Here is a 140,000-nt window from a genome sequence, read left to right on the forward strand (position 1 = left end):
TGGTTGTCTACAGCTCACTTCCCTTTTGATTTCACCTTAACCGCTGTTTCCTGTGAAATGTCACTAAGTTAAGATGTGTCTGTCACTCCAGCCAAACACGACCCAGCTGTCAAATCGCCTAGATGACACTCCAGCCAAAATGCTGAGTGACTGAACACACACAGTATTTTTACACCTGGCCCTAAAGATAATGGGATTTCAACAGATAATGAACTGAAGAATTATACCTGTGCCAAAACATCCATCTTTCAATATGTTTTTTTCCCCCCAATATTATTTACATGCTCAAATGGTTTCCTTTATTTTGGCAATTACTTGTATTTCATTATTGTAAAATGAGTAGTATATAGCACCTGTTTAGCAATTCTACTCATTCGTGCATGGCATTTTGATTCTGTATGTGTGAGTAATTCTTTGTGCGTGTGTGTATGTGCGTGTGTGTGTGTGTATTTGTGTGTGTCTGTGTATGTGTTGTTTCACAGGTCTGCTGGGGATGGTAGCTCACATGATGTACACCCAGGTCTTCCAGATAACGGTCAGTTTGGGACCAGAAGACTGGAGACCTCACACCTGGGACTACGGCTGGTCCTTCTGGTCAGTGTTAGTGCGGCGGTCGGACTTTGGCAGCGTGTCAGTTCTCATCACACAAAAGTGTGGTTCGCACTGTGCCCTAGCTTTAAGTAGGTCTCAATAATCAAGTACGAGGTTACGATATCATTTGAAAGTATAACTTTAATTACACTTTATATAGATTACACCTCTCGTCAACCTGCAATTTGTTCTCAAGGTGAAAAGAGGAAGAATTCGTGCTGTGTGTAAATGAGCATGTTCAGTATCGCAGCTAACGAATCGTGGTGAGGTGATTTGTCCTGCCTGGTGCCTCCACAGGTGTGTGGGAGTCTGACTCCTGATTTTGGAGACAGAGGAGCTTAAACAGACGTAGTATTAATCGCAAACACTGATGAGAAAGCCTACCGTGGAATGGAGACAGAGCAGTGACATGCCTAAGGACGAATTCTCGAAAATAGCCTACGGTCCCCCTCAGAGTCCCCCTCAGTCGTTCACAGAGAGAGAGAGATGGTAATTCACGTATCTTAGGCCTCTGGGGAAAGTTTCCCCTGCGACGGGCACCGTTTAGGGACGTCAGCCCACTTATCCCTACTTTAAGAAACACAACACGCTGAGGTAGAGCATAGGCAATAAAACATGTTTTACTGTATCATTCAATGCGATGAGGGCTGTGTTTTTGTTTATAGAAGTGCCTGTGCTTTTTAGTTCAGGCCTTGATGTCTCTCTTTACTGTTTTACGTGTTCTCACTGTTCCCGTGCCCTTTGCTGCCGGTTCCGGTCCGTGTGATTATGGATAGGAAGCGTACTCATTTACTGGGGATGTTCCTGTCAGCCAGTGGTGAGATGGAGGGCCACTTTAAATTGTCTGTATTGTGTAGCTCACAGCAAATTATTTGTGTCTTTCTGGCACGTGGATAAGAGCTCTCGAGAAAGGCATTCGTTTCTGACAGCCATGAAAGTGGTATTTACATAGGTTGAATTACCACAGATGCACGGCTGGCATCCATTAAATTGGGGTAAAATTGCTTCATTTGTCCCCTGCCATCTGGCCAATTTCTCGGCCCTCCCCCACCCCACCAACCCGCCTCCCACTCCAACCCCCCCCCCCCCCCCCCCCTTCAACTTTTACTACCTTTTTTTGGAAAGGACCTCAGAATCTCACAATCTTCAGGGAAATTGAAACTAAGACGCGCCGAAGCCCTGCGTCTCTAAGCTAATTTTCTCAGCTCATCTTTCCGCTGTTGCATTTCCACTACTCTTAATGCTTAGACATACAGATTTATCCACCCACTTTTAAAAAGATTTTTTTTTTCCTGTGAGAAAGTATGTGTGTTGAAAGAAAAGTAAACGATACGTGGAAAAGAAAAACTTACCTAAAAGCTGAGGTGTAAACTCTCGCACCAGAGCCTTGGCGCAGGCTTTCCTACGCCTGGATCTGAGCGTGTCTTTTTCGATGAGGTGTGTGTGTTGTGTTTGGGAAGCGGGGGGGACTCATGAGTGTGTGTCTCTGTGCCCCCTTCAGTATGGCCTGGGGTTCCTTCACCTGCTGCATGGCGGCGTCCGTCACCACCCTCAACTCCTACACAAAGACTGTTATCGAGTTTCGGCACAAACGCAAGCTCTTCGAGCAGGGCCTTCGCGAAGAGCAGACCTTCCTCGACCCCGAGGCCTTCCACTACTTCCGCAACAGGTCCGTCCAGTCCATCTCCAGCTCCGTGGACGTCTACCCAAGCCACGCCGGCGGCCACAGCAGCGGCAGGAGCAAAATACGGGCGCCGTCCACCTCCGTGGACCTGGGGGAGAACACAGAGTCCCTGGGAGAGGAGCAGTGCTGAGAACAAGCACATCCGGTACAGAACCAGTCCAGGTGGCCTTGGCATACAGGGGGAGGTCAGATGGAATAGGAGACATCTCAGTGCTGAGACAGACTGATGTTGAAGAGACCGGATGGGGGGGGGGGGGGGGGGGGCAAACTATCGTAGACTGTACCTTTCAGTGTCAGGGGGTGGGTCAAATGTGTCGAGACTTGTACTGGGGCGGCGACACAGGAGCTTTAGTATAGAGAAAATGTCTGGTTGTGAAATATGTAAAACTGTCATATGGACTGGTGAAAATTTTTTTTTTTTTTTACTTTTTTTACTTTTAAAAAAAAAAAGAGAACGAAAAAATAACTGTGTTGACCAGGGTTTTAAGAGTGATTGACACTGTCACTCAGTGACACAATGACAGAGAGATGAGAGAAGGAGGGCGGGTTTTCTGGGGGAAAAAAGGTGTAAAAGTGGAGTACCCCGACTTCTCCACGAACTCCTGTGTGTCGTGTATTAACTGGGTGGCTGTCTATGAGAATATGCCGCTTGAATATGCCTTGTTTTTTTTTTTGTTCTTGTTTTTTTTTGTCAACAAAAAAGAGAGAAAAATAGGTAAACAACAACAAAAGGGGCGGAGTGAAGTTCACGTAGCACAATCTCATGCCTTCTTTATCGCTGCTTCAGAGAGACCACAGAGTAACCACCGAACAGTGGACTTCAGCGACGGTTCACATCAGCTTGAAAGCTTCAAAAAAATCTTTCCATTAGTCCTCAAATACTTTTACAGAAGCTTAGATTACATCTCTTAATATTCATTGTGTTATGTTAGCATCACTGGATTATGAAGCAATGATCCGTGACAAAAAAAAAAAAAGATATTTCTCCTATTTCTCCCTCTCCCTTTATATATACATATATGTGTGTGTAAAGTAGGCGATGAATGGAATATTTCTCTTTTTTGAATGTACTAATTTATATATTTATCTATGTCTGCACTATTGTTCTTTCATTTGATGAAAACAAGTTAAATCAAATTGTGGTTTTTCATGGGGCTGTTCTTTTTAAAATATTTTTTTCTCTGAGTCGGTTGAAGTTGTTGTAGAGAGACAGCTTCGCAGTCGATTCTTTTCATCACACTTTGTGCGTTCTCTATGTAAGAGCATTTTGAAGCTGCAGGGCTATTATACTGTCAGGACCTGCTGGTGAACACTGTTTGCTGCTGGTTTATGGTACTGTCAGGACCTGTCAATGAATACTGAGAGTTAGCTGAGACATCTTCATGTCAGGATATTGCTGATTAATCAAAACATCTTCAAAACAACAAACAAACAGATAAAAAAGGATCCATATGAAAATACCAACCGTAACTAAAGGAAGCAAAAAAAAAAACAAAAAAACAAACAGTCACCATTTGTCACTAACATGTGGAATTGATCAGCATGGCTGCATAACCATTCCCTCTTCATTTAAATCATTTCCTGTGAACGGACAATTTATGTCATTTCGACAGAATTTATTGGAGGTCATTAAAATGCTTGTTGTAGCGAACGCGACACGGTTAGGAAGCGATGTTGAGCAGAACGGATACAGACGCAGCAGCACCGCCACTTCCATTAAATCCAATTGATCGTGGGCCCAGTTTTACTACCACACATAATGTTCACGACAAAGGTCACTCCTACATTTATGTCACATTGACTGAAGAGCAGGAGCAGTGCATTCCATGCTGAAGTTGTTCAAACTCATGTATGTTCATGTATTTTCTTTGGAGCCGTGCGAGTGTTGCCAGGTCTCCTGTGAAGATACACTCATTTCTTCTTCTTTTTTTCTTTTTTTTTTGCCATGGATCATTCATTTAGACCACAGATATAAGCCATTGCTTTTTCTAAAGTGGTAGCAGACAATTTTACATGTTGTTCTACCCAAAGAGATTACGGAGAGATCCTGTGAAAAAGAGAACAATAAGTCCCGCACCTGGGGCTTTAAGAATGTACAAACGTCATAGATGCTCCAGGAGCTGGTATTGTTATGGGACCAAACCTTAACTGGTAATGGAAATGTCATCCTGAATCATACACTCAGGGCTCTCCCCGAGCTTTTGATTACATTTAATCTCACTCTTCGTTTTCGCCCGAACGGGACCAAACGCGAGCTAGCGGGGGTGATGAGCTCCGCGGCACGCTCTGTTCTGCCTTCTTTTTACAGTAATTATATGACTCGTATAAGATTTGTTATTGACAGATGCCCATAGAACTCTCCGCTAATGCATCGCCTTCCTGTATGTTTGCTTAAAAATAATGAAGTGTCGTGTGCTGAGGGGAGAGTGAAAGCATGGGGCAAAGTTTGACTTTATGAGTGCGGTGATGAGGAGGTGACTGACAGAACCACACATCTGGAAGGATTCTTATGCTCCCTCTGTATGCAGCCATCCATCCATCCATCCAGCCATCTATCCATCCATCCACCCATCCACCTATCTATCTATCCATCCATCCATCCATCCATCCCTGTCTTTGCCCTTCCTCTGTCATTCTCTGTCATTCTTTGGAAGCAAACCCAACAACTGCTAATAGTTCTATGCATGAATGCCTGTAAAGGGGCAATGGAGGGGGGGGGGGGGGTGGAGAAAAAGGACCCCCCCCCCCAGCGTAGGTTTCCAAAATGAACCGCGGTTCTCTGTCACTGCTCTTACAGGCTTCCGCTGCTCCGTCATTCCCGTCTTGTCTGCCGAAACACTGGCCCAGGTGTGAGCTATATGAGATATTGCAAAGAAATTAGCCAACCCATCCCCCCACCCCACCCCCACTGAAAAAAGGACACTTACATATTGCAGGAGAAAGTCTACTTTGCATAAGTGCACCAAAGCAGGCCAGGGAGCCATTGAAAATTAACCTTGCACATGGGGTCAACGATGAGAGGTTTTTATCCAAAAGAAAAGTGGAGTCCTTCTCTCTCAGTGTCTCTCCTCCTTCAATCCATTTCACAAAGCAGACAGAACAAAGCCGTTTTCATTACGTCCCGCTAAGCAGGCCACTCTGACAGGGTCTCGTTTTCGGTCTCAGAGAATGACATATAATGGAGTCGGTATTTGAGTCCGGAGCGATACGGGGATGGGTAACGGGTGCTTCATCAGCCAGTGTTTTGATGATGAATCAAAGAATGAAGTCGTGACTAATTCCAGTTAATCTGCACTGTACTGCTGGCACTGAACACTGCCTTACACATCATTCACACAGCACCCACACACAGAAAGACTTCATTCTTCACTATGCTGGACACATGTTACATGCAGTGAAACAGTTAGGCGTTTGAAAGAAAGCGCAATTTTCTTAACTCTGATAGGGTCACGTTTTCAACTGGGCAGGCGGAAAGATATGAATAACTTTTTAAAATAGCTGGCACACTGTAATTAGCCTATTAATATTAAATAACTATATGTAACACTTTTTATTACCCCAAATCCAGACTCCCCTCGCCTTTTTTTTTTTTTTTTGACAGCACAAGACTGCAAATGAGTATTGGACTCATTTGCATTGTTCTCAGAAATGTATTGTATTCTGTTTTTCAGATGATCAAAAGCTTTCTGTTTCAGACGCCTCAGAAGCTTCCCTTGGAACTCAGTGTTATTTTTCAGTTACTTTGATATAGCGGGAGAACTGAGAACGCTGGGTAATAATAGTCTGGAGACTGTACTTATGCATGTAGTCAAACAAATACGGTGAGACGAAGAACGGAGAGAACACTGAGGCAAAGTACACTAATCTTAAAAAATGATGGGAGTATTTGCCAAACGATGTGTTCCGCTGTCAACTGGTTAATCCATTTGATCAAAGCAACACTATTCTTCCATTACTAAATGTGACTGACTGTCGATTTTAAAAGTGCATTAAATTAGCTAGAATCTAGCCTGACACATAGTTTTGATCTAGATTATTGTTAACAACGCGTGGGTCGGTGCTTGCCACTGAAAAATGTTATAACGTTTAGCGCTAAGGACAAAATATTAAACACTTCATGTACTTGGATATGCAGAGTTAAGGAAAATGCTTGAATCAAATGGGTGGAATATCTTGTGTGAAATCCACATTTAGGGTAATAGGCATTTTCTAATTGGCATTACATGATTGTCAAATCATCTCTTCGATGAAAACACTACCCTTATGACATTTCCTTGTTGTTTCCCCCCCATTTTAATAATTTTAATCATTCTTTCATTCATTCATTTTCTAAGCCGCTTATCCTAATTAGGGTCGCAGGCCACTTGAATCAAGTCTCAAAAATCGACGCCTGTCAAAATTTCATAATAGACCAAGTGTTTGACATTGTTTTTTTTTTCCCTGAAATGAAATGCAGAGAGGAAAAAAAAAATGTTTGGAGCTAATGCTCCAGTTCACCTTCTACTGACCCTTGTACACACGGTTTAAAACGTCCTCTCAGCTGGGAGGGGGGCATTTATTCTGCAGCGCCACTTGCTCATGTGATATATAGACTCCAGGTCAGTGTAATGGCTGCCAGGATGCACTGCAAGCGGATTAGAGGGACATTTAGGGTTCAGTTTTGCACTGCATCACTGACCGCACCAAATGGATGTGGGAGATTTACACACGCAGGCACGCGTGCATATGTGCACGTACACACACACACACACGCATGCACATGCACACCCACACACACCAAAAGAACCATTAAATCCACAGAGCCCAGCTGCATATCAGCCCAGGCCGGACTGTGAAAGCGTATATTTTCTTTCTGACTGCTGCAGCAGCGTGGAACCACACTATAACGCAGAGGCCCAGGGAGAGAACGCTTATGGCATCACACCGCAGTCACAGAGCACGTCCATAACTAAAGATGAAGTAATTCTCCCATCAGATTCATTTAGATTTATGATCTTTCTCTGACATGCAGCTTCATTCATATGGAAATGATGACATCATCTGGCATTTTTTCGCATTTCGTTAGTGCAATTCAATTTCAATAAATCAGCACAGATGTACTCACATACATAATAATGTAGCAACCAAGCACATAGAAGGAGCGATACGTGTCCTAAGAGTGAAGGGGAAAGGGGTAGTGTGGGTCTGAGAGGCAATGTAAACGGGACATAAAGGGGTGTTATCCATCTATACGTGCGTGGGTGAAATTTTGGAGGACAGGTTGGTTTACGGTTTCTCAGAACAAACCTGCTTTGTAATGGATTTTATTGATTCTATCTCAGTGGGCTACAGAGGGGCAAAACTCTTATTTAACCTTATGGATTTCTTCCCACTTCAAGAGAATCCTCTTGTCTTTAATGTAATGTTATTTAGAGGTGCTTACAAATTACTTTTCATTTGTGCGAATTTGCCATTGTCTTAAACTGACAGCAGCATGAAAGAGCATCATTAAACTGAACAAAGATGTCAGAAGCAATCTCTCTCTCTCTCTCTCTCTCTCTCTCTCTGTCTGTGTGTGTGTGTCAGTGTGTTCTCAATGACATCAAACTGGTTACAACCTTAAAAAATTTAAAAGAAAAGCTCCATGATCAGGCAGCCCAATCAGGGACACGGTCAAGTAAAAGAAGTCCAGTCGGCTAGTAGAACTCAGAATAGGAGCCTTCTTGTAACAGCCCTTTTCACTAGAAATGCCTACATGCTCCTACCATTAACAACATATAATGCAACAACAAGAACCTAATTTTGACAGAGGAAAATCTTAACCAAATGGAGATGCCACGGCATTTGTAACGATTAGCTTCAGCTTTCCTGTGTTGGAATCGATAACTTTATTCACGTGAACTGAATCTCCTCACGGTTTCCATGGACTGTGATGTACAGGTGCACACTGTGATCAATTCGGCTCCATCTTCCAAATTGTAACTGACGATACTGCTGCCTATTTGTCATTTGATAATTACAGTGCGGCGTCTGTTTAAGCAGCGCCAGTGACATTTGTTCTCCCAGCATTCACTGTCACTTAGATCAATGGACGGATTAATCCCGACGAGAAGGCAGAGACGGTTAAGGTGGGTTTATCCGAAAGCAGCCTAACTTGAGCAGACATGCCTTGATCAGATCTCCTGTCAGTTCTCTTTTTCAGGTTTTTTTTTTTTACGAGCTTTTCACTTTGATTGTACAACCCGCCCAGCTATCAGGAAACTGCTCGCAAGACGTGTCCTGTCATTACAATAATAAATGGAAATATTTTCTGTAAATGTTACAACATCCTGGGAACCTCAGCGGTGCTGGGCTGAAATTGGCTCACAGAGCTGTAATTTGCTGTGTGTTCTCATATGTTTCTTCTCTGATATAGCTTGATAACATCAAACACTGTTTCTTTGCTAAGAACTGGCCATAAGAGGTAACTGAAGTCGATGAAAACTCGGCATTCTACTCTGTGTTTAGAAGGCCCTAAACACAGGGTGTGGGGGGTGCAAAGGAACCTGGAGCAGCTAGTGTTGAAGCTGAACTGAGATGGGAACTGAACATTTAAATGTATGTGATGAAATTAGATTTATGTGAGTCTGACGATGTACAAATGGGTAGTAAATGGTGCGAAATGGATCGTTTGTGCTTTCTTTTTGCTGAGGTGGTGTGAAGGTAAGGTGTAGCTTACTGTGTCACTGTTCTGCAAAAACCTTCAAAAGAATGTGTCTCCTTTTCCTCAGGACGGCAGCAAATCTTCGTTTTATTGATACAGTGGAGTCTGCGTATTATAGCCTGATAAAAGCGGTTCAGGGACACGACCTCCAGCCGCATTGCCAGTCTCATCCGCCGGGCTGATTTGTGCCGCTTAAGACTTATGGGGTGTGTACAACACTTCGGGATGTACTTCTCAAATGTTCGGTCACATTTTATACTATTAGACTGTATATAACATTACATTATCAAAGACAGCAGGTTTGTTTTTGCTCGCTCAAGGACAACAACCTTGCAATGAATGGCTACATCTTCACTGTACACTGGTTTCCCTTTTACCACAATAACTATAATGAACTGTCTCCGTGTAGCAATTAAGATTCGAAAACTATCTTTAAAAGAAAATGAAATGTGTGATTGTTAGATCTTGTAGAAGCCAGGAACGTAACTGATGGTAATTAATTTTCAGTGGCTTGCAATGTCACGTTATTTCTTAGCATAGCTCCCTCAACACAAACACACCCAGAAAACAGGCAATAGGTCAGCCAGATGGGACATGACAGACAATAATTGTTGCTTTGCAAAGTATTACTAATTATAATTTATAAATACTTCAAGATATCGTTTGAATGCCTAGTTTCCTCCTGAAACAATCTCTGCATGTTTGATATTTGCCATTTTGTCGCTTGATTTGATGAATATAAGAGGTGGAGTATTGATTTCCGGGGTATTGGTCCCTCCAGTTTGAATAATGATAAGGAACGCTTGGTTGTTTGATTAGTGGTAATCAAACTCAGCATACGAAGAGCGTTATTATCGCCTGATAAATAATATGGAGTTTCCAAGAATGAAATTAATCAATCTAGGGCAGTCAATTCTCATTAGAGCAAGTAGCTTTCAGCAGTCGGGAAGAAAACAAATTTAACGGATGTCGTGCTAAATTGACTAAGGGCTGTATTTTGGCTCGCCGTTTCTTTCTTTTTTTAATTATGTTTTTATTTGATCTATTTATCTATTTATTTATTTATTATTTGCCTGTAAGCCGTTTGACAGTTCAGAAAGCTGCAGCACCATACTGTCCTGCTTAATGAGCGATATGCACCTTAATTATTGTTCAGTAATGACCCGGGTCAAGCCATCGGGTCCACCGCACTCGCATTTCATTTGCCAAAGAACCAACTCAAAAGACCAAACCTCAGTGAAATGTGGTCGTGTGATGAACAGACTGAATCACTGTACAGTTGTCAGTCGTCATACTTTAAGCATGTCTTTCAACAAGCAGTCACCGTGTACAGGTTTGATGGTGAGAGATAGGGTTGACGTAGGCCTAAAAATGCGTTAAGCCGAATACGCAAAAAAATACGTTAGCAATAAGAAATACGAATGCTATTTGTGCAGTATCTGAAGAACGATACCTCCCAAGACCAGTCTTCACAGATTCCGTGTGAATGACAAAAGACTGTACAAATGCACGAACTAACTCATTAAATTATCTTCTCTGAGTTGGCTCCACTCTGACAGTTGCGGTGATTAATGAGCGTGCCCTGTTAGCTTCAAAGTGTTCCAGAGTGGTTGTTCGTTTAACTGTGCAGTTCCAAGGCGATTTACATTAAAGTTTGCCTATTCTTTAAAAAAAGCCCACTAGATACCACCACAAATCTCAACTTACCGTAACAACGGTGAGATGTATTGATTTTGTGTGTTACGTTTGCGACATTGCGAGATGTAAACTTTTCAAACAAGTGACAATCTTTATGGAGTCATATTCCTTTTGAAACATATCGGTGATTCAGCCAGCGATTTCAGTAATACTCCCTCAGTGCCAGCTAATGTCATAATGAGGATTTAGTTGTTCGGGCAACAGCTGGTCACTGTAATGAATACTATTCATTTCAGGCCGAGAGAACGCAACAGTGTGTGAATCATCTTATTTTCTCTTACCGATATTCCACATATGTCGCTGATTTCCTGTTCATTTAATCCATTTCCTTCTTGTTTGTCCAAATATCTGTCAAATCACTGAATAGAACTTTGCCACGTTTTTATCTACCTGGCCAAAAAAGTCCATATATGTATGGAGTACAGGGAAACAAAATCTTTAGAGGAAATAAAAAAAAAGAAAAAGAACCTCTGAGTTATGGGCCATAACGGTTCACTGATTGCCGCCACTTTACAAACGGAGTGTGTCGTAACTGTGCTCTGTAGTCTACAGGCGTCCTGAGAGCACTTGTCTTTTTGAATAATGACAGTGCATTTGTACGATGATGGCATCAGTAGTATAGGAGAAACATCACAAAGTTACGCGGCCAACTCCCTGTTCACCTTTAATTCGCAAGGTATAGATCATCATTAAACATGAAATCCAGTCAGACTTTACTGTTTTTCCTCCTGGGCCCTTCCCTCCGCGGAGGTGTTAGTCTCCCAACAGCACAAATTAAAAATGTCAACTTAAACATTGGAAGCCAGTGTGGTGGTGAGCAGAGAGGAACAAGCATATGACAGAGAATTTTTGTTCATGAGAAAATACAGGGATTTCTCAGTTGTTGGCCTAACACCAGACCACAATACTTTACTCACGAGGTTCAAAACAAGGAGGTAAAGTTAGTGGAAAATTCTTCCTGGATCTCCTACGCGTTAAACATTACAGCTCTCGAGGTGTCAGCACCGTAATCTCTTTGCTGTCAACACTACATTTTCCCGTTGATATTAAAGAAAGTCCGAGAGGATTTAAAATACGACGGTTTCAGAACAACATTGTATCCTTTGCTGCCACCTAGCGGTCAAACTACAGTAAATATTGTAAAACCGCATTACGTCATACTTTGGCAACGACAGCACGGCTTGCTTGCAACAGCAAAGTATGTCTGCAAAACCTGTGAGCAGTTGATAAACAAATGATGGATGATAGACAGAGATGAAAAAGGAAAACAAACTGAGCGTTCTGACTGAATGTCTTGCAGAATCCGGTGTACAGCCAGGACCCACCCTCTTTAACTAGTATCGGTAATGGTTTGTCTTTGTTGACTTTTTTTTTTAATCGTCCGTTATGTCATTAGTTTTGCACGTGCAAATATGAGCATGCGCAGATGACGGTCTATGGGCACCCTTATAGTCCCAGCTCTTTTAAATGCACCACTGAATTATGTAATCTGCTCCTGGGGTCAGATGTTGATGGATCACTAATTTCAATGTAGTTTGCTGATAGCATCTTTCCGACAGTGTCAAGGTTTCACTGTCAATTTGTTAATTAGATTTCCATCTTATTAGGAGAGACATTTTTGTACCCTTTTTCCTATGCAGTCATTACGAAGGTTACTTAACATCAGTTACACAGGGAGAAATGATTTGTCTAAATTAAACGGAGACTGAAAGGACAGTCTTAAGAATGGCAAGCGTGACTGTTGTGCTGGGTAGTGTTGTAGAAAATCACTCTTTCTTCACTCAGTTTTAAAAGAAGGAACTTGTCATTCTTTATTTCTGCCCACAACGAGACAATCAAAAGGTCTGTACAGCCCTCTCTCTCTGACATAGCGTCTGGTCCTCCTTTTAAATTTAATCTTGCGTACGAGAACACAGTGTAGTGCCTTCCGTGTGGTGAGAGAAAACACAAAGAGGACACAACTTGATGGTGACCTGGATGTAGGGATGTTTTACAGTGTCATACAGCCACGCATAGGATGAGCACAGTGCAGGACACACACAAGGACAGTTTTCAAGCACAGCAATGAAGTTGTTCCCTCACCGTTTTTTGTTTTTTTTTAAATAATACTGACAGAAAAACGACATATTTCAAATTGTCTCTTTTAAAAATCTCCCCACCCGTCATCGTCAGTACACAGACATAGTTCTCACAGCTTAAGGAAACAGTTTCAAAATGTATTAACATTGACTTTTCTGCAGGGAAAAAAATGGCAGTGTAGTTTCAAAAAAAAAAGAAAGAAAGAAAAAAAAAGCCACAAAAGCTATTGAACAGTTGTTGTTCACAAAACCACAACGTGTTTTGTGTTGGACAATGGAGATGGCTCTGAACTGGACAGGTGCAGGCCAAGCCTTTGGAAGAGACAGAATGAAGAAAAGTGAAAAATTCAGTGAAAAATAGTAGCTGTTACTGAGGTGTAGTAACACCATAGCAACCACAAGGAGGAGTCAGTCATAACCACTGAGCTCAAGATGAGTGGGTTACTAAATATAAAAGTAAGCCAGTCCATCTTGAAACGTGGTAAAGTTGTTTTTTTTTTTTTACTGAACACTTTTTAATAGTCCTTTCTTTTGATCTGAGATGACAGCTCGGCCTTTTTCATAATGGTAACAAACCCAGGATTCAGAAGTTCATAGTTTTATTGAATTCTGTTTGCCATGTGTTCTGTCATGGTTAATGTGGTATATCATAGGTAATCGTTCAGTTCCAAGTTACGACAGAAAAATGTTGAATCAAAGTCTAATCATAAACATGACCAAATAAACTGTAAATACTGCATGGTAGAACTGTCACAGTTTCTGTCAGCCTTTGACAAGGTAGAGAACGCATGCTGCTCCAAATGCTCGTGTTTATGGCGGTCTGTTCTACTGTAAAACAAAACAAAACAAAACAAAACAAAAACAATCCCATAGCTTGAAGCATTCAGAGATTGCTCTGCTATTGCCATCCGACAGTGGAGCTGACGCAGCAGCCTGTGCTGAGCTCGGCGGTGAACTGTGGGCATGTGGTGGTGGACAAACAGCGATTCAGAAGAGCACAAATGGATGTCCTCCTCTGCAGGTCCTCATTCTATTCAGGTCAGCGATGCTAAACAACAAACCATGCACGCTCACACATGCAAACCTATATTACAGTCCCTGAGAGAGCATTAGTAACCCATCCTAAAACACTCACACACACACATGCGCGCACACACTCCCGCACATACAAATGTGCACTCACACACACACACAAACACACACACACACACGCGCGCGCACAAAACCAGACATTGTTCAGATTTGGCAGAAAACACATTACGGTCCTGTTTTTAAAAAACAATTGCAATCAAAAAAGTATTGCAAAGAAAAAAAAAAAGATTAAAAAGATAATGAGAGAGTATTCACAGTATGCAGTGAAGTGGATCCTGGTGAAAGGAAGAGGCAATGCTAGATTTAAGCAGAAATGAAGGTATGTAAGGGAAAGGGGAGGTGGGGAGGGGGGGGCAGAAAGGAAAAAAGAATGAAAGACAGACAGAAAGAGAGAGTAAGAGAGCAGAAGGCGGGGGGAGAGGGGGGTGTCTGTGTGTTTTTACAGTGCTCCATATGCTCTTTGAGGACACTAGACAAAGACCAGCCAGTAACCCCCCCCAACCCCTCAAACCCCCAATCCCAACACCCCCCCCCCCTCTTCCACCCCTGCCCCCCCCCCCCTACCCCCACCCCTTTCCTCTCCTCTCACTGCCAGCTAAAAATACTTCCTTTTCAGGCTTGTGTGTGGCTCCCTTTGATGTACGGGCCACTCCGAGCCCTGTGCGTCAGCAGTGACGTCAATCCAGGCAGAGAGGGGCTTCTGCTGAAGGTGGAGTAGCTTGTGGGTGGGCCGGCATGAATGAACAGCCCTGCGCTAAGAAATCAGCATTGTCTCTCAGCGAAGGGACCCGGCAAATCTTTCACTCATCCGCTCTCTCGTTCAGCGTTTCACAACCACCGTTTGACGACACACGCAACACGACCTAAGATCTGCACGGGAGCCGTGTGTCTTTGCTCATTTGTGTTGTTAACGTTCTGTGATTAAGACACAGCAAGGGTGTCTGTATGCGTGTGTATGTGTGTGTGTGTGTGTGTGTATGTGTGCCTGCAGTAAATCTTTATGAATGGATGCGGATGTGTGTGTTTGGGTATGTGTACATGTGTATAAATGTGCGTGCACGTGTGCGTGTGTGTGTGTGTGTGTGAGAGAGAGAGAAATGTTTCAACAGTGTGCGAAGTCATAATCCATGCACATCACCTGTGCTTATGAAAAAGTCATAGAGGAGACTCTTTGAGAAAGCAGAGGATTTGGAGAAGGATAAGAGAAACACCCTATTTCACTACATAGAGAAAGAGAGAGATACCAGAGCAAAGCATGGTCCTCTCCAGCTACTCCCAAAAGCTCATTTATCCCAGGAAAAAAACATGTATTCTTTTTGTATCAAAGCTGTGCATCAGTAAAATTCTCTAGAACTGCACAGTTAAATCAGTCCATACACGTCAACTCGATCTGAATAACCGTGAACGTTCGCCAGTGAGCAGAGCCAAGAGAGCCAAAGTGTAGGTCTCCTATCAAAAAAAACTGACTACATTTATCAATGAGATTACTTGAGGCAGTGCAAACTTTGTCTGATAAAATCACAGTTAAGTTTAACAAGTTCAACACGGCGCTCGTATACTAACTAGGCAGAGTAACTCTGTCGTTTGCAAAACCAACCCCATCCAAATCTAAAATTAACTCATATAAACACGAAACACACAAACACTTGCGCACACGCACACAGACACACACACGGTTACTTGGCAACCGACACTGTTACTAAGAGACTGATTGCAAAGGAGATCGTGGTTTCCATGGCAACGGCTGTGGCTGAGTCATCTGCACTGCAGTATGTCCTGTGATTGGCAAGCTGATCAGATTTTGAAGTCATGGTTAAGGTATTCAATACTATAAATCAGCACAGCGCCATGCCAGACTGTTTGATCTGTGTCGTTTCTCATTACCTGGGAAAGAAAGAAGACGACATTTAAACATGCCGCTCTTGTGACATGCCATTCCGGGTAACACTCCAAAAACTTGATTTCCAGCAAGTCTGTTTGTTTCAGGGAAAACAAAGTTGTGATTTCTTTCACGTTTTCACGTTGTAGGTAGTATTAAACATCTGGGTAAAGTGGGTGACGGTATATGTCAGTGTTCTTTATCCAGTCCTCAAAAACCCTCTGCCCACATTTCTGTCTCAGCTCTACACAAACACAACTGATTCAGCTGATTCGCTACCTATCAGTGTAACCGTCATTTGAACAGGGTGTGCTGGTGTGATGTTTACGTTAAAATGGAGAGGGCATGGGACGCTCGATGACTGGGTGACTGGGCAGAGAGACTCAGGGCTGTATAGTGATATAGTTTTATGAGAACGTTTAACCTGTTGGAAAGAATGGTTAGAACAGACATGACACAGACACGATACGGTGCCACGGCGGGACACCGGACGTTGAAAGAATGCTCACTTCTCAGATTTACTCTTTTAAAACAACATTGCTAACCACATTTTACCGTTGGTGGACTGATTTGACTGCCAAAGTCTGGAGAGCGACGCCAGGTGCTTCCACACCCACGCTTAGCCTTAACGCCTTTGCATAATTCTGCATAATCCTGTTGGCACTCTACGTTTGAGATAAAATTAGATAACACACCAACTAACAATATGGCACCAGCTGCTCCATCAGACTGTTCTTAAGCCTCACTTTCACTTGTTCTCAAGTTCCGCTTTTCAAGGGAAGAAATAAGTTGGGAAGAAAAAAAAACTGTAATCTTTGGCAAATCAAATGATAGCCCCTCAAACTGATGGTTTGTTTACTTGCTTGTTTGTTTGTTTGTTTAGGCCGACAATTTTCACACCAAGCGTAATGGCAAACGTGCTTGAGAAGCTACATTTAAGAAGACGAAAAAAAGGGGGGGGAAATCAGCACAGAGGAAGAGTGGAAAACAAGTTTGTTTTTTGCTTTTTTTTTTTTTAAATTGCAGTCTGGCTTCTAACATACCAGTCTTTTTATTGACATCCTATAAACCTTAAACGTCTGCCTCCCTGTGCCTGCTGTGTGCTGTGCTCCACCGTGAGCAGATGTTTGGGAGTTCAGCCGAGGCTTGTCATTAGGTGGCCGTGGAGACAGAGGCTGAGGGCCAGGGCTACGTGTGGGGTGGAGCGACCACTGTGAGGGAATCCTTTGTATGGAATGAAGTCATGAGCAGATGAAGTGGTACCAGTCGCAGCGAGAGCCATCATCTCCCCCCCCCCCCCCAAGTCAACCTCTAGGCTCCATGTCATTTACACAGATTAAGTGCAAAGCCTACTTCTTGGTTCACAGAATCAAGAACACACAAGGTTTACTGCTTTCTTCTTCTAATTTCTTTTTTTTTTTTTTTTAAATTGGATTTAAATTAAACAAAAGAAACTAAGAGACCTGGTGAACATGTGAAACACTCTTGGCACTTCTGCCTTGTTAAACCATGCAGAAAAACTACGGCAAATACGCATATCCCATTTAAAACCAACCGACGAGTGAAAAAGAGCGGTATAGCCACTCCTCTCCTCCCTTCTTGACCCCCCTCCCCAATCAGCAATGTGAGACATAGGCGTACCCCCCACCGTCATGCATTATTGAGGAAGGAGCACTTTTTCTCCCCTCACCAAAATCTCTCCATTATTAATGCTAGGGGACTGAGTAGGATTTGAGCAGGCATATAGGATTTCTCTGTTTGTTGTGCATCTCTGCCCAGTGAGCCAGGGCTGGGGTGGGTAGGTGGGTGGGTGCTAGTTGAACAGACTGCATGGGCTATAAATAGAAAAGCTCTCCATGGCTTCGGCGCTCTTCGTGGAGGATGCGCACGGTGCATGCATAACAAGTAAAGGTAGCCCTGAAGAATTCCACTTCATGTGCCCATGCCTAGAGCAGGCACAAAAATACACACAGAAACACACACAAAGAAACACACACAGATACACACACTCAAATACATACATACATACATACAGACATGCATACTTACATACATACACACACACATCTCTCCCTCTCTCTCTCTCCACACACACACACACACACACACACACACACAGTGTCAGCCATTTGATAGAACACAGAGGATGACAGAGAATGGGGTGAATGGGGAGAAAGGAAGCCCCTTCTCCCCCGTGTCGGTCTCTGTGACGGGGTGCACTCTTATGATCCTTCCCTGGACAGATTTGTTTTGGTGCTTTTGACCCATTTGACTTGTGCTGGTGCCATATGAGCTGATGTGCTGGACTCCTTGGCTGTTCACTGAAGCCAGTAGGAACATGTTATGTAATAGCAGCTAAAATGGGCGTTACTCACATCTCATGACTGAAGGTATCTCTGTATTGTAGCATGAATCTACGGCAAGACACACCAGTCCTCAGGATGATTTAGCTAAACAACTATTTTGTGGTTGTTATTTTTTCTAAACTGGCCCTACATTTTGCTCCACACCTGAACTGGCTCAAGTTGCTCATATTTCCTGAGTTACACCAGAAGACAGTCCCGCGCGTTTTTTTGGTTTTTGTTTTGGCCATTATTTTGATATTTCCTAAGGTCATATATCATCTATTCAAATTCACTCATCTGTGAGCTTTCACATCGTATGTAAAATACTCCGTGTTGACAGCGTCCAGTCTGTATACAGGCTGTTGTTTAAGTGTTTGTCGTAGAGCGCACATCAAATATGTGTCATAACAATGCTCGCAGTTTTCTTTGACTGCTGAGTTCCGTACAAAGCTTTACAAAGACTGCAATTCAATGCTGATCAGCCCAAAGCGATGCATTATTGATATTACTGCTCCTATCCCTTTAAATGGGATTGGTCTATTTTGTGTGCGTGTGCATGTGTGAGAGAGAAAGAGAGAGTGTGGGAGGCAAGCTTTGTGCGAAGAAACACAGAATGAATAGACATTAGATGCCGTTATTTTAGGCTACCTTAAATGTTTTGTTTAACGTTTTAACGCTGCATATATCAAGTGACTTACAATTCGGTGATAATACTAAGTAGGTTTTATATCTCTATGGCAATATTGGTGCAATATATTCTCGCCTCCGCAAGAATATAACGGGCAGGGCTGCTGGTGTACTTATTTATTTATTTTCCTCATGCGCCCCGCAACGTTGTGGGAAACGTGATCTAACCCGATTGTAACATTTGACCAATCATGGATTAATGGTTGCGTGAGCTACATATGTAAGGTAAGAGAAACATAATGTTGGAAACTGTTTGTGTAGTAGTAAATTGGCCACAAAAGGCAATCGATAATTCGATGTGAATTCATGTTCTGGTGTTTCAGTACAGCTTACCATCAACCTGCAATGCTCATGCTAGATGACGTTAGACGCGAAGATTCGCGGAAAACGGAATTCGGTTGCGCTTCAGAGCAAAGAATATTTACTGCAGGTAGTCTAATTACAGTGGTCTCCCGAGTTCATAGCGTCATAACAGAAAATCAATAGTGCTGATCTGAATAAAAAGGAAATGAGAATTGTTGGTAACATTATTGCCGCTTGGGCGAATGTGCACGTCTTTGTCTCGCTTGTCACTCTCTGTACACAGTCTACTGCAACGAGCATTGAGAGATGCAAACAGTCTTCATTCAAATGACGTAACATGATCATTTTCCTAAATCGTAATTTAAACCTCATCCCTGAACTTTTATCACACGCTGTTAAATTATATCTTTTGAAATCGTAAACACACAAACGAAAACGATCTTCTTGCTTTGCTGAAGCCTTTGCCTTATTTCAGTTTTACATTGGCAGCCATTGTTACGATGACATAGGATGCTTTGTGACTATATACCGCATGATGCTACAGGGACGCAAAGGTTTCTGCACTAAAGCGTAAACGTTTTAGAGAAGTCATAATTTGGGCCAGGGAACACAGAGGGACTTTCCTAAGCTTCTACCTCGGGCTTTAACTCTGAGTGAGAATACTTGGTTTGGGTAGCACTAAAGAGGAAGGCTGCTCCAGCACCTTAAAAATAGCACACAGTCTCTCTCTCTCCTCATTCTGCGATAAACTGGAATGGAATTTTACAAGAAAGGGAGATTGTAGCTTAATTTATAAGCAGAGTTTCATTGTTGTTTTTCTGGAGCCTTTCCATTCAAACTGTGGAGTTTCAGTCAGTCAGATATCAGAGTTACGCTGCCAGAACTGAGGCTGGAGATGAAGACATCTCCTTTACACTAGAGACTGACAGAATGTTTTGCAGCCTGTAGAATGGAGGATAGAAAGTAGGATAACAGCCTCTTAAAACTGCTGAGCTCATCTGTGGATATGGACTGATTACTGTTCTAATCTGGAAGGTATCAAAACATTACTGAGGTAATGAGAGAGAGAGAGAGAGAGAGATCTAAAACTAAGACTTGTCCTCTGTATTTCATATACTTTACATAAGTATTCATTTTCATGCATTGTCTACAATGAGACACTGCCTACATGGAGGTTCATCGGCTACAGCTACACACCCACAGTGCCCTCCAACCATCTGTACTTTGTCTCTTTTTGTCACCAAACACCAGCAGACAAGACGGCGTTTGTAACTAATATGGTGGGGGGGAAAGTGAACATGGAGTGTAGGCCGTCTCACTGACTGAGGGCTCATGGGGGTAGGGTCCATTACCTTTCTTCAACCTTCTGCCTGGCTCTCCTGACTCTACCATCCGTCTAGCCCATTTACCAGGCTGTTCTTTAGCGAGATTGTTGCTGCTTGGCAAGCAGGGGAGAATCCAGTGTGATTTATTTATTCACTTCCCTCATAGAGCTTTTCACAGAGCCAGGACTTGCCTGTGATCTGCTTCAAGTTTTTCAGCTGCTGCTGTGAAAGACAAATTTAGATGCTGTCTTGGCAGCTGAAGCTTTTTTTCTTTTCTTTTCTTTTTTTTTTTTTTGAAAGTATCTCCCTCATGTGTGATTTATCTTCTTCTTTTGTCTTTGAGCAACTGCCTCATAGTTGTTAACTGTGAGAATCATTGTCTCAAGAAATTCAGCAGAAAGATGAGTCAGGCAGGACATGGTCTCCCTCTGTGTTGTTTTGTATTGTCACTGTAAGCCACATCATTTTTCTGCTTCATCTTTTTGCATAGTGATGGATTTTATAGGTATGGAGTATAATGTCTGCTGGGACAGGCGATAGTCCATTATGACTTGACAAATAAAGAAAGTATACAGAGACAAGGGCCTTTGGAGGATTTTCTGTCGGGCTCTTCGCTGGGCGACACTTCAACAAACTTCTCTTTCAGAGCCTATAACTCGTGTCCTGCAGATGTGCCAATTTTAAGGCTAATTTTCCTTTGACCTCATCAAGACATCTCAGTCCTTAGATCTAGCAGAAGTCCCAGCTATTCAGCATGCTGAGAAGGAGCCCTAGATTACAGGTCACACTAGAGGTGCAAATCCCACCCAGTCTGAGGAGGCTCCTTTGGTCTGTCCCAGTCCCGTGACAGCGATGTGCAATGGGTCACATCTGTCGGTGACAGCGGCTGGATCGCCAATCTCTCAGTGTTTGATGGTTGCTGGGCCTTACTTTTGGCGGTAAATCCAGCTAACCCGGACCTGGTGGGCGGGATGAAAGGATTGCAGAGTGGTGGAGGAGAGGTGGGTCTTTTACAAAATAAAAAAAGAAGAAGAAGAAGAAGAAGAAGAAAGAAAAAAAACCCCAGAGCCTCTGCTACTTGTGTCCCCTCTGGGCAAGCCTTCTTCACGTGGCGCTGCCAAGCGCTCTAGAAACATTTAATTAAAGCTTCTCTCATCCCTTCCGCCGGCATAGACCAGTCAGCCAGTTTTTAAGCACAGATAAGAGATACTGGACTCTATGAGTTCAGTATTATAGCTTTTTGGGGTTGGACTTTTCTATACTGAAAAAGAAAAACGAAAAGGGAAAAGGCCGTGTCAGTCGCTTGTCGTCAGGTCTGAGAGGGACTTTGACGGAGAGGAATGTTTTCAGTGTTCAAGGCCCCAAAATGTAGTGGCTGGTCGTTAATTAAAGACTTACTACAAAATTACCATAGTATTAGAATGCGTAATTACAGAGGGAAAGAACATTAGAGAACCGAAAAAACTCACAGAGATGATGTTTGTTTGGATTGCATGGTCAAGGAAAAAACAAAACGAAACAGAAACTGCTATTCAGAAATTTGGAGTTTAGAGGTTTGAAACCAAACTGAAAGAACAGTGTTAAGGAGTCACTCACTGGAGCTGTGACAGACTTAGCCAATAAGGGAAGGGCCCTTTAGTGTGTGTGTGTATAGTATCAGTCTGCTGAGAGGAGCCCCAGTACATGGCTGTTGTTTGCTACTAGACTCACTTTACAAGTGGAAATGCTCAATGGCCCATATCGGAGTTGGATATTAAAGTCATGTTTCTATTCAGTGATGAACCAAGGGTAAAATATTGATTGATTCTACAGCTTGACCTGTCCCTTATGTTTCTATGGAGAAAGCAACAGCGTGACTGTAACAAGGCCAGTGAAATGAGATTCTCAATTAATCAAGCACTTGCCTCCTTAATATGTGAAAGAGTCCACAAGTACAAGTTATGCAGCAGTGCTATGGAGTAACCAAACAGAGAAAAGTGGAGTTTCTTGGGGTTTTTTTTTAGTCATCTACTTATCTTGGACAAGGCTGTTGGAACTATTTTATCTGTCTATCTGGATACATAACAAGCATTTTAGTCCGTCTGGGACAGATTTTATTTGGAAAAAGTTTGAAATCGATTGTAGACCACACACACTAATAAAACGTAAAGCCACATGCAGTAAAAGTTCTTTCAGTTATTTTAGAGAGCCATTTTTTTTCGCCCCTATCCATGTAGCAGGACACCCTCCTGTGAGCCCATCTGGAATACAGCCATAGCCGTGGTAGATCCTGCTCTCAAACTGCTAACGGATATTTTCTACTTAACTGACTATCCTTACTTTACCTTCGTTTGTTTCCTTCTGAAAAGGGCTCATAAACAGGAGTTCTCCACCTCCTTTAGAAATGCGTCCAAATGGCAGTTGTTCTGGATGGTTCTGGATAGTTCCAGCCCATTGAGAATGAAAGAAGAAAATGCATGATGTTGTATAATGAAATGTTCTTTGTGGAAGTTAAAAATGCCATGTTATTTATGTTGTGTTAGCTCACAATTGTGTAAATGACATTGAAACCATTAAAAAAGTGATATTTATCGGTTCAAAAACATTTGTAAGTTGCACCATGTATATTTTTTCTCGACTCATTAGCAAAATGGCGGTGTAACTCATTACAAATCTAATATCTGCAGTATTTGTTTGTCACACCTAAAATGTGTACAAGGGGATTTGTGTATGAAGGCATCACAACGTTTAACAAGTTTGTACATTTGAACACAGATTCCCAGTCACAGAGATCAGGTGCCCAGTAGATCTTTCCAGATATTGGGTGAACAGTTTGGATTCGCTGAATGATCATTTTGATACCCCAGCTGTACTCTGACAAACATATACTCGACTGTGAATAGTACCAGAGTATGAAAGTTACCATGGGTATGGCTCTTCACTTTCACTGCTACATTGATCTAAATGACCAAATGGATCTCAGAGATTGCATGTTCATAGTTAAATGGCACACTGCCACTGCTGTCTTCTTGGCATTTTTCCGGGTACAGAGAGCTCCCATAAAGAGCTGCGGCTAATATGCACACTGCTATGAATGGTCCCAGTTACATGTGCTTTTAGTCATGTTACACTGAATTTCCTTGTGAATGTCGTTGAGTCTAGCCCAGTAGTTTTCGCCATTTCCTGTTATCCTGTATCTGTGAGGTCATTTGGAAATCTTTGAGCCGAGGAGTCGTACAGTTCGAACTGTACGTGTTCCTGTGAGAAGATGCAAACGCTGGCACAAAAAAGCTCCGTTCTGCTGCAGCTGGGAGCGCTGTAGTGTGCTTGCTCACTCCCATACTTCATCAAACAGGTCTGTGGCATTTAGCTGCTCTCCTTGGTGCTGAAGTTGCATTGAGAAGGCCTTTTCTTCTGCAGCTTAGCAGGGCAACACACTGTTTCTCCTCATACATCTCCAACACCACAGCTCTTACAGCACTGCCACACTGTTGCTTCTGGTGGTGTTTTTTTTTTTTAGGGTGCTACTTCTCCTCCTCCACTCTGATCTGTTTTTTTTATTCTCCTTCATTTGTTACATGTGATTTCTCTTTTCATCACTTTTCTTCTGGCACCTTCCTAATCCCTAATACCCTTTCTTTTGTTTGTTTGTTTGTTTGTTTACTGAGCATACACCACCGTCTTAGAGTTCCACACCAGTGACAGCGGATAACTGATTTTGGTATAAATGCAGAAATGTCCAACACTGGTGTAGATTTCTTTCTTTTTTTTTCCTCTCTAATCTTCTGCTCTCCTCCTCTCTGTGTCTGTAACGGCGCTGTCATGATGCAAGACATTTTCAAGCATTAGACTCATTTTCACATCCAGGTTATGGCTTGGGTGTCTTGTATAAGAGATATGCTTTTCAGTGTATTGCACTGCAGCCTTCCTAATTCCCCATTTGCTGGTTTATTTCGTTCGAGGCAAGCTAGCTTTGCCTCGAGCACGTAGGCATAACAACTATGTGGGCTACTGCTCTGTTGTTTGCACTGAAGGAGCCATTAGTGCCGTTTTTTTTTTTTTTTTTATCTAATGTTGTTCAGAGTTGCAGAAAACCAGATGCTGTTCTCACCGTGAAAACTGTGTCGTGTTATTTTTGTGAAACGGTGATCACATGACACGAAATCCTTAGGTTCTATATCCAGGGTTGTTGTTGTTGTTGTTGTTTTGTAATCATTACCTTTTAAGCCGAGCACATTTCAGAATGGGTGTTGTTGTTTTTGCAGTGGATGGGTCTGTGCTGTGACCTCATGCGGGGCTTTGAGCTGTGATGATAGGCTGTGAAGAGGGGCCTATTCAGAAAACCGGGTGAAAGCAAGCGCAGCTCATTGACATTTTAGACTTGTGCTTTTAGTGTGCAGAGCACGCACACCTGCATCAAGGCCTTAAGGTGGACCAGGAACTCACGAGCACTCTCAAGAAAATATCTCCAAGCGCGAGTGCTTGGTTCATAAAAAAAAAAAAAAAAAAAAACCTTGGTGTGTGCGCAACCTGCAGTGAGAATGTGAGAAGTATGGTACAAATTTAAAAAGGAATCTAGAGACAATATAGACTTACTATTCCTATAGAGCCTAGGGGAGTTAGTTTAACAGGTAAATGTAGAGGCAAACATTTTTCATATTTCCTTTTAAGCTTTCTGGTATCTTCAGACTCTTTGGAATTTATACTTTGACTTGCCAAAGACCTTCACTGCAGGGCTAGCGTTTTATCCATTTGTGATGCGCACAGAGAATCCTAAAATAACAAGCAACACCTTATTCACACTATACATAGATAGATAGATTGATAGATAGATATTTCTAAGAATAGATGTGCCCATCTTTGACAAAACAGATAATTATAGGCTACAGGCTGTTGATGAATGAGAGAAGGCGAAGTGTTACGGCCTCACGACACCGCTGAGCTGTGTCCCGCTGATGTCAGGCTTGGATATGTTAATATCGGATTCTACTCTCAGCGATTTTAGTTCACATATTCAGGCAGATAACCTATCTATAGGCCAAAAATAGATACGACGATCTCTTTGTGATCCTCCATTAGATAATCTAACTGGTTATCCTCTCGACGTTTCGCGCAGCAAACCCTGTGCTTACGTATGGATTTGGGCGATCGAATAGCAGCCTAATTCCCAGTGGATAATGTGATGATCTCGTAAAAGCAAGGGAATAATTAAAGCGCTTGATCAGAGGTAAGACTGAGAGATTGTGGCTTGTTTTGTTGACGCTATCGTTGATACACCGACCTCAATATTTGGCTACTGCTGCACGAAATGCTCACTTGAGCCATAACATCGTTGGGTAGTTCTAAAAATTACTGGTTTTGTGGAGTGAACATGCAGGCTGCTTAAACTGCTCTGTCAGAACAATTTTTGCTCACCGCATATTTGGCTAACGTGAACGGTAATATCTATTACATAACAGATTGTTTTCTTGGAATTCGTTTTTGTGACTGTAGCCTCCTCCGGGCTTTGCCAAAAGGGTGCTGCATCTTTGACTGTTACTGCCCAAGTAGATCCTGCTGGTGAAACATATTACGTCTGGATTTTATACACGAATTGCGTTAATGTTACCTAACAAAATGTACAGTTAAAATAAACAAAAACGACCAAACATTATTATTGTTTTTTTATGAATAATGCTAACCGTATTTGTTTCCTCCTGTGCCGTCGGTAAGGGACTGTCAGCAGTTGGTAAACTAATATATAAACGAAAATTGCGTTCGTTCAGATAAGGTTATCTGTGATCATTTTTCAAAAAGATTGAACAGTCTTTCGCCTAAGTGTGCATTTTACATGATAAAGGCTATTTTAAATGATGCATTATCCTTACAGTAATTTCAATTTCAGCTGGTTCTACAACTGGTAGTGCGATTTTGAGACATAATCCCTAAATTGGTAAATGTCAGATGAGTCGTTAGAATAGCTCCTTCGGTTCTATGCAGAAAAGGAAAAGAAAACTGATGAATTTGCTTACTGTATCATAATTATGTAATAACAATTACTTGTTCATTGTTCAGCGATATTCAGCGAAAACTGTCTAAAACTTCATCACATTCATTCTAGTATTGTGTGAACATGGCAGTATCAAATTATTTTATATATATATATATATATATTTTCTCCGGAACGTGCTCAGCTTGAATGCATGGGCCCGCGTAATTAGGCAATACAAGCACACCTGTCCTCGACCTTTAAAATAAAGGTTAACTATGTGAAGTGTAATGCAGGCCATTGGTAAAAACAGAAAAAAAACGAAAGAAAAAAAAATTGGTTCAGACTTGTCTTTGCGTTCGTGAGAACACTCGCGAGCATTTGAAAACATCTGTTGATCATTTGTGTCGTCAGTGTATTGTCAGCCTTGGGCGACACAAAGCTCTGGTACATAAACCATATTGTGTACTGAAGGCATATGGTCATTTAAAGCTTTTAACGTTCTTCAAGCTCTTTAAAGGTTGTTGTGGGCAGCAACAGTTTTTGGAAAGTTTGTAATCGATTATAAAAGCCCATGACCAGCCAATTAGTTACAAGCCTGTGCCTTAAATCTTAATAGGCTGATCTCAAACCCAGAAACATTTGTCATCTAAGTCTTGCTTGGAAAAAAAACAAACAAAAAAAAAAAACAAGGCACACTGAAGCACATTTCAAACTGCATAAATTAGCAAGACAGTCCATAAAAGGAGCATAAAAGAACTTAGCATCAAAGATGGAGCTTAGCTTCCATCTGGTCCTTATTTCCACTTGTTTCTGCTTATTTCCATCTGAACTTATTGCCCCATATAAAACTTATTTCCACATGCTGTGACTGACAGACCGAATAGTTACACATGGCTCTGGGAATTTCAAAACTCCAAAAGACTTAATGCCTGCCTATACTGATTCTGTTCTCCTCAGGGACTCATGTAACACTATGTTATTTCTGTGTCATCTTCAGGCTCCCAATGCTGAACATGTCCACTCCCACTGACCTCAAGTCTCCCTGTGTGACTCGGAACGGCATGGTCAAGCTGCCCCCCCAGCACAACGGCCTTGGCTCAGCCAGCATCACCAAAGGGACCCCCGCTGCCAAGAACCGTCTGTGCCAGTCCTCGTCCGTGCCCACCATCCTTCCTCCGCCCAATCTGCCCTACCACCTGGAGCCCTTGCCCACAGCAGCCTCCCTGTTAGGCCCAGACCTGGACACGAGCCCGCTCACCGCGATCAAGCCGCCCCTCAGACAGTTCTCCAAGCCCCTGCTGGAGAGGCAGCTGGTGCTGGATGAGAAGGTGCTGAACCGTCTGCTCTGGTACTTCACCACGGCCGAGAAGTGCGTCCTGGCCCAGGTGTGCAAGACATGGAGGAAAGTACTTTACCAGCCCAAGTTCTGGGAAGGCGTGACTCCCATCCTACACGCCAAGGAACTCTACACCATTCTTCCCAGCGGAGAGAAGGAGTTTGTCAGCCTGCAGGCCTTTGCCCTCCGAGGCTTCCAGTCCTTCTGTCTCGTGGGCGTTTCTGACTTGGACATTTGTGAATTCATTGACAACTACCCGCTGTCGAAGAAGGGTGTCAAATCTCTCAGTCTGAAGAGGTCGACCATTACAGACGCCGGACTAGAGGTAACTATTAATCAGACTACTTACACATTGTTTTTTCTTTTTTATTTGCTGGAAAATCGTTTTTTTTTTTTTTAATCTCCTCTGCTTTTCCAAAGCAAAGTGCCCTGAAATCTCAACGAGAAAACAAATTCAATACGATTCACTGACCATCATATTTCTAATAATCAAAATCAGTAAGAGAATAAACGCATAATGCATAAACACACATGCAAACACAACAAACGCATGCATTTAATTAAATAGTACTTTGTGACTTTGGCTGTGGAAGGTAAATGTCTATACATAATGCTGAATGTGAATTGCATGTTGCGTGCAATGAAAATCTGTCTCCCTTTATAGGGTATGGATTCATGATTGCTCTGCTTACACTTGCTTTTGTTCAGTTGCTATTCTTGGAGTGGGCTTTGGTTGCCATGGTGAAAGTCAGAATTGTTAGTGATGGTATCTGTGCGTTCTCTCTCTGCGTTCAGGCCACTGTGGACAGTGATTCAGAAGATGCTCTGCATTTGGGCACTGTGAGAACTTCATAGCCTTGTGTGTGTGTGTGCATGTGTCTGTGTGTGTGTGTGTGTGTGTGTGTATAGGGCACAGCGGGGCAAATATCAAAACAAAAAGCCACTGGATTATGGCCCAAGTGCTCAATAGGGGTTGAAAACTAGTGCAGTTGGCAACAAGGGCTGTTTGTTTTTGAAACATTTGCTTCTTTGGTGGACGCTGCACATACATGGCCCGCTCCCAGCTTTCACTCACTTGGTTTGAATGTGTCCTCATTGTGAGTCACATCAGAACAAACAGAGAGGCACTGTGCCATCATGTCCCCTAATCAAGACTCGTCACTGTTCTGCACCCTGTGAGGCGAAAGGCTAGTTGTTGCGAAGTGACTGACACCAGGAAAATGGGATGCCCGTGTTTTCTCTCTCTCTCTCTCTCTGTTGGTATGTTAACTAGGTCAGTGTGATCACAAGGTTATGGACTGTCAGGTCAAATGTGCGTTTTTTTTTTTCAGAGGGCATGTGATTTTGGTCAGGAAATGAGGTGCACCACCCTGCTCTCTCTCTCTCTCTCTCTCTCTCTCCACCTCTGTATATGTATACACACACACGCACATCTATCTATCTATCTATCTATCTATCTATCTATCTATCTATCTATCTATCTATCTATCTATCTATCTATCTATCTGTCTGTCTATCTATAGGCTACACACACACACACACACACACACACACAGTATATATAGTCACTGAGTTTGTTCATTCAGTCTTAGTATTTTATTAGAGTTGTAAACTTAGTCGTGGTGGACTTTTAAGGAAGCCCTTTTATGTAATCAGATGTGGTCATGTAGTCTGTGCCAGGGAGACAAACATATTCAGATCTGCTGTTGGCAAGTCTTTTTTTAATGAGGAATCAAACATTTTTGCATGAACATCCGTAAGGTTAATCTTTCCCCAACTGCCTCGTTAAACAAAACGTGCTTTTTTCGCACAACCTCTAAATAATGGATGGTGGTGAATCTTTCATTATTACAGAGTGATATTACACTTTTAAATGTATATTTATGATCTTACACAGCCAAGTGGATGTTGTGTTTAACTGCGTACTGAGTTCAGCGGTTTTTACGACTCTTTTGTTATCTGTAACACTGGTCATTCAGGATCCCTTAGGCACACAGAGGCTGAGAGTACTGATCTGTTTCTGATCCATTTCTGTGAACACATTTGCAGCTACAGTCTGTGCTTGCTTGTCCTAGTATACAGTTGTCCACAGTGGCCTCTGCTTTAAGGCAATGAAATAGCCATCAGTCTGGTTTGTACAGGATGAGTTGTTGTTAAATGTAAGAGCAGATCGCTTAATCTCCACTGAATGGCCACCCCATAACAGAGCTGCAGTGGACTGTGCGATCTGGTGGAGGTTGTTAGAGAAGAGAGTATATATCACTTCATCACAGTGGGCCTGTAAGAACCAGAACCTGTCGTTGGAGGTGATAGACGTGATTGATGATGTCATAATGGGTGTGACCTGCGCAGGTGATGCTGGAGCAGATGCAGGGCCTCATGCACCTGGAGCTGTCGGGGTGTAACGACTTCACGGAGGCCGGGCTGTGGTCCAGCCTGAACGCCCGCCTCACCTCGCTGAGCGTCAGCGACTGCATCAACGTGGCCGACGACGCCATCGCTGCCATCTCCCAGCTGCTGCCCAACCTGTCGGAGCTGAGCCTGCAGGCGTACCACGTCACCGACACGGCCATGGCCTACTTCACCGCCAAGCAAGGCTACACCACACACACGCTGCGCCTCCACTCCTGCTGGGAGATCACCAACCACGGCGTGGTGAACATGGTCCACAGCCTCCCCAACCTGACCGCGCTCAGCCTCTCCGGCTGCTCCAAGATCACAGACGACGGCGTGGAGCTGGTGGCTGAGAACCTGCGCAAACTGCGCAGCCTGGACCTGTCCTGGTGCCCGCGCATCACCGACATGGCGCTGGAATACATCGCCTGCGACCTACACAAACTGGAGGAACTGGTGCTCGACAGGTTAGTGGGCCAGTTAGTGTCGTTCTTTACGGTCAGTGTCGGGAATACACGTACTGTGAAGCTGCTTGTGGGTTTCAGTCCATGCAACATAACTGAGTTTTAGCGTTCAGGGGCTGCTTAGCGTGTCCCGATCAGCTGACGTAGATGTGTTTGCGTAAGGTTGAGGCGAAATTCACAGTTGCGCTTCAGAAAGAAGTCTTATCTGTCATTACTTCAAATGGTCTGGCAATTACAGACACATGCACTCACTCACATTTGCATCACAGCCAAATGCAGCCCTGTATCATATTGAGTGTTGTTGTTCACTTTAGACCCGTGCATGTGAAGTAAACGATGAGGGAGGTGCTTTTGAATGCCATTAAACCTCTCACTGTGGTCTGCATGCCCTGCTCCTCTGTTTTTTTTCCTTGTTACAATTCACAGCATTCACAGTCTCTTAAAAATTATGGTTGTTGGCTTTATAATCAAATTTCAGTGATTTTCAAACATGTTTGTAGTTGACAGGGTGTCATTAGCTAGCATTAGCACTGATGGTTTATACAGGACTGTAAGTGAATGTGGCCTGGCAGGCATGCAGGCTAAAATCATTTCCAAAGTAAGCTCACACACACACACACACACAAAAAAACCCCAAACAAAATTTAAGAGAGGCCAGTATGTTTGGTGATGCATAGAATAGGAGTATAGGATGCATAGCATAGGCAGTAGTGGAAAGACAAGTCTCCTGTAAAGCTGACAATCTCTTACAGCTCTGATATAGCTGTATGCTCTTTTCGAACAAGCTTACTCTCTCTCTGTCTCTCTCTATCTGTCTCTTACTCTTTTCTCCTGAAATAGTGGCTCTGATATAGTTGTGTGCTCTTTTCGAACAAGCTTACTCTCTCTCTGTCTCTCTCTGTCTCTTACTCTTTTCTCCTCATTCTCACTGCTTCTGCAATCAACAATGACAATGTTAACTGTAAGCAGCGGGATCTAGCGAAATAGCTCAAACTTGCTGCTAATGTTCTTTTCATGCTAATAGTATTTACTGTAACATTGGTAGGGGATGTCAGAGATGCTTATAGAGAGTTAATGGTTTTACTCCCTGTCCTGTCTTTGTGCTTAGGTGTGTGCGTATCACAGACACTGGCCTGGGATACCTGTCCACCATGTCCTCTCTGCGGAGTCTCTACCTGCGCTGGTGCTGTCAGGTACATCTCCCACCATCACCTGCCTCTTCTTCTCTTCTCTCCCAACTGAAAAACCTGCCCATGTTGAATCCAACATTATAACATTTATTTTTTTTACCTGACTTCCATTTGAGATTTTAACACACTCTCTCTCTCTCTCTCTCTCTCTCTCTCTCTCTCTCTCTCTCTCTCTCTCTCTCTCTCTCTCTCTCTTTCCCTCTCTCTGCTTACTGCATGTGCAGGTTCAGGATTTTGGGTTACAGCACCTGTTTGGCATGAGGAGTCTTCGCCTGCTCTCGCTGGCAGGTACGCTTATCATCCTGATTTAACTCAGGCTAAAGATGACTTAACCTTACAGGTTGGCAGGAACAAACTCATCCAGTTCAGCAAGAAGCAACACCTCCTAATGCGTAATGAATAATGTCATTCTCTCACGTGCTCTGTCACTCTGCCTTACTCCTTTTCACACTGACAGAAGGTCATGTTATTCATCGATGAAAGACAAAAACTATTTATGAATTGTTTGTGGAAGGTTATAGGACCATTGACCCCAATTAATAATGTTCAATCACCTATACGCAGTTAAAATCTGACAAACCAGATTCTAAAATTGATTTTTATTTAATTTATCAAGTAATGCTTAATTTGATTCTTGGTAGCGATACAATCGGTAAATTCTGCTGGTAGATGCTTTCCCAGAATGGCATTGATTCATATCTGTGGTTGGAAGAACTGGCTCTTAATTCATTATTAAGTGCCGGAAGTAATAATATGCATCTTAGCATCAGTACATCCATCTCTCTCTCTCTCTCTCTCTGTCTCTCTCTCTCTGTCTCAGGCTGCCCCCTGCTGACCACCACTGGCCTCTCAGGCCTGATCCAGTTACAGGACCTGGAGGAGCTGGAGCTGACTAACTGCCCAGGGGCCACGGCTGAGCTGTTTAAGTACTACTCCCAGCACCTGCCCCGGTGCATGGTCATCGAGTAGAGCAGAGAGCTGCTGGACTCCAAGCACCCAAACACATTCGTGAAAAATGTTCTCCTTCAGATGAAAGACAGAGACAGCTGATTAACCCAACTTCATCCTGGTCCCGCAGAGGAACCGAAGAGGGAAACGGAGAGAGGATTCAGAGAGGGTTATGTGACGGAATGACGGAAAGAGAATACAAAGGGAAAGAAAAAAAAAAAACATTTCTGGAGATGGAGAAATGATTAGAGGAGGCCTTGACTGACTTTGCGAAAGGGAAAATTGTAAAAAGAAAAAAAAAAAATCAAACAACAAAAAATAATTGGTTAAGTGTCAGAGGGTAGTTCTTTCATCAATTACATGACGCTAAACAGGCTTTCTCCCTCAAACCTACATGAGACATGAAATGTGTAACTCCACTCGAACAGTGAAAACTAGCTTTGACATTACATCATCCCGTGTTAATTTTCCTGAGGTGAAAAGGTGGCGTTTTCTGCGAGCTGTCTCTCTCGCACTCTTGTCAGAGAATGAGTGAATGAAAGCGAGTGAGAGAAGGAGAGGAGAGGAGAAGGGAGAGGGACCTCTGCTACAGGGTCTTATTTGCTATTGACCAGCGGCACTCAGACCCATACACACTTCAACAATGCCACTGCTCCATTTCTGTGTCTTACTGAGAAAAAAAAAAAAGTAAAAAAAAAAAATTTAAATTAATTAAAATAAAACTAGAAAAAAATGAAAGAGAATAGGCTATGAGCAGTGATGTAAGGTTTTCTTTTGCGTCCAATCTGCACGCTTTTCTGGCTTATTGTCATGCGGTTCTGTTTATTTTTCCTTCTTTTTCTGGTTGTTTTTTTTTTAAATGTTATTTTTTTAAAGTATTATTTTTGATGAAAAGGATTACTGTGAAATATTTCTGATAAGGGTTTAGGGCTTGTTGGCGGATGCTCTGAGAGAAATGGGAGGCATTGCTTAGTGTGAGTAGGATGCAGAGGGTACTGAAAACGTCCGGAAGGAACCAGCGTCATTGTTGCTGTTCTCATAACAGAAGCTCAATATGTGTTTTTTTTTTTTTATTATTATTTTGCCCAGGGAACTGATTTTCTGAGGACCAGAAAGCTGAATACAGATATTTTTATTCTACGTCTCTGGGGAGAGTGGGGATTGGATGGCTTGTTAGTTTTTGTTTTTTTGGGGTTTTTTTTGGGGAGAATGGAGGAGGGAGGCTGGAGAGAAACCATATTGTACATATACAGTTGATATTCTGTTGAGTTTGGCCTTTTGATGTACCAATTTGATTTGGATTTTTCATTTTGGTGTCTGTTAATATTAGTGGCTCGTGTGCAAGGTTTCAATATTAATATCCTATTTTAAACGGAGATGAGAATGCGCTGTGTGTCATTAGCATCGCTGGCTTTTCCCCTCTCATCGATGAGGTTTGTTTCACGGAGAGAAGCTTTTTGATACTCTGGCCTGATCCATACACGGCCTAACCGCACTTTTAAAGCGTCCGTTACGTGTTAGCTATGTCTGATCTCCTAACCGCAGCGCTGACTTACACACTTGCCAGTCCATTATCTTTTCAGACTGAATAATAAGATTAATTACGGATTTTTACTTTATTTCAGAAGATCTGCAAAGCAGACCACGGATGGGCTCACTGAATCATGATGACTAATAGATTATGTAGTTACAGTTTTTTCATTTTAAAGTATCAGTTTTTAAATTGGATCTGTTCCCCTATGATAAAAACCATGTTTATCCTAATCCGGTACTGATAGTTTTGAGTTCTTTTTTTAGCTCCGTCTGTTCCTCTGTAGTGTTGAGCTTTAGTGACTCCTACCTGGTACCACAAAGGAGGTTATATAAAGATAAATTTGCTGGATTACACCTTGAGATGACCCTGAAAGCCAGTCTTACCCCTCTCACACACGCGCGCATACACACACACACACACACACACACACACACACACACACACACACACACACACACAGACTCATAAGTTTGTTCTCTCAGGAGATTTCAATATGCTGCTTAGATGGTCTCTAATTGCTAAGAAATTTTGTTTACACTAGTGGATGGATGCTATTTTTTCACTTTGAATCACTACAAAAACCTTTTCACATCGATCAACTTTCTGGTGCAACCACAGAGAAAAACGGCTGAAGGATCTACCCTGTGATAAATGCTTCGACTCCAAACTAACCTCCCATAAAACCGGACAATGCTTCAACTCATACACTGATCTCATTAGTAACTTTTAAAGCAGCCGCTGCTGGAGCGCCTCTACTCCTCTGATTTTGCATAGGTACATTTGTAGGTACTGCTGGCACAAAGACAAAGGTTTCAATGGTAAAGTTTCAGAGGACTTTAGTGAGGGAGTTTTTTGAAAGGCTTTGAAAGACCCCCTGTCCACCCCCACCCTCCACACAAAAAAAACAAACAAACAAAAAAATAAAATAAAAACACACACATTTGGTTACCTCTGACTACCTTGCAGTATGGTTTCTTGTGCAGAAGCGGTGTCTGTTAAGCAGTTCTCTCTGGACTTTAGGATTAATATTGTTAGGACAGCTGCTCTCTTGATCTGACATTCCTGTGTGACATTACTGTATTGACTGATGAGTTGATTCATATTTATATGAGTTTTGAGTCGTTGGTTGACATGTTGACTTGATGCACATATTTATTTATTTATTGAATTTGAAAGGACTTTGTAAAGGTTTTGTTTTTGTTAGCTGGTCGGATGTCTTTTTTAATTTTAATTTTTTTTTATTGTTTTAACAAATGAAAATGGAAAGCCCTGGGGAGATGGCATTGATTCAGAATGGCAAGTTTGTTTGGTTGGTTGGTTGGTTGGTTGGCGTTTCTTTGCTTTTCGCTGGATGAATGGACCTGGACCATTTTTTTGCAGAGGCTGTGATGTTGATTACAATAGTGGTTGTACGGTGCCTGTTTCTGGTAGGTGTTCTGTTGATAGATGACGTAGAGGAATAAAAGGCCAGCTGATTTTTGCTGACTTTACTGTTGTTTCTCCAGCACCGCACCAGGATTTACTGTCCATTGTGTGTGTGTGTGTGTGTGTTTTTTCTTTTTCAGAAGCATTATTTAAGGTCAGAGGTGGCTTTGTCGATATGCTTCAATACGTTAGGATGACATTACAGTTAATGCATGAGGACCGGCTGCTGAAGGTTCGGTACCGGTCCAGAACACGTTGGTTCTGATCTCTGGCAGGTAAAACTGGGTGCTTGGGAGTTTTTGGTGGGTGTCAGGGGTCAGGGGTCACTTGTGCAACAGACTGAAACACGTTACAGTATTTACAGAGTCTTTTAAACGGAGTCGTTACCGATGAGCTGAGGTCTCAAGTGAAATCACACGCTTCCCATCCACACTCCCCAACCCCCTCCTTCCTTATGCTAGAGTAAACGAGAACATTTTGAACGAAATACACAGAGAGAGTATAATTATTAATATATCATTTGAGGCATTGCATAGTATTTGAGAAAAAGCTATATGAAAAAGTTTGTTTTACAACTCATGTTAAAGACAAAAAAAAAAAGATCATATTGTTTTTACTGAGAACCAAGCCTTCTCCCTCTTTTGTGCAGAATGTGAATTTCACCGGTGTGGGATGACTGTGTTACATCACTTCATAAAATCCTAAATATTAAAGATATGAACTCGTGCACTGACGCCTGCCGTAATCTGTATATACAGTGTCTTAGGTGAAGGTCATTCTGTGGGAGATACGACTGGATCTCAGATAATATCCAGCTGTTCTCATGCATGTACTGATACTTGTCTTTCTCTCTCTCTAAAAAAAAACCCAAAAAAAACAAATAAAGAATGAAAACTTTTCTGCCAGGGCAAGCTGAAAGAGGACATGCAAAATCAAAAGTGTGGATATTTTGGGGGAGGTATAAGAGAGAAAAAAAAAAAAAAGGATATGCAAACAGTAAATGTCTCTTAGCGATGAATTACATCAGCAATGGGTGGTAAGGCGAAGAAGACTTACTCACAGCTAAAGGCTTTTTTAAACGATGTGCAATGAGCTGTTAACAAAGAGGTGTTAATATGGGTCACGTGCGAGAACAGTATCTTACGTTAATTGTGTGTAGCCAGTCAGTGACAGTGTGTGAGTTTCTGTGTGTGCATGCCTGCTAACTCTACACAGCGCGTCGGCAGTTTCCCCCAGTCCACAGACACTGTAAAAACGGATTCCACTGCGAAACAGGGAAGACGAAAAAAAGAAAAGAACGTGTTGTAGTACCTGTGGTTAATGTCATTCGCAATTTTGGGAAAAAAAAAAAAGAAATTCTGTCTGAAATGCGCTGTAAATTTAACACCATCAAGAAAGAAAGAAAGAAAAAAAGCCTCTTTAATAGATGCTTCTCTGCTCTCTGTCTATAAAATGTTTGATGAGCTAAAGGCATCCCTGTTTAAGCTTCTTGCGGTTTCCGTTCACCTACTGAAGTGCTCATGGTTTTGAATGGAAGGCACTTCTTATATTCAAAGCTGTATTTTAAGCTTTTAAGCTTAGGTCAAATCAAGCAGCCTGACTTTACAACCTCGCAACATTTTTTGGCTCGTTTTACGGAGAAGGTGAAGAGAACCTGCCTTGAAACTGGAACATCGAATGAAACGCTATTTCCACAAAATTACAGGAAGACTACTGCTATTGTGTCGACTCCTCATATGTAACTGTACACATACTACTAAAACATATTAGCAACGCTCTAACATTCACACAGGGTCTTATGAAGCAAAGGTTTTTTCAAAGATTTTTTTCATGGTGCGAATGCCTGATGGAGTGACTGTGCTTTCACAAGCTAAATGAGCTATTTTAGGTATTTCTGCCTCACATGGACCATCTCTCAAATGTTATCATTTTTTGGGGTATATTTCTTGGTTGTGACAAATTGGTCATGACGTCCTGTTCTTTAGGAGTTTATTTTCTGTAAATAAAACTGTAGTGATTCATTTGAAAAGGAACAGATAACTTTTTATGAGGACCATCTCATGACTGCAGTGCCTTGTCAGACAAGCGTTGTTGTTTTGAAATGGTTGGGTAACAGTCTGCACCGTTTTAGTAAAAGTTGTACAAAAGAACAGACAGTCTGTGTCTTGTTAATTGCCTTTTTTTTCCCCTTCGTTTTTTCCCCTCGTATCCTTCAAAAACTACACAATGTGTTTGTGTTTTTTGGTGTCATTTTAACATATAAACAAACTTCAGGTCCTATTACAGAGGAACTTAGAGTTATGAATTGAAGTACTTAGCTAAACTGAGAGACTAAAAGGCCTATAACAAGTGTCCAGGTCAACGGTCACACAAACAAGCCAGCGGAGCGGCGTTTTATAAGAAAGCGTTACGTAAGAGTTCCTGAGAGACCCGGTTCAAAGAAACCGTATCCACGCGTCATGTTCACGTTCCAAAAATCATCAAGCCACAATAAAAGCTTTGGGTTTCGTTCTGAGCTCCTCAGTTTCTTCCAGTTTTTCAGCCTGTAGGACAGATGAGTGGTGACACTGTAAGCATTTAGCTGGAAACAGAGGACAGGAGGGGAAAGGCCTGGGGAACACATCAAAGAGAACCCAACAGTGTTTAGTCTGATTAAGGCTTTAAATCCTCGGAGATGAGCTTCAAGACACAGAGAGGTACAGCACGGCTGCCCTGCCAGGCAGCTTTACAGTCCCTCACCGCAACTCCTAATCCCCCTCAGCCAATTCGCACGAGGCAAACTCAGAAATGATGTACGTTTCTGAAGGGCGAACGCCTCGTGTTAAAGCTGACGGTGCCGTTACCTCCACGTGGTTTTTCAACACGCACACAGATGCGTTCACACTCTTCCACCGTGCGGCTCAGTGATCAATAGGACGTCGGGTATGATGAACAGTGACAATCAATTTAATCATAAATCAGTGGTGTTTACATGTATATTAATATCGATAACAAGGAGATCATGTTGGAACTGTTAGTACATGTCAAAAAACAAAACAAAACAAAACAAAACAAAACAAAACAAAACAAAAAAACACACACAGGCTGAGGAGACAAACAAGCATGGGTATGTACAGTAGGTTCCGGTAAGTAAAGGACAGCAGGTTGTGAGGACACTGTAAATGTAATCTATTCACAAAGAGAGAACGTGTACCTTTTATGGGGCCACTGTTTGAAAAACATCAAGGAGGGCAAATGTATACACATTGTATATATATATAGCTTGCCTGTAGCTACAGAGCACATTACTGTATGAGTTTAAAGGACAGACCAATGGATATTTAAAGGAAAACATCATTCACTTCCTGCTCTTCTCCTCGCCATGGCACTGCTTCAGCAAAGCTCTTTTCTCTGTGTCTATAAAACACTCGAGTCTTTCCTCTTCCTCGGCATTCTGAACAAACACACAGGTCTACACATCAACAGCTTGGCGGGACGCTGCTGTATGAAGTAATCTTTAAATGCATGATAAAAATCACAACTTCTTCTAAAAAATATTATTGTCATAACTTTAAAAGCTTGAATGAAGTTTCATCAGACCGACATCTTCTTTAAAAGCACTGTTTAAACATCATAAAGGAATGTGCCTTCTGCTTCCATAAAAGCAGGTGTGGTAACAAAAATATTTGTTTTATTAATTCATCATAAAAAAAAGTGACAAATATCACATTTTGTAATAAACAACAATAAAAGATTTCACTTCTGAAAATTAGAAAGCCAACTTAAAAGTAATACGTCACATTACTGCTTCAGTCTAAATATATTTATATAGGTGCAGTGAATTAGAAAGCAATGATTGGACAGTTTTCCCTGCATCGTTGTAACTGGCACGCCGGGACGTTTCAGTGTGCCAGGTTTCCCCTGTCAGTCATCACCCAACTCAGAGACGGACAGACAGAGAGAGAGAGAGAGAGAGAGAGAGAGAGGGTGGTAAAGGAAGAGAAAGAGAGGGATAAAGGAATGAAATAGAGAGAAAGAGAAAGATAAAGGAAGGAAAGAGAGAGAAAGAGAGGGCACCTAACACTCAGGGTGCCCAGTCACTTCTCTTCTCTTCTCTCTCTCTCTTTTTTTTAAATTCTTTCCCAAAAAAATATTTCACTCACTTTATTTGACATCATCACTGATTCTCATATTCTCACCGCCGCCCCCCCCCCCCCCCCGATATATTCATCTTAAAAAATAGACTTATATATGAAGCTTAAATGCCTTACTTAGAAGAAATGTCTTTTGACAAACGTTTTAGATGTTCCAAAGCTGCGTTGTCTGGAGGTTTCTTGGCAAAAATGTTCTTTCCTCCTGTTTTCTGGGCGGCGTTCTGGTTTCCGTAGCCGGGGATGAGACGGGGCCTAAGAGCAAAACGAAACCTGTGCCGCGGGCACGTTTCCCACGACCTGCGACCTTCAGAGGTGACTCTCTGTCTCGCTCTTCTCTGAGGTACCGTTCTCCAGGGTCAAAGGGGAAAGAGCCAGTCCATTCACATTACTCTCGTTTAGCCGTCGAACTCTGTAGCTCTCATAGTGGATGTTGTGGGTGACGTCCTTCAAATCTTGCAGGTGGGACCTTAAGGTAAAGCACAGAACATTTTTATGTACTTTATGTTCACATAGTGTATTTTGACTGTGAATTTTAAGCAGCAGAAGCATTCTGTGTAAGGTTACCTTATGCAACCCTGACTTTGAAAAACCCTGTCTGAGTTACGGTGTTAACACCATGTTCTGAGTGGCTGTATGTCTATGTGCGACACTTGTTTTTCTTTACTTCATATTTTCTCTTTATGTAACTGGCGTAGGATACAAAATCTTTTTTTTTTTTTGGAGAAGTACCAATGACACTTCTGAAAAAAAAAAAAAATAACACAACTTGTTTTGAAATTTCTCAAGTGCAAAACCGATGACGCAGTTCTCTCTCCTTTTCATTTTTTTTTTTTCCCAACTCAGCTGCATCTCAATCAGCCGAACCATCTGGCGGTTGACAGTCCTGGGTCGTCCTCTGCAGAGGGGTCACGGAGAAGAGACTCTGTGACCCCGTCTCAGGCCACAGTCTGTCATTAGCCTCTTGTGTTTTGACACAGACCGGCCTCATTCCAGCGGCCCTTCCACTGGAGCTCAGCTCCCCGGACTTGATTATAGTCCACTGTGCCTCTGTGTCAACCCTCCCTTGACAAAACACCACTGCCCCTCCACACACTCCCACAGCTCTCTCTCTCTCTCTCTCTCTCTCTCTCTGTCTCCACCACTTCACTTATATCACGGGTGCCAAAATCTTGTCCTGGAGGGCCAGGGTCCTGCCGGTTTTTATTTTCACCTCTTAAGCCCCTTTCACACATGCACTGCAACCCTAAAATAATCTGGATTCTAACCGGAGGGGCTGTATGTGTGAACGCAAATGTCCGAATCGGTCGAATCGGATTCTAAACGGACTTTATTCTACCAGGCCCCTAGTGCAAACTCCGCTTTTTCTTCGTTGGGGTCCATGTGTGAACAGAGCGGATTACAGCCCGGAGATTTTGAGTAGGTGAGAACGCGTCTGACACTGACAGTCTCCTGTTGTGTGCTACATGTGTGAAAGGGCAACTTCGGACAAAATGCAAACCTGATTCTGCGGACACAATCCATAGTGCATATGTGATTTTCACCTTGAAAACAGACATACCCTATCTTCAGCCAGTCAGAGATTTAGTTAGTTGACAAGAAAAATAGCAGCACCATGACCCTCCAGGACTGGAGGATTTTGACACCCTTGACATATCAGCAGAAAACATCAGTAAACCACATCCCAAACACAATGGAGATATCTAAGATTTTCAGTGATTCAGTGCATGTTTGGTACATGAAAACATCTTCTTTTCAAGTAGTCTTTTCTTGTATTCAGTTTACATTGTATGTATGTATTTTTATACATACTTGGTATCATCTACAATATCCTTCAACTAATATACTAATTTTAACTAACAACTAATTTTTTTAAGCTTGATATTGTATTATTCTTAAAAAAAAAAAAAAAAAAGTTTATGCTGCACACCCAAATGTAATAAAAACCATACCTGATTTTCATATTCATAATATGACAGTATATCTTCAACAAAAAAAGCAAACTAAATCAATTCTTTTAATTTATTTAAGTTATTATTGGAGAGGAGCCTCTGTAGCAGTGTGTCCAGTTTGACAGTGTGTATTTGTGTCCAGACTGATAGTGTGTATTAGGGGTTGCACAGAGTACTCGACCATTCGAGTACACGAGCAGTTACATCAATTCTCGACTTTTTACATTATCGTCGAGTACCCGCTAATCGCGTGATGCTAGGTGCACTAAGCTTCCTTTTAGAGCCCTTGGTAAACAAGAGGAGTGATGGCGACAGCATAAAAGGGTGAATCATTAGTTTGTTTGCTTTATTGTTGTGTTTCACTGTTCAAATTTTCTTTCCCAACTGTCGTTGTGATGAAATAAACGTGCAGCGTTTGTGAGCTGTGGATGGATTTCTAAAGGATGGCTCTAACATCGAGTCTCTCACTTAATAGACTAGGCTACTAACGCGGCTAAACAAATTAATGTTGTTAAAAGATGGATGCAAGCAAATATGACTAATTTTATTTTTAAGTCGGTTACGCTTACTAATGATGACCAGGCAAAAACCAGCCACTATATCTCAACACAATAAGAACATTTAACAGAGAAATAATGATGCGTTTTAAAATTTACCCGGGTTCAACCCACCAGTGTGCACAACACGCTCTGTTGACTGAGCTTTCTATCTTGGGCTACTGTAGAATGTTGGTAAGAATAACGTTAAAATATCGTCGGTATCATCCATACTTCATCATTGTGTAAGGTAAGACCAAGCGTTATCTTCATATTATATCGTTAATTTTATGCTTTTCCCTATGCGCTGGGACCAACCGTATCATAGTTGCATAGTCTTTCAACTGAAGCAGCAGCACCTATGTGTATTGGTGTCCAGTCTGGCTGTGTGTATTTGTGTCCAGTCTGGCTGTGTGTATTGGTGTCCAGTTTGACTGTGTGTATTGGTGTCCAGTCTGACTGTGTGTATTGGTGTCCAGTCTGACTGTGTGTATTGGTGTCCAGTCTGACTGTGTGTACTGGTGTCCAGTCTGACTGTGTGTATTGGTGTCCAGTCTGACTGTCTGTATTGGTGTCCAGTCTGACTGTGTGTATTGGTGTCCAGTCTGACTGTGTGTACTGGTGTCCAGTCTGACTGTGTGTATTGGTGTCCAGTCTGACTGTCTGTATTGGTGTCCAGTTTGACTGTGTGTGTTGGTGTCCCGTCTGACTGTGTGTATTGGTGTCCAGTCTGACTGTGTGTATTGGTGTCCAGTTTGATGGTGTGTATTTGTGTCCAGTCCGACTGTGTGTATTGGTGTCCAGTCCGACTGTGTGTATTTGTGTCCAGTCTGACTGTGTGTACTGGTGTCCAGTCTGACTGTGTGTATTTGTGTCCAGTCTGACTGTGTGTATTGGTGTCCAGTCTGGCTGTGTGTATTGGTGTCCAGTCTGACTGTGTGTATTGGTGTCCAGTCTGACTGTGTGTACTGGTGTCCAGTCTGACTGTGTGTATTGGTGTCCAGTCTGACTGTGTGTATTAGTGTCCAGTCTGACTGTGTGTATTGGTGTCCAGTCTGACTGTGTGTATTGGTGTCCAGTCTGACTGTGTGTATTGGTGTCCAGTCCGACTGTGTGTATTTGTGTCCAGTCTGACTGTGTGTACTGGTGTCCAGTCTGACTGTGTGTATTTGTGTCCAGTCTGACTGTGTGTATTGGTGTCCAGTCTGGCTGTGTGTATTGGTGTCCAGTCTGACTGTGTGTATTGGTGTCCAGTCTGACTGTGTGTATTGGTGTCCAGTCTGACTGTGTGTATTAGTGTCCAGTCTGACTGTGTGTATTGGTGTCCAGTCTGACTGTGTGTATTGGTGTCCAGTCTGACTGTGTGTATTGGTGTCCAGTCTGGCTGTGTGTATTGGTGTCCAGTCTGACTGTGTGTATTGGTGTCCAGTCTGACTGTGTGTATTGGTGTCCCGTCTGGCTGTGTGTATTGGTGTCCAGTCTGACTGTGTGTATTAGTGTCCAGTCTGACTGTGTGTATTGGTGTTCAGTCTGGCTGTGTGTATTTGTGTCCAGTCTGGCTGTGTGTATTGGTGTCCAGTTTGACTGTGTGTATTGGTGTCCAGTCTGGCTGTGTGTATTGGTGTCCAGTCCGACTGTGTGTACTGGTGTCCAGTCTGACTGTGTGTACTGGTGTCCAGTCTGGCTGTGTGTATTTGTGTCCAGTTTGATGGTGTGTATTGGTGTCCAGTCTGACTGTGTGTATTGGTGTCCAGTCTGACTGTGTGTATTGGTGTCCAGTCTGGCTGTGTGTATTGGTGTCCAGTCTGACTGTGTGTATTGGTGTCCAGTCTGACTGTGTGTATTGGTGTCCCGTCTGGCTGTGTGTATTGGTGTCCAGTCTGACTGTGTGTATTAGTGTCCAGTCTGACTGTGTGTATTGGTGTTCAGTCTGGCTGTGTGTATTTGTGTCCAGTCTGGCTGTGTGTATTGGTGTCCAGTTTGACTGTGTGTATTGGTGTCCAGTCTGGCTGTGTGTATTGGTGTCCAGTCCGACTGTGTGTACTGGTGTCCAGTCTGACTGTGTGTACTGGTGTCCAGTCTGACTGTGTGTATTGGTGTCCAGTCTGACTGTGTGTATTTGTGTCCAATCTGACTGTGTGTATTGGTGTCCAGTCTGACTGTGTGTATTGGTGTCCCGTCTGACTGTGTGTACTGGTGTCCAGTCTGACTGTGTGTACTGGTGTCCAGTCTGACTGTGTGTATTTGTGTCCAGTCTGACTGTGTGTGTTGGTGTCCAGTCTGACTGTGTGTATTGGTGTCCAGTCTGGCTGTGTGTATTTGTGTCCAGTTTGATGGTGTGTATTGGTGTCCAGTCTGACTGTGTGTATTGGTGTCCAGTCTGACTGTGTGTATTGGTGTCCAGTCTGACTGTGTGTGTTGGTGTCCAGTCTGACTGTGTGTATTGGTGTCCAGTTTGATGGTGTGTATTGGTGTCCAGTCTGGCTGTGTGTATTTGTGTGAGGGTAAAGGTCCAGAGGAATAAGTGAGTGGTGATGGAGTCTAATGTTCTCTTTAGTGACTCCAGTCTGTCAGAGAGGCTTTCTATCCCCTATATAAACATTTTGAGGACATTATCTCGATTCAGAAAGGAAACGTTAAAGATTTCACCAGCCACTGTAAACCATAGCCAACGCAGCAGGACCACACACACACACACACACACACACACACAAACTAAACAGGTTTGAGCGTAAGTCTCTAAAGGTGAGGAGAAGAGGGATTCAGAAAGCAATGTTGTTTATCCTTTAGGGCAAAAATTCCTTTAAAAAGAAAAAAAAAGAACTGTAACTTACCTAATGAGAAGATCTCTCAGGTTGGAGAACTCACAATGCGCAACATTTTCAACTGTCAGAAACAAAATGAGATTATTATTATGAGATGTACTGATGAGTGTCAGTGCTTGGTTTGTCCCTAGTACAACCACTAGATGTCAGCAAAGACTACAAAATAGCACAATCGAGTCTTTTTTTTTTAAATGTACTTGAGCAGAACATTCACAGATCTCAGATATGTGTGGATCCTGTGCTCTCCACTACAAACACAAATTTTTAACTCCTCTCTCTCACCTTCAATGATTCCCCATTTGGTTTTCCTTCCCAAGACCTTGTTTCCATTCACCTGATGCTCCTTATCTGTGCCAACCACTGCAAATGGGATATTTTCCTGAAAGAGAAACAAACAAACAAATCAACAAACAAGCAAGCATGTATTCTTATATATTCCACACACACAAAGGATTCTGAACAATTTCGACCCAGACACATGGTCAGTGTCAAGGGGTTTCAGGCAGACGTCTTTAAGTGAAACGTGCTGACTTTTGGCAGTGTGCTCTAACAGGAGGTGGGCCTTACCCTGATCTTGTCATTGAGTATACGGTCCTCTGGATCCTCCTCGTATTCTCTCTGTGGATACACTCTGATGCCATTGGCCTGCAGGTCGTGCCTTATCTGCAAAGAGAAGCCCACCCAGTCAGAGAGATTTACGTTCATGCTTACACGCTGTGGTGCATACACACACACACACGCATACACACACACACACACACACACACACACACACACATTCTCTAATCCGGCAGGTGAAATATGACAGCGTCTGCGGTCCCCCAGGCTCATGCTGCTATGCTGTTTTTCCTTTTTTCTTCTTCTTCTTCTTCTTCTTCTTCTCTGTCTCTGTCCATCATGCATACCTTGACTCTGAGGCTGTGTTTGGGAGCTAACAGGTTTGTATGTAGACGCCGCTGGGGTTTTTTTTGGCAGAGAGTAGTCCAGGCCATGGTGTGAACCTACAGTCTTAATGCATCTGATGCCATCTGAATGTATGTGTAGGAGGTCCTGGAGTGGAGTTAGAGCGTAAACGGAGATAAAAATCGACGGTGTAGCGTACTCAGAGCGAGATGAACCCTACTCCCACTTAAGGGCCCTGCTCTGGTTATTGACTTTATTGAGCTGTTGAGTTTGGGCTCTATGGAACGATCTGGAACGGTCTGGACATCATTAAACGTGTTGTTTGGGGTGTATTGATGGGAGACACGCTGCTTGCTGGATGCTGGGGGCCTGCAGGCCTCGGAGAGAGACACACAAAGCTGTCCAAAAGTGCTCCACGGGGAGTGATGATGGCATGTGGCCCAGGCTGCTTCTGAACCAATACATCACAGTGAGTAGAGAGAGAGAGAGTGTGTCTCTCTGAACCATGAGGAGAGAGAGGGAGAGAGTGTGTCTCTCTGAACCGTGAGGAGAGAGAGAGAGAGTGTGTCTCTCTGAACAGTGAAGAGAGAGAGAGAGAGTGTGTGTCCCTGTGGGGACCCAGCAGTCAGCACATGCAACCTCCACAGCGCCCATCCATTTTGTGCCATATTGAGCTAGTGCAAGCAGTCAAATGTTAAGAGACCGTTTGAGATTTAAATGCTCTCTCTCTCTCTCTCTCTCTCTCTCTCTCTCTCTCTCTCTCTCACACACACACACACACACACACTCTCTCTTTCTCTCTCCCACTCTCTGTATGAGTAAGTGCCTCTTTCCTGTTCCATCCTGCTCCAATCTCTCTATCCATTACTTTTACAGTTAGTGTGCAAATAAAGAAAAGCTGTGCTCCGGCAGTGGGCCATCTACATTCATCAAGACTTCATTCACCCAAAATGAGATGTTAATGTGTGGGTGGAACAGAATTTAGGCATGATCATCAGTCTTGAGTCTGGCCTCTTTAATGGAGTGTGTGATGTAAAAACTCACCCTCTCTTTAAACTCCAGCCTCTCCTCCATGGTGAGCGTGTCTGCTTTAGCGATCACTGGAACAATGCTCACGATTTTGCCCAGCCTCTTCATGAACTCCACGTCGATGGGACGTAACCTGTGGAACAGGAGCGGGACTGTCAGATCGCTGATCTGAGATCAGCTGTTCCACCATGCTGACGTGCTAACGTTATCCACTCTGAAAAAACTGGCTTGAACTTGCATGACCTTTGATGAGGTCTCTTACCAGGAATGCAGAAACCCTAGCCAATCTCCTTTAGAGATAAATGCCATTCAATTCCCAATAAGTCTGGCTTTGGAAGTGTTTTGAAGGACAGGGCCCTGAATACTTTGCCTGAAATAGGAGGTGCGTTCCTAACACAGAGGCTCATTCAAACACACCTTGGAGGACAAAGCTTTTGTAACTCACTGTAAGTGAATTAGCTTGAACTGATCCTGGACCAGTAATCGATCAGATGCACAAAGCCATTGGTTGACTCAAGGGATCAGTTAGATTTAGTAATGTGGCTCAGGTGGGAAGTTCTGTCAAGCATGTATACAGTGAATGTCAGTGTACACACAGTACATGCAGAGCTTTACCGATGGAAGGTTACACCGATGGATTGTGTTGTAGAGCGAGTTTATCTTAGGGAGGTGCTTTACAGTAATGCTATGACAGGACGTGACTGTATTCGTTGGCCTAAAGGGATCAGCAGGTCAAAATGTCAATCAAATTGCACTCTCCTGTTCACAATTGCTGTCAAATTACCCTCTAAAACACGAAAAGCGCCCCAAAAGAGACCCAAAGCAAGGGTTTCTCATTCTCATTGTCATTCTTCTCATGAGAGGTTGGACTTACCAGTGTCCTGTGGCCGGCAGGAAGTAGACACAGCAATGAACTCGGGTGTCAGGGATGCGTCTCTTCCTGTTCACATGCAGCTCTTCCCTCAGATATTTCTCGTACTGTTCATTCACGTACTTGACAATGGGCTCCCAGCTGAGAACAGAGCCACAGCTTAGCAGGGTTCTTAACAACAAGAAACAGCTATCTGAGAGGCTACTGTGTGTGTCTGCATTCTCCTGTGCTTTGGGTTAAGACTTTGCTTACGTCTGTCTGCGATGAAATGAGCATTGCTTTTGGACAATGTGCAGAGTGAGGAGAAATGATGAAATATTGAGAACACAGACGTTGTCAGGGGTGGGTGGAGAAATTTGAGTGTAACTGGCTTGTTATTCAGTTTGCTGTAGATGACTAGTCAACAACATCAAACGACTGACGTTAGACCGCTTTTCATCTCTTAAAGTTCTGATGCCGTTCTCCCGTCACTGAGTCTCGAGAACAGGAAAAAGCCTCGCTCACCAGTTCTCGTTGTTGATCTGGTCTCCGAATCCAGGCGTGTCGATCACCGTCAGCTTCATCTTCACTCCTTTCTCTTCAATAACTGAAAAACAGAGTTAAAAAAAAAGAGGGAGGGGACGTGAAAACGGCCTTCCTGTCTCTGTTCCATAATGAACTTCCCCCGGTCTGGAAGATTCCAAAAAAACACCAGTGGGTTTCAACATTGTTACTTTGTGTTTGTGTGTGTGTGTGTGTGGTGTTTGTTCTGTCAGAGCAGCAGAGGTATGTTGATCTGAAGAACTAATCAATTAGAGGATCAAAGGGAAAGCAGAGTTTATAGCCTGCGCTTATGGAACAGCCTGAGGACGTCATGTTCTCAATTCAGCACAGTCGCAAATCTCACACGGCCAGACAGGCCCCCAAATCTGTTCAAAGGCTGGAAATTACCTCTAAACATCCAGGCCTCACCTGGAACTGACAGCACTCCTGCAGGGGGAGCGGGGGTAGTGGGGGGGGGGGGGGTGTAAAAGTTGTAACATGGTACGCAGCCCCTCATTTCACTTACAGCAGCTGGTGAGCAATGTCCTAGGAATGCATTCTGGGGAATTGTAGTCTTGTGCTAAGCCATGAGGGGAAGTGTTTATGGGTTTAATAAGCCGTCTGTTTCAGTGGGGACTCTTGGTCCCGCAAAGAATCAACCAGAGCAGGTAAGCATCATTCTCCATTGATAGAACCGTAACTGATTTTTACCAAAGGCACTAGGAAGTCACTGACACTTCTGTAACCAAGAAATACCTTAATGTCAATCAACCTCTCAAAAAAAACGTATGGGTTTGAGCTCTAACTTTGAGTTAATGCATAGAGTTGAGTTTATAACTGAAGGCAGAGAGGGTTTTTTTTTCAGAATTTCAGAAAAGCACCTTGGTGTTGTGACTTTGCTTTTGTTCAACAGACCAACAGTTCTCATTTGCCCTCCCACGCGGCTAAAGGAACTGAAAGACTGCATTGAGAAGGTCTGTATTTGTTGCTTTGTGCAGTCTCTGAGCCTGTGTGTGTGTGTGTGTGTGTGTGTGTGTAAATCTCGGTTCCCATGGTGGAGAGACAGAGTCCAGGCCGGGTGGTTTTTACAGGCTCTGGGGGCTGCTGGACGGCCCTGTGCTGTGTGTAGGTGTCAGACTTCCAGGGCTCTGTGCTGTGTGTAGGTGTCAGACTTTCAGGGCTCTGTGCTGTGTGTAGGTGTCAGACTTCCAGGGCTCTGTTCTGTGTGTAGGTGTCAGACTTCCAGGGCTCTGTGCTGTGTGTAGGTGTCAGACTTCCAGGGCTCTGTGCTGTGTGTAGGTGTCAGACTTCCAGGGCTCTGTGCTGTGTGTAGGTGTCAGACTTCCAGGGCTCTGTGCTGTGTGTAGGTGTCAGACTTCCAGGGCCCTGTGCTGTGTGTAGGTGTCAGACTTCCAGGGCTCTGTGCTGTGTGTAGGTGTCAGACTTTCAGGGCTCTGTGCTGTGTGTAGGTGTCAGACTTCCAGGGCCCTGTGCTGTGTGTAGGTGTCAGACTTCCAGGGCCCTGTGCTGTGTGTAGGTGTCAGACTTCCAGGGCTCTGTGCTGTGTGTAGGTGTCAGACTTCCAGGGCCCTGTGCTGTGTGTAGGTGTCAGACTTCCAGGGCTCTGTGCTGTGTGTAGGTGTCAGACTTCCAGGGCTCTGTGCTGTGTGTAGGTGTCAGACTTCCAGGGCCCTGTGCTGTGTGTAGGTGTCAGACTTCCAGGGCTCTGTGCTGTGTGTAGGTGTCAGACTTTCAGGGCTCTGTGCTGTGTGTAGGTGTCAGACTTCCAGGGCCCTGTGCTGTGTGTAGGTGTCAGACTTCCAGGGCCCTGTGCTGTGTGTAGGTGTCAGACTTCCAGGGCTCTGTGCTGTGTGTAGGTGTCAGACTTCCAGGGCCCTGTGCTGTGTGTAGGTGTCAGACTTCCAGGGCTCTGTGCTGTGTGTAGGTGTCAGACTTCCAGGGCTCTGTGCTGTGTGTAGGTGTCAGACTTCCAGGGCTCTGTGCTGTGTGTAGGTGTCAGACTTCCAGGGCTCTGTTCTGTGTGTAGGTGTCAGACTTCCAGGGCTCTGTGCTGTGTGTAGGTGTCAGACTTCCAGGGCTCTGTGCTGTGTGTAGGTGTCAGACTTCCAGGGCTCTGTGCTGTGTGTAGGTGTCAGACTTCCAGGGCTCTGTGCTGTGTGTAGGTGTCAGACTTCCAGGGCCCTGTGCTGTGTGTAGGTGTCAGACTTCCAGGGCTCTGTGCTGTGTGTAGGTGTCAGACTTTCAGGGCTCTGTGCTGTGTGTAGGTGTCAGACTTCCAGGGCCCTGTGCTGTGTGTAGGTGTCAGACTTCCAGGGCCCTGTGCTGTGTGTAGGTGTCAGACTTCCAGGGCTCTGTGCTGTGTGTAGGTGTCAGACTTCCAGGGCCCTGTGCTGTGTGTAGGTGTCAGACTTCCAGGGCTCTGTGCTGTGTGTAGGTGTCAGACTTCCAGGGCTCTGTGCTGTGTGTAGGTGTCAGACTTCCAGGGCTCTGTTCTGTGTGTAGGTGTCAGACTTCCAGGGCTCTGTGCTGTGTGTAGGTGTCAGACTTCCAGGGCTCTGTGCTGTGTGTAGGTGTCAGACTTCCAGGGCTCTGTGCTGTGTGTAGGTGTCAGACTTCCAGGGCTCTGTGCTGTGTGTAGGTGTCAGACTTCCAGGGCCCTGTGCTGTGTGTAGGTGTCAGACTTCCAGGGCTCTGTGCTGTGTGTAGGTGTCAGACTTCCAGGGCTCTGTGCTGTGTGTAGGTGTCAGACTTCCAGGGCTCTGTGCTGTGTGTAGGTGTCAGACTTCCAGGGCCCTGTGCTGTGTGTAGGTGTCAGACTTCCAGGGCTCTGTGCTGTGTGTAGGTGTCAGACTTCCAGGGCTCTGTGCTGTGTGTAGGTGTCAGACTTCCAGGGCTCTGTGCTGTGTGTAGGTGTCAGACTTCCAGGGCCCTGTGCTGTGTGTAGGTGTCAGACTTCCAGGGCCCTGTGCTGTGTGTAGGTGTCAGACTTCCAGGGCTCTGTGCTGTGTGTAGGTGTCAGACTTCCAGGGCCCTGTGCTGTGTGTAGGTGTCAGACTTCCAGGGCCCTGTGCTGTGTGTAGGTGTCAGACTTCCAGGGCCCTGTGCTGTGTGTAGGTGTCAGACTTCCAGGGCCCTGTGCTGTGTGTAGGTGTCAGACATCCAGGGTCCTGTGCTGTGTGTCTTTGTTCCAGAGGAGTGAAGTGTTCTGTCTGGACACTCAGCGCTGGCAGGTAGGCAAAGGGACACGGACAGACATCCGCCGAATGTGGCACGTCCAGAGGCCCAGAGTCAAGGTTGGGTTCTGGAGAAAAGCTTTAGCATTCACTAACAGCAGATGTGCTCTCTCTCTCTCTCTCTCTCTCTCTCCAACATCAAAATAATAAAAAAGTAGAATCTTCTCTTTTGTTCTGACGAGACAGAGAAAGTGATTTGCCGCTGGGACAAATGAAATAGTGAGCTGGGGTTATGAGTGAAGACATAGCTCAGACTCAACAGTCCTGAGAGATCACTAAAGTCTAGCACTGAACATCTACAAAGCTTAGCTTCACTGCACAGACAGCACTTAAAGGTTTATACAAAAAAGTAGGACAAAATACTCAAACCCAAAGAAAAATCCTATTAAAACTCCTGCTTCATGACATTTGCCATTTGCCTGTACAATTACAATGGTTAAAATGAAGTAAATATTTACATCGAGGGTCTGGCTCTGGATGTTTGCGTTTCTGAAGGCTCACATAAAAAGGCCGGGCGTTGAGAAGCAGGCCTTTCTCACACACAACACTGTTTACATTGGGCTAGACTGAAAAGTCAGTGAAGGGTGTCTCCTCTACTATGGGGATATCACAGGAAGTCACCAGTTCAAGATTTATCTTTACAATTCCAAACAAATGCCTCTCTCTCTCTCTCTCACACACACACACACACACACACATGCACGCACGCGCACACACATACGCATGCATGCACACATGTGCACAGAGCGTAAAATCTGCAAACCATTTCAAACCATTACTCTTTAAGGCATGGAGCCTGTGAGCACTGGAGAATAAATATATGTTTCCTTCTTTTCTTCCTTTCTTTCTGAAAGTAGTGACTGAGTTTTACGAATATTCCTGAATTGAACGGTTATGGAAGCTCAGATGACTGTATATATGTCAAACACAGAGACAAATAAACTCTTCTTCTGAGAGAAAAACATCTGGCCTTTTGACCTTTGTATGATTAGGCAAAGGTGACCTTTATAAGCTCCTCTTATACTGCTAAGTTCACTTTACTGAAAAAAGGTGATGCAAGCCAGCGAGTGTCCGTGCAAGATTACAAAAAAACAAAAAACAAAAAAACCCCCCGACCTACTCTTCTCTGTCACATGAAATGTTATGCTGATAGCTCATTCCTGCGATGCTTGCATAAAGATGTGTCAAAAAATGCAGTGCTCACAGAAGCATTTCTCGTTAAAGTGCCGGTCAGGTTTAAGCAAAACGTTTGGTGGCTGTTGATCTTGTGCTGTCAGCACAGCAGACACCTCAGACAGAAACTCTCTCTCTCTCGTGCATTAAGAGGAAGTGAGAAACGGAAACTGGGAGATGAACAACAGCATCTGAGCTTCAAAATCTGAAAACAGAGTAAGGTGATTTGTTCAGTGATGTCAGAGATAGAGAGAGAGGTTTTATTGGGGGGGGGGGGGGGGGGGGGGTGAACCCGCTGATGTACACTGCCTAAAATCATTAACACTCTGCACACAGCAGCACTGAAGCTCTGGGCTCTTTGTAATTAGCCGTATCTGTCTTGATTCCCTGACTGGCGAACAGGGTTCACTGCATATCGGCTCTTCTGCCAGACAGGGCTCTTTGGCCATTAGCATAGCACCCCATGCTAATGACCTAATCTAACAGGGGCATCTGCATATCTTCGAACTGAATCAGAGAGACTGGCAGCTCGGAGAGTGTGCTCATTTATTACTGCTCGGTGACGGAAAGTTTAAGGTTGTGTCAATGTTAAACATATACAGGGAACAGATATGGTAATATATACATACTTTTTAATCATTTAATTTTACCTTTAGCTGCTTTGTGGACTTTCATGTAAAGGTAATTCTTTTTTTTTTTCCCCTGGAAAAGGGTAATGCTGTTATGAAACTGAGGTACTGATTATCATTAGTCCGTTACTAGGGACTGGTACTGGCCTATGTTCTTACTCTACCCTGCTTCTTTCTTCCATTTAAAACACACCTCTGAGAACAATTAAAACAAGGAACCACGTCAAAGTAGGAGGCCTGGTCTGCCGAGGTACTTAAGACCCTCTTTAAAGCCTCTTGTCAGTGAATCTGCAGTAAGACATGAAGATGGATCACAGCCTGTGTGACTCTGCTAATTACATAGCTTAATGTACACAATGCTCTCATTGACAAAAACGAGCTGAAGGGGTTCTAGGCCGTTTGCCTTTCACGCCTCTTTTCACTCAAGCATAGTGGCGCCACCACAATGAAAACAGAGATTCATGACTTTCTTGTCAGCGTATGCGGGTCGGCGGAGGTAAGTGCAGCTCAATGCATTTGACTAGTCCTATGTATAATGCACAGACTCTAACTGGAATAGTCCTTTAAAGGGCTTTTTTTTTTTTTTTTGGTAATGTTGTTTCCCTTGACTGGATCCCTCTCATATACAGAACCAGCTGGCCTTTGAGCAACACATCTGTCAGAGAGGTCATGACTGCTTTGATGCAAAAAAAAAAAGAAAGAAAGAAAGAAAGAAAGACAGAAAAAAGTCCTGGTCCCCCAGTCTGAACTACTTTAAAAGCAATGCTGAGTTGCTTTCCTTTGTCCCCCTTCATCTACGAGAAAATAAAACTATTTGTACATGAATACAGTTTTCAAGGGAACATTGACATCTTCCACTTTACAACACCCAATTTCATGTGACATCCATCCTTTAAAGATTAAACACTTAAAAAAAACCCAAAAGTTTATTTCTAAAGTTTTTCTGTGAAAACGAGAGGGCAATACGGCAGGGCAGGACACATCCTGCTAGGTGTGAGGACAGATCCCTCACAGTGTGGTCTCACTCACTGTTATTCTTTAGAAACCATATGAGAGAGAGAGGGAACCCAAGCTTCAGCTACCTCCGTCATTCACTGATCTCTGGGAGCTGATCCTGAGCTAGAGATCTTGTATAAATGATCTTCCTCATTCGATGTCTACACAGAAAATAAATAAAGAAAGAAAGAAATCTCAGGATCTTTCTCAGCTCCCCGCCACTCCTGAGAATCTAAATTCCTCTGCTCTCTTAGCAGAGTATCTCAGACCTGCTGGCACGGCTCCAAATCAAACACGCCCCCCCCCCCCGCACCTCCCGAAAGACGACTTCTCCCTCAGGCTTCTCCTGTCTGCCTCGCCATCTTTATCCTTCACCTTCATACCTATGGAAATATGACTGACTGAGGCATCATGCACCCCCCTCTTACATCCTTCACAGCCCTTAGTGGTCCTGTCTGTGTCTGTGACCTGGTGAGTGGTGAATGGAGATGAGTGGTTAGTGGAGATTAGGGGTGAGTGGAGATGAGTGGTGAGTGGAGATGAGTGGTGAATGGAGATGAGTGGTTAGTGGAGATGAGTGGTGAGTGGAGCTGAGTGGTGAATGGGGATGAGTGGTTAATGGAGATGAGTGGTTAGTGGAGATGAGTGGTGAGTGGAGCTGAGGGGTGAGTGGAGCTGAGGGGTGAATGGGGATAAGGGGTGAATGGGGATGAGTGTTGAGTGGAGATGAGTGGTGAATGGAGATGAGTGGTGAATGGGGATGAGGGGTGAGTGGAGATGAGTGGTTAATGGAGATGAGTGGTGAGTGGAGATGAGTGGTTAGTGGAGATGAGTGGTGAGTGGAGATGAGTGGTGAGTGGAGCTGAGTGGTGAGTGGAGATTAGGGGTGAGTGGAGATGAGTGGTTAGTGGAGATGAGTGGTGAGTGGAGATGAGTGGTTAGTGGAGATGAGTGGTGAGTGGAGATGAGTGGTGAGTGGAGCTGAGTGGTGAGTGGAGATTAGGGGTGAGTGGAGATTAGGGGTGAGTGGAGATGAGTGGTTAGTGGAGATGAGTGGTGAGTGGAGATGAGTGGTTAGTGGAGATGAGTGGTGAGTGGAGCTGAGGGGTGAATGGGGATGAGTGGTGAGTGGAGATGAGTGTTGAGTGGAGATGAGTGGTGAATGGAGATGAGTGGTGCAGCTGAGATGAGTTGTGTGTGGGAACTCACTGTGACTGATGGACTGCAGGTTGACTGTTTTGGAGATCTTCTCTTCGTAGTTGGGAGTGCAGGACTTCCGGCTGACCTTGGACTTGAAAAGTGTGTTCACCAGCGTTGACTTGCCCAGTCCGCTTTGACCTGTTCAGAGAGATGGTTGCAGGTTAAACAACAACTTCAGTGACTTGTGTTAGGGGAAATAGAAGCGCACAATAAAACACTATCTCGAGTTAGCATTAATGTGAGGTGAAGCCTAACAGATTTGTTTCCGTGTTGCCCAACCAAAGGTTGTTTTAGATAGCGAAAAAGATGACACATAGGAAAATTGAGGTCACGCTAATTTCATAAATAAAGCTAGGGGCCAAACAGAGCCTTACATAAACTGTTTTACTCTACAAATCATGTGTGATGTAATAAGGCCGGGTCAAGAAGAGGCAAAGTGCTGGCAGCTAACCAAGCAACGCTGACGCCACCATGCCAGAGGGAGTTTGCCCACTTAATGACTCAAACCAGTCTGCATGAATAGACCGAGGGACAGAGGAGACAAACAATTACGGCAGAGTGAGCCTTCCCACAACCCTCTCACTGACACAAAAAAAATCTGCAATTATCAACCACCACCTTCCGGGTGGCGTAATGGACACATGTCCTCTTAACGCGGGATTTTAAGGACTTGCTGTGTAGAGGGAAGCCCCTGCTATGGGGGGGGGGGGGGAGGGGTCAGTCAGGCAACTCAGAATGTGTGGCTCTGAGGAGACAAGACAAAAGTGTTGCGTTCTTCGGCTCACACTGCTCTGTTTGTCAGCGTGGAGAGGCCAGGCGGGTTGGGGAAGCTGTCATCAGGCGTAACTATTTGACAGAGATGGATGACAGAGCCAGTGGAGATCTGACCCTTCCATCAATGGCCACCTCCACAGAGGGGGCTTTGACGGATTTATGCCTCAGCCCCTCTTTGTAGGGAGGCTGTCGGCATCAAATTTATGATTTGCCAACAGCCCTGATGACACACATCACACACACACACACACACACAAAACACACATATATACATGCACGCACACGCACACACATTTGCTGTGTGTTCTTTGTGGCAACATTTAATGACTCAAACCACCAGACTGACAACACAGACCTCATGCAGCTCCCTGGCTGAGTCACATGACTTACCTGTTCGGGTGTTGCCCCCGGGGTAATGATCTCACGCAGGTTAGCGTAGCCATGTGACTGAGAGCAGGAGTGAGAGTGTGGAGAAAAAGGATATATGCTAGACACTGTTTTGAGTCACACATTTACCAAGAAAGCTAAATTGCCTGACATGTCGTTTGCTCAAACCATATGAAAGTAGAAAAAAAAAATGAAAACAAAGCAAAACAAAACAAGCAATAAAAACCCTGCGAGAGCATGTATATTTAAACATGATTGATTCTGCAACACCTGAAAAACTTCAAAGTAACAAAAACATTTCTGAAACCCACTTCACAAAGAAGGGGCCTTGAAGGGGACAGTCTTCAAAAGCACCTTCACTCTTGATGAAAACAAGAAAGCTTTACATAATCAAAGCAAACAAAAAAAGTAAAAATATGCCAAATACATAACTGTATGTCCAATCAAATGTCCCCTTTTAACACCCCTGGTTAAGATATCACTGTTTTTCGCCATGGTAGATACCTGCCTATTGCTTGCTCATGTTACCCAGTTATCATTTCCATATGGAATAGGGAGCAGCACCTTCTCTGAGAGAAAGCCAGGACATGAGGTTAGAGGCTTGTGGGTAACTGGAGGCGTTTCAGTGGTTTGAGGCCTGAGCCCACATGGTGAGTTAAACCCACTACTTGAAACATATCACAGAGACCTACTGTCTCCTTGTGCATGTGAGTATGTGTGTATGTGTGCGTGTGTGTGTGGATAAGAACCGCCCCAGGCAGGAATATGTGGCCAGGCCAGGACTAATGCACAAAGGACTTCCTGTAGACAGCACAGGATTTCTTCTATTCCCATAGTGTCTTCCCTATCTGTAACACTCTTATGGCTCATCCTGTGTGTGTGTGTGTGTGTGTGTGTGTGTGTGTGAGCATATATCTCATTTTAGCACTGGCAAAATTTATTCGTCTTGTATCATGCCAAGTTCCCCTTCATCTGTCATTTCATGCTGGTAACCACTTGTTCTAGTCTCAAACACACCCAAAACATCTATGCTACATTGCTGGATAGGTAGCAACGAAAGAAAGAAAGACAGAAACAAAGAAAGACACAGAAAGAAAGGGGAAAAAAGGAACAACTAAAAACCGATCAGTTTTCAAATACATAAAAATCAGTCTATGAAAACTACTGTTTCCAGTGTTCCCTGTAAAATGTGTATTAATGTGTGGAAAGCTAAAAAGAGGACCAGAGAGAGGGATGAAAGAAAGTGACTCACAGAGCTCTCTCCCTCTACCAGCCCTGTTTTTACAAACAAAAGCAGAACTAAAAGCCTCAGATGTGTGGTCTAGTGCAACAGGAATGGACAGCTGAACCATGCTAATGATAGGAGCTAAGCTATAGCAGCATGCTAACGATTACAGCTAGACTGTAGCAACATGCTAATTTGTCACAACATCCGTCACAGATTACTGAGATGAGACCAGGTCAGGAAACCTAAATGATCTCTGTTGAGAATCTGTTCAAAACCAAATGAGGGGGATGACTACAAAACTCTACTCAACACTACTCAACTCAAATCTTTCTCAAAATGTGCTCATAACTTTGGCTCTGGATTCTCTTAACCTGGGTTAGTTAGTTAGTTACAATTCAATGAGGAACACTTCGGCAATTTGGCTGATGTTTTGTTTTGAATGAAGGAAAAAGCTGCATGAATATGGCTAGTTAGAGATAGAAATTAATGACATACATTGTAATGATCTTTTGGACTGACTGCAAACCACCATTTCAATGAAACCTTGTTCTAATTGTATTTGTTGGCTATACCCACCCAGCCTGAGTGCACTGTTAGGTGGGAGACGTGAAAAGGTGTTGATTCTTTTGAGGAATCTGGCAAATTCTGGCAAAGTCTTTTTTTCTGTGAAGGTGGAACACCGGGAAGAAAAATAAAAGAAGAAAAAGGGAAGGAGTGAACAAGCAAAAACCTGCCAGCTATGCTTGGGGAAAAAAAGAAAAAAGGAAAAAGAAAAGAGAGAGTTCTGGGCAGAGAAGCCTTGAGTGTATAATGCCAGGACTGATCATAAATCCCGAAGGCTTGGCCAAGGAGGTACACTGCACCCCACATGGCTCCCACCAAGCCCTGCCTCAAAGCCTGCACAACAATGGGCAAGGCGCTTTCATTAGGTATGGAGGCCAGTTCCCCCACTCCCTCCTCACCACCATCCCTGCATGCTTACCCACACAGACTCTGGGAGGACATGGTGATTCAGGAGCCTCTATTGTTGTGATTGGACAGGCTTGTATGGGGTGGCCAGTTTGAAAATGGCAGGAGTCCAGAAACTGTTTGACACAGTCAGGGAGAGCTGGTCTGACTGGCCAGTTCGAATATGGTCTCAGCAGGTTGACTGGGAGAAAATGTTTTGGCTTTCAGAGGGCACTTAAGCTGCTGAGAATGCTTACTCGTTTAGCAAGGAAAAAAAAAAAAAAATTAAGCACAGCACAACTTCCACAATACAACAAAGTCTGGGTTCCCTAGAGTTATGTCATTCAACATAAAATATACAGTGGTCCACTGCACGTCCTGTTTATTTCCACGGGCCAGTTTATTATGTTTATTATCACCCATTCCTGAAAATGGATCACACCAATGAACAGTCATTGGCAGACAAGCACTGAAGGATCCAGGTACTGTTCAACAAAGCATCAGAATGAGAAAAAAAAGAGTGACTTAAACAACTCTGAGATGAATAGAGTTATCGGTATCAGGTGCACTGATTCCTCCTGGGCTTTTTGGGTCTAGATGGTGTCTAGGGCTTACCGAGACTAAAGGTTAAAAAAGTTGAATGAGAACGGCAAGAATCGTGTGAGCAAACAGACGGCACCCTCCAACCCCCCCCCCCCCCGAAAAAAAAGGAAAAAAAGAAGCACAGCTGAACAACGCTGTGACACCGTCTCAGAATGCAGAACCCGTTCCTGCTCGTCACGGACGGCAGCGGACAACCACGTGGGGTTCAGCTCCTGTCAGCTATAAACAAGAAGAATCCAGCCCAGTGGGCACACTCTCACCCACACCGGACAACTGAGGAGTGGAAAAACATGGTCCGGTCCAATGAATTCCTGTTCCAGTTCTGTCTAGCTGATGGCAGACTCAGAGTTTGCCGTAAGTCAAATGGATCCATCGGTGTTGACGGTTGCAGGCTGGTGGCGTGGTGTGTCCGTGTAGGGGAAGATTTTCTTGGCACATGTCAGTTCACTGGATACTAATTTTGTGTTTCAACACCACAGCATATCTGAATATTGCTGCCAACCGGGTACATCCCTTCCCCTTGCTACAGTATACCCCTCATCACATGGACACTTCCAACAGGATAGTGTACCATGTCAGAGAGCATGTTTTTCTCTCCGAATGATTCCAGGAACATGACAGCCAGTTCACTACACTTGAGAGGCCTGTAGAGAAGCCAAACTGAACATCTTTGGGATAAGATGCATGGAGCTATTTGCAGTATGAATGTCACACTGCCCGGTCTGCAGCACCTGTGTGATGTCACTGCATAAACCGTCCCCATGGAATATTTCCAGAGAATTCAGGCTGTTCTGAAATTAAAGGAGCATCAAGCTTGATACTTAATAGGTGTACCCAACAAATTGGTCAGTGTAACTGTACAGAGAGGTAGATGGAAGCTGTATCTAACGTGTTTATTAATATTAATCAGGCTCTGGTGTTATCTGTTGCTTGTTAACTGTCAGGCCAGCCTCACTAGAGTAGTATTTGGATTGTTGTTTAAAACGAGGACCTTTCACTCTAGTGACCTGTGTTACTAGTGTTTACAGAGACAAACGGTTGATTCTTTTCCTCCACACATAAAATGCCACTGTTTCCTGTTCACCTGCCTACATTTCCTCTGCTGACAAAAACAGCCTTCCTCCTGCTGCCGACCTCTCTCAGTAGGCTATTGAGAGGAGCACACAGTCAAACCCTATTTACCTGCATCACAATAGCAAGCAAATGTATGATAAATCATAGAAAAAAGCTCTGCATTCTTGTCAGTACACTCCCCATCTGCTTTGAGGTTTGTGCACTCCTGCCTGATGCAAAAGCAAAGCCTTCCTTCACATATTAAAACAGCTGAAAGCAACAGTGAGTTAGCTACAGAACTGACTGGACGCAGACGTCAGTGATTTGAGGGGGTTTTTGGCCTGCTTTCGTTGTCGTAAACAGATTTTAATGCAGTACTAAATAGTGTTTACTCTTCCACGATGGATAATATGGACGTGACTCACCAACCACCATGATGTTGAACTCAAATCCGGCTTTCATGGTTTTGCGTCTCATCTGGTCCAGGACTGCCTCGATGCCCACATAGCCAAAGAGGTCCTGGCCTTTGATGATGCCTGGGGTGTTGGAGTCGCTGGACTCCATCTTAACTTCCACTTCCTTCTCCACCTCCACTTCCTTCTTCACTTCCACATCGCTCTCCACCTCCATCTCCCTCTCCACCTCCTTCTCCCTCTCCACCTCCTTCTCCTCCTCCATTTGAATAGGTGGCTCCAGCTCCAGTGCTGTGTCTGAAAGGACAGTTACAGGTGTACAGGGTGAATTATAAGCACAGACATTTATCACATTTATTTCTCAAACCCACCCACAAGCAACACTCACTGGCAGAAACACTCCCTCTGAATGAGACAGTCACAGATTCAGTTCCTGATATGTTCCTTTAGGGTTGTTATTTTGGGCGCTAACTCTTCCTTTGTATTTGAGTCACTCTGGGTAAGGACTAGGAAATTTTTCATCAGAAAAAATAAAAGACTGATCATGTGCCACTAATGAATATTGTGGCCAAAAACTCATCCTTAACTGTGGGTAGGTGTGGCAGACAGCTCGTTTTTTTTTCCCACAGAAAATGGTTTCGTACAGAAAATAGCTTTGTACTTGCATTTTTACATTTGTGCATTGAGAGCATGCCCAGAGTGAGCAGGTGAAGGTTAATGGAGATTGTGATGACTGACAGCCAGCGCATGAAGGTTGGAGGTAGGGACAGCTGTAGATGGGGATTTGAGATCATGAGTACAGGAGAATACAGAAATGCCCATACTTGATCATCTATTCCAGGCCAGGGATGCTACGGATGCGATTAGGAATGAGAGTCATTTGTTAATGTTGGATTGGATATCAGCGGGAAAGATCCAGCGTATTTCATCTAAATGTTCGCCCAACCCTATCACATACGGAGACTGGAAAATACCATTTATGTGCACTGAACTTTGCACAGGAAGTCTGAGAGCATGACAAAAAAACATCAAGAGAGAGAGAGAGAGAGAGATTTTTGCTGCCTGGGCGGCACTTTCAGCTCAATTGACTGCGGTCATGACAATGTCCATCATCCCAGGCACAGCTCGCGTCAGACGGTTTGAGCGCCGAGGTGTAGACACTTGCCAAACGGCCTGGGCACAGGCTGACGTTCGTAAGCTTACGGCTTTGATGTCTGGCTCATTATTTAGCTCATACCCCCCACCCACCAACACACACCTACACACACACACACACACACACACACCTACACATACACACACACACAGACTGTGGTATGTATGATTCTCTGTGGACTTGAGAAGGTTGCATTGCATAAGAGGATTGGCAGACCAATATGGTCGTCCTGAGAATATGAGACCTCGTGGTCTTCCCTGAGATCACTCTATCCAAAACAACACTTCAGCAAGATTCCTGTCACACACCACAGCCACCTGGGAAATTGACTCTGGCTAGAGAAATGTTGTCAGTATGGGGTAACCCATCATTTTTTTATTTCGTGAAGCCCTATGCGTCACGGGTTTATCCTCACTGTGAGTGTGGTAGAGTCTCTCAGGTCGTACTGACTACAGGGGTACTGGAATATTTCTGAATGCGCTAGTGAGGACTGAAGTCAGATGAAGTTCACTCAATGAAGCCTTAAGCTGGAGTCACATGGTACTGCAGAGCTTTTCTGAGCAGACAGCTTATCTGGATCACCCAGACAGACAGACATGCTGTCCGGGCTGAGACAGACCCCCTCACCCATACACAAACTGCAAGTGTGTGTTTGTGTGTCTATGTCTGTGTGTGTGTGTGTGCTCTTTCATTCGTAAACACACAGTAGGGGGGAAGATAATGATCTTATGAGTTTCCAGGAAATGCCAACTGCTTCCAAGCTTTTCATCATACCTGTCTCTATGGCAACACAAACCAGCAACAGAGGCTTACTAAAAGCTCAGATCCTCTCATGATCTCCAACATCAAACAGTTACCTTCTCATCGAGAGAAAACATTACATACAGGCATAACACAAAAGTGGCAATAAGAACAAGGCTCCTCCCAAAAATGGATCCTGAGAGGAGTCCTTTTATTAACTGACAAGTGCAGAACATGGAAAGGATTACCATAAGGATTGGAGGTATCTACTTGTTGAGCCCTGACATTTTTTGGAACACCTGCATCCCTAGCTACGAGTGATCCGATTGTTTGAAACATGCAGTTACAGCTATGGGCGTATCTTGTAGGGTAGTAAGGTTGTGAGACAATGAGGGCATGTTGATGCCCACAGCAGCAAAGATGTTAGTCATCTTGTCCTCCTCGTTTTGCAAGAGAGCCGGTAAAGAGCGTTTCATGTTGGTGCCAGCCCAGCCTACACTGACTCACACTGGCTCAAACACACTTAGACAGCAAAAACAACCGAGCTTACTTACAGCGATGACTGCTGATAGGAGCTGATTCACAGTGTTAACTTTGGGAGCTGTGCAAAATAGGACAAAGGTGTGTCACAACCATACACACTGAGTCTGAGTCACACTCATGCTCACGCAACAGAGACAGAGAGAGGGAGAGAGAAGACTGAGAGATTGAGATTGAGAGAGGAACATATGCTGGAAATGGGAGAAAGAGAAGACAGATAGATAGATGGATAGATAGATAGATGGATAGAGAGTAAAGACTAAGGGAGGGGCATAGATAGATAGATAAATAAATAGAGAGAGAGAGAGAGAGAGAGAGAGAGAGAAAGAGACTGACACTCAGTGGAGCACACAGGAGAAAGGGTAAATTTAATGTATAAAGACCAGGTGTGAACGTAACAGTGAGGACCATCATGAGGCTGATCCATATATTCAAAGCTGATCATTATGAAGCTGATCTGTATATTCAGAGCTGATCATCATGAAGCTGATCTGTATATTCAGAGCTGATCATTATGAGGCTGATCTGTATGTTCAGAGCTGATCATTATGAGGCTGATCTGTATGTTCAGAGCTGATCATTATGAGGCTGATCTGTATATTTAGAGTTGAAGATAGAGTTGGCGTCTCTGACATGGTATGCGCATTTATAGCAGCTGTGGCAAACCATGTGTGATACCTCACAAACAGGAAACTCAATGGGACTATTTTGGGTCCCATCCTCTTTGATCTATCTCACTGAATATGCTAGTTATGTATTTTGTTCAATGCTAATTTTTTTTTTTCCCCTACAAAACTAACACGACACTGTAAAAGAGCATCCTTTATGAACAAATCAGTCACATCAACACAGACTCGATGGCCACTGCCTTCCTCCTCCACTAAAAGCACATTATTAGTGTAAGGTTATAGCACCGGAGGTGTCGCGTTGATTATTTTAGAACGTGTTTTCATATGACCTGTCTCCCCCGGAGTTGTGGCTGATGATGAAGCCTCCTCCTAAGCTCTGGTGAAGGACTCCACTCTCAGGAGAACCTGGCGGCGTGGCCTGTTGGCTGGCCCAGATGTCTTATATATAGCCGTCCTTCAGCTACCAAAATGGAACAAATCCTGCATGGCTAAAGGAGCTTCAGTGCCGCTGTCATCCTGCGCTACAGGTGTCATGTGAGGATGTCCCTGCACCTTTCCCAGCAGCCCTTTCAATTCAGAAATTACCCTGGCTTTTTTTTTGTCTGATTTTTTACCAAAGAGAAGCATAAATGCTCATTAATGAAAGCTTTGGACTTTTACTTTTTTTTTTTTTTTTCTTGAGGAAAAACATCTCGGGCTCTCTTACAGCAAACTTGCTACAGTCCCCTCTCCCTTAGCACAGTGTTTACCACCGCAACTGAACTCAATGACTTCACGGTTATTAGTAAAGTTCTGACACAAAGGCACTGGCTGTGTCACAGAGCAGCAGCTGAGAGGCAAATCTCTAGGTCCCACAGAAAGTGAAACACATTGCACATCCAAACTCGGGGCGCGTTGGACGGAGCTGTGTGTTAATAGAAACGGACAAACACTGGTGCTCTGAGACAGATGGGCTGCTGAGAAAGTGGGACGGGGTCTGGGTGGACGAGCTGTCGACCAGAGGCATGAGAAAAGCAAACAAAATCCTTAAAGTGTCGAGTACGCTCGCCAGCGAAAAAGAAAGAGAGAGCATCTGCACAATTTTGCGAGAGATTAGATTAAAAAAAAAAAAAGAAAGAGAGAAAGTATACTGAGTTCGGAGAGGAGCACAGCTGTCCCTGCACTGCCTCTGTTACTATGTGCTGTAGTTGAACTGTGCGTTTTTCACTTGTGAAAATGTTTTTCTGTCTCCAATCTGGACCGCATCATCTATAAGCTCACATAATGAAAAGCGAGTAGTCTGACACAGACAGGAAGAAGACCACAATGAGGTCAATTTGTGTAAAATGTACATTTTAGAGTTGCTGGCTCTAACACGCATGACTGACAGTGCAAGGCACTAATCATGTTTTAACACTTGCGAGAACTCATGTAAAAGTTAGCATAAAAACGGAACTGAAAAGTTTCTGTGGTACTGCCATCTCGGTATTTAAAGTATGAACCCAGCTATGAAGGACGTTACCAGTCATAAAATATCATAAAGCATGAGGCAACATGGGTCAGACACTTAGATAACTTTATGGAGGGTTTCATACTGGAGCGTCTTATTACACATTTTCCAAATATAGTGTTACTGAAGTTTTATAGCTGCATTTAGAACTGGAACATATTTTTTCATGCGACACAGACGACGATATTACTAAGACCTCGGAACCCTCTGAGCACACAACGCTAACAGCAAAACTAAGATATCATCCTGCTTTAGACAATCAAATGGACTAATATGCCTCCCCACAAGTGGACGCTGGGATACTGATCACTGTGTGTGCAGAGCTCATTAGCTGATGTTTCTGATCCAGTGAACACACACACACACACACATCACATACACATCACAGACAGTGTCAGAGATGTACGCTGGCAGACCCCAGGGCAACGCTGAGCTGTGAATGCACATATGAACATATAAGGGATGAGTTGGTGAAACCGTGAGATCTAGAGGTTAACAAAGAAAACCGTCACCACTGACTGCTACACTGGACTTTTATGGTGTGTCTGTGCGTGTGGGCGAAACCTCTCCGAAGAAAAAGTTTTCATCTGTGCAACACAAACTTCACCTTGCGTACTTTTTTTTTTTCAATGTAAAATATGTCTATATGTCCTATAGGCTAGAGTGAGGCCCACTGAATATAAAAGCCTGTGAATGAGGTAAATTCAGGGTGTCTTTGTTGGTGTTTTCACGGATCTAGGGGGTTAGCCGCCATGTGGCTGTGCAAAGCACACTCATCACTTCATGGAAACTGTTCTCTCCCTCCCTCTCTCTCTTTCTTTAGTTTCCTGACCCTTTGCAAAAAATGCCTGGAGAGACCTAGGGCTTTTACTTCTATGCATTACTTGATTCTGAATTAATGCCAATTACAACACACGCTAAGCTGTGGCATTAGTGGTAGCTTAGCACAGCAAGCAGATCCAGTTGTTTATCCCCTGAGAGCGTCCATTAGTGGTGACATTCAATTCAATTGCTGGCAAAGCAGTGATAAAAGGATATCTGATGAAAGACAACAAGGCACAGAACGCTAAAATGAATTAATCTCCAAATCACATGAAAATGATACTCAGGGGCTAAGTCTGTATACGACTCTGATACGATGTTTGTTTGTTTATACGACGTTTGTTTTCAGAAGTATGAGGTAAAGAGTCTCTTTATCGACACAGGCTGATTTCCGTTGGGAGTCTATTTGTAGTGTGAAAGAAGCAAACAAAAGTCTTTAAAGTTCACTGGTTCAAATCTAAACTCACTGGTTCAAATCTAAACTCACGATGGACGTTGGAAGGACGGGAACAAAAACCCATTGCCATGGTTTCACATGAGAACGACCAATCAGAAACCATCACGCCACAAGTTTAGACTGCGGCGTACACAGACAAATTAGTTCTCTGTCTGACACAAAACTTGGAAAAACAGAAACAAACAGTACAAGCAGTTATTCTACAAAGTGAAAATATGCCTTTAAAGAAATGTGAAAGGGAAAAAAAGAGAAAACAAACAAACAAAAAATGATCAGATAAACCTGCATTCTGAAAGTGGTACAGGAGCCCCTTACTCACCCCCCACCCCCCACCCCCCTCTCTCTGTTCCCACTACTCAAGTGCTCCATTGCTGTGAGGTCCATTGTTGAGAGAGGAGCATTGAGCCAACGCTGAGAGGATAAAGATTCTTACCTTCTCTCATTCACAAAGCCTGATCCAATCTCCTCTCAATCCACGGCCTCATACAGCCGTCAGACACAGACACACACACGGGAAACGGCCTGTACCTCCACCGCCAAAACTTTCTCTGATGCTGTGCTCCGAATTACCCACAAACAGTTTCTCTGCTATAGAGAGCAGAGTTAATGTACCACTCTTTTCCCTCTTTCTGTCTGTCCCGCTCTCTCTCTCTCTCTTTCTCTCTCTCTCTCCCCCCCTCAGTGTGAGCGGGAGGGAGTGGGGGCAACAGCTAAAGCTGTTCAGAGTCATTCACATGCAGATTGCCAAGAAGCTTCCACTAATCCAAAAGAAGACTTCTCCTCCCTGCCTCCCCACCCCCATACACCCCCGCTCCTCTGTCCCTCGCTCTCTCTCTCTCTCTCTCTCTCTCTCCCTAACACACATACATACACACACACACACACTCTTACACACCCTCACACTCATATACAAACACTAACACACTCTCTAACACACACACACACACACGCACACACACACACACACACACACACACACACACACACACACACACAGAAGCCTGGCTGTCAGTCTGCCTGCACTCAGCTCCCCTGCTGACCACAGAATGAGCCCAAGAAGTAATTGGACTATAAAATCAATTAGCACAAAGGCTTAGTATTGTTTAAAGAGTCCACCGCTTTCCACTACTCTCTGATTCCCCAATATAGCCAAATCAAAAACACAACAAATCAAAACCAAAACCAAACAAAAACAAAGCAACAGAATCAGCTGTTATTCAGTACCTACAACGTTATGAGAGGAAAAGCTCTGTCTCTTAGTGGATATGTTTTTAAAAACATTTTTTTCCCCCGTCAGACGAAAGTGAGGAAGGTGAGAGTGTGAGCAGTGTTTGAAGGTAGAAAACCATTGCTGCATATTCAGTCAATACAATCCAGCAATTCGAAATACACAGCTGAGGACCATGCATCCTGTTTGACAGTGTTAGATGAGGGTGTTGCACAGCCCCGTTACGTGTCCTCTGACGAAATGATGGAACGGGACTGCTTTTCGGACCTCACCATTAACTAATCAAAACTTTTAATCTGAAAATAACGAATTCAAAACTGAGTAAAGACCAGCTGAAAGCGAAAAACAGATTTTCCAGTGAAACCGTGGACGGTTTCATAAATTAGGACAGGCTCTTGAGAGCTGTTTAAACATGCAGAGTTCAACCAAAACTTACCTGGTTTCTGCACAGTATCACGGAGCGAATGTTTTTACATGTCATCTAACTTTGACACAATACGGGTTTTTTGATGCATGCAGCACGGCAAGGTTTTTCCTTATATGAATCTAACTGCAGTTTTACTGATCATTCAGCCATGTATGGATGGATGGCCTACGCTGTCTCCAGCAAAACGGAGTGTGTGTGGGTGTCTCTGTGTTTATGTGTGTGTGTATGGGTGTGTATGCATGGGAGGGAGGGTGTGTGTGTGTGTGTGTGTGTGTCTGTCTGTCTGTCTCTGTGTTTATTTGTGTGTATGGGTGTGTACCTATGGGTGTGTGTGTGTGTGTGTGTGTGTGTGTGAAAGGGCCCCAGGTCCTGCTGAGATGCATCTTGGATGGGTCTCATTGTCCCCATCACAATTCAGAGCTGTCCTCCCAGTTAAAAGATGCCTGATCAATTCTGTGTCTCTTCCACTCACACAGCACAATGACACAAAACACCACATTTACACTCCAAACACCAAACAGCTGTCAACCAATCGTCTATCAAGAAAACCACAGACCTTCTATATCCTGTACCACATACAACATCAAAAGCATTAAAAAAACGCTTTCACTCAGTTTAAAAGAAAAAAAATGCAACACAAGATTACTGCACTCTAGCGCGATCAGAAACAACTTAAACACATAAAATAAGACGGAACAAAAAAGGAAAAGCCGATTAAAAAAAAAAAAAAAAAAAAGACAGGCTTGTTTTTTTGGTTTACCTTGTCTGAGGTGTGTGAGGTAGAGGAGGGGGACAGGTGCCACGTGCTTGGCAAGGGAGAAGACTGAGTTTGATTCAGGATGGCAGTTACGAGAGAGAGAGACGCTGTCAGTGGGTGTGTCTCAGCTCTATAACACACTCACACTGCACTCTCTTAGAACGATGCATTTCCTCAAACTCTACCCTCCTTCTTCCTGGCTGAACTTTAACCCTTTCAGCGCCTCGCAGTGACACATTTTTGGCTGAATCCCACGATGGGTGTTAAGACTAGACTACATTCTCCACTTAGGGTAGCATTTAGTCAAGGACTAAACTTAATCCCAACCCCAAGAAAACACAAAATCCTCTATGATCCCTTGCCATTGTGTTTATCAAACACTTTATCAATTCTAAGATAAACTTATACAAGGCTACGCAGAGTACAATTCCTTGTGTTTTCCCTCGCGGTGCTTCTTCAGAGGAATCTTGCCTGTCTCTGGCAATTTCTCATTTTCAGAAACAAAATCCCGCTCTTGAGAAAAGCTATCGGAATATGTCTCTGCCTTGGTCTTCAGGTCGAAAAAGGTATGGAAATGTAATCCTAAGAAACTGAATCGCGTTCTTGCATGGGAAAAGACAAAAGCAAAGCACAGAAAATCACCAAATCACCTTTTCTTCTGTTTCACAAAAAAGTGGACAGAGCAAAGGCTGCAGAAGATTCCAGAGAAAGGGGGAAAAAAAAATTCCCCTTCCCACACTAGTCCCCCCCCCCCTACTCACCACCAGACACAAACCTATCAGTAAACTGTGCGTCTGCGCTGCTTTGGAAATCATCCCTTTGATGGCGACAGGGAAAAAGCGCTCTGATTAATGTGGCAATCGGAAAATGACCTCCGCACACTGCTGGAGCTGTCCGTTTTACATTCAATATTTAATCATTTGATAAAGTATAAAACAACCCAATGACGACAATTCATCACTTTCATCTCAACGCCGTGGCAGGGATTCAAACCCCCACGCAGCGTCTGAATGCTCCAGTGAGCCGGCAGCTAATTAACTGACTCCAGCATCGCTAATGGGGTTTTCTTACACACTGTTCTTTACCGACACAGCGGTTTGGGTCATTCAGAACCGTTGTCTCATGACTAATAACGCTTTTTCCACATTCAGCCCTCATGCTGTGTAAGAAATAACACACGTAAACATGTATGGTCCCTAGAAAGCCATTATTTGAAAAGGTTACAGAAAAATGAATTTGAAATGAGATAATTCCTGGGTTTTTTTTTGGTTTTTTTTTTAGTTTTAGTTTTTTTTTTTAAATTTCCTCAGCATTCCCCATTTTCTGACTTGTTTTCCAGCCTTATTATATCTAAACATCCATTTGAATGAATTCATAAAAATATATACAATTTATAAAAAATTTCAGAATGAATGTACAGGCGGGAGGGGTTACACTCAAGAGAAATTTACTAACTACTACTGTGGAAGCATGTGATTCTGTTTTTTATCAGGTTAAAATGATTGCGAACCATTTGCCTTGCACTGAGAACACGGTGGGAGGGATCACTGGAAAATGATTCGCCCGGTGATGGAGCACTCAGTTCCTTCGAAAAATGCACATGTTACAACAGAGACATTTTGCAATTTCCATCAGTGACTCCACAAAAAAAACCCTGATCCCAGGAGCCTTGCACATCAGCGGTGTAGCAAAAAAAAAAAAAAAAAAAACCCTTTGCAGCTGAGGTTTCCCCACCCAGTCCACAACAGCCTATCGTTACGTAGCTTTTCATTTCAATCCAATCTGTTAGACGAGTCAGCAGCAACACACCCCCCCTGCTCCGTCAGTGTACAGAGGCAATTCAGACAAGACTCACATGATCAGAAAGCTAAGGTAACATACACATATTTTGACAGCATACGAAGGCCAGGAAAAGATTTAACATTAAGACATTTGTCAGATTGAGGGGGAAGCTGGAGGTTGTGTGTGTGTGTGTGTGTGTGTGTGTGTGTGTGGCGGGGGCGAGGGGGGGGGGGTATTACTGCTATACCAGTACTGCTGTTCTTGCCCATTAAGGTCTATTACAAAAACAGGAAACTGCTAACCACTTCAATAGGATCTCACTTATCTTTCATTACCTGGACAGTCCCCTGAGAAAATGGCCAGACTCCTCAAAGGGAAATGAGAACGAGGCCTGGAAAAATAGTCACCTCAGAAGAGTTTCGGAATTGAAAATCTGCGGCAAATTTCATAACCTAATCTTTCAGCTGCATTAAACTGCTGAATTGGATATACTGAATAAACTGCTGAATTGAATATACTGGACTCACTGCTGAATTGGACATACTGAATAAACTGCTGAATTGAATATACTGTTGAAAAAACTGAAGTCTAAGCCCAGGTGACTCTGCTCTGATGACCTCTGACAGGTGTAGCAGCAGTCATATGGACGATTTATCACCAGTTCATTTCGCAATATATAAATTCCCTAATCCTCGATTTCTCAAAGATCTGACTCAGTGTGGTATCAGAACAACAACAGAAGCTGATTCATGATGTGTACCAGGCATGTTAATGTGTATCTGCCCACTGCGAATACAAACCACAGGTTTGTCATAGACTGTACACTGTCAGCTCAAGACAGACAAGTGAAGACTTATGTCTTAGTACAGAGAGAGAGGGAGAGAGAGAGAGAGAGAGAGAGAGAGAGAGAGAGAGGAGACTCTGCTAACACGGCTTTGCCACAAGGGACTGTGAATTGCCACTAAATGTCTCCATTATGGCTGTCTTTAATTAAAACCACATGCAAGCACAGTCACTCTCAGCTCCTTCAAACAGTTGCCAGGGAAACGTCCCAGAAGCGACTAGGAGTATCAGGTTACCGTGGGGATCAGCTGCCACATACGGTGAGAAGAGCAAATGCTCATGACTGGAAGCTGCGGCCATTGCTTTCGAACCTCAAAGGGTTAATTCAATTAGTGTCTTCTTAACCTTAGACTAATCCCTGCCAACTTAAGGGGATAGACCCGGGCGGAAGCGCAGCATTCTGGGAGTTTGACTCCTGTCCTGTAGCGCTTTCTCTTTTAAAAACCTCCCTCCAGCCTCTGTCAGTGCGTGCGTCCTCCGCCCCAAAAAAGGACGGCGAGGAGTGGGAGGGAGAGGTGAAGACCCGGGGATGAGTGCGAAGCCAAACCGGAACATCTGTTACCAGCAACTTTTCACTGAGCTAAAGCACAGCTGAGCTCCACTTTCTCTACACTTCATACTTCAGCTTTAAGCAAAAGAGATGTTATCTACATGAGTTAAAGCGTCTGCTCAGCAACTATTTCTTCTACATGTTCAACGATTGAAAAAAAAAAAAAAAAAAAGAAAAGAAAAATAATAATACTTGTCCTACATTCTTCTTAGCAATTAATCTGATGTGAGACGAACACCTGGCCCAAAGCAGGTCTTTGTATCTTGCCCTGAACTAGCAGGAAACAAGCAAAAAAGGACTTAGAATAGATGTAGTTTAGGTGGGTGCATGTTGTGTGCTATTATGATCACATGCATTTGAGGTAAGCGATAGAGATGTGGAAGACTTACCCCCAGCCCTGTCAAACCCCACAGCAAGCAAACCCTCCACGCTGGCTAATCGGACTTCCACTGCTCATGAGTACAATGTCCAAGCAAAAAAAAAAAAAAAGAAAGAAAAAAAAAAAGTGGTATTGCAGTACACACCCACAGTGCACACACAAACACGCACACACACACGCACACACACTCACACAAACACGTACACACACACACACTCTGTGTCTCTCTTTCTCAACAGCCCTTCCTCATTACGATAAAAAGGAAGAAACTGAAACAGAACACAACATACATAGAAAGTGCAGGGAAGTGTGTGTGTATGTGTGTGTAGATTGAATAATCCTGTCTCAAAGGGGAAAGAGAGGACAAAACTGAAGACACAAATGGGCCAAGCCACCCCCAGCGACCCGTCTTTTTCATTGCTTCAGTCCTCTGTGCTCAGAAACTAAAATCTGAGTGTTTATTTGAAGTTTTCCTATCAGCATACACAAACAAATTGTGTATAGGTAGACTGTTTGTGTATTAGAGGCCCTCTGCTCATCTGACGGCTACTGCTCATCACAACGCTATGTCTAACGCACCACTAACAGCTGCTATTTTAAATTCTGGAGATGTGAAACATTGCTTGGTTAGCACATGTGGCTCTACTCACTTCGCATATTATCTGTTTCGGCAGGATGCAGTGCTTTTAGGGGCGGACAGCCCTTCCAGGAAACCGCATCGTGTCATCCAACAGGATATCACCTTTCCCCAGCCCTCCAAAGACGCGGCCTCTGACCCAGCTCAAACCACGGACAAAAAAACAATCCGACTCATCTGGAGCTGCAGGCTGGACAGTGTGTGGCCCGCGCAAGGGTTTCCACCTCACACACACACACACCGCTACAACACTGACACACGAAGAGACGTCTCCAACATCAAGAGCGCTTCGCTGAAAATCGCTTGTTACACTGAAGATCGGAAATAGATTATTTAGTTGTTTGTTACTGGATACAAGTAAATCATTGCTACTTTAATGCGAGAGACGTTCTTCGTAAAATTTAATATGCTGGCGCGAGGCCAGAAACGGTTAAGTGCAGATGTTGACACAAAACTTTTAGATTCAGTCAGGCAGAAAAAGTCGTTCAGTGTACTTCAACAAAGCCTTGAATTAATATTTACTTTTCTGTCAGATCATGAATGAATTCCACGAGACCCCCACCCTGTCGAAATAATCTAAGCAAGACTAAGAAACTCCAAATATCCCAGGAGTGTAGAATATTGTCCCGCAAGCAAACTGTGTGTCAGACGGTGCTTTACAAACATGCCAAATCCGACAGGTCCTCCCGTCAGGAATCTGCAGCCACGGTTTAGCAAGTGTCAACACGTAAACACAACTCGACAGGTCAAGACTATAGTCCCAACACTCTACTCAGAAGAAAGACAAAAAAAAATGTCAGAGTAGACAAACCAACACTAACGAAAACAAAGCCTTAGCAACAAGTCACGTGTTTTCTAATCTAACTGACGCGATTTAGCGCCTTCCTTAAATGGGGAAAATGTATGCGGTATCGCTGGAGACGCAAACTCATACGAAAACATAAATGTGGAAATGTAACGCGTAACTGACTAGAACTCAGTGAATGTTCTTCTATTACTATAGCTACTTCCCTTTTTTCTAACAAGCACCTTTGTTTCGTTGGCCCGAATAAGCTAGGCGAAGTCAGTGTCGAGTTACACGCACACATAAACACTCATTGCCCTGTCAATCTCTAGTGTAATCTAAGCAGGGTTTACTACTGACTTGAGGTCAACAGAACAGAGACACAGAATGTTCAAATTACCGAAACGTTGCCCCTTTGACCCTCGTGACCAACACATGATTTGATTTGTATGCATAATCGCTGTTAATGTGTAAATTAACCCTGTCTGTTGGACTGGGAGAGTTAGATAGCCCTGAGCGAGAAATGAAAACGAACGAAAATGCCTCACTAATAGCATTTCATTCTTTCCTCTTCTCCCATGATGTGTGAAGGGAAATTTGTGTAGGGGTCAGTAAAAATCAGGCCTGCAACACAGGGATCAAAGGGAATTTGACCAACATGAGGCTTACCAAACCAGACCAACTGTAGACCCCCCCCCAACGACCCCGACACACAGAGCCTGCGTCACCACTATCTGAAACTCCACAGCATCACAGCACAGGGCAAGAAGAGATAAAAGTTTGGTCTTTTGTTCCCTTTCTTTGTTCTTTTGCAGACAATAGATAGCTCTCTCTCTCTTTCTCTCTCTCTCTCTTTCTCTCTCTCTCCCTTCTCTACCATGCACACACACACACACACACACACTTGCCTCCAGGCACTGACGAATAATTGACTTTTAATTATTGCTTGCAATGTCTCTTTAAAATGAAATAACAATCAATCTTTCACTGCTTCTTTGAGATAATGGAATTCTATGATCCTTTTAATCCTATGAAATGTGTGTCTTTATGAAAGTAAGTATGCTTTCATATAATTTCCACACATTTCTTGCTACATGCTAAACTGTATCCTGCTGAAAATTGTGTTACTGAATCATGCGGCCTTTGTTATTCATCTGTTATTCATCTGAGCTGGATGCAATAGTACCCTCTAGTGGTCAGATAAAACACAGCATCTTCCAATCAATTAAAACCAATATCTGAAATTTAATGAGCATTAAGGTCAGGTAAACAAACAAAACTGAAAAAGAAACCAGTCCGTAAACAAAAAAAGATGGTTATAAACCGTACATCTATATTTTAGACAAAATAACCCATTTTTCCAGGAGTCTTTTTTCCCTCTATTTCACCTGCAGGCCAAAATCAACATCACCATATTACAAATTCACTTATATTTCTGTTTTGAGGCCTTGTGAATGTTCAGACATGTGAGAACAGGACTAGAATAACAATGATGTGTCAAAATGCCACATGCCAGAGGAGTGCACACGTCTGCACGCTGCCTGTCATCCTCCACTCCTCCAGCCATGGAGCTCGGAGCATCACGCTTTCCTGTATTAGGACCATGTGAAAACCCTATCCTAAGCCTAGGTCATGTTTCCCTGCTGTATCATACACACACACACACACACACAGATACAGACACATACAGACACATTAATGAAAACACAGACACAGGTACACACACACACAAACACACACACAGACACACACACACACACACACACACACACGCACACACAAATACAAATGCTTGCACACACACATAAACACAGGCACTTTCCTCCTCTGATCTTTCGTCCTGTAAGGTTACCCCGGTTTGGGGAGCAGTTTTTGGCCCCTGTGGTCTTTCTGTTTGATCCTGACACACAGAGACCTGGGTGTGATTCGTCCTGTAGCTGAGAGCACATCTGCTATACGACCCGTATTTCCTGAGCTTTACAAAACTCATTCAAAAGGCCACAAGGAAATGTGATGGACAAACTACATCATGTTTCCACTCAGAGTATATCTGTGTGTGTGTGTGTGTGTGTGTGTGTGTGTGTGTGTGTGTGTGCACTCAGCAGGGTGAAGTAGGCAAAGTTCACCCATGTTAACGTGAATTTGTATGAGTAGTTGTACATACACACCAGTCTTTCCTTCCACTTTAGCCAAAAAAAAAAAAAAACACGACAAGAAACTGTGCTCTTTCCAGACGGCAGAACTCCAGGCTTTCATATCAAACCTCAGAGCAGAGTCGTGTCGAGCCTTGCCCTCCTTCCCTTGGCTTTATTTTGCTGGTGGAACAGAGACAAATGACTGTGCCTACAGGCTCCAGAGAGCACACAGGGAATACTGATGGGCCTTAAGTTAGTAGAGAGCAGAAAATACAGGTCCCAAACGCTATCAGAGAGAGACCTCTCAGCTCTGCACCTAATTACCAGTGTCTGGAGCATGCACTTAATTACCCCGCTCTTGATAAATACCTCGTGTCTGAGTCAACAAAAAAGACTCCGAGTTTGAACCCACCCCCCCCCCCCCCCCCCCCAAAAAAACAAAAAGATATCTGAGCTGCTTATTTGGCCAAAGTCCAGAAAGGCTGCAGACCCCACTACCCCCATCCCCTCTTTTGACACCATGCTGGGGTGGGGTAGGGTGGGGTTCTCGGGTTTTTCCCGGTCCTGGCCACTCTTGGGGGGGTCAGGCTGCACCTCATCTGCATGCCCTGGTAACACGCACTAACACCACTATATCGCTAACACCACTATAAAACCACCTTCACTAACACAACTATATCACTTACACCACTATATCACTCACCCCGCCCTCACCAACACCACTCTAACACCACTATATCACTAACACCACTATAACACCACCCTCACTAACACCAACATGTCACTTCAAGCCCACTCCACTGCCAATCAAAGCAGCGCGTGGGTGAAACCCAACACTGGTTTTCATTAGCGTGTAATTAGTATCCACACGAGCGCAGGTTGTTCAGGCCAGTGTTGTTTGCTCAAGGCGGTTGACTGTGGCTAAAGGTTTTGGAATGGCTTTGGTGCATGCCTCTCCACGCAGCTAATGGACACTTAGAGTTTCTGCAGAGTACCACTTCACTGTGTGTATGTGCTGCTGTTAATGGACAGATTCTTGGCTGACAAAGAACCCGCAATGTGGAATCATTTTGTTAGAATGCAGGCGAAAAAAAACAAAACGTCTCCCTAAAAACGAATAGGCTTTTCCAAAGTAGGTTTTAATGCCCAAATGAAACTGATTATGGGAGTCGTTATGTTAATAACAAATGACATAAATAGAATTAGATAAGACAGCAGCTCTAAACATTACGTCATTCTCGTTCAGATTTATAAGTGTTTCCCTACATGAGGCACATTTTCCCTTTAGATGAGCATGAAAAAAAAAAAAAAAAACCCAAACAACAAAAAAGTCCTAATTCTGTTTCCATAGCATGTGCTGCGGTGAGTAACTGGTCAAGGACTCAAGGGAGGTGGAGCTCTCCTCTGTAAAAACAATAACAGGATCTCTCTCTCTCTCTCTCTCTCTCTCTCTCTCTCTCGGATTCTCTCACTCCTGTCAGTTCTCGTACAGTTGGAGGATCCTCTCCACTCTCTTGGCACTGAGGTGATTTCATTGCACTCTTTTTCCACACACAGAGCAGTAGAAAAACAAAAAGCCAAACAGCAGTCAGTGCTGCTCCATCTGCAGTCTTATCTGGGCCTCCTCATCTCTCTACTCGTCTGCTGTCCCTCCCTTCTCTCTTTCCTTCTCCCTCCCTCCTCCTCAGCAGGGTGTCTGCAGTCCTTATCTTTCGGCAGGAGGGCACGGGGGGGGGGGGGGGGGGGGGGGGGGCACTCCTCGAGTCCAATTAATCTCTCTGTGAAATGGGCATTAGCCGTAACTATTTGCTTAACTTGCTTGGAGAGCAATCACTGTAATAGAGAGAGCTCATCTAATTAGCCATCGGTTACACCCATCGAACATGTTTAGCATGTTCGATTTGTTTCCCATTCATAAAGCAAGCATCAGTATTGCCTCCTGTCTCACACGTGGGAAATGACCAAGTCGCTGAGTGACTTTGTCTCCCAGTTCAAGTGAGGCTTGGACTTCATGCATTGGATCAAAGGAGCCGTCGGGGTTAGCGTTCGGGTCATTTCTCGTTTGCCGTTTGACGGTGAATCAAGAACATTTCGGTTATTTCTCCTCACTCTCTGTCTTTAAAGGGTCACCGGTTGAACACTGTCCGAAATCAGCTTGAAGAAAAAGACGTGGAAAGCGTTTGTATACTTGTTACGCAAATTAATCATTGAACTTTATTGAGGAGCTTATCGGTTTCTCCGTATCGCGATCTGAGGAATGTGTGTGTGGATGCCATGGGTCAGAGAGTTTACTTTTTGCTGTTGTATGTCGGTGGCAGCTGTGTTGCTAAGCAGAGAGAAAAGACTGGCCAAGGGTTAGGAAACAGTTTTCTTTACGACAACTGGACGGATTTCAAAGGCAAGCGTAAGTGTAGGTTGTGGGGGTGTGGGATGCGGGGGGGGGGGGGCTTATCTTTAATGTTTACACAGTCGACTTGAGTTCATTATGCCTTTCAAAAAAGAGGGAAATACACAACTTTCAAGTGACTGTGGATCTGGCATTTCCTCTCCTAATGAGGAGTTCCCCCTCATTCTTGTGGAAAAATAAACACAAAACAAATCCAAAAAAAAAAAAAATGTTTTCCATCCCAGCCAGTCTTAGCCACTTCTTCTTGGCCGCTGTGTTCTAAAGCCGCGGGGACAAACAGATGCTGGCTTAAATGCGATTAGTCCTGGAGCCTTCCCTTGACTAGCTGAGCTATGCGGATCTCATAAAGAACTCTTTTCTAGTGATCCTTACCGATCATGGTCGACCAATTATGAATTTCCATTTTGTCTGTTCCGTGATTCTAAACATGGCCATTCTCATCTGGCAAACACACACACACACACACACACACATCAGGTGCTGGTGGGTGATCTGGTTCAAACAGGAGAGGAAACGGCGTGTACAAAGAGGCACTTGTATAAAAGCTGGTCCGTAATGTAATTTCAGATTTCTGCTTGCCCTCCCTTGGAGACCCTTTCTACTCAGTACAATAACATTTTGTGTATATGACAGCTGCAGCTATGTGGGAACTGTTCAACCGTACGTTACACCATCCTCTCCGTAACCCGATCTTTCAGCTCGGTCTCACAGATAACTGTTTTCTCTCTCTCTCCCTCCCTCTGTCTGTCTGTCTGTCTCTCTCTCTTTATTTTTCTCTCTGTCTCGCTCTCCCTTTCTTTATTTCTCTCTCTCTCTGTCCCCCTCTCTCTCTCTCTTTACCTTTGTATGTCCAACGAATGAGCTCTAGTTTTATCACAGAAGTTTGATTGATATGTAATTGAGTATCTGCTCAAAAACATAACCACGTCTGACAGTGTCCATTACGTCTATATGCTGTGGATATTTGTGTGTAACAGTTGTCAAACAGTGCTCCACACACCACCTATTATTCTTGACTCGCAGCACAAAAGTCAGTCAGAAAAGCTCTCTGCTTTGTTGTTTCCTGTTTATCATCTAATGGAGCCTGAGAGACTGATGGAGACCTAGAGAGTTTTGTCACACGCCTACACGACAGCCAGTGAAAAATAACCAAAGCCGTCATTACAGAGAACGACTGTATGCAGTCCGCCCACAGAGTTTAACCCTGGCCCCCTCACCACTATTTGTTTGGACTTTAACACACAGAGAAACCTGCAGTGTCTTCAGGTTCATTCATCAACTTCAAAATGTTTCTCTTATCAAATGTGAGGAGGGAAAAGGGCCATGAACATTGTAACAAAGACACAGAAAGTGCCAGAGAATTGAAATGAATTAAGTTACCTAACTAAACAGCAAACATCAGACAGCAGAGTCTGAATAAAGTAGAGTTGAAAATGAAATATGATGCTTTTTTTTTTTTATTTAAGTACATGTCTTTGTGAGTCAGCAATGTGGTTCTTTCCCTCTGCAGTGTTTCTGCTCCAGACAAAATGAAAAAGTCTCTAAGTGAAAGGCAAATGTAGAAAAAAAAAGAAAAGAAAAGAAAAACAAGCAATCAATCAATACCGCATGCAACTGTCCTTTTCTTAGATCAAAGCAAACCTAATACAGGTAGAGAAGCTGTCAAAACAATGAAGTCCCAACACGGCACCTTTGGTCGCGTTCCCCGAAGCAGCCCATATTTTGCGGATTAAACGTCGAGCGTTTCATCAGCCATGACAAACAAGCAGAATCCTCACTAGCGAATGGCATGGACGGCGGGTGAGTCACGTCTGAAGAATGAAGGTACAACATGTCACGACGCACAGAGACTGCACTTAGGTGATGGTTACCGCGTGGTTACGGTAACACCGGACATGGGGCTCTGCTCCCCTGATTACAGCTCCCGGTTTCTGATTATATCTCTAACACCCAACGCCACCTTCTCCTCAAAGACACTCGGCTGCCTGCTTCTACCTCAGGCCAGGGTGAGAGTAAAAACATTTTTTTTTGTTGTTGTTTTTTTTTTTTTTGTCTGAGAGATCTCCTTCCTGTTGCTCAGGTCATAAATGACAAAATTCCAGAAACATCTGGGGGGGGGGGGGGGGGGGGGGGGGGGGGGGGGGGGTGAGCAGTCAGTGCCTGGTTCTGAGTAGTTGTCATTAGGATATTATGAGAGCAGCACCGTCTCTGGGCTTTCACATACCTCATGCTCTGAGCCTCCTTCATAACCTCCAGCAACATGTTCCACAGAGAGACACACGCATGACTGTGAAACTCGCTCTCTCTGATCTTACACAACGCAACATTCCAAGAGCCATGCCAGGTATTAGGAGTCTTAGATATGAATATCTTGAAGCTAAACGGGCTGGCGGGAGAGAACGTTACGAGAGAGGGAAAAAGTCTATTAAAAAGACAGCAATTTATGGAGGTGTCCTAATAAAATATATTGGTCACGGGCCGTCAAATTGTTGATATTCCTGGAGTAATTATACCGTTGGCTCGGAGGGGGAGGCTTACGAAGCGTAGGTGATAAATCAGAAGCTGAAAACGGGCGAAAAAAAAAATTTAGCTTTTTACTCGGTGTTAAATCATAAACTGTAAGCTACGTGCCTCCGTCTTACGCTCCCAGTCCTCGTGTCTGTTTGGCAGGAGAAGAACATAGACAGATCGAACCCACTGCCCGCAGCAGCTGCCGTGCATTACCGCTAACATATGCTTCCTCAGCAGCCTGTTCAGAGGGCCTGACTGATGTGTATGCCCCTGTGTCACATGCTTGGAATCAGCTGCTAACACATTCTATTGGCAGGATGAGTCCACACTGTATGCCATTCTCTGTGCTCTTCAGCTCTGTGTCACTGATACCGACACCAGGACCTGCTTTTATACGGCACCAGATCCATGACAACAAAAACAACAACAACAACAACAAAAAATATCGTAAAATATACATGAGTAAAGAATGTTTCAGGGGCTGTAAAAATGTTTAAGCCTTGTTTTTTTTTAGCAGCAATTTAGTCGGATTTGGGAAGAGGGCCAGAGTTTACGTGAGCCGACTCAACCCGAGACGGAGAAAAGTGATGGAGACGCCACCAGACGATCCTAATCAAATAATGCACACAGTGCGTGAATTTTCTGGCTCATTAAGGCTCTACTCAGCGTACCCATACTGAAGCGCACTATACTGCCCGCTCCACATAACCCCACCATGCCTTACCAGTGAGAGACTTACAAATGTCCCTTTTATACTCACTTAGCCCTGCTTGTTTAGGACCTGTGCCAACTTCAACAACGTCTCTGAGCGAAAAAAAAAAAAGCAAAAAAGTAACAAAAAAAGAAAAAGAAAAAAAAGGCAAACCAAACAAAACAAGACAAAGTCTCTTTACAAAAACTATTCTTAGGTATATTCTCATTCACAGTGCCCTGTTTTCTTTCTTTCTTTCTTTTTTCTTTTTTTTTTTTTCTTTTAAATTTGTCTCGCATACTTGTTGGCTGTGAAAGACTTTACCCAATAGGGGCTGTCTCTCTGGGATTTCGAGGACTGTCAGCCTCCCCGTGCATCAGGCGCATTATTCGTGCATTTTCTCCCTCAGGCATCGCATACTTTTCCTCTCTGAAATTAATTAATCCCACCTTCCTGCGTTTTTTTTTTTTTTTAGTAGTATTTCCCCCTTCTTCACGTCTACGATTACGGGGACTTTTATAAATTTCAGCCCTCCGGTCATTCTTTACAAGCTCTCAAAACAACTATTGAGAAAACTTAACTTTGCGACATAACAAATCACGTTGACACTATGGCTAGTGCGTTCAGTCTGAGTTTCAGAACACAGCATGGTGCTATCAGCAGCCAGCGCTTCTGCAGTCTGAAACGAAGAAGAGACCAGAGAATCAGTCTTGGAGGTCTTTAGAAGAGCTGTGTTTTTTTTTTTTTTTTGTGTGTGTGTGTTCCCCGTGGGCCCCAAAAGGTCATATTACCCCAGTGACATTCAGTTTTGACGGATATATGAGCTGACTCATCTTCCACATGCACTTTTCCACCCATATCCCACCGCTTAACACAGTTTAGCTACAAGATTCTGCTTGTGGGGCTGTCAAGAGCAACACTCGACTTTAGCAGCGCTCCTCGTTCCATTAATCCATACTGTTTTTTTGACCTGTAACCTAGACGACACTCCAAAAAGAGCTGCCGGAACATGCCGCTTTGGAACATTTTCCGTTCACACAGCATGTTGATGAAAATCGTGAAAATAATCGTTCTCTCACACCCACGCACATACGCACGCACGCATGCATGCACATATGCATGCTCATGCATGCGTGCACAAACACACAAAGCTGAAAAAAATGATCTCTTTCAATGCGAAACCTCTTGAATTCTTATCATTATTTGTTCAAATTTTTGGGGGGGATTACACTTTACTCTAAGCCTCACAGATATTTATGTTTGCCGTTAACGGTGGCTGATGTCCAGGTTGGCTTGATACCCACACTGAAATATGACTGTCTCTTTGTGTCTGTGCAGAAACGGTGAAGCAGAACTGTCTCCAACGTGAGACTAAAACGCCACGACTGAAAAAAGAAAAACTGTCTTTCAGATTTTGGTACTGACTGAAATGAACAGGGGAGGGTAAGACTGGGTCAAACACAGCCCATGGAGACCTCCCCCTCGTTTTTCTCCTCACATTCAGCGTTTATAGAGAATGTAAGCATACGTCGCCGCTTATGGACGATGGCTGGGTAGCTATACTGTCTTTTTTTTTTTTTGAAATAGCAATACTGAGACCTTTCCACTCTTAAATCTCCCATCAGTCCAAATACAAGTAAATCAAAGGTCCTGAGGTACCTATCCACTCTTCATACATAAACATGTCTGCCTCTCGTTGCCATAATGATCACTCTTCTCCTTAAAGGTCTCTGACGAAGCGTAGAGCTTATTTATCATGTGCCTTTGACGAGGCAAATTACAGTACAGTGGCTTTCAAACAGGGCTCTGTGCATCTCCTTCAAGGCAAAGGTCTGAGGAACAGGAAACAGTGAGAAATTGAGTAAACAAGCCAATCTTTCTCACTGCAGAACAAGCTGAGGAGGATGAATGATAAGATTACACCTCTGTGTTAATGTTGTCTTATCTGCTGGGGAAACACATTTCCGTCACAGCACTCAAGCTTTAGTAGATATGTACTAAAAATCTATTCAGTGCCGACACAAACAATCAGGAGCTCAAAAAAACAAACAAACAAGCTTTTCTATAGAATAATGTTTGTTAAAGATAGACCGCAAATAAATAGAACAGGTTTCAGACTCATTCTAAATTTGGTAAAGCATCCGGTGCTGCAGGATTCTGGAGATTCCAGAAGTTGATATTGAAATATGAAATAGTATTTGACCTAATTTTATTTTGGCTGTAGGAAAAATGGTTCTAACCCTCTGTCTGCCTGTCGGTCTGACTGTCTGTCTGTCTCTCTCTCTGTCCATCTCCTCTCTCCCTCTCTCTCTCTCTCTCTCTCTCTCTTTCGGCAGTCAGGCTGGAGGGGATAATGGGAGGGTGGCCTAAAACATCTGCTGGAAAAGAATTTATTCCTTAAATCACTGTCATTAAATCCAGAATAAATTGTGCTGTATAAGAGACCAAAGAGCCTCCTGACTGGCCCAGACAAGTAGCAACACGACAGTAAGAGAGGGGAGGGAGGGTGAAAGGGAGGGAGAGACAGAGAGAGAGAGATGGAGAGGAGGGGGTGGAGAGGAGAGGAACAGTATTTTAGTAATCCTTAACCAAGAATAGCTTTGTCTTAGGATAGATTTCCCTATCAAATTTAGACATCTATCATATTTTTTACGATAAAAACATAAACAATAGCTGAATAAAGAATCATTTTTTCATAACCTAATAGGAAATTTGGGTTCAGTGCTGACAAGAGTCATGTAATTAGAGCAGAAGGCTGTTAACAGATTTGGCCAACAAATAGACACCAAATATGAACTGTTATTCCAGATATAAATATTCAACACTTTATAATTCTCAAGAGGAGAATAGAAAATATTATACTATGTGGGTCTAGTCCATTAAAGCAACTTCAAAGCTGATCTCTCTCCCTCTCTCTCTCCCCCTCTCTCTCCCTCTCTCTCTCTCTCTCTCGCTCTCTCTCTCGCTCTCTCCCTCTCTCTCTCTCTCTCTGTGAAAGAGGAAGGGAGTGGAGGAAAGCCCTTTGGCTAGACTTTTTTTTTGTTGTTGTTTTTATGTTTTTATTGGGAAGGAAAACATCTTTGAGTTGAGTAGAGACATTGCAAAACAATAATTTAAAAGCAAACATGCATTAGCAGTGCATTTTTTCATCTTTACAACCAGTTACAGAAAGATGTGAGATATTTACAAGACTGTTCTGATCCGTGCTGTTCTGCCATAAATGTAGGGGCTTGGATTAATGAGGGAGACCAGTGACAACCTAAAACATGAATTAGTGCACACATCAATGCTCTTTGAAAAGAGCTGAAAGGAGCTTTCTGTCTCACCAAGTCACATGAACTCCTGGGAGGGATAATTGAAATGTGATTTGCAATGGATATAAGCACACACTGATCTGGTGCACCAAAACAGGCAGCACAAGAATTTAACTAATGCCTTTTTGGAAGATGAGATATTGAAATTTGGAAACCTCAAAGCATTATTAAACAAAAACAGACAACGATACAGTGTGTTCATTCCACGTACATCTATGCAACAATTCGCCTCTCTAATGTGATTAGACCACAGCCCTGTCAGCGCCCTGCACCCTCTGGCCAACAGAATTACAGGGGTTCTTTTTTATATATAGGTTGTGGAAAATCGAAGCAATATAGGATAGAAAGGGGATTGTTTTTGCAATTTTCAAATTTATTCTAACAGCTACACCATCGTGTTTAAGAAAGAGTTTCTTATCTGGTGCAAGATGACTCTTTTTCTTACAAGACTATGGCGATGCACCACAGAGAATCGCTATTTTACTCCTGGGAAGCAGAGCAGGTCGTCTCCATAGCCCAGTGGAGCCGTAGCCAAGAAAGAAAGAGTGAGATTGGATCAGTGCTTCTCTCCTCTTATCACAGGAAGTGCAAAAGAGGCCCCCACATGGAACGGCTTGTGTGAGGCAGAGGGTCTAAAAATAATTCTCTTTTCTTAAAAAAAAAGAAAAAAAGAAGAAAACATGTCATAAAGCACTGGCGATATAATGAAAAACATGATTGGGCGTGGCACATCGCCTCTGTGACACCAAAACATCTGTTTGTGCAACGCGCAGCCAGATATTTTTGTGGAAAGGAAAAAAAGTAGCAAAAAAGAAAACAAGATTCCCGCACAGTCTCTGAAAAAACACTGCCCACGGTCAAAAGAATTCCACATAAACTGCACCCATATCCTCAAAATACTACGCTGTGGACCCCCGGAAAAAGATCAGCCAAAGCCATCAACACATCCATTTAACATCCACCCCATTTGACAGTAAACCAACCAGGGCCCAACCAGAGGCCCCAGGCAGGCCGCTGAATTTGTCAGCCCCCCCCCCCAAACTTCCGATGGAAATTATAAATCACTCTCTTTGTGTATTAGGTCATGTTTATGTTTCAGGAGAAAAACATGGAGCTGTGAGGACTATTTGTTACCCAGCTGCCTAATATCAGTTCAGATGTCCAAAAAAAGCCCTCCCACCACTGGGTTAGTTTACATTCACTCCAAGAGACATCCAGGATTAGTGCAGCAGGACAACCTCCATATTTTGTCTTTTGTGCCCAAAGTGTAGTACCCTGAACGAAAGTAGTCCCTGCAGTCCAATGTCCTCTGTTTTCTTAGGTCGGAGAAAGTGGTGACTCCCCGCTGTTAAATGACCTCAGGAAGTGGAGAGAACAGGGGAAAAAAATGAAAAGAGCGAGTAGGGTAGTGGAACATGTGGAGCATATCGAAATGCCCTGAACCACTGCAGCACGGGTCAAAGTTAACCAAACAACCTGTCCCTTTCTCTCTTCGAGATCACCGAGCTGTACAACATTTAGATTCATTCTAATGCTGATTTAGGGGTTTATACACACAGATCAAACATAACATGATCTTTGCGTACAGCTGGCAAAAGTGGCTGCACACATGTTCTCCCTTTTCATTTTTTTTCTTTGCAGTTTGTGCTGAGGGATAACCAGCCTCAATTAAATCCAATCAATGAGGCTTGCCAAGCAGATGCCCTGGGCACATCGTTTTAAAACCCAGAGCTATGCTTACACTGCTGTTCCCTGTTAGTAAACAACAGTCATAGAGAACAGATCCGACCCTTAGGCAAGCGTCTCTGTAGTGTTTGAAAAAGGGCTCTTATCCGTAGGATCATTAACTCAAGATTCACTGACGTTCTTCAGCTCCCACATCATATTCTGGTCTTATGATTTACCTCTTTGTTTAGTCATATTGCTTTCATCAACAGCTTTTGAAGACACAGATGTCCTGGCTTATGGGACAGAATATAATGCTGTGGTTGTAATGAACACACACACACACATACACACGCACACGCACACGCACGCATGCACACTCAGCGTGAGCCCATGGTTGCCTTTTTACTCTGCAACCATTTGATCTTTGGACAAACTAGAGCTCCACCCACCCCCCACCCCAAACATATAACACATCAGGCCACAGAGACATTTTAAATTAAAATGTCAACACATTTTCCAGTGTTTCCTTTTTACACATGAACCAAACAGATAGAGTTAGAAGATTACCGTCAGGGCATTGAAAGCCTTGGTTGTGTTGTGGTGTGAGGTATACCTGAGATACTCTCTTTATTTATTTATTTATTTTTACTGAAGGAGGCTTATTTTTCAGCCTCCAGCAGAAAGCCTGTCTACCATGGCCGCTAGGGATCATGTTACTGGATGACCAGTGCTGACAGGTTTCCCTGCAATGTTATCACTGTTTGCAGTCAGTTATTTGTTGATACGCCAGAAATTCTTCTCAGGGTTTTTTTTCCGCTCCTTGCGGCCCCTCCCCTCTTTTTTTTCTCTACTGTATGCTGGTAAGATGTGGAAAGACAACTACGATGACAGCAACACTTCAAACACAAGGGCTTCATCTCCCTACCCCCTGCCAAACCCGGCCCCCCAGGGCCACCTCCGTTGCTTCAGACTGGTTTATTTACTCAACTAATGGTATTTAACGCCAAAGGAATCTCTTTCCCTCTTCAACAAATGCTCAGTGGAAAACGGCTTAGTATTTTTCAACAGCACTTCTTCGCGTGCCCACCTAGTGCGGTGTAAGAGCTCTCGGCCATATTTAACGGCTTAGCGCGCTATCACATGGCGCTTAAAGTCAAAAGACAAACGCTCAAGAAACAAACACTTACCTTCCTCTCTCCTGAGCTCTTTACGTAGTATTGGTGGCGACTCTTTCTTGAAGCCATTGCTGAGCGGGATAACTGGGCCGGTGGCTGATACAGGTGCCTTGACCTCTACCCGAGAAAAGGAGGCAATTCTCTGGAGGATGGAGCCTACGCTCTCCTTGGCCTGAGCAGGATCTTGCTCAGGCTTATTGACCACGCCAACCTGTGCAGGCGAAGGAGGTGTGGCAGGAGCCATCTGGACCACCTGAGGCTGAGAGACCAGGTTGAGTTGAGGGGTCTGAGCAGGAGAGAGGGGGACTGGGGACTCGCTGATGCTGGGCACAGGAATGGCACCTGGAGACATGGGCTCTCGCTTGTCCATGTTGTTGTTGTTGTTGTTGTGGATCACGGCCATGTCAGTGCTTTCCAAGCTGCTGATAGATGCTGAGGGGCTGGCTGACACCTTGGGACTGGTCGACACTGGGTGAAATCTCGGTGGTGGTTTGGGTGCTGAAGTACCCTCTGTTTGGGGCTTCACTACCAGGTTGTCCAGATCCAAGGGAAACTTGTTCAGGCGAGCAGGTTCCTTTGGCTTGGGGGACTGGTGGTTGACCGAGCAGTATGGCTCCTTTACAAAGGGACTGGTGTTCTGGGGGCGATGAGGAGGAGAATTCCAAGGCACACCTGCATTAGTGAATCTTGCACCTGGTGAGAGCATCCGCCTTACCCCTCCACTCTCTGCCATCTGAAGGTCTAGAGATGGCATGGAGCCATGGCTGACCCCTATTGGTTCTGTGGGAATGACCAAGGGGGTCTCCAGCTCGGAATGGAACATGTTTCCATGTGAGGAGAACTTCTTCAAGGCAGGGCTACCCAAACGTTGCGCTTTGTACTCCCCTACCCCCATGGGACTCTGCGGAGGGCTGGTGTATCCTAATTTGGATGAGGCCTGGTACTCCAGACTGGAGGAGGAACTGTGGAGGCTGTCATTGTCACTCCCAAGGCCTGAGGAAGAAGAGAAACCATTAGGGTTGAATTTGTTCTGGAAAGAGGAGGCCCGGTTGATTCCCGTGTTGGCGTTGATGTTCGGTTTTCCCATGGTGCCACGGTTGAAAGAGAGACTGGAGACCATCCTGTTCTTCAGCACAGGGCTTTGGGCTGGGCTGGAGCTGATACTGATCCTAGAGCGATAGGTGGGTGAGACGTGATTGGCTGGACCCTGACCATCGTTGTTCTTGAGAGAGCTGGGACTAATGGGCGAGTTGAGAGAGGACGTTGGGGAAAACGTGGGGATCTCATCCACATCGTCAATGTCAAAGGATCTCTTCAGAGCTGTGGGAGACAACCAAACAAACAATATTTTTATATATATATGGTTTTTTTTCACAAAGGGTTATTTCTAGTCAAAGGTTGACTACACAATACAACACTTCACTGAACTCCATTATGATATGTAGACCAAAAAAACCAAATGAACCTCACATGAGAAAATTCCTTTTACGCTTATTTATCTGGACCTGCCCAAAGAATGAATGGAGACAAGAGTGAGGTAGACTAAACACAGCAGGGGCATCAAGAGGTGAACATTAAGCTTTTGACATCCATTGCAAAAAAAAAGGTCTGTCTTTGGACCATCGTCTGGCAAAGCTCTATTTCCCTTCATTTTTTGATGCTGATGACAGAACGAAAGTGCTTGATCACAAACCAAATTTCACAAACTATAGTTTTAAGTCAGCACATCTTCCTTGTCACTGATTCTATGTTACAGTTGGTTGGTTACATCAAAGAACTTCACAATCTTTCACTCTTCAAAGTAACAATGATAAATCAAGTATAACAGTCATTTCCCAGATTTACTTTATAGTGGCAGTAAAACCTTAAAAGGCTAAACTTCTGCGTAAAGCCAGACTGGAGCCCGTTTTGAATGGACCTCTGTCAGACACATTGTTAAAACCCAAGCCATAATTACAATGGTGTCTGTTTGATCTTGCTTTAAGGCTGACATGACATCACCGTGTAAAGGTATGTTTCAGTCCTCTAGCCAGGTTATGTCTTGCTAATGCTCATGTCTCTGCAGATCAGAGAGCACAGTGAGACTAAAGATGAAGAGAGCAAACACTGATGTTTTGTTGCTCATCTTCTTTGATTTGCTGTAAATATTTCCTTTTTACCGGTCTTGCTGAAAGAATGCGAAGTGATCAACGTCAGACACTTTGCTGTTGAAGACCTTGTTCCATGATGAAGTTTACATTTTAAATCAATTTCATTTTAAATTTTAAAGAACTTCACATCTTGGTCAATCACAAGGTCAATCACAAAACACTAATGCAGTGTCAAAACACCAGTTGTGTGATATACGTTATATAACACTATTATTTCTTAAAGAAACCCAGTGAGACCGAATACTAAATGTACACCTGGACCATGGAAATTGTGTTGGCGCGCCTGTACCCCCCCCCCCCCCCCCCCCCCCCCCCCCCCCCCCCAACATTTCCCAAGCGAGCGACACAAAGCCAATGGCAAACAGTGCTTTTCGACCTTTCGCTTTGTGAGAGGCAGAAGCTCTTCCTCTCTCACAATGGGCCAATTCACAGACAGAGTGTCAGGCGCTGAAGGCTTGGATTACAGCGACCCTTTGGCATGGCCCAGAATTCCAGTGGTGAACAATGAGAGTGTCCTTAACACCTCATCTTCAATACAGAATGGGACATGGCAGTTTGAGGAATTTCACTGGGGTATCGAATCAATGCATTGTAACACAACAAGTACAACGATGTGCTATGGAGATGTGAGGCTCAAGAACAGCATATCCTAAAACTCTCTGTTTTTCTCCCTCCTATGCCCTCTCTTTTTCTACCTCTTTGTTCTCTGTATTTTCTAACCCACTTTCAAAAGTATCAGTAACAAATGGACACCATGACGTACTATTTACTGTTAGTACAGATGCAGCAAGAGCAACATCCTACTCTTTCAGGTACATCTGACCTGGACCATGGAAACATGCTTAGGTACCATGCCATCTTCAACAGGGAGTTCTGATTTTTATCGAAGCCACCGTGGAGACATTTCTTAATGTAGGGCAAGCCAACGGGGTCTCTGAGACTCCAAGCGCTAAATCAAATCACGTTTATGCAGGCATAGCTTTACCTCTGTCCAGTCTGTGAGCGAGTGGACCAGGGGCTCTTTGTTTTCAACCACCCTTCATCAGCCTCACAGCTGGGAGAGTTTAATGGCTAATCAGATTCCTGCAGAGTGACCTTTGTGTGGCAGACACACGGCTGTCTGTGCGTAAGGACTAAATGGACTGAAGTGTGTATACACTCTGTTAAAGTCTCCGGGGCTACGTGGGGGATTTGTTATTAGAAGGGTACCATTAGGGCGCCTTTTGATGCAATAATGCAGCGAGTAAAGTCGCTGTGAGTGATCTCACAATAGCACTCCAAGAGACAGAGAAGTGCCTACTGGATCGTGTAGCGAACACCACTTTAGGTAACAGCTATTGCAGAGAGAGAGAGAGAGAGAGAGACAGAGAGAGAGAGAGAGAGAGAGAGAGAGAGAATGAGAGATCTTAAGCTGAATGGCACAGTCTTAACAACTTTGCACAGAGCAGCTTGAGCAAGTGTAAACTTGCACTCCCCCTTCGACTGAGATAAAGAGGGGCTGGTATCAGGTAATTACTGGCACCCTGTCAATCGCTCAGGAAATAATTATGCTGGCAGGCCCAGTGCCCCATCTCTGCTGCGCTCCATACACTTTTTTCTCACAGCTCTTCTGGAGGCTTAATCCTCTCTGCTCACACATGGTGCTGAACAATGCCTCCTGGATCTGATAAAACCGGGGGAACCTGAGAGTCTCCTGTGCCCTTCGTATTCTCTTGCAGAGAAATACCACTAAGCCCGAATCTCTTCTCTGGATCTTTAGCTGTTTGCTGTTACAGTGTGGGAAATGGGTTGGACACTGGTCCCCTCCTGTGATGACAGCGTTCTTCCTGTGGCAAGCTTTGTTGATGCTCGGTTCATTAAGGACGTTTGTGGGTCCTTTTTAATTTCCTGCAAATGGTATAATAGCGTGTGTCTCAGCCACGCAAGCTGTTTGTGCTTGTTTGACCCCAGGGTTGGAAAAAAAGCAGACAGAATTGCAAAGCATAATTCGCATATTCCCATCAGCTGGAAGTCGGCATACTGTCCTGGCCTGATTTCTGATGCATAAGGCTACGTAGTAAAAATAGAGTTAGCTCCTTTGACTGTAACACATCCCTCAAAGAGTTTTTTTTTTCCCTGGTTACATCTGCTGCTATTACAGGTAGGCAAGAGGAGAGAATCAAAGAAGGATTCCTCTGAAGTGACCACGTGACCACACGGATAGAGATGCATACATGTTTGAGGTTTATGACACTGGTCTGTCCATTATTCTAGGCCTCTCCACTCAGGTTGACAGGCTGTGGAGCTTGCAGGAAAAGGCCCCATGGAGAGTTGAGGATAGCCCCAGGGCAGACTGCGAGGGAGGTTCAAAAACCCAAGTGAGAGTGCAGCACGTGGACATCTGGCTAGAGCCTGCCACGGGCCATGAGAGAGATCTGAAACTGGGTACTGACCACTATAATCTACCCCTCTCACCTCCATCAATAACACTGATGTGTATCAGTATTATACAGCTACACACACACACACACACACACACACACACACACACAAAATCTAAAGGGACTGTGAGTATCTGGGAATGCTTGGAGGGGAAAGTTTCAAAGGAGAGCACAGCATTGGACAAAAGGGAGGGGCAAGCCTGGGCAAGCTGTTCAGGAGTGCTCCCCCCTCCCCCCTCCCTCTCTCCTGCATTCCTCTCAGGTATTCTCAGTGAGACCCCCCCCCCCTCCACCCTCCACCAACACCCAAACCATCAGGGCTCTGTCCGCTCCCCTGAGAGACCACCTCAGCTCGGGCACATCTGGAAGCCGAATTCCGAGATGCCATTTTCTGCATTGCGGCCTGCCATGTAAACGAAAGCCTTCTATTTGCCTCCCCCCATACACCACCCTCCCCCCTTGCAGCCCCTCTAGGGGCCTAGGGAAAAGAAAAACTTTCACACTCTTACACACACTCTCTCATGCATCCCCTCCTTGCAGACACACAGCACATCCACTAGATTCCTAATCCTCCCTTAGAAAAATGAACCTTTTCAGTACACTTTGAAACGCAGACTTTGTGCGTAGGATGAAGTGGTAGGCAATTACACATCAACATGTCTGAGCCATAAGCAGAAAATCATTATTGCGCTGCCAAAATTCTTCTGTTGTTTCATATATAATGGAATAACTTGGCGGTGTTTCTTCGTCCCAGTCACTGCCTTGTTCAGGTTAATTCATAAAGTCAAACAGGCTTTCAATGGCCAAGATTTCAGTGGTTGACACCCTTTATAAATGAGAAGCACAAACAAACAGAGAACTTCCATATATCCTCTCTCTTTACAGCTTCAGATTTGGGTGGATTTGGTTGTTTGCCCAGGGCTGGATAATCAAAGCACTGTCTTTGAGAGAGAGAGACACCTCCATAACTATCATTAACTAAATCCAGCTGTTTGTTTATGTCTGTTCCTCCATGATACTCAGAACACGCAGTTTTGGAGAATGAGATACTTATGTTTCCTTGTACAAAATATAACCATGCAAACTCTTAACTTCTGACATACATTTGGAATTTGCCATTAAAGGTAACTGATCCTATATCTTAAAGACTGTAAGTCGTTTATTAAACATGCCTTACAATGGGCTTGTGAGTGGCCCACATGATTTCAAGGCTTTGTAGTGTAAAGTTATATCTTACATTTGGGATTCATGGTTTGAATTTCAACTGTCAGCAAGGTGCCCGTATAATTGCAGACAGAATTCATTTAGCAAACAGCATTCTCCTTGGAGTGTGTCACACTGCTTGGCCAAACCACAAAACATGAAGTGCACGACGTTACTAGCAGGCCTCACACATGTTAGAGAAGGCATGCGCTAGTCTCATGCACGCAGAGTGAAGCGCATGTACTTCAGCGGAGGGGGATCACAAGTGACTGAACTTTTTAATCTAGGGGAACAACTTAATCAATCAGCCTCCAGAACAAAAAAAGAAAAATCTTAGGGTTTATCTAGGGATTTGTACCTTTTGCACTGACAACGTGAGTTTCCTCCAAAGGGCAAAGGCTTCGGCCGATGATGCTTTTGCTTAACTTTTCCTACAGAGCAGTAATTACACATTACTGGACCCACATATACCAGATATGCATGGACAAAGCCACACATAAACACATCTTCCCTCTCAAAGCTTCCCCTATTCATGCTCACAGAAGTCTTCAGCACGGACCTGTGTTGTAATGACCCGAGGAATGCGCAGGCTGAAAAGACAATGGGGGCCAAACATGTTAGCATGACCACAGAACATATGATTGTTGAACTTCTGGATTTACTAGGTCAGCAGCCTAGGCATGAGGGTCAGGCCTACTTTTAGTATGGGTTTAGTCTAGTGACCCCATCGACTTCACAGAAACGTTGCCCCGTGGAAAAACAGTATCTTTCTTCCATTGATTTCGCATGCAGTACCCTTGGCTCCAGCCTCTCTTTGAAGACCTATCCATGAATACACAACTATGGCAGAAAAAAACCTATTTTCTTTACCATATTACATATCACATTGACTATCTAACCACTGGGTTCTGTTTGCATATCGTAGATGATCATGCCTCCCAATGGTGCAACCAATGGTGCCCACATGAAAGGAAAAGACAGCATTGCCATGCAGACTATAACATTCCAGCTCAGCATGCAGGATCTCTGACTTCTGTGAACAGGACCACTGTAAGATCCTCACTGGAGCTCATTCAGGGCACACTGGCCTCTTGTTTAAGACTACCCCACTGGCCCACTTTAACGTAAAGGCAAAAGAATGAGATGCTTCTCTTGCCAGTACCTTCTAGAAGGAATCACATGATGGGGATAAAAAAAAAATAAAAAAAAAAGCAATTGGAATGAAAATTGAAGTGGGCACCGGCAAAAGAGGACACTACTCCTTTAAAAAAAAAGAAAAGAAAGAGGAAGAAGAGAAAAAAAGAGACATCCACAGATACACACAAAAGCACCAATGCCCAACAATCGCATTCTTTGTCCAAACTAAATTTGAGCTTGTCACATTTGATACGGCCCACTGAGAATTGGGTCTCCAGAAATGCAAAAGGGTTGTTGTCTGAGTTAGGGACCCTTGGACATTTCTTCAGTTAAATGGCCAATGCGATAAAAACATCTGCTCAGCTGAAAATCAATCCTCACATCAAAGGCATCAGAGTACTGTGCTATTATGTTATTAGAACTTTGTAGGGAGAGGGGGGGAGTGATCAAAGCTAGCTCATCTAATAGGTTGGTTTGCCTTGAGGGGGTAAAACTCATGTGGTGTTGTTGCATTTGTTAAAGTTTATCCCCACCAAATGAATCAGTAAGTTAACAGTATATCTTTTTCTTTCACAATTCTTAGCACACCATTTAATCATACTTAAAAATAAATCATGTTCACTAATGTGTGAGGTTTTTGTGGCAACCTGTGTTTACTGCGGTGTCTCTTTCTTTGGCAGTGTCATTTCTATGTGGAATACCTTACTCACTGAGAAATTCTCTCACTTCCCAGAGCCAAGGGGGACACATTCTAAGAACTGTGACAGTACTTAGCTGACAGGCACACAAATGTAATAATAGATGGTTCTTTATTCCAAAGGGCTTGAACTAATTTGTTTTTCTCCCCAGATCAGCACCTGTCTAAACACTGAGATGTTGTGAGAGAGTGGCCATTGTTCTTATGTCCCTGCTGTGGGTTTGTCCATGACGGATCTGCTAGGGACGACTTCTCTCTTCCTCAGAAATGTGTGTCAAATTCAATAGTGGACGAAGTTGCGGTGAAGGCAAAGGGGACAGTTTTCTATATAAAGCCATGCCAGACCTGCAGTGCAAGGAGGAGGACTAGCTTATGACATGGTAAGCTAATTACAGTCAAGCAGTGGAGTAATGTAAGGGTGCAAATGTTCAAATCGTGACTTTCTCGCGAAGAGCGTGGAATTACACAACTCTAATTCTGCCCTTTGACTTCTACCAGTGTATTTTTAAATGTATTTACATTTAAACAGTCGTAAACCAGCTGTGAAAGCAAATAAAAACTTGTAATACTTTTCATTTTTCTTTCTTATCTGATGATTAGGTATTTTTTCTTATTTCTAATTAATCAAGACATATTGTTTAGTGTGAATTCCATTTTATTGTACGAAATGCCAGCTCATGAAATAAGCCAAAAGTACAATGGCTCATTGAGTAGGGGCGAAATGGACGCGTCGTTGTGTATAGCAGACCAACAGGACATCTTGCATGAAAAATGATAGTCGCGTTGATGTCATTAGTGTATGAAAGGCGGCAGGCTATGGGAAAAAGTATAGAATCCAGAACAATATAACACACACTCACAACTTCATATGTCTGCATTGCATCTGCACATGATAGGGAGGGGGGGGGGGGATATTAAGGAAGCTCGTCTCTACCCGTAGTCCTAACTTCGCATCCTGTCGAGAGCATTTTTAGGGGGTCTTCACAATGGAAAAACAGGAACATTCAACGCATACTCACTCTGCGGTCTGTAAACTTTTCCGCTCTTAAATAGTCTACTTCTGCCTCGACTGCTAGTGCTTTTTAATTGCGTAATGACAGACAATAAAATAGTAATCATCGGTTTATGAAACTAATAAAGTTAGTTATGAGTTAAATTTCCAGAAATCATCTCTCCAGTTTGATTTTGTATGACCACAACTGTTTTTGGTTTTTAACTGAAATAATTTCAAAACACATACTCACCCTCGAAATCTGACAATATCCCTTCAAGGTGGTCATTCACAGATATGCCTGACATCCTGACTGCCCACAAAAAAGTTCCGGCCTTAGTGGCTCTTAATTACAACAAGAAAAATTGTGAGCTGAATAAAGTTTAAGTCCTGCCAACGATCTTTTAAACGCCAAGCGAAGTTTATCCCGCAAATCTTGCGCTTTTAAAATGCAACAAAAAAGTTGCGGTTTTCACGGAATTAGCCTCACATCCGAATGCGCACTGCAGCGTGTATGTTTGACTCTCTATCAATCTCTGCTCAGTTCCAGCAAATCACCCAATAAGCCTCCTCCCCTCGGGTCCACTCACTCGTTCGGGAGATCAGAGCCCTGCCCCCTGGAATACTTTGAAGAGAAGAATAACTCTCCTCGCTTCACCTAACCCCACGGCCACACCTGGGATTGGCAAAAAAAGCCCCCCCCCCTCTACGCATTCCCGAACTTCACCGTTAAGCGCATTAGAAAAGCTACTTGCAGAATTCAGTGGCCCCAAACTATGCCTGTCCTTGTCGTGACCAGTTTTAATCATTTCAAGAAAGCCCCTCTCAGCACTGACTCTCATTTGAGCAGTGCGGTAACTTGCGGAGTACATCGAGTTGATCAATCCCAAATCCTGTCACTATGCTGTTATCAGCATAATTAAACTTTTTGAAACTTCGATCCAGTCTTGACCGGAGTTTTTACTTCATATTTTTGCTTAATTTTGTGATGTTTTATTTGTTTAAATCGAATAGGAAACATGAATGTTTTTGAATGATTCGTTCCCGTTAGTTATTGGTTTAGCATGCATCAGCCGAAGAGTTAACACTTCTCAGACAAGCGCGAGGACCATTGGTGTGTAGTTGTTAAAACCGCGGGTTGTACTCGCTCTGTTTGATGTTAGTGCACCTCGGTATGGCAAATATCCAAATTTATTTAAATCTCCACCTATTATTTCACCTCACATCCTTTTTAAGGAAGTACACACGCAACAGATTTTCTTTCATTTCACATTACACTATTGTTCTCTAGATTACACATCTATTCTATTCTGTTCTATTCTATTCTATTCTCACAGTCTGCTTTAAATTGCAATGAAGTGAGCTGAACAGACATTGCTAGGTTGGAATTGATCATATCCTGAGAAAAACATCAGAGCACTCAAAAATCTGACAGTGAAATTTCCTTAAACATGGAAATCCAGTGTGTGATGGACACCTCCTGCTCTTATTGTAGCTTTTCATACATTATGTAAAAATGGAAATATTAGACTATGATGTAATTTAAGCCAGAGTTGGATTAATCCCCTCAGAACATAAGCCTCTATATACAACCTTTCATACTAAGCTGCCATGTTTCCTGTTGCTTTATTTTTATTCATATCAAACAAGAGGAAAACATTCGCCAATTAAAAAATGACTTAGGAGAATGAAGGGGTGACCATGTGACTGAGTTCCCATACTCTCAGTTTGGACCCTCACGCTGAGGGGCCAGGCCCTGATCCTAAAAGTGTCCCTCATTAGCCTTATGAGAGTGGTGTGTTGGGGATTACTGTCACAGACTTTTCATGGTCTGAGAGAGGGAGGTGGACTTGAGGCCCAGCAGTTTAGGCTCTCTCTTTCTCTCTCTCTCTCTCTCTCTCTCTCTTTCTCTCGCTCTCTCTCTCTCTCTCTCTCTCTCTCTCTCTCTCTCTCTCTCTCTCTGTCTTGAAATGTCTGGTTGAGTGAATGTATATGTGCATGTGTTGGAGGTAGTGTTTCTGTCAAATTAGTTGTGTGGTGTCTGTGGAAAAAACATTGTTTGAGGAACGTTAAAAAAAATTCTAACATTCTAACCCTTGATAGTTGGACGGAAATGAAAGGAAAGCAAAGGATTAATTTAGTAAGGCTTACACTGGCATCACTGATTCCTCTCCTGGACATCTTCACACATGAAGTGGACCGGACGTGGAGCCCTGCTCAGAAAATGAAACCTAGCCTTAATGGGAAAAGTGAAAGAGGCTCTTCATCTTGGCGTGACGTAGGGTCAGTTTAGTTTTACATTATGAAACTGTCTCTGAAGGTCATTGAGCATCAAAGCAAAACACAGCGGTTTTACACAAACGGTTTATGTGTAAATAAACTACTCAAATATTTCCATGACGTCTCTCAAATGCTTACTGTGCGAAAAAGTACAGCTAAATGAACAAAACCAGTTTTAATTTGTCTGCTCATGAAGGATAGACATTTCAACAGTAGCGTTCTCTTAGAGAACAGAACATTAAATGCAAGAAAACACAGCTGCTACTATGGCACATTACACTTAAATTCTTTCAATTTCCTGAGTGCTGCACTTGACTGAAGTGGTTCTCAAAACATTTGGGTAGTACTAACTAGGCTAAAACATCATTTCCCACACCAAACAGACAGTCTTAAGCAGGAGCTTCCAAAATGATAAACTCAGAGTTCACCAAAGGGGCGTGTAATTTTCATTAGTTGCATAATCAGCCTTGTGTTCTGACATTATTTAAAAACAGTCTCTCCAAAAGCCACAAGCTACCTTTTCATTTTTGCGTCATGTTAAGCTTACTCAACCAAAGCTAAATAAATAACTTAATAAAAATTTCTTATGATTCTCAGAGAATGTTTTCATACACCGAATTCTGGCCTAGTTTTCATTCAGCTATGCTTACGCTTTCGATATACAATCAGTGCGTAGTTAGTTTATGCTGCTAAGTCCTGATCACATATGCAATCCTCTGACGCGTCACCTCAGGCTGTCAGAGCAGTGGGCTTTGATCAGTCATGACAGATTGGGGGATTATCTGTGGGGAGAGTCGTTGTATGACAGCTGCTTGAGAAGCCCAGATATGCTCGGCTGCGCTGGGCTCATCTGGTCGTCGTTTGTGCCCTGAGCCGAACGCTGAAGTGGGCAATTAAAAGGAACTGTCTGCAGGTTAAGTCAGGCTTGTTCGCTGGACAATAGGCGACCTTTGGCCTCTGGCCTCACCTGCCTCAGGTCGCAGATAAGGAGCTCTCTCAGAGGTATGCGGTTTTCAGGAGGTGGCCATTTGGCCAACAATCTTATTTGGAAGGAGCAGAGAACAGACCGCTTGAAACCAGGAGACTAAACACCTAGAAAGCAGTTATAGCACCGCCACACTTCAGCTCTGCCTCTAAATTCAACCACGGCGAACAACACAATTCTTTTTTTTTTTTTTTTTGTTATTCTCCAGGCTATTGCCAGTGGCAGCCTTCTTTGGTCCATGTTTTCTGTTGTCATCATTGCATTGCTCTTGATGAATTATTCAGCAATGCTGTATGGGAGCTGCATTCTGACAAGAATGGGAGATTGATGTTTGTCACGGTCCCTAATATTGCAGAACTGACCAAGAGAAAAGCAAATGGTAATCTGATCAAGGACTAGAAGGTCGCGTATGAGAGTTTCAGCAGTGGCAGTATGCCAGCTAGACACAAACACACACACACACACTCAAACACACACATGCACACAGACTGTTCTCGTGATATTATAACACAGAGCTGCCTCAGTCTGACATTAACAGCGGGGAAATACTAAAGTCTGAGATCCAGTTCTAGGCAGACATATAGCCCAGCCCCTAACTTGAAGAGGAATAGGCAGTATATCCTTAGAGTCTGCTGGGGCTCTGAGATCCAGTGTTTTTGAGGATGTTCATCATTATTCTAATGCTGTAACTGAATGGGTTTCACTTACATAATACTCTTTCAACAAGATAAGTAGAAGTGGAGATTTTCAGTATTTAATTAAATCATTTAATGTCAAAATAAAAGTTCTCCCACATAAACCCTTAACATGTAACATGTAAAGTATGTTCAACACGATCACACATTTATTAAAGTATGAAAAATATTTCCCATTTTTGATAAATATTGAAATGTCACAAAAGTTGTTTGCTTAATTTAATCGCTGTTTAAGTGTCATACTTAGGAAAACCCAGACGTTAACATAATGATTAAATAATCAGGTTAATAAAGTTATGTAATTATTAAATGTCAGATTTAAGTGCAAATGTGAGATAGATTTTGACTTTTTTTTTTACCAAACAATTTTTTCCACCTCTGCACCCTGTAGTGGCAGTGTCTGTGGTGGCATGTCTGTCTGTGGAGCTGCTCTTCAGGCCGGTGGGGGTGTCTCACCTGTCATTTAACTTTGTCCAGAGACGGCATGAGTGACAGGCTGACGGCGATGCCCTCCGGCCATGCTGGCCAAACTCCCATCATCCCCTGCGACCTCTCCAGGTCACAGTCCCCATCTCCTAATTACCATCACCTTCTCCTGCATTTCACTGCTTGGTCAGTCCATGACAACAGCGCTGGGATTGGCTGGTTCTTTGGCATTACAGAGTGTAGGCTTTCTCTTAACGACCTCAAGCTCCTGCCCAGCTGCTGCCAAATAAATGAGTCCAGACCTGCCTTTGTTAGTCATAACTCAGCTGGTTTATCAAAAACAACAACAACAGCAACAACAACAAACAAACAATGCGTGATCTGTGTATAACTGCTGATTATTTAGCTGACATGTTTCAAGCTGAAAGTGGGAAGGAAATTTATAGGTGATGCTGTTTGCAAGGATTCACTGCACTGCAACAGCTCATACTCTGATGCGTCTTAAAATGAAGGTCTATTAGTGGAAACATGGAATGCATCTTATAGGATGATAAATATTAAGCTTATCACAAATAATGTTTTTAACCTGTCCAATTCACTTTTTTAAGGAGGACATTTTAGGAGTTATAAGTCATTTTTATACATTATTATGAGATAATTTATAGACAGAACAAAACATTCCGTGTCTTTACATTTCGTAGCAAAGAATATATGTTGTACGCTATCAAATATACGTTGGTCTGCACCCATGTGTAGGCTATTAAATTTACAGAAAGTGAATGCTCCGAGACGTTGGTTATTAAACATATAGAATTATTGCCTAACGCACAAAAGCGGTACACACTAACCCTACCCGCTTGACGGACTCACCGATACAGTGATAACAAATGTCTGTTCTGAATCATAACAAAAGTTCTAAAAAAATTCCTCCAGCTTTCTTCACGAACGAGCAATTCAAGTACAAGTAGTTTCTCTTTATTTCAGAAAAGTATTCACGTGAAACACATACGCTAATATATATATGATCATAACTCGGACTTTCGCTATTTTTAACGGTGGAATATTAAAACGATACCAAAATTAAGTGACACTAGGCATTCTGTTACTACAATTTGTATGTTAAGTGAACCGAAATGAATTTGTCAACATAAAGAACAATCCTGTGTACAGCTCCCTACCGCCACCTGCTGTTCCTAAATTTGGTGTACAACTGCTACGCGATGGATTGCAATGCTGATCCCGTCACAGGGGCTGATGAGAAACCTATGGGAATATTGGAAGAACCATTGTGTTCTGCTTATAGCTTACATATTGACTGAAAAATTATGGTGACATTTGGCTGGCACCTTTCTCAAAATACTCTAATCAAAAGTGACTATTTCTGCAATGAATTGGAGAGATGCTGAGCAGTGTGAGGAATGTGTGTACGATTTGGAACGACCTTACTGCACTGAAATAACACAGCTACAAAAACAACAAAGAACATTTTCTGTGCCCATGCAACAGAACACTTGGTGTTAAAAGGTGCACCTTGAGCGAGCGAGAGAGAGAGAGAGAGAGGGAGCGTGAGTGAGAGCGCAATAAGGGTTTTTCATTCTAACTGGGTCCACTGCACAGCCCGACAGGTTGATGGATGGGTGGAAAGCTAGGCTTGAGTGTGGAGCATGGTGGGGTGGGGGTGAGGTGTATCGCAGTAAAGGGAGAATGGAGAAGAGGGTGGGGGTAATGGCAAGCTAAGGTTTCTCCTCCAAGCAAATTAGTGGAGAGGAATTACCATGAAAATAGGAGAGGAGAGAAGACGATGAGTGCTAGATCAACGCCTGAACAAGACTTAGCAAAACACAAAAGCCAGCGAACGCGAAAGCGATAGCATTCACGCATTTCAAAAGTAAAATTGCAAACACGTACACTGCGCGTGTACAATTACTTGTGGGGCTCATAACATGAACCAATAACTACACTGCGGTGCATTTGACCACTTCTTTTTCTTTTCTTCGTCTGCAAACCAGTGAAAATGAGTATTTCTGTCAGAATCTGAACGTGTTAAGGTATAATAATGAAATGCCAGTGTCAGAGAAAATGAGGAAACAGAAGAGAACAGAGAAGTAATCAAAGCTCAGCAAAAGGAGCATCAATTAAACCGGCTTAATTAAATGTAACGTCAGAGGACATGAAATCTGCAGTGCAGATCTGTCTGCTCCATACAGCTCCATAGTGCAACAAAATCAGGATGAGGAAGATAAAACTCAAAACAGCCACCACTGGTCTTAAGTGTCTTAAAATGTGGATTAGGTATCCCTGATGGCTGGCACTTAAGAGGAGAGTTCAGTAGGAGAAAGCGAAGAATGAGCTGACGAGTCAACAGAAGGCTAGTTATTACAAAGTAGCATTCATTTATTCATTCATTTATTCATTCATTCATTCATTTCCTGTGTCACCCCTAGAGGTCAGTCTGTCGACTTGGATATGTAGTACAGTCACTTAAGAAGTTGACGTCAATTAACAAAGCTCAGATAAACTAACTCGTACGTCATTGATAGTTCGCTGAAAACTTCGGCGTTTTGTAAAAAAATTATAGGGTAAGTCAAAAGCTACCGATCGGCAACGGAAGGCACGAGGCATTGTCTTCATCCATGGAAAAGCTGTCACGGGTGAGAATTAATGAAGTTACCTTTTGGAACGGTGTTTAGTAAGAAGTGTTGTACCGGTATGTTGTGCTCGTTTAATTTGTGTTGAAGTAAGAAATTTCACGATTTTATTCGAGTTGTATAATTTCTTATTCACTCATAAACCTCTGCTACAAACGTTTCATGAGAATCAATGTAAAAACAAGCGAAAACATGAATGTTCTAGATAATATTCGGAGAGATAATATTCTAGTAGTTTGAGCTGCGTTTGTCTGCGTTTGTTTTCGACATTCCTGCTCCCGTTATGTTTTGCAGTAGTGTTGTATCAGACTGAAGCGGCCACTGCCACATAGACATGGAATACATAACTGTCGTTTAAAAATAAAAATGGAACTTCCAATAAATAAATAAATAAATAGAATTATGGACACTTTTCACTCTCTTGTTGATATGTTATTTCCTCGCATATTGTCGTCGGCTGTCATTTCAACAAAACAGGAAGTTTCATCAGTAGGAACTATCCCAATTACAGTAGACTATTTAAGTAATTTCTGAGGAAGTTCGGCAAGTTCAGACATCATGCTGGTGAAGGAGTACCGTATTTGCATTCCTCTAACGGTGGAGTAGGTAAATCAAACGAACAGTTCAAGTGGGGAAGCTAACTGTTTTATCGTTCAGATTAACGTAGACCAAAACCCATTTCGGTTAAAATGCCTGCTTGTAACAGGAGGCGAAATTACTGACTATATGGAGGGTCTGTTGTTAAAAAAGAAGAAAAGAAAGAAAAAGAAAAGCCTGAATTTCTGATGGTGCTTACTCAACAAAGATTCAAGTTTTTCTTTCTCCAAGGTTCAGGTACTCTAGATTGAAAAGCGCACAGTCGCAAATTATGCATAGATTTCTTCTTAATGATTTTACTGCCTCTTCCCACAGGCGCACCTCACGGTTTGTATCTCATGTATTTGACGTACAAACCGTTTTCAACACGTCAGCTGTGAGGGTCATCTTTGTCGTTCTTTTTGTCTGTAGTACAGGATTGCTCAGCCATACGCTGTCAGCAAACAGTCATCAAGAGAGCGGAGGGGAAGGGGAGGGTGTGGAGGTCCGCAGAATGAACCTTATTATGTCACCGTGCGTGGACACGGCCCGTACACTGTAAAGAGAATACACCTGTCCAGGTAAGGCATCCATTCCTTATTATGTCACCGTGCGTAGACACGGCCAGTACACTGTAAAGAGAATGCACCTGTAAGGCATCCATTCCCTACCAGAGCAGTGAACAGAATTTTTTTTTTTTCAATTTTAGATACTTTATTGATCCCAAGAGAAATTAGGAATGTGCATTTAACCCATCTGTGAGCAGTGAACACACACACAGGAGGAGCAGTGGGTGCACACACACACATACATGCATACACACACCCAGAGCAGTGGGCAGCTGTTTCAGCCGCAGCGTCCGGGCAGCAGTTGGGGTTAGGTGTCTTGATTAGGGGAACTGCAGTCATGGAGCGTTGTTCATTTACTCTCCCCCCACCTTACACGTTTTTTTCCCAAGCCAGTCCAGGGGCTTGAACCGGCAACCTTTTGGTCCCAAGCCCGCTTCTCTAACCTGTGGGTCACGGCCTTACAGCCTCATACAGTTCTCAAACCTGGGTGAAAGATGCACATTAATGGAATATGAGCTCAGTGTGCTTTGTGTTTTGAGTTTATGTTGTCTCAGTGGGCATATTATGTCAGTCATTTGACTAATTAGCAGCATTATTACTGTTAACATTAGACAAAGGAGGTTTTGATGGTCATAACGTAGTAATAGCTTTTTTCCCCCTGGAAAGCGCTAATACCTGACTCATGCTTTGTTAATAGTGCTATAAGGGGTATTAACGCCACTCAACATCAGCCTGTTTATCCAGTGCTGACTGTAGCCTATTTCTTAAAGCAGTCTTAAAAAAAAATCTCCCTACTTTACTGTTTTTACTGGGTTTTTCTTTTTTTTTTGGTCCAAGTGCAGAAATTCTGAATTGAGTTAGCTTCAGTTGCCTGGCAACCCAGTGCAGGGCTATTTTGTTTTAGTTATGTTCGCAAGCTATTAAAACATTCGAACCAAATCTCTGAGCATTCTATTTTTAACCTGCCTTTCCCGTGTGAGCCTACGCACTGTGCAATGAGGTGCATTGTTAATAACTGGCTGCTTCCAGACTCACCACCTCCAGAAGGAGAGACAGGCTGGGAAAGGAGGGGGGGGGGGGAAATGTAGTCAGCGATGTGAATAAGTTTTTCTTTCGTCTTCTCTGTATGCCTCGTCGATTGTTTCTTGGAGAGGCGCTATACGTTCCCCTCACTGTTGAATCACGCTTGTTTTGCCCCTTTTACCTTTAACTGACCCTTGGTAAATCTCATTCAGTGAAGAAACGTCACGTACAGATGTGTCAAACCGCCTGATGAAATCGCAAATACTAAATGACCAAGATGAAAAACACCTTGACTAGCGCTGCTTACATTTTTTTTATGTTGGGCGCGATGGTTCAGACAGGTTTCTTTGGCCAGAACCAAAGTTCCTGTTCAGTGTTGGTTGTGAATATGATACTGAAAAGCATGGACAAGTGTAAAGAAGTGAAAGCCAGCGGATTTCTGAAAGAAATGAGACATTGTGCCGTGCGTTGGGGGTGTGTGAAGCTGTTTCCGTGGCCCTGGACAGACAACCCAGCGTGCTCAGAGAGAGATTCAATCTGTTTTTGATTGATGTAAAGTGTGGATCGATCCGTAATGGCCGTACGCGGCGGCTGTGCCGTGGAAAGAGGGGCTGTGCTGTACGTGATTCCATCATTGCTCCGGATGCGAGACTTCACGAGGGAGTGAGACGGATGGACAGGCGTCAGGAGAAATATAACATGACTTTTGTTTTGCCGTGAGAGAACTTCTCTTTTTTCTGCAGTTATTCATCTGTTTATGTTTTGGGGGACAAAGACAAAATTAGCTGTTTTCTAGGCTTGGGTCAAGTCACAATTAGCAGTTCAATGTGCTCTGTCTCTGTTGTACTTTGCTGCATAACCAGTGACAGCACACTCAGTTTAATGAATGTATGGCCCCAGCACATGCTGAATGTAGACTCAGGCTTAATGTACTCACTAAAAACACAGCCAGGAATGTTATGGCAAATTACTGGCATCACTGGTACAGTGTAAGTGGTACAAGTATTTAGTTAAAAGTTCTTCATAATGACGTGTTGTTTGTGTCACAATTGTGTTTTATGATGGATATTTTCACAGTAAATTGTGTTTTATGATGGATATTTTCACAGTAAATTGTGTTTTATGATGGATATTTTCACAGTAAATTGTGTTTTATGATGGATATTTTCACAGTAATTGCCATCTTGGACCAGAGTGTTCGTCCCACAGATTTTCTACAGCACAGAAAAGGCCTGGAATTTTTATCCGTTTACTGTAACAGGTACACTGGAATTTTTATCCGTATACTGTAACAGGTACACTGGAATTTTTATCCGTTTACTGTAACAGGTACACTGGAATTTTTATCCGTATACTGTAACAGGTACACTGGAATTTTTATCTGTATACTGTAACAGGTACACTGGATTTTTTAATCTGTGTACTGTAACAGGTACCCTGGATTTTTATCTGTATACTGTAACAGGTACACTGGAATTTTATCTGTGTACTGTAACAGGTACACTGGATTTTTTAATCTGTATACTGTAACAGGTACACTGGAATTTTATCCGTATACTGTAACAGGTACACTGGAATTTTATCTGTATACTGTAACAGGTACACTGGAATTTTATCCGTATACTGTAACAGGTACACTGGAATTTTTATCTGTATACTGTAACAGGTACACTGGAATTTTTATCTGTATACTGTAACAGGTACACTGGAATTTTATCTGTGTACTGTAACAGGTACACTGGATTTTTTAATCTGTATACTGTAACAGGTACACTGGAATTTTATCCGTATACTGTAACAGGTACACTGGAATTTTATCTGTATACTGTAACAGGTACACTGGAATTTTATCCGTATACTGTAACAGGTACACTGGAATTTTTATCTGTATACTGTAACAGGTACACTGGAATTTTTATCTGTATACTGTAACAGGTACACTGGATTTTTTAATCTGTGTACTGTAACAGGTACACTGGAATTTTTATCTGTATACTGTAACAGGTACACTGGATTTTTAATCTGTATACTGTAACAGGTACACTGAGCTACAGCTGCTCTACTACATACCATAAAGACAAGGCTTAGAGTCTCACACAGAGTTCTGTTACTTCCCTCTGTCAATGATGTTGTTTCAGAATGAAACTAATAACTGTATTAAAAAGCTGTTCTAAAAACTAGCACCTTAATGAAATGTCAGTGTGCTCGCGGCCAGTTTTGTGCATGTTTCCAAATTTTGCTCAGATCTGTGCTTGTTCTTATTTTCTGATCTGTGCTTGTTCTTATTTTCTGATCTGTGCTTGTTCTTATTTTCTGCACGTCCTTGATCGTCTTTTGGATCTCCTCACCTGAAGAATATGTAGTAAGTGCCTTTGCCTCTGTACTGTAGATATAGTCTGTAAATAGGCTGTACTGTAGATATAGTCTGTACTGTAGATATAGTCTGTAAATAGGCTGTACTGTAGATATAGTCTGTACTGTAGATATAGTCTGTAAATAGGCTGTACTGTAGATATAGTCTGTACTGTAGATATAGTCTGTGCTGTAGATATAATCTGTAAATAGGCTGTACTGTAGATATAGTCTGTACTGTAGATATAGTCTGTACTGTAGATATTGTCTGTACTGTAGATATGGTCTGTAAATAGGCTGTACTGTAGATATAGTCTGTGCTGTAGATATAATCTGTAAATAGGCTGTACTGTAGATATAGTCTGTACTGTAGATATAATCTGTAAATAGGCTGTACTGTAGATATAGTCTGTACTGTAGATACAGTCTGTAAATAGGCTGTACTGTAGATATAGTCTGTACTGTAGATATAGTCTGTGCTGTAGATATAATCTGTAAATAGGCTGTACTGTAGATATAGTCTGTACTGTAGATATAGTCTGTACTGTAGATATTGTCTGTACTGTAGATATGGTCTGTAAATAGGCTGTACTGTAGATATAGTCTGTGCTGTAGATATAATCTGTAAATAGGCTGTACTGTAGATATAGTCTGTACTGTAGATATTGTCTGTACTGTAGATATGGTCTGTAAATAGGCTGTACTGTAGATATAGTCTGTACTGTAGATATAATCTGTAAATAGGCTGTACTGTAGATATAGTCTGTACTGTAGATATAATCTGTAAATAGGCTGTACTGTAGATATAGTCTGTAAATAGGCTGTACTGTAGATATTGTCTGTACTGTAGATATAGTCTGTAAATAGGCTGTACTGTAGATATAGTCTGTACTGTAGATATAGTCTGTAAATAGGCTGTACTGTAGATATAGTCTGTACTGTAGATATAATCTGTAAATAGGCTGTACTGTAGATATAGTCTGTACTGTAGATATAGTCTGTACTGTAGATATAATCTGTAAATAGGCTGTACTGTAGATATAGTCTGTACTGTAGATATAGTCTGTACTGTAGATATAATCTGTAAATAGGCTGTACTTTAGATCTGTTTTCCTCTGTATCTCTGATTTGATTAAGTACTTCATGAGTGCTTACAGCTGTGTGATGGTAATGTGTTGTACCTGGTAGAAATTGCAGAGTTCCTCTGAATCATGTGTGTGCATGTGTGTGTGTGTGTGTGTGTACGTGTGTGTATGTGTTTGTCTATGTGTGTGTGCATGTGTGTCTGTGCCTGTGTGCACCCACACCTCCGTAGGTACACTGGCGTTCTGTTCAAAGTGGTTTTATACAAAGTCTATATCAAGCAGTGAAAGTCAGAAGTGAATTTCGTTCTGTCCGCTTGCAGTGTTCTTTCTTATCCAAGTTTTCAATCCATATTGGGACCAAACATGAGGACACCTGTGGAACGAATGGGGACGTGAGCGATGATTTCATTGTTATGATTTTTTTCAGATCCGAACCCTTTCTCCGTTATTTTGAGGACGCATATGCCGCCTTTATTAGTTTTCTGGAACATAAAATATATGCAGGAAAAGCAATATCCAGCCTCTGACAGGAATGCGACTCTGTCTCCGCAGGTGTTTGGAGAGGAGAGAGGGACTGCTGAAATGGAAGTGGATTTCATAGACATCGCCTATGATCACATCCCTGACAGACATTACAGGATCTCAGAGGTACTCCTCTCTCTCTCTCTCTCTTTCTCTCTCTCTCTCTTTCTCTCTCTCTCTCTCTCTCTCCCTCTCTCTCTCTCTCTCTCTCTTTAAGACTACAGCTGTTGCTTTCCTCTCTGCTCCACTCCTGAGACTTTGCATTCTCCTAATCCATGAGAGCGGTGATTTTGTCTTAAGAAAGACTGAGTGGGAGGGTGTGTGTGTGTGTGTGTGTGTGTGTGTGTGTCAGGACCGTGATTTACATGCTGCTTTGACTGAGTTTGCTCACACGCTGAGAGTCGGAGGTACAAGCTGCCGGTTTTTAAGGGGCTCATAAAAGCAGCCCAGGGCTCAGCTCTCGCTCGCTCATATGATGTGCTCTCATGTAAGCACGGGCCGCGGCTCCTTTAAGGCAAAAGCAGCAATTAATAAACTGTCTTAGACTGACATGAGAGACAAAGAGCGTTTTAAACCTGCCACAAGTCCCGAGCTCTCTCTTACATCATTTATCTCTCATATGTTACCACTGTTTTTGGGAAAGGCAACTGCGGTGAAATATTAGTATATTATTTATATGTATTTTTTATGTCTTTTTTATGTCTTTTTTATGTCCGTTATTTATGTTTGTGTGTTACAGTTAGAATGACCACGTAAGCAGGAATACCTCAACATGGCATCACCTTTACTGTAAAGAAGGTTAGAGCAATTTAAAGGTGTGATCATTTTTTTTCCAAAGTCTCACTCTTTCTTCGCAATCAATTCATGATGCAACATAATCCCATAATATTTTCCCATAGAAGGCTATTGCTAAAGGTGCAGAGTCACATTTTGTCTTGCCCTGCTCAGAAATTTTAATTGCAACTTTTTAATTTCAAGGTCATGACTTCTGTTTTGTTCTGTTCTGTTTTGTTCTGTTCTGTTCTGTTCTGTTCTGTTCTGTTCTCTTCTCTTCTCTTCTCTTCTCTTCATCCCTTTCTTCTGTGCTAATTTCTTGCTTTAGGACCTGAGGCATTTTACCTCTGTGAAAACAGGAAGAGGGCCTCTGAAAGAGGACTGGAGAGAGACCACCAAACCAGTCGTGTGTTCCTACAAACTGGTGTGTGTCCAGTTTGAGGTGTGGGGCCTTCAGACCAAGGTGGAATAATTTGTACACAAAGTACATTTCATGTTTCCAAGCATCTGTCTGTCTGCATCTCTTTCCCAAAACTCTGTACTTCAGGTTCCCACTGCTGAACATCATCGTGCTGTGACAGCCTGCCTGCACTCCCTAAAGACTCCAGTTTAATGTTGAAAACAGGTTTGACTTAAGCCTTTTCTACCCATTATTGCTTCTGCTGTTGGATGCAGTGTTATGAAGCATGGCTCGGTTTCCATAACGTTTCCACTTCGGCGGCATATTGGCGGACACATAAAAAGGCGCTAGTCTAATCTCCGTATTCTCACGGGCTCAGTTAAGCTCGTAAACGTTTCCCTCAGGAGCGCGCTGCCTTTTCAGGACGGCACAACTTGTTAATGACAGCCTGCTGTCTCCAGACGGAATCGCTGCCGCGGCTACCGAGCAGCAGCTGGAGGACGGGACTAAAGAAAGTCATTCTCATGCAACGATCCCCGACGCGGAAACAGGCCTTTGATTGATGACCAAAGATTCAATTTCCCCCCGTCCTGTCCCTCTTTTCACCATTTAAATGCTGTCTTTGAAGCAGGAGTAGAGTTCCTTCAGTGAAGGGTACAGGGGGTGCACCTCTCCATGCCGGTTTTGTGTGGTATTTTGGAAAGAATGGAAGATTGACCCAGACAGAGCAGTTCCTCTGTAATGTTCGGGATCTTAAGATGAGATGGTTGACCTCTCCTTTCAGAATGTTCTGCCTCAGCTGAGCTGCCAGACCCCTTGTTTTTCTCCGTCTTTCACATTGTGTGTTTTTTTTTTCTTTTTCTTCCCTGGGTGTTGGTAAAATGAAAGAGGGAAAGGGAGAAGATTGTTGCCTTTGAAGCAGGTCTTTTTTTTTTTGTTTTCGTTCGACGCACAACCCGACATTCAGCAGAGGTGAACCTGAGTTATTTGGATTTGTTGTAACTCAACAGGGTTATCCTTATCCTTGCTAATGAAGCTAATCTGTTGTATTTCCTCCTTCTTTCTCTCTCTTTCTGTCTTTCTACCTCTCTCGCATGCTTTCTCTCTCACACATTTTCTCTCTCTCTCTCTCTTTCTCTCTCTCTCCCTCTTTCTCCCTCTCTCTCTCTCTCTCTCTCTCTCTATCTCTCTCTCTCAGGTGATGAGGAATGTGTTGCTGGCTGTACACAAACAGGCCTTTGCTTGGACAGATAACTGGTATTGTAAGTTCCTTTTCAAAATGACTAACTTTTCTGAATCACTGTTTATTTACAATGCCATTTGGGGCTTGTTTCAGATGTTGTGAGTTAGCCATGCATTGACTTTTCTAGATGAAGCCACTGTATTTTTTTATTTGCTTTGAGTCAGTGCCATAGCGGAGAGTTTCTTTGACTGTATCAAACTAAAACTCATTTCAGTCTGTCACTGGATAGGAACGGATTAAGAGGGGATTGGCTTTGGGTTCTATCAGGACCAGTGGCTTTACCAGCTGCTCTAATGCAGTTTTCCAACCATTCTCCCCCCAAAACAGGATTGACTTGGAGAGTCAGGTTGCGTTATTGAGTGGATGTGGCTTGTCTGTGAGGCTCTAGGTTCTCTGTCCGTTAACTGTTAACATTTCTCACTGAATCAGCCTGCTCCCTGCTGGGCCGGCCGTCTGTCCACACTGTCACTCAGCCTCAGCGTCAGTTAAGGAGGAGGTGACACAAAGATTTCTTTCTTTCAGTTCTTTTTTTTTTTTTTAACTGAAAGCACAGCCAAACATGCTCCACTGAGTCATGACCCTCTTCTAGAATCTTCTTAAACCTGTACTGGTCACCTGAAAGGTCTGTTTCGTGTGTCTAGTTTTTTTTAAAGGTAGGATTTTGTTTTTCGTGTCTTTCTTTCTCTCCTGGGTGCGCTGGGTCAGCCTGTTGTCCTGAGTGCAGGGGAGAAAGCTTGTCCCCTTCTTTGGGCTGAGCACTAAAGCACTGAATCACTGACTCATGATGTACAACTGGGTTCTGTGCTGGACTAAAATTATTTACCCTGCTTCTAATAGAGAACTATGTGTGTGTGTGTGTGTATGAGTGTGTGTGTGTGTGTGTGTGTGTGTCTGTGGCAGAACAGTATGAGCGACTACTCAATTCCTTTTGTGTGTGTGGGTTTGTGTGTGTGTGTGGCAAAACAATAAGAGTAACTGAACTATGTGTGTGTCACCGATATGTATTATATGTGTGTGTGAGGGAAAAAGAATGAGCAACTGAGCAATGATGTATGTGTGTGTGTGTGTGTGTATTTGTGTGTGTGTGAGAGAGAGAGAGAGAGAGAGAGAGATAGAGAAGGGGAGAGGAAGAGAGACAGAGAGAGACAAAGAAAGAGATAGAGAGAGAAGGAAAGAGAAGAGAGAGAGAGAGAGACAGAGGGAGGAGGAAAGAGAAGAGAGAGAGAGAGAGAGTCTGCTGCCCTGTAATCAGTGCTGAGTGAGGATGAGAGGTGGGCCATTCACACTGCTGTACTCCATACCCATGAGGCCACACGCCGGTCATGGAAGACAGGAACCATGGGAAAGTTGGACTTGTTTTCCGCTTGTCAACAGATATTTACGAGGAGGAGGCGATTGGATTGCCTGCCCCCGCCGTGGCCCCGTGTCAGTCCGGGGTCTTTCTGTTAGCTGCAGGCAGGATGCGGGGCAGACCGGCCGTAAAACAGACACAAGGCCAGGGAATGGCATTGACCCCATAAAGGTTAACTCCGTGTAGCAGTTGCCCTCTTCCTCATCTTCACTGTTTGATCCTGCTTTAACCTTTGACTCCGCTCACACAACTCCATCTGAGGGGTTTTTTTTTCTCTCCCTGATCTCAGGTGCTAATGGGATCACCTTTAACACTTTTTTAACACTCTCTCTCTCTCTCTCTCTCTCTCTCTCTCTTACTGTCTGTGTGTGCGTGTGTGTGTGTCTCAAGTTTCATGTTCAGCCCCTGCAGTCTTGTCTAGTGTGCCACACAGCCAAATGCGGGATAGTGTGTAAAATCCTGTCATGTGTTTGACGAGGGGGTTTGGTTTAGCCTCTTATGAAACGACAGAGTCCATACTTATTCAATTCTGATAGTGAGGTGGAACCTGCGCTGCTTTGAATTTCAGCACAGAGATCTGGCTCAGAATTGTGAGGTAATGTGTAACTGTGCCAGTGAGGCATTAGAAATTTTTTGTGTGCCTTTTGCACATTTTCATTCACACATAATCAATATCATGTTGAATGTGAGATTGATTGAAATCGTCTTTTTCATCAGACTCACTTGATCAATTCTCACAGGGTTTAATGTTTTGGAAGAGCTGCATTCGATCATAGTCTGTTGCACGTGGTGGTTTTTTTTATAACTGTGTCGTGTTGATGCGACGACATCTTTCTCTTATAGATCACGACAAATGGACCATATGTCTCACTATATGAAAGACTCAAACTCAAATCCATCATGGCTCGTGGGAACCTGCAGGATCTCCTGTTTGTTCCTCTAACTCAAGCTTCTAACTGCTACTACTACTTTTCCAGTTTTAATATTTGTATTTCTTTTTGAAAGAATATGATGCTCTGTATCTTAAGGTGTATAAGTCACGCTGCCCATCTCCACAGTGATAAGTGAAACAACTCTGGATGGACATATTGTACCTTTTTGAATACAGTGTGTGTGTCTGGATTCTATATTTCTGGTTTCTTCACTGTCGAGTGCTAGTCAGGACTCTCTCTCTCTCTCTCTCTTTTCAGCCATGAACTTAGAGGATGTTAGGATGTTTGAGAGTCAAATACACATCACCACAAATCAGAAGTTTAGACCTGGGAAGCCGTGAGCAGTCGATCGCATAAGGTCTGGTGTAGTGTTTATATTTTCATCATCTGTAAAATTGCATTTTGTTCGTACTTTACTGATGACTAAAATGCAGGTAACGCTAAGAACCGTCATTGCTAAGAACTGTCCTTAGAAATGAATGTGTACTGTACCACTGTACTAACACTGCCACCCAGTGGAGACAGGTGGAACTTCATTAGAGCTCTCATTGCTATTATTACAATGAGTTCCCTCCTAGTTAAGATGTTACCTGCATAGTGCACAATGATTATTATGTTTGTGGTATTCTCTGTCTTTTGATATATAGTCTTCTCCGTGGAACCGAGTCCTGGGTGAGGACTGGCTAAGGGAGCGAAAATTGGAAAAATGAAAATCCTGGAGCTAACGTTTTACACAGCGCTTGCCGACACCTCCCTCCGTACCTGAAGGGGGCGCTCTCTCCATGCTTGTTCTCTTTTTATGTGCCCGATGAACCACGCCGTGGTGTGACTGTGTCAAAGCCTGGGTCCGACCCAGAGTCAGTTCTGCTTCTCCTCCTCGGCTCTGATGTTCCCTTTCACTCTGCGTGAAACAGACCCCGCACTCTCCCACTCTGTCTTCATGCTGATATGAGAATAAAATGAGTCCAAAATGAGCTTCCAAATATCACTCAGCGTGGCGTTGGGGCTTGAGTTTCTCCTGGATTTGAGCAATGATGATTTTGCCAAGCGTGTCATTTGGCCAAAACATACTTGTATTTTTAGATTCTCTAGAGAGAGCTGCATTATACCTTAAACAAACAAACAAACAAACAAACAAACAAAAACCAGGGTGAAATCCTGCAGTGCAAAACATAAATAAATAAATAAATAAAAATCCGGAGCCTTAGTTTGGTTCGCAGGGGGAGAGAAATGGCTATGAAGACCGCAGTGTCTTTGGTTTTACCCACTGAGAACCAAGTCTCGCTTAGTAATGACTGTAGTGGCTTAGACAGGGGATCAGGAAGATTGCCCCCCCCCCCCGCCTGCTGATTTGAATATTATTAATTTGATGCCTTGCATGAGTGAACAGGGGCACTCTTGTGGTGGACAAAGAATAAATCTAATATTCATATTTTGATTGGCTTTTCTTCGTCTGCGATATGGTTAAAATGTCGAGATCTTCTTTTGTGTGATGTCAGGTCCTCTCAGAAGCATCCTGGGTAATTGTATCTGAAACGTGTCTAGAGTCAGCATTCTGTAAAAATCCGTGGCGTTACAAAGGTGCACGTCTCAATGCAATTTTCATCGAAAGATGTTATGAGAACTCTTACGAAACAATATAATGTCATTTGAGGGCTTTGACAGCCGTGTGGGTAGAAGCCAGAGAAAAGAGATCCATTGATATTCAGTATGAGGGATAAAGCACAATATCAGAGCGATAAAACACGCGACACACAACTGGAGAATTCATTATGACGATGCTTTTTGTGTATTTGTTTGTATCTTGTAAGAGGTAGGCTGCAGGAAACAATACATGCCCAAAGGCAGAGTCTGAAAAAAGAAGAAGAAGAAGAAGGGAAAAAAATCGCGGTTTGTGTTGTCATTCTGAGCTGCCGGCGAAAGGAGAAGTCCTCAGTGACATCTCTTCTCCACTGCAGCACAGTCAGCGCACTCTCACTAGCATTCTCATCAGTATTCTGTCTGTAAGAGGCTTTCTCTCTCTCTCTCTCTGTCTCTGTCTCTCTCGCTCTCTGTCTCTCTCTGTCTCTGTGTCTCTCTCTCTCTCTGTTTGTCTGTCTCTCTCTCTCTGTTTGTCTGTCTCTCTCTCTCTGTTTGTCTGTCTCTCTCTCTCTCTCTCCGTTTGTCTGTCTCTCTTTCTCTCTCTGTCTGTCTCTCTCTCTCTCTGTCTCTCTCTCTCTCTCTCTCTCTGTCTGTCTGTCTGTCTCTCTCTCTCTGTCTGTCCCTCTCTCTATGTCTCTGTCTCTATCTCTGTCTCGCTCTCCCTCTCTCTTTCTAGCTATCTCTGTGTCTTTGCCTCTCTCTCTCTCTCTCTCTCTCGCTCCCTCACCCTCTCTCTCTAAAGATCCATTGCCTGTTTGTGCTGTCTAAATACTCCAGTCCTTTTGACTCAGTCCATTTTGACTTCCAGTTTGCTTTTGATGCCAATCAATTGTTTAATGCTTCCAAACAGCGAGAGAGGCGATGGCGGCGGAAGCGTCTTGGTGCCATTGACGGAGCATCGGAAAGGGAACGGTAAAAAGCCTGCGATAAAAGCTGCCTGTGGAAAATAGTGAGGCTGAATGAAATGTACACATGCATGTGTACAGCCACATCAGTCTTTATTGGGCTTATCAGGAGTCCACAGGCACACCTGATAAAGTCAGCCTCTCTGAAGGACATGGGGCTTTCTTCTCGGGCTCGCCAACAAAGCTCCCCCCCCCTTTTGCCTAATTGTGTCCAGCACAGACCGATGTCCAATCTGTCCGGTGCAGTTTAAGTATTTACAGAAGTCGAGTCAACGAGGCAAATTGGGTCTTTGGCGGCCGGTAGCATCAGCGCACGCTTGTCAGGGTCATTGTAGATCAGTTGGGAGTTGGAAAGGAAGAGGGTCTCCGGCGATAGGCCGGTAATACAGAATAAACAGGGAAGAGTGACCTTGTTCTAGCCAAATAACGGCGGTTAGAACCGTCTGAAAAAAGAAACAACTAGAACGCGGCGGCAGAAGGAACGGTTTTTCAAACCGGGAGGCGGGGCTTGTTCGCTTGATTGATTGTTTTCTTGGAGAGGCAAATTCACGCTAAAGGGGGTCAGTGAATTTACATGTGTGTGCTAAGACTAAAAATGCATTCCCTCACCGTGTCATAAAATCATTACATACCAGTGTTTGGACAAGTATCTGTGATACATACATAGTCCTTATACTCTACATATAGTTCTGTTTAAAAAGCCTGGTTTTTGAAATCAAATAAGATGATGGTGTGATCCAGAGATCTGAATATCTTTTAAGGAACGTGCTCTTGGTCTAAAGGTTTTATGTAATACTGCTGGGAAGGAAAGTTCTCTCAGTAAACAAGTGTTTACTGTGTCTTTGGGAACCGATTAAATGTTCCACTGTCACAGTTGTCATCGTTTTATATCTCTATTTGGTGTTTTCTCGGCAGTGATCGTGGTGGCGGCAGTTCTGTTCCTGTGTGTTTCACTGCTTCACTACTCACAAGTCCTGAGGAGAGTACTCCAGTTCCCCTTACTGTCAAAGGGGAACGGCTCCGCCATAAGAAATGATCTGTTTATTTCAGGACCAAAACGCTTCTTATTCATGCTGTTTACATTTTGTCACCCACACGGGGGCCACATTGCTCATTGGCCAGTGCAGACCAGGTGTTTGTTAATTGGGATGTGGGGCAGGGCAGATCCCCGCTCTTGGAACTGTGCCGTTACTAGATGGATGGAGTCATTTCTACCAGCAACACTGGAACCTCAAACAGTCTCACATCTCTCTCTCTCTCTCTCTCTGATTACATCTCTGCCAACCTATTATTGAGTTAGATTCTCCAGGCCTGACCTTGGCTAAGTATTTTTTTTCTCCTGGTTAACTTTATGGTCTGTCACTCCCTTTCTCAGTGTCAGTGTCTCTGACTGAACCATGAATATACAATGTTTATATATATGTATATATACACACACAGACACACACACACACACACACACACATATATATATTCACACACACACACAGTATATACGTGTGTGTGTAAAAACAGAGGTTATCAGATGTTCTGCAGTCAGCATTTCTGCTTCTCAACCAACCACCTCATGTTTATCATGTCTGACATCTCACGCACACACCGACAGCGTGAAGCGCTTTCAGAAGCATTGTGGTTTTCAGCATTGAACTCACGCTGAGAATGGAAACAGGGCGACACAAGTGGGTATTCATAGGATCCCTGCACGGTGATAAACTAGAGGGGTACTTGTGTCGGAGTGTCTGAGGATGGGGAGTGCTCAGCGAGGGGTGTGTGTGTGTGTGGGGGGGGGGTTATTAAAATGGCTTTACTGTCATAGAGGAGCGGGCTGTACTGTGGTGTAGGTGCCTGTGACCTGTCTCAGAGGAGCATCACTTAAGCTCTGGGAGTGGGATGGGATTAGCGTAGCCGCGTGGTGCCCTGAGTCCCACTCTTTGGATGCAGATGTGTCCTGAAGGACCCCAACTTTGACGCGTGACCGACTCCCGTCTGGAACTACTCTCACCTGCTACACTCTCCGAGTGAATAATCTGTTACAAAAGGAAGAAATATGTTTGCAAAACACCAGAGGGTACAGGGCTAAAAATACAGCTAGTCTCCTAGGTGACTAAGCAACTAAGTTTTTTTTTTTTCTTGTTCTTCTTCCTTTCAAAGATACAACCCTTTGAGTTTAATTTTCAAAAGACTTTACTTCTTCGGTTGTGAAAGTGTCAGAATAAATATTGCTCTCATATATTTTGTCAGTTTCTTCACCTTGTCATCTTTATTTATTTATTTTATTTTATTTTATTTTTTTGGGGGGGGGGGGTGGCTGCATGATTCCGGCTGGAATATTTGTAGTTTTATTGTGCATTGTGTTGTTGTTTTTGTTTGTTGTCTCTCTCTCTTTTTTTTTTCCAGTGTGGCAGTAACCATGGAAACGTGCAATTAAATGAGAGTAAAAAAAAAAAAAAAACAGCAGCCAGACCTGTGTGTGCTCTCCAGTGCAGACCGCATGTGTGTGTTCACTGGAAGGAATCCTTCCACGCTCCAACTCACCAAGTAATGCGCTTTATGAATTTTGAAGCAAACATTTAGCTTAGCCCCCCCCCCCCCCCCCCCCCCCTTCTTTTTTTTTTCTTTTTTAACTCAGGCAAATGTACACCACAGCGTGCTTTTGATGACAAATGTTATTGTATGCCTGCCCTTCAAAAAGAAAGTATGGAAAAGTCAGTGGTGAAAATGAAAAATAAAAAAAGAGAGAGAGAGAGAGAAAAATCTGGAGGGCAGCAGACTAAATATTTCATGATGGTAGTTTATCATAGAGTATATGTATAACAGATTATGCATAATTTAAGAAGGCATTATTGAGTCCGGCTGCTTCAATATGACTAACACGTACGTCTGTAATGGTTTTGGGGGGAGGGAATTGTTTACCAATTTATCGGGCTGGAGGTATTCAATCCATTAGGCATCTAGAAGTTTCCTCGGCTTCCGGGCCCTCCTCGTCCTCTGTTCCGCTTCTCCCTCACTGTGGCACGTCTGTGAGTTTCAATTGACTTTCCTCTTTTTAAAAGTGGCTTATCTGAGACGGGCAGAGAGCGTTCTATTAGACCTAATAAACTCAGCGGAGGATAATGAGTGCTTTGGGGTGGAGAAGGAGAATGGGGAATTCGTCGGGGTTAGCCCTGGTCGTGCGGAGAGGACGCTTTCTGTGCTGGAACAGGAGTCCACAGCACTTTTCACAAACGACCCGCTGGCCCGGCCCACGTCCGCCCACCGCTCAGACCTCTCGCCGCTGCCTCTGCCCCTGGAGCCGCCGGTGGATGCCTGCGCGGGTTGATTTGTTGAGCTTTTCAAACTGCTGACGCTGGAGACTAAAGACAAAGACAATTTATTCGCATCTCTTTTGCTTTGTTTCACAGAAACTGATTTCTCAGTAGGCTCTAATGAGGTACCCACACCCACTGAGTGGCAATCCAGAGGTCAATTTCATCAATATCACAGGCTGTTTTCTAATGCCTTTAAGGCTGGTAGGTTTTTACAAGTGGCAACATGAGTTTGTTCTCGCCTGCGGTCGAGCAGAGAATTAGTGTGTGTAGAAAAATGTGGGTATTCTCTGATTCATTTGAATGCCAGGTGTAAGACATGTCATTAAACCAAATGTCATAGCTACTTCAAAATATACATTATTTTAAGTGATTTTTTTAAAAGGGGCAGGGTTGATTTTGTGACATGTGTAGTTGGGTTAACCCAGACTTTGCAGCTAGTTTTGAGTGAAATGTATTCTTTGTGCAGTGTTCGATGTTCTTTGTGCAGGTCAGAGTCTTCAGCCAGGCCACATGCTGACCAGAGCAAAGCCTAATTATAAAACACAGCATCAAATCAGAAAAAAAAGAACTTGTCCCTGAGGTATTACCCCATTTGCTATCCTCAATCTGTGTTTTAACAAAATTACAAGGGTGCGAACATTCGGGCGACAAAAGGCAAAGACGCGATGCTTCTGTCGCGCTCGACGCATTAATTTAAACCGTGAGCATCGGTTCAATTAGATAAGCAGTCATCTGCCTGCAGATTGCAATCTCCACACTGGCTGGAGCTCCTCATTCAGATGCCTTTCTGAATTTCAAACCTTGTCATGGATTAGTTTTGCCAGATCAGAAATTTCTCTCCTCCCCTTAAACCGAAACACTTCCATTACTGATCCAGCTCAATTAGAAACTGCACTGAAGGGAGCCTGGGCCACAGAGGGCTCCGTGAACACCCCCCCCCCACACACACACACAACGGCCCAACCATTAAGGGCCTCGGAGTAGTTAGAAGTAAATAAAAAGATGAAATGGGGCAAACCGAATTGAGAGAGATGGCAGAGTAATAAATGAAAGCAATAACCAAAAACCTGATGAGATTACTGTAAGATAACAGTGTGGTAGGCTATTGCAAAATTGCAAGCAGTTCATATTTGAATATATATTGAGTTTTCTTGAGCTCCTTAATCTCACTATTGACTTATATTTTTTTTTTCCACCGCACAATAGAAAGGCATTTGCCTCTCTAAATTTTTAGACAATTATAAGTTATTGGTGCTGTCAGTATAATTTGGTCATTTTATAGTTTTCCCATGCAGTATGGTGGTTGAAATAATGAACGCAATGGATAAATGATCCACAGAAAAAAAAAACAAAGAGTCGTCACAGTCGGAAAAACAAACACAGCAGGCTACCTATCGGACGATCTGGAGGGAAACTCTTCTCTCATATTCCGATTCCGGCCGAGGAGATTATTCAATGTGTCACCATTATGCTCCTTATTTAGATGATTCTCTGGCCTTGGCATCAAAGGTAAAGTTGTTAAATGGAATAGGAACAAATTACAGAGAGATGAAATGAGAATTGAACCATCCTCTCAGTTATCTCTCTACGTGCTATATTCATACCTCTACTTCAGTTTTTTTTTTTGTCCTCAAATGTAGTTTTATCATGAGAGTAGAACCAACAGCGTATTTTCCGTAACGACCCTTTAGTAGGACTGTCTAAGCTGCTTTCTTCACCTCCAGTCCTGATTGTATCATCTTATCAAATGAATTTTCCCTCACACACACACACACACACACACACACACACACACACACACACAGAGCCTACACACCCCCACTCACAGACACATCTATCTATGACATTTGCATGTCTTTGACCCCTGAACACTCACCTTGCAACTGCACACAAGAATCTTGAATCATATCTGTCAGTCTTTGCGCGAAACTGTCAATTTCAAATCATTTTGATTTTAATATCAGATGAAAAGCTGAGAACAGCTGGTCTGGGAAAAGATTGTTTGATATCATACCGTGAAAGGATCCTAATGTTCCATATGTTAATAAAATAAATAAGATAAAAAAGATGAAGTGAATAATCCCATTTGAGACTGGGTTAGACATGGGGGGGTGACATTGTGGAAACAAATGACATGTTGCCAATTTTAATTTGTGTAAACATGTAAGAGTGCACCCGAGAGGACTTAAATAAATGGTAACCCATTACAGATATTAGGTTGGGGGGTGGGGTGGGGTTGGAGGTGTGTCTGTGTGGTGTTGGGGGGGGGGCACTCATAAATAACCATAAATGTTAGAGAGATATTTGTAGTCCATGGTATGTGTGAAGTCTGTATGCATGTCCATCTCTCTCTCTCCATCTCTCTCTCTCTCCAGTCCTTGCCCCCTCCTCCCCCCCCCACCCACTTCCCCCCACCCCACTCTCTTGTGCATGCTCTCACTGTTCCCTTGTTCTCATTTACACCATAAATGGGATGCTGTGTGTCAACACACAGGGCCCTACAAGGTGCCCTATTTTGTAATGTGGTGGGTATTTAATTCACGAGGGAATAACGGAAGGGCTTTAACAATGCCACAAAACCCAGTCACAGATGGCAAAAGAGAATACTGCTGATTTGGTCATCCTTTGATGAAGTCTAGTGAACTAATGCATCGGCACATAAATGGAATTAAATATATTTACATTCAGATAGTACAGATGTTAGGAGGCAAGTCTGAGCAGAAAAGAGATTCACGTGCATGCTTTCCCCAGAAGGTCTGCCATTATGGATCTGATGTCGAGTTTTCTGCTCGCTATATTTTTCATGCCAATCATGTGTCGAGAATTAAACACTCAGAGTGACGATTCCGAATTAAGGATGATTCGAGACGGCAAAATAGGAATAGGTTTAATTTAAACCGCATGCACTCAAAACACTCCAATAAACATTGCAGAGTGCTAAGAAATTGGAGTGTCAAGGCACGATGGAATCTATATTAAACATCGTGTCTCACGGCACTTGAAAGCAGCAGGGATGTAGTTACACAGAGGTCACCGATGACAAGTCCTTTAGTCTCTCCGCCTGGTGCCGCTCTGTGGAGGCTGCCGCTAACCCAATTTATGTAGACTGTCACCGGGACTTTGCAGTGCTGACTGCTATCCCCCGATCTACAACAGTCTCCCGCTGCTCGGAAGGAAAAAAAGAGAGAGATATTTTCCTGTCAAGCGGTTGTCAGGTGTCACAGTTGCCAAGGACCTTGCTGTCGACTAATACCTCTCAAGTTTTCAACCACATGTCAACGACACAGAAAGTCCGGATCAGCCTCCATGTTAAACTTAGTGCCGGTGAAGACTGAAAGGTATGTCGTGGGACGGTGATCCTATGTGACCATATCTGAGATGAGCAGATGGACACAGTTAGTAGTGCACTTAAAATAGAAAGGTAGACAACACCTCACAGGGGTAGGGCTATACACGTTAAGCGTTTCCTAAAGCTCGTACACAAAGTTAAAGAATGGGTATTTCAAGGTAGCGAGTCACCGCTGTTTGCGCAAATACAATAGAAGATTCATTCAGCAGGACCTGTGCAGCCTCGGAGAGAGTGATCCCGAATCATCAATAGTTTCATTTATGTGAGAGATTCAGCTTGTAAAAATAGTACAGCTAGAGATATTGCTACCATGCAGTCTGAAATATAGAATAAGGACAAGGTGTACTATGAAAAAAAAAAAAAAAAAAAAGACAACGTCTTTACAGATGTTCCAAAATAGATTTGTATTCCTATGACCATGACATTAACTCTTTGTAGGGCAAAATTTGGTAAAATGTTTGATTTTAGTGTCATGGAACTTCAAACTAGAATATGTGGTTAAAACATCACTTGAAAGATACATTCATGGTAGGCTCTTGCTTGTGTCAGAACCAAAGGTGGATACTCGGAGGAGTTCACGGGGTAAAGGATGGAGCCGTATCTGGACAGGCGCGCAGAGTGACAGATGCAGTCATTTACATTGGCAGCACGTGGATACGGTCCACTGGCTACCACTCGCGCTGTCTCTGTTGCCTGGTCTGCCTCTCTCCGCGCGCAATAGGTTTACCTCCGCTGAGAAACAGGAGGCACTTTTTCCTTGCTTTCTTGCTGCCCGACCACAATGAAATCTTGGCAGCTAATTGCAGTCGTGGGAGATGCCCTTCAGGTAAGACACACGAGCTGGGGAGAAAGGGAAAACGAGCGCATATGCTAGAGGAGGAATTTAAACGTGAACGTGGGATGTTTTCAGTGCGTCGCCGTTAAATCTTCAGCAGACACATTTCCCTCTCTCTTTCTCGCGGCTGAGCCCTTTCACAGCATCAAAGGTTAGTGTGAACACGCTAACAGCTTGATTGTTGTTTGCATTGTGGCATTCGCCTGTGGAGGTGTGCGCGCAGAGGAATTTAATTTTTGGAATGAGAAGGAGGTGGATTTTTCTTCACAGGGACTGAAGAGACAGGTGTCGCTTTCTTTCTAAATGGCATATTCTCGGTTATCACTGAAACAGGGACAGGCATGCTTGTGAAGGAGTTACTGGACGGTTCATGACAATGCCATCTCTCTTATAGTTGTTCAGATTTATCCAATTCAAATTCAGAATAGCACATGTGCTTAGGAGATAGTCTATTGTAGGACAGAGTCTGCCCTTAAGTTATCGATGTCGGCTATGCGTTGTGCTTGTTGGTGGAACAGACAGAACTAGCTACTGTATGTGTTACAGAATACAGGACTGTTCATTATGTCGTTACGAGCGGTTGCATTCCACACGGCCAGCGGAGATGCCGGAGATTTCATTAATTCCGACCATTTGATCACTAAACAGACCGTGATGAGAAAGTTGTAACTCATTTCAGCTTATGTGCATTCAAAACACGCATTTTGTGCGTTCCTCTCAAAAATGATTGGGAAAAGATCATTACATACGTGGCGCACACATTCTCAGGTGTTCCCATACTGTATCAGTTTATTGAGCAGTGGTCCCTGATAACATTGAGGGAGACGTTAAAGATAAAAAAAAAATTATAACGCAACAGTGCTCTTAAAAGAGACACAGAGGTACTCCTCGAAAAGGTACTGCTTCCAGTGAGCACACTCTTTCTAAATTGTATCTCATAGGGAACACTTTATCACAAGTTGTCACTTGAAGCATCCCGTGGTGATGGTCGCTTTGTCAATGCCCTAGATGGTTTCAGTAGGAGGTGATGAGAAAATAGATTCTGTGTGTGTGTGTGTGTGTGTGTGTGAGCACTGCTTGCGAAAATGTGTGCACACACGTTGTGTGGGAGAAGCTGCCTAAGACCCAGTACTTTTGGACTGCAGAGAACACATGAAACCATGTAAATTCTTAGTTTTCTGCTATTTACTTTCCAAGCTGATGTAAAGTTGATCAAAGTATCATAGTTGGATACAAATTAAATTCACTTGTACTAATGACTAATGTCACAGTTTCAACTGTTTGCTTTGTTTTGCTCATGGAATAATCAGTCACTGATCAGTCACCCCATGTTGCATGAAGAAGCCATAAAGACATTATTACACTAAACTATTATCGCACTGTTACATAAAACATCAGTCCAGCCACTTCCAGAAATATAAATTTCACATCAGTTTGTGTCAGTGTGTGTTTACTGTTTGAAAAACAAACAAACAAACAAAAAAAATGGGGGTGGGGTGGGGTGTGCAGATTAAGTTTGTTTTAACTGCTGTCCACCCCAGATGCCCTCTTGCTTCTCCTCTTGATGCTAGCCAGTGCTTTGACACAGTAGCAATCTCACAATATTCCATTCATAATATCTTAATGTTAGGGGCACATTCAATTATAAAAGATTGCATCTTTATGATAACGTGAAAGGTGGTATACTGTCATTTTTTTTTTTATTAAACAGCTGTTTCCTAAAGAGGAATAAGCATGGAAAAAAACAACAGTGAAATCCACAGATGCTTTGGGGGAAAAAACAACAACAACAACAACAACACAAATGTCAGCAGGGGCCCAAAACAAATGAAGTCTGAATCAGTTTGAACACAGAGCCAAATGACAGAAACTAAGCTAGGATTATATATTACAGCAGTATATGTCAAAGCAGTCATCTGCATCACTCTGTATGTTTTAGCTTTGTACTGAATAACTCGCGATCGTAAAAGAGTTTTTCTTTACACTGAGTCTGTAATAACTGAGCATTTATGTGTTAACTGAAGTAAATGTGAAATGTAAATGGCTGTTCTGCTGTATCATCCAAAACATCTGTTTTATGTTTCACTGGGCAGTGGAGACTGTACTCCCCCTTATCTCTGGCAGTTGCCTGGGCAACGAGTTTTGGCACCCCAGGTCAATTTTTGGTTACCCTAGTTGACTTCCAGAGTCACTGGTCTACCTAGCCTGACCATACGACTGGAAACGTAAGACCAGAGATGATACCAGATTTTTTCCCCCTTGAATGTTCAGAGCTTAAAATTCAGAAAAGAAAACAAATAATAATAAAGAACAGAGTTTACAAATGCAAGAAACTGCAAATAGGTACTACAAGCTCATTTCTTTCCTTAGAAATCCAGTGTGCAAAAGTATGCTAGAAGTTAATCTCTGGTGAAAACAAAGAACTTTACAGTCATCATAATTTCAGTAGCAGCCCAGACAGGGGCTGATTTGAACTGAACCCTCTGAGTCCTATTCACTGAAAATGTCTCTGAATTTCAGACATGAAGCCTGGACCGCACAGTGGTATTCAGTGGGAAAAGCAATCAGACTATGCTCTTTATAACGAAACACACAGACTGCTTTATTATTATTATTATTATGACTATCATGATTATTATTATCATTATTATTATTATTATTATTATTATTATTATTATTGTTGTTGTTGTTTAAACGGTAGTGTCTCAATTGAAAAACGTAGGCTTTTGTTTTGGTTTTGACTCAGTGAGAGTTGTTTGCTGGGAATTGTGTGATTACATCTGCTTGAGCACATTCATAGTAGCATTCTGAACAACATATTAACAAACTGCCAGAGGGTTTCAGGGTTTCAGGATTTACTTGCTTAAAATTTGGTGTACTTCTGTGAGAATGGATAGTGTTTATATACAATAATATATAGGGTAAATTGGTGAATTTTGATATTCATAATGTAGATTAATGCTACGGAAAACTTCACTTGTATAGTATTGAACTCGTGAGAAATAAGTAATTGGATTTTTAATTTTGTGGCTTTTTTTTTCTTTTCAAGTTTTGTGTGTCTCATTATCTTCACTCACAGTGAAGAGAGTGAGTCTGATAAGTCTTGGTTTTAATAATGAGTGGAGTTAAAGAGATGGCCTATTACAAATGACTAATGAGTGGCTGCCGATTTGTCACTGTAACCCCGGAGTTGCTTTCGAAGTGGGTCAAGGTTCAGTCGGAAACACTGAGCTGGGAGAGATCTCTGGCATATTCCTTTGTGAATGCTCCAACTTGGGGAGAAAGAAAGAAAAAGAGGCGAGGCGAGGCAGGGTCACTTTGCATGCAGGTCACAGTTTTTGTCTTCAGAATCTTGTAATTTCCAGCAGTATGATGTAGGTCTGAAATCGCGGGAATGTGACGTATCTCATTATAGTAATGTAGCGGCCTAGGAGCTTGGTACCGCCTGATAAATAGATGATTTATTGTGTATTCCCGTAGGGCAAACTGGAACTTCGGTTTGAAGAAGAAATTGCACATTTACGGTGGTTGTACATTGTCCCGCGTTATTAAAGTTTTTTCGGCGTAATCAATACTGCTTGCTTGTAGAGAGTATGTGAATGAAGCAGTCAAGCAGAATGGTAACAACTATTGGCGTTGGTAGCCTGCGAACTGTGGAGCAAAAGCCAATTTATTTGGAATATAATGGTGCATCGGGGCTCTCGTAAGCAAAGGTTTGTCGGATAATCCGTTTTTAATCCCACGCGTTTTGCATTGATAAACACACGTTTAACAAATCTTAATTGACCGTGAATTTCAGTGCAGAACCTTCAGCGCGCGGGACTTGCGTCAGTCGGCAAATAAGCCAAAGCCGCTCAGCAACGACAACGAGTGTCTTAGGATACAGCACCTTCAGTGCGCAAATGGTTCATCTCTGCCGTAGATCCCTTACCGCTACGGTTATTTAGGTTGACATTTTTGATTTAATTGAAATTACAAACACGAATAGGGAAGAACAAAGCACTGCACCTCCGTAGCTTTGTGGCATTAAGTGACAGTACAGTAGAAAAACACTCTGGAATCTTGATGACACTCTTCAAATGGGCCCTTTATAATTAACTTTTAATTAATTTACGCCTTGACTAACACACAAGACTAACATTTAATCACTGCATTAACAAAGCATGACTGATACTGAATCTACAATCAATAGTCCATCATAAAATAATTCACGAAGGCACTTAAAATCCATTTTGAAATCTTCCCATTGGCCTTACAGCTTTATGCCTTTATGCACCTTTTCCCTCCATCCTCCTAGATAGATCTGATCTATACAAACTCAAAAACCTCTGCTGCTTTTAAAACAAACATGCCAGCGACTGACAGGTACTGGTGTCTTAATTAATGGCAGTAGTAATTAATATTTTGTTTATTTAGCTCTTACATTCATTAGCAGTTTATGCTCGTTAAGGCTTGGGGATATAATTGATGAGTGTCTGGTCGTGTCACTCTTGACGGGCGTCACGGTGTCTTCTGTTACTACGCGTTGGGCGTTTGTCCTGAGATGCACTGAGTTTGGGACTGAGGCTTGATGATAATGGCGATAATTCGAAGCGATTGTGCACAGCATGGCTTTGTCAGAGCGGTGACCCGCGGCGCTGCGGCTTGGGTTTACACTGACGTGTCTTAAAAAGGCCTCAGGCTTTCAGCGTGGTGTGGTGGACGAGGACTTACTCATAGGTCAGATGAATCACAGCCTCACCTTAGCCTCTTCTTTTACAACATCAGCAACGGAGCAAAAATCACGCTGTCATTTTCTGACAACAGACTGTGACTCTCCCACTCCTCAGTCAAGCAGATGAAATGAGACAACGTCTCTGGTATAAAGGCCGGACTCAGTATTGCGGTTGTACTTGATACATGTAGTTGACGCATTGTACTTGGTATTGTAGGTATACTTGGTATTCACATAGTTGGTGCCTTGGGAAAAAAAAGAAGTTTAGTCTTTCGTGCCGGCCTGGTGTCCACATTACTAAAGTCAAGCCTCTGGTTTGAAAAAAAAAAAGAAAAAGAAGAAAAAAAGACATGCTGATGCATGACTTTTGGAGGGTTTTTTTCTCCCCTTTTTTCTCTTTCTTATGTAATTAGTGCAGGTTCTACTTATTCAACATGAGGAAATGACTTTAAAGATCAAATCACTTCAAGCTTCAGTGTGTCATTTCTGAACTCAAGAATCAGCACTCTTTGGAATCTCATCCACCTTTTTCCCAACCCTTTTTTCCTTCCCCTCTCTCTCTCTTTTTTAAATGCTGACTTTTCACATGCTGTGTGCCAATTATTTTATGCTGTCTGCTGCCGTGCCTTCTCCCCCCTTATCGCAAATGGAAGAACAGTCTTCAGCTGGTTATCAAAATGCTAATGTGCTTGAAAGGAAACATTAGTCTTCCCTGACTAAAAATGTTATTAAATGTGGTCTATTTAATCTTGTAAAAGTGGCACTATCTCTTTAGGATTGCCAGATGTTTGTGCTTTGCCCGGGCTCCTGTCTTCATTCAGATGCAGGGCTGGTGGCTGAAGATGGGCACCAGTGAATGAAATTGCACGTTGTCCTCAATCATTTTAACTGAAAGCTGTAAAACAAGAACTCGAGTCCTTTACGTGAACCTCTCGTGTTGAATTAAAATGAAATCGTCTTTTAGATCCGCTGTCCACAGACCTTTTTTGAGTAGCGTGTTTCTTGCAAACGTTCCTTGAGTTTTTCACAATGCAAAACATAAATAAATAAAAAAATAAAAAAATAAGGCAGTGGTAATTGGAGTTCAGATTTGGCCCTGACGTTTGGTAAAAACCCTCCTGTGGTGTATCTACACTGCTGTATGGTCCGTGGGAATATGAGGTTTAACCGCAGAATGCAGATGTTGTTCTTGAAGCCAACATGCATCTTACCCAGTAAAACTAAGCACCTCGATGAGGCCTACTGACCAAATTTGAATTAGTGATTTTTTTTTTCTCGGCTCTCAGTTAAAGAGCCAGAACACTGACTCACCCTTGGATATATGAAACATTCATAACACGAGAGTAAATTGAGAAATTTATTCATTGAAGGTTCAGCAGTTCAGCACCTTGTAGCCATGCTAAGTTCAGATATCTGGAGGCAATTTGTCAGAGCCAGCTGTTTCATGCTCTCAGCCTTAGCAGTTTGAGGTGGTCTTTTTTTTTTTTTTCCAGCTCTTCTCTCCCCTGGCGTTTGCAGATCACAGATGTTGTTACCTAATGTCCCCAATGTGCTCTGCTATTCCTCCACGCAAACTTTCATCTTTTTCATCTCCAAACGCTTCATCCCATCTGCTCAAAATATGCAGCCCGGCATTTAGACTCACAGGTTCTAGTTTTTTTAATCACGCAAGGCGTATGCTCGGTTTTATTTTCTTATTACGAACGCGGAATTCCTTTTTGTTTGTTTGTTTGTTTGTTTTTTAGCCCACATTTGTCTGGCACAAAATCCCATTTTGTCCCTCATATCTAGGTGGTTTGGGTATGGATAGGTGGTAAAACCTTTTCAGATGAGCTTCTCTTTCATCATGGAATTTCTGACGCTTTTCTAAATCCCCTTTCTTGGGCCACATCCTCATCCACAATTAGCTGTGGAAGTTGCCCCTGAATCTCTTTTTGGTTTAGTGTGCACGGAGAGGGTTTTTTGATGTTTGTTTTGCCATGGGCAAAACAGGTCCTTTTCCAGGCAGAATTGGCAGCGTATCAGCCAGAATGCATGTTATGCAACGTGTGACAACTCAGAGGGCAGTGTTGGTGTGAAATATCAATATACACAACACAACGGCACATGAAGAGAGAGGGAGAGAGAGACACACAGAGAGAGAGAGAGAGAGAGAAAAGCCTACATAGCCATATAAACAGAAACAGACTGTGTCTGAGAGATAGCACTGATAATCTCAACATGGGATCCCTGGATAAAAAGGAAAAAAAGAGTGATATGGTGGATGTGACAACAGAAACACAAATCCAGCCATCTCAACAGATCAGCAGTACCAACACAACAGCTCTGTCTGCCTCCTCAGATCTGCTACTGTAGCTATCTAGGGTTCCCATACAGCAGGCTTTACCCTACATCCATCAGGATGTCCATTGAGATCTTATTCTTTAGTCTCGTCAAATGTGGAAATTCAAAATATGTTAAGAAGCAATCTGTGTCCTACTGCAACAGGCCAAAGCAGATGCCAGGTTTATATGTGTTTGTGGAGGTTCAAGAGCATTGCTTGGAGTGTCGTTTGTTTCAGTCTTTAAGACAGAATTGTTGTGTGGAATGAGTATCAGAATGCAGTAAAGCAGGCTTTATGTGTCCAGGGACATTCTATCACATGTTTTCTCCAAGGTTAGCTTTTAATTGCGTCTTTCTCACTCAGCGAGATTGTTTCCATCATGGTGGACTGCTCTCCTTTGAGACCATTCTTACACTTATTCAATAAGTAGAACGGAGGCATCTGTCATACCTCTTCTTATTATTGCTGAAAATTGCCTTCATAACGCTTGAAGATCCATAAAGAACCGCTTTCATTAGTCCAATGTTTCAGCTAGGGAGATGTTTGAAGTTCACACACACACACACACACACACACACACACACACACACACTCACACTCACACACACACACACACACACACACATCCTCTGGCTGCCTGCTATTTTGGTTGTACATTGACCTCAACTCTTAGGGAATCTGCTAACAGGAGAAGAAAACAGCTCTTAATTGCCAACCATAACCTGTGTGAACAGTGCAAAACAAAAATCAATTCCTGTTCCTCGGGATCATTTTCGACATAATAGAGAGCATCTGACAGCTAACTTTTTGGCTAGATGTATTAAAGGTCAGTGTCACGTTGATGCATTGAATGGGACGCGGGGGCTATATGTACTCCGATATGGAAACGCCCCACTGGGACGTGCCAAGACACTGTATTCCTCCCACCTGTTCCAGCTCAGTGCACATTCACCAGGTTCATAAATTGAGATTAATATTGTCATCCACACCCAGTGTTTACCAACAGCCCCTCCATCCAGCCCCCCCTCCCCTTCCCCCTCCCTCGCTTTTTTTTTTTCCTAGCCACCAAACAGGCGCCCCTTCTCGAAAAAACACCACAGCACCAACCACAGTGTGTATCAGTATTCCTCTCGCTCTGCATACATATTTGAACATCATCAATTTTGCGGAGTTGTTTTCGTATACGTCGACTCTTTGACTTTCAAAGAAACCCGAGCGGCCCACCTCCGCCGGCTCGCCCGAAGCAGACGGCGTGTGTGTTACGGCGTGGGGTTTAGCTGCATGTCTGCAAGGTGCTGTTCTTGGCAGTGCGTGCTGCAAACGCCGCACTCCGGGTCGCCGCGCTTCTGTCGCTCCACAGATAGCGCAACGCTGTGGGCTGTGTCAAGAGGACAGTCGGAGAATTGCCATTTAGTGGAAAAAATGCCGAGCCTTGCTTTGTTATGATCATATTCACTAATTAACCCCCCCCCCCTTTCCCCCAGTTTGGTGGTTTAGATGTTGTTGGGGTTGCTTCTCTCTGTGAGGTTGAGTGACGGATGAATTTTAGCCTCATTGACATTAGACTGCTTTAAAAGCTTTATTTTGCTGAAAATTCTGCTATCATTGCGAACCACGCTCAGTTCTAATGTGTAGGCGTCGGTTATAAATTAAACGATTTGATTTGTTTAGGTATTCGCTGAACACTGCCTAATCCTTTCACAGAGGATGTGATTTTGAGAGAATTCTTAGCGTTCAACCTCAATCATTTAGGAGAGCTGCTAAAGATAAGCCCAATGACATCACCTTCATAGAAAGGTTAAAAAAGAAAAAATCTCAAAAATGGAAGAGAACAAAATCTCGGATTTGCACAGAATGAAAGCTTTTCCTCAACCTTCCATCAGTGCACTGGCTTTGCTTCATCTTCCCCTATGCCTCTCTGTGTTCACTCAGTGTTTCATTTGTTATGCTTCCAAGGACTTTTCAAATAACACTGCCAATTTGCAGCACACAGTTTTCCCAGATAATTATAATCCAAATCAGCCTTCTCATAGTGAAACAGTTTTTTTTTTTCTCCTGGAATTTTAAAGGTGACTTTGCTAATTTAATATTTAATTATGGGCATTAAGACTTAATGCTTTTAATAACATTCTTTAATATGTAGTTTACAGATTTGGTTAACAAAAACAAATTTCTTTTCTTTTTTTTTTTTTTTTACTGTATCAGGATCTCTAAAGTCATTTGCCACACAAAATCTTAACAAGAACTGAAAAGAGTGATAACGATATGGCAAAACCAACAGAAGCCACACACAAAAGACGCTTCTAAGTGCCGTCGAATCGCATCTCTGTGAGTGAACTTGTTCAGGGAATTTATTTCTTTAAATAAAATATTTTAATTAAAATGCAGCTTGGTAAACCAGCGCTACAACAACTGTGAGAAATGTTAGCCGTTCCTCCACTTGCTGATGGCTAAAACAGTTACAGCTCGTCACCTGACTAATTGGAGAGGTTGTCCTCTCTGAGTTCTGTGCTCTTCCTGTTGTTTTGCTCATTTGCGGTGACAAATAGTGAGCCTCTGGAAGATTCTATGCCTGGGCACTGCTCTGACCTGTGACATCTCATTTGTTTCTGATAAATGGCCATTTTCTCAAGGCGCACGGTTCACTTGAGAGCCAATTGCCAGGTATGAGTTGCCTTTTTTTTTTTTTCTGACATCTCGAAAAAAAGAAAAAGAAAAAAAAAAAAAAAAGTATGGTCTTCCAAGACCTCTGAAGAAAATTCTGGATTGGTAGCTCATCTTTCCAAACTTATGCCTGGCACCTAGGAGCATAATGAGCATAAGAACATTGTCAGGGCCATAGTTGCCTGGGTGCAGACTGTGTGTCAGAGAACAGCATGTTTAAAGTGCTGAAAGTGAGCACTTCTCTTATATATGAATTCAGTCACCAAATCACAAATATCCATGTCAACAACCCTGAGCTGTCATTACTGTTAGCACTTAGAGAGGTCAGTGTAAATATTGTTTTGCGCCAGCATTGCACAGTTGATGGTTCACCTTTCGCCGGTGTAGTTAACGCACTCTAAACACTGTACACTAATGTACGCTAAACACTTATGAAACGTAAACACATCCTGGGACTGGCAGAAACGTGACACAATACCATTTTACAGAGAACAGACTCTCTTACTAATAGGTGTGAAAGTTCTGGCACTCCACGCTAACGCTAACCTCCCTAAGCCAAGCTGTGGGGATGCTACTGCTCGTTTGTACAGCCTTTATTTATTAATTTACTTATTTATTTATTTATTTATGAATATTCATCTGCTCTGAAGCAGACCAGCCGTTGTTGGTTGTGCAGGGAACTGAGCATGTATCAGCGGAGATAAGGCAAGCTTGGAGAAGACTTCTCAGAGCCAGTGAGAAAACATTTGCTTGTCTGAGAGATAAACATGCTTAATTAGAATATGCATTTGTTCGCTAATTCTTTCCATAATTGAGATATTTTAATCTCTGAATATGCCAGCTATTTAGAAGAGTCAAGCTGTACCCTGTTTCATCGATTGGGAGCATGTAGCGAAAAATGTGGTTCCTCAGACGTCTTGGCTCCAAACCAGTATGATGTGGTTAACAAGCAAACTGTTTTGGATTAGCACCCACACCGTGCACACAAGTTTACTGTGTGGTATTTATAGCCTACTGTTTGCGAACCTATGCCTTTAGTCAGGGAATAAAAGCAGAAGCAGACCCTTTTTTTGTTTTCTTTTTTTTATAGACAGATCTTTTTCTGCCTGTTTTGGTAACAGGGCTTTGAACATTTGGAACTACGGAGTGACTCTCCTCAAAGCTGGTCAAAGCTGCTGGGTGTTAGGAGCACTCGAGGTGGAAGAACTGGAAGTTCTCTGAGATAAAGATAGTGATATCAGACAAGAGACATATCGTGCTACATCAGCTTATGGATGCCTTACACACACACACACACACACACACACATACTATATCTAGCAGTCTTTCTCTGGGGATTTTTGTGTTGTTAACTAGTGAAAGATTTATTTCTCAACATTTATTCTTTATACAATGAAATTTTTAAGAACGGCTATGACAAAACAATTGCATTAGAATTGAAGCCCCCCTGCCTGCCAATCCCCCAGCCCTCCAGCTAGGCCATAAATGGACTATTAACGAGAGTAGAAATTGGAGTTGAAATGGAGCCAGTGGATTCATTATGAAGGTTGGTTTTATCTTACGTTGCATGTGTTTACTTGAAGTTGTCTATTATGCAGAGTGGATTCACATTTACCCTGGACTCTCTCACGTATCAGAATACAGGTTTTCCCTCCATATTACTTGTGTCATTCAAAGCAGGGGCGTGCAATGTGGAGACATGATCTGTTTACACAACGCGAAATATTGTTGTGTAGTCATTCGTGACTGTGTGTGTCCATGACAGGCGGACTGCTCCTGGTGTAGTGTTGGTTTAGTTTTGCAGGGAGCTGTTGGATTTTTAATATACATATTTTGCTCAAGGCTAAGCTTGAACAGAAGTTCAGTGTTCCAGTTAGGGACCGGATTTTTTGGATGGAAGTCTGCTCGCTTAACCTCAGCGAAATAACCAACACTTTACTAGAAGGGTAAGATAAAACATTCCTAGGGAAAATGGCAAGCAATTAAAAGTATATTAGCTGTTCGAGGCCAAAGATAATTAAAGCTCTCTGACCATTGTGTTGCAGAAAATAGCTGCAGGGAGTAATCATTAGAGGTGCACTCACAGCCAGAATTCCCAGTCTATATTCAATGGTCTGTCCAACCTGGACACTGTATAGCTTTAAAAAAAAAATAAATGGAAAAAAAAAATCTTCCTTCAAAGGCTCATTTTGATTTCATGGTCCTCTTGTTGCAAATAATGGCATTTTTTTCAGCATACATTACTGCTGCAATTTTTTTAAACGTGATTTGACCTGCATACTTAATAATTTGATTGAAATTATGCCATAGGACCGGAACAAATGGAATTGGAGCGCATCAGAACGTTTCCCCTGTTGACTCATTATTGCGTTGCAAGATATATTTGTGCCTTTAGACATGTCTGAAAGCAGAGAGTACATCTGAAAAATAGCTAGACACCCCCACCAACCCCCACCCAAAAAAAATGTAATGTAGCTTCCAACACCGCAGTCAAACTAGACCCACAGGAGATCTAAACGTGTACACACACACACACACACACACACACACACACATACACACACACACACACAAAAGTGGAAAATACCGAGAGTGATGGTCAAAGAAACGCGACCTAATATTCACTGTCAGTGGTTAGGTTTTTTTTCCAGACGGCTGTTCCTCTCAGGAGGGGCAGTGGCTGTACTATGCTGCAGCCCCTGTGTTTCCTGCGGTGTCAGCTGGCTACAGGGCTCCATCACACTCCCAGACAAATCTCAGTGGGCTTGATGTGCTCAAAGGTGCTCCTTTCCACTTCAGCAGGCTTTACGCCGAACCAGACGAGTGCTCGCCAAGCACCATACAAACAAAATACGCCCCCCCCACGGGATGCTGGGATAGATTAGACTTTTTATCTGTTTTCTCATCGCACTCTCACCACTGTTTATTTGACACTGCCGCTGATTTTAGTGGAAAACACTCTGAAATGAGCGTATATCTTCTTACAACGGAAATGCATAATATTCATGTGAGATGAATATGAATTTATGTAAATTCTAATTCGAATATCCTTTAATCATTTCATTATAATGTTTACTTAATTTTTTTTTTTTTAGTAAATAAGTTGTAGCTTTTATTTTTAAAGCTTGTGTTAAAGATAGATAGATAGATAGATAGATAACATTTCTGCTCTATAGGTAGGAAGATTTATACTCTTCTAGCAGAGACAGTGAGCCAGCCGTTTGATTGGATAACAGTGAGATTTTTGATGGGCTAGCATATTTAGATAATGTGCAGATCAAAGTCTCCTGATGGATCAGGGTCTCAGGTGTGGGAGTGATGAGTTGAGGTCTGTAATGTTCTGGGCAATTCAGCTGGCGTTACTTAGCCTTAATGCCATTGGACTTATACCGTCCTGCATAACAAAGGATTCCCCCCCCTATGTACAGGGTTTAAAGAGAATACATTACTCAGTACTGTGCCCTGATCTCAACTCAGTGAAAAGTTGTTTGGAATCAGAAATCAGTTCAGCTCATGACTTACGCCTGTGAACTTTGGTAGAATAGAGGCTATTGTTGTGTGTTTGAGGGGTTTTGTTCAAACAGAGACTGTTGTTATGTGTTTTAGGGGTTTTGTTCAAACAGAGACTGTTATTGTGTGTTTGAGAGGGTTTTGGTCAAATGGAGACTGTTATTGTGTGTTTGAGGGGTTTTGGTGGAATAGAGACTGTTATTGTGTGTTTGAGGGGTTTTGGTGGAATAGAGACTGTTATTGTGTGTTTGAGGGGTTTTGGTCAAACAGAGACTGTTATTGTGTGTTTGAGGGGTTTTGTTAGAATAGAGGCTGTTATTGTGTGTTTGAGGGGTTTTGGTGAGATAGAGACTGTTATTGTGTGTTTGAGGGGTTTTGGTGGAATAGATACTGTTATTGTGTGTTTGAGGGGTTTTGTTAGACTAGATACTGTTGTTGTGTGTTTTAGGGGTTTTGGTGGAACAGAGACTTGTTGTTGTGAGTTTGAGGGGTTTTGTTAGAATAGAGACTGTTGTTGTGAGTTTGAGAAGGTTTTGGTGGAATAGAGGCTGTTATTGTGTGTTTGAGGGGTTTTGGTGGAATAGAGACTGTTATTGTGTGTGTTTGAGGGGGTTTTGGTGGAATAGAGGCTGTTATTGTGTGTTTGAGGGGTTTTGGTGGAATATAAACTGTTATTGTGTGTGTTTGAGGGGGTTTTGGTGGAATACAATTTACAATTTAGCATTTGGCAGGTGCTTTTAGCCAAAGCGACTTACAATCAGTGCATCAGTTGGATTCCTAATACCTCATAAGCAGACATCGGGATAAGACTGAGCGTCAATTTACCCCTTCGTATTGCGCCCCTGGAATTCTTTGACAAACATAGATACAAGACAAGGTTTTTTTTTTTTTTGTAAGGAAGGGAGGTTAGGCATTGGGGGACAGGTGGGTTCTGAAGAGCTGGGTTTTCAGTTTCTTGCGGAAGATGGTATGGGATTCCGCAGTCCTAACTGTATGAGGGAGGTCGTTCCACCACTATGGGGCGATGGCGGAGAAGAGGCGTGGTCGGGAGGAGTGGCTGCCTGGTTCCCGAAGTGAGGGGACCGTCAGCTGACCAGAGGTTGTAGAGCAGAGGGTTCTAGTAGGGGTGTACAGAGTTATTAGGGACTGACTGTTATTGTGTGTTTGAGAGGGTTTTGGTAGAATAGAGACTGTTATTGTGTGTTTGAGGGGTTTTGGTGGAATAGAGACTGTTGTTGCGTGTTTGAGGGGGTTTTGGTAGAATAGAGACTGTTATTGTGTGTTTGAGGGGTTTTGGTGGAATAGAGACTGTTATTGTGTGTTTGAGGGGTTTTGGTAGAATAGAGACTGTTATTGTGTGTTTGAGGAGTTTTGGTGGAATAGAGACTGTTATTGTGTGTTTGAGGGGTTTTGGTGGAATATAAACTGTTATTATGTGTATGAGGAGCTCAGTGCCCAGCTATGCTCACTGTTTTCTCCACCATGTAAGTCAGTGATGTTACAGAGTGGCTAAATAAAGATGGCTGTCTCTGAGATGCAGGTAATATAATCCCAATCTACATGTCCTTCCTCTCTCCTTCTCCTCTGTCACTTCCCTGCTCTCTCATCACCCAATCTCCGAGAAGAGCTTTTATCTACCTGCACTGACGTGAGGGCTTTGTAATACACTGTCATGTGAGGTAGAAAAAAATGCATCGATAGGCTTTTCTGACAAATTATATTCAGTCTTCTTTTTTTCTGGTTGTTTTCATCTGCATAGGGCCAGGTTTTGTGAGTGGAATATCTTATTTGATATGAAGAGGGATGTAGACTGGCAGTTTCTCTTGCTCAAGGGTAAGAGTCAAGTCTCAGTGCTGGAATGCAGTTTTACAGAACTCAGCATTACGCAACTCAAATGTCTTATAAATACATTTTCTTTTGAAGATTAGTCTAAATAGTTGAGTTGGTTTGTTGGCGTCTCAGCTGTTGACCCTGTTGTAGCATAGAGAAATATTTGCGCTCCTTTCTTCAGTTCTTGCAGATGCTCGAAATGTAGCTCAACGCTCCTTGTCTCTAGAATGTTCCAGCGTTTGTCTCTCGTAGTCCTCAAGAGCGAGGGGAATGTTGAATCGCTCAACACAAGTGATTTGCCATCACTGA

The 140,000-nt window shown here is 43.2% G+C and overlaps 3 protein-coding genes across 6 annotated transcripts in view; 2 read left to right on the plus strand and 1 right to left on the minus strand.

Moving 5' to 3' along the window:
* Positions 1-2,405, plus strand: part of gsg1l (gsg1-like) — a 16,181-nt gene extending 13,776 nt beyond the window's left edge. Inside the window, exons 4-5 of the mRNA XM_030790443.1 lie at positions 483-594; positions 2,093-2,405. Of these exons, the coding sequence (XP_030646303.1) occupies positions 483-594; positions 2,093-2,405 (425 nt within the window). The remainder of the gene's footprint in view (positions 1-482; positions 595-2,092) is intronic.
* A 24,901-nt stretch (positions 2,406-27,306) lies between these two features.
* Positions 27,307-32,667, plus strand: fbxl16 (F-box and leucine-rich repeat protein 16). Its single transcript, XM_030790993.1, has 5 exons — positions 27,307-27,975; positions 30,003-30,511; positions 31,617-31,701; positions 31,923-31,986; positions 32,519-32,667. Exons 1-5 carry the CDS (start codon positions 27,319-27,321, stop codon positions 32,665-32,667), a joined length of 1,464 nt encoding a protein of 487 aa, XP_030646853.1. The 5' UTR covers positions 27,307-27,318.
* Positions 32,668-39,864: 7,197 nt separating this feature from the next.
* septin12 (septin 12) lies at positions 39,865-97,238 on the minus strand. Of its 4 annotated transcripts, XM_030789884.1 has the most exons (13): positions 97,005-97,238; positions 88,166-89,473; positions 86,129-86,146; positions 61,261-61,322; positions 61,044-61,218; positions 55,635-55,763; positions 48,356-48,437; positions 47,855-47,992; positions 46,996-47,113; positions 45,616-45,711; positions 45,331-45,427; positions 45,058-45,109; positions 39,865-40,204 (listed from the first exon to the last, which is right to left on the minus strand). In XM_030789884.1, exons 1-13 carry the CDS (start codon positions 97,057-97,059, stop codon positions 40,045-40,047), a joined length of 2,490 nt encoding a protein of 829 aa, XP_030645744.1. In that variant the 5' UTR covers positions 97,060-97,238; the 3' UTR covers positions 39,865-40,044. The 4 variants fall into 4 exon arrangements, with proteins under 4 accessions (XP_030645744.1, XP_030645743.1, XP_030645746.1 ...); XM_030789883.1 differs by lacking the exon at positions 86,129-86,146 and having other exon boundaries at positions 61,044-61,328; XM_030789886.1 differs by lacking the exons at positions 86,129-86,146; positions 88,166-89,473; positions 97,005-97,238 and adding an exon at positions 72,842-72,890 and having other exon boundaries at positions 61,044-61,328.
* Between the last annotated feature and the right edge of the window lie 42,762 nt (positions 97,239-140,000).

This window comes from Chanos chanos, chromosome 13, assembly GCF_902362185.1.
Source record: "Chanos chanos chromosome 13, fChaCha1.1, whole genome shotgun sequence".
Classification (NCBI taxonomy): domain Eukaryota; kingdom Metazoa; phylum Chordata; class Actinopteri; order Gonorynchiformes; family Chanidae; genus Chanos; species Chanos chanos.

Bases quoted from the DNA above. Each gene is read 5' to 3' on its own strand.
- fbxl16 (XM_030790993.1), top strand. From the start codon at position 27,319: ATGCTGAACATGTCCACTCCCACTGACCTCAAGTCTCCCTGTGTGACT. The intron at 27,976-30,002 runs GTAACTATTAAT...TGACCTGCGCAG, and splicing joins TTACAGACGCCGGACTAGAG to GTGATGCTGGAGCAGATGCA. The intron at 31,987-32,518 runs GTACGCTTATCA...TCTCTGTCTCAG, and splicing joins TCGCCTGCTCTCGCTGGCAG to GCTGCCCCCTGCTGACCACC.
- septin12 (XM_030789883.1), bottom strand. From the start codon at position 97,059: ATGTCAGGCATATCTGTGAATGACCACCTTGAAGGGATATTGTCAGAT. The intron at 89,474-97,004 runs GTGAGTATGTGT...TGTCTCCCACAG, and splicing joins GATATTGTCAGATTTCGAGG to CTCTGAAGAGATCCTTTGAC. The intron at 40,205-45,057 runs GTAAGTTACAGT...CTTTACCTTAAG, and splicing joins CTGAGAGATCTTCTCATTAG to GTCCCACCTGCAAGATTTGA.